Here is a 118,600-nt window from a genome sequence, read left to right on the forward strand (position 1 = left end):
CGCAGTAAGTGCAGCCTGTCTTCCATGGGCGAAACTTCGGCGCTGAAAAAAAAAGGTGTCTAAAATGCCCATAAAAAGTGGTAGACGTCAGCATAAAGCCACAGGCATGATCAAATTAATGTGCAGTAAATGATCAAGCGTCTCCACGGTGATGCCCTGAATAGTACATGCACAATTTTCATTTAAATAGGGCTTTCTGCACCACTTTGGAATCGTACATGCAGTCTTAGTAGCTCAAATGCAACAGCTATTTTATAAATTTGTGCATAAGTCAGCGTATCATTACTTCAAAGTAATATCATTCAAGTGAAGTTAAAAAGCAATCTTCCAAACTGTTACTCAATCAAGTTTATGTAAGTATTGAATGGAAAAAGTACCCAACTGCTCAGCATTTCAAACATTTTAAAGTCACTTATCACTGTACAATTGGGCTAATGTTTGCATAATATTAGCTGAAACATAGAAAAAATCTACAATTCTTGTGAGCTGAAATGTGAACACTCTACTGACACAGATGACAGCACGATATATAAATGTTATTTTCTCTTGTTTGTAAGTAAACATTTAATAGTAATGTGGCCAGACATGGTACTACAACCACAATCAAAATTCTGTAGTCCCCTCCCACTCTCCATGATTGAGGTTGCCAGCTACACAGCTGATTCCGAATCCTACTCCAAAGAACTTCAAATAGCAATCAACGAGTCCTTCGCTGTAAGTTTCTGTAGTTTATGTTTCTTGCAGGATGGTTCACTAAGAAATTATGCCACATTTTAATGATATCAATTAGCCAAATGTATTTGTAGAATTACACAGCAATATTTTCTTCAGGAGTCGGGATAGATTGTTGGCATTACCCTGCTAAAATGTCTAGTTTGACCACACAGACCACCATCAAAATAATTATATATAATAATATAGCTGAGCTCCAGCACCCCCCACGACCCCAAAAGGAACAAGTGGTAGAAAATGGATGGATGGAATATATAATATATATTATAAATGTATTATGTTTATAATATATTATTTATAATATATTATAAATTGCATAGGCCTACTTCATGGGTGTCAAACTCTGTAATTTATTTTGGCCCTTGAGACAATATTAAATTAACATTAGAACTGGCCCGCTGGGATTATACAGCGGCAGTGCATTCACCGCTAATTCTAATACTTGCCAACCCTCACGATTTTCCCAGGAGACTTCCGAATTTCAGTCCCCCCCACCCCCCGAAAATCTACCGGGGCAACTGTTCTCTTGAATTTCTCCCGATTTCCAATCGGACAACAATATCGACGGCGTTCCTTAAAGGTACTGCTTTTAGCGTCCTCTACATCCTGTCGTCATGTCCGCTCTTCCTCCATACAATCAGCGTGCCGGCCCAGTCACGTAATATATGTGGATTCTACACACACACAAGTGAATGCAAGGCATACTTGGTCAACAGCCATACAGGTCACACTGAGGGTGGCCGTATAAACAACGTTAAGACTGTTACAAATATGCACAACACTGTGAACCCACACCAAACAAGAATGACAAACACATTTCGGGAGAACATCCGCACTGTAACACAACATCAACACAACAGAACAAATACGCATAACCCCTTGCAGCACTAACTCTTTCGGGACGCTACAATATACACCCCCGCTACCAACAAAACTCGATTTTGCATGTCACTATAAAGTTATATAAGCCTTGCTTGTTCAATATTCAATGCAAAACTTGTTTGGGTCCCTATTAAAAAGTTAAGTTGTTCAACTTTGGCCCGCGGCTTTGTTCAGTTTAGAATTTTGGCCCACTCTGTATTTGAGTTTGACACCCCTCGCCTACTTTGATGGCAAACCAAGGCCAACAGTAAAATTACCGCCACATTTTGTTCAGCATAACTCCATGTTGCATCCAACCTGACGCATTGCATTCTCTTCCATGTATGCACATCACCCCCTTTTAGTGCAGAGTGCAATTCTAAGAGCCAACCCACGTTACGCAAAAACCCACGTTACGCATCAATCATATAGCCTACTACCATGTCAATACACAAAGTAAAAAATCATTACATGTAATGCATTACATTGTGCCAAGCAAATACCACCCCATATGTGTTTGACGCACATTCAGTATCAGAAAACGCAATTCAGTGTATCAGCATATTGAGAATGAAATATGCACTAACACTACCCATATCCACATAGGTTTGTTTGTTGAAAATATATTTTGCCCTGTCAGTTGGACTACACATCGCCATACAGGCTTACCGGCATATATTTCCCCAGTTAGCCTTAATGTCGAGGTGTCAAAGACCGGGCTTGCATGCTTAGCATTCGTTGCACGAATATTGTTTGACAAGGTCATAAACATTATTGGAAAATATAGTTTACATACAAAATGTCCATTTCTATTTATAACAAAACGTAAATGCCTTACTTACCTGTCAAGGAGTAAATTAGCAAGTTTGGCGTCAGATGAAAAAATCTTCTCTGCCTTCAATCGTCTCCATCTTCCAAAGGCATCCCGATACAAATCCTGGTTTAGTTCCTGGCTTTGTCATGAATAAGTTTAGAATCGTAACGAGGCCTTTTAGATTTACTAAGGTCTGACATGTTTAGTAACTTTACCAGTGGCAGTAGCTCGACAAAGGCGGCGGTGCGTAACTGCCAACCTGGACAAACTTTTTAATTGGTCAAACGGTGGAGGGTGGGGCATTGAACCGAAAACAATAATATTTTGGGGCTGTAAATCTAATTTTGAAATGAGCATAACCCGGCTGAACTACTGTTATCAGTTATAAAGGTATTGGAAAAAAACTGAATTTATTAATGCCTTTTGACATAATGATGACTTGACATGACAATACTACAGATGGCACCTTTCCCCCAAAAATGATTTCCAGGCGCGGCCACCGCTGCTCATCACTGCTCACCTCACCTCCCGGGGGGTGGGGGAGGAGGGGGGGTGGTGATCAAGGGTGATGGGCCACACCTAGTGTGTGTTTGACAAATTAACACTTTAAATTTAACTTTAAAGATATGTGTAGCATTGTCTGACGCCGTGTCCCTTTTTTTACAGTGTGTAGTTTCAATGAGGTCATGTGACTGCCATGCTTTGTTTGATTGGTGAAATGGAGTCAAATGACACTAGGGTTTATGTTGGATTGGTAAAACAGAGTCATGTGACCGTGCTTGCTGGAAGAAGTGTTTCTAACAAGCCACATAAATGTTTCTTTGCAATCAGTGATTGATAGAGTACTGATAAATACAATGATGTAAATAAATTTAGCGATTCGAATGAAACGCCATGTAATGGAGTAGAAGTAGCATTCTTTCTTAAATATATTCAAGTAAAAGTAAAAGGTATGTTACATTAAAATTACTCTGACGAGTAGAATTTATCCAAAAAGTTACTTAAGCGAATGTAATGGAGAAAATGTAGGATGTTACTACCTGGCCACACCCCCTTTACCATGAATTGATTAACGTGGACCCCGACTTAAACAAGTTGAAAAACTTATTCGGGTGTTACCATTTGTGGTCACTTGTATGGAATATGTACTGAACTGTGCAATCTACTAATACAAGTATCAAACAATCAATCAAGTCTGTAAATGCATACAGTATTTACATGACCATATTTACAATTCAGCATTCTTATCTCTGCAAGTTTATGGGTTCTTGGTAAAAAAAATATATATATATATATTTGTGCTTTTTATTTTTCTAAAATAGGCCATTTTTGCCAGAACTAATCATCCATCAATTTTCTACCGCTTATTCACTTTGGGGCGCTGGCGCCCATCTCAGCTACAGCTTGGAAAATGACAGCGCACAGCCATGATGTCATCAAAGGAGCACAAGTCTCCGTTTGTGTCGTGAACACACATACGCTGAGCGGAGAGTTTTGGAACTCTACACCAGTGGTTCTCAAATGGGGATACGCATACCCCTGGGGGTACGTGAGATTTTTCAAAAATATTTTATAAATTGCAACATTTCAAAAATCCTTTATAAATATATTTATTGAATAATACTTCAACAAAATATGAAAGTAAGTTCATAAACTGTGAAAATAAATGCAACAGTGAAATATTCAGTGTTGACAGCTAGATTTTTTGTGGACATGTTCCATAAATATTGATGTTAAAGATTTCTTTTTTTGTGAAGAAATGTTTAGAATTAAGTTCATGAATCCAGATGGATCTCTATTACAATCCCCAAAGAGGGCACTTTAAGTTGATGATTACTTCTATGTGTAGAAATCTTTATTTATAATTGAATCAATTGTTTATTTTTCAACAAGTTTTGAGTTATTTTTATATATATTTTTTATACAAATAGTTCAAGAAAGACCACTAGAAATGAGCAATATTTTGCACTGTTATACAATTTAATAAATCAGAAACAGATGACATTGTCCTTTATTTAACTTCTTTATCTCTTTTTTTCAACCAAAAATGCTTTGCTCTGATTGGGGGGTACTTGAATTAAAAAAATGTTCACAGGGGGTACATCACTGAAAAAAGGTTGAGAACCACTGCTCTACACCTTGGCCAGCGTTTGCAAAAGTCTGTCTTTTTACAGACAAACGTATGACTTTGGGTGTGGACAAGTGGCCTAAACGCAGAGATCAGTATGCATTTATTAAAGGGGAACATTATCACCAGACCTAAGTAAGCGTCAATATATACCTTGATTTTGCAGAAAAAAGACCATTTATTTTTTTAACCGATTTCCGAACTCTAAATGGGTGAATTTTGGCGAATTAAACACCTTTCTATTTATCGCTTTCGGAGCGATGACGTCAGAACATGACGTAACCTAGGTAATAAAGCCGCCATTTTCTCAAACACATTACAAACACCGGGTCTCAGCTCTGTTATTTTCCGTTTTTTCGACTATTTTCTGGAACCTTGGAGACATCATGCCTCGTCGGTGTGTTGTCAGAGGGTGTAACAACACAAACAGGGAGGGATTCAAGTTGCACCACTGGCCCGAAGTTGCGAAAGTGGCAAGAAATTGGACGAAATTTGTTCAAAATACGAGGGTGTGGGGAAAGCCGACGAAATGGTCACTCGTTTGTTCTGCACACTTTACCGACGAAGGCTATGCTACTACAGAGATGGCAAGATTGTGTGGATATCCTGCGACACTCAAAGCAGATGCATTTCCAAAAATAAAGTCAAAGAAATCTGCCGCCAGACCCCCATTAAATGTGCCGGAGTGTCTGCACATTTTACCGGCGGTGCTAAGGCAGACATGGCACAGAGATGTATGGATAACCTGCAGATGCATTTCCAACCATAAAGTCAACTAAATCACAAAGGTGAGTTTTGTTGATGTTGTTGACTTATGTGCTCATCAGACATATTTGGTCGCGGCATGACTGCCAGCTAATCGATGCTAACATGCTATTTAGGCTACCTGTATGTACATTTGAACCTATATTTACATCCAGCGTTTCCCTCCACCCACACTTAATGCCAAACAAACACTTACCAATCGATGGATTTAAGTTGATCCAGTGTCACAAGATGCGGAACTTCCGATCGTTGGTCTGCACATTTTACCGGCGATGCTAAGGCAGACCTGGCCGAATAGCGTCAGTAGCTATTCGCTCAATAGCTTCAGTTTCTTCTTCAATTTCGTTTTCGCTATCTGCCTCCATACTCCAACCGTTCGTTTCAATACATGCGTAATCTGTTGAAACGCTTAAGCCGCTGAAATCCGAGTCTGAATCCAAGCTAATGTCACCATATCTTGCTGTGCTATCCGTATTGGCATCACTGAATGACATCACAGGAAAATGGACGATGACTTCACAGATAGCAAAAATCAGGCACTTTAAAGCTTTTTTTTAGGGATATTCCGGGATGGGTAAACATTTTGAAAAAAACTTCAAAAAATAAAATAAGCCACTGGGAACTGATTTTTATTGGTTTTAACCCTTCTGAAATTGTGATAATGTTCCCCTTTAAGTGTCTGTGTTGGTGTGGACGGCCTCAATTGAGTGTATGTACTCCACAGTGTTGTGTTTGTGTAAACAATAAAGGTCACCAATCTGACACAGAAATGTGCGCATCTCATTTATTTTCCTTCATAAGCAATTCACTAACAAATATTGATACAACACAAAAATTTTATTTTCCAAACTTTGGCCACGCTATGAACATCTTACGACCGCATGATAAAAAAGGATCACATTGTCGTTTCATTTGAGTAATTACAAAAGCATTTCCCTCTTTTGCAGGCATTTCGCTTGAAATAAAATACTTGGGTCGCTCTGTGTGTGTGTGTGTGTGTGTGTACGTGCGTGCGTGCGTGTGTGCGTGTGTGTGATGCAAAACATGTCAACAATAAATAATATTGTACAAAAAGGTCGACAGTCCACCACAAGGTCAAACGTTGAACAGATGTGATGGTGGGGAACAAGGACGAATCGTAGGAAGTAGAAAAAAAGCTGATCATCTATACATTGACACAAGCAAAAGAACAAAGTATATTTCCTTTTGTACAAATAAGGGAGCGTCACGGTCGTAACTGTACAGATTATACAAGCAAGAATTAAGGCAATTTCTCTGTTGTTTATGACGAAACATTTCATGATTTCGACTACCTTGGAGGGGTTGGTTGTCATTGCAATACAGGTGATGGTCAAATACTAAAGATTTGTCATAAAGATGACACTTGTATGCCTTCAGCGTCACAATGGTGGACAGTACTGCCTAGATTCGCACCTGCAGGGCTAACTATACAAATGAAAGGTGACAAACAAAAGTACAATGACACATTTCATCACTAATAATGTGCATAACTCATTTGCTTTCCTGTTTAGATGGATATTGAGCTGCCTCTGCTGAGCTCAGCATAAATATTGCAGACCAGGGTGCAATTTATCTACATTTAGGCACAGCCATATGTTCTCTCTTTTTTTTATTTTATTTTTTTAAGATTTGCTATGCTACTGCAGAACCTCCTACATCTCATTCGCCTAATTGTGATGTGAAATGTATGGCAACTTTCCTCCCGGCACTATCTCTCTGTCTCCTCCTATCTATATTTGTCTAACTCTCCATCAAAGGGCTATAATGAGAGTTTGACACTGGAACAGACTAATTCCATTTGTTATTTACTTGAAAACACAGGATGTTGGACCTTAGCGTGTCCTTTTGCTGAGGGTGTTTCCCCATGTGTACTGTGTGTTACACCCCAAGGCCTTAGAGGTTTGACAATGTCAGGGGTCACCAACGCGGTGCCCGCGGGACCAGATGAGTCGCCCGCTGGCCTGTTCTAAAAATAGCTCAAATAGCAGCACTTACCAGTGAGCTACCTCTATTTTTAAATTTTTATTTATCTACTAGCAAGCTGGTTTTGCTTTGTTTGACATTTTTAATTCTAAGAGAGACAAAACTCAAATAGAATTTGAAAATCCAAGAAAATATTTTAAAGACTTGGTCTTTACTTGTAAAAATAAATTAATGTATTTTTTTTTACTTTTTCTTATAACTTTCAGAAAGAACATTTTAGAGAAGAAATACAACCTTAAAAATGATTTTAGGATTTTTAAACATATATACCATTTTACCTTTTAAATTCCTTCCTCTTCTTTCCTGACAATTTAAATCAATGTTCAAGTCAACATTTTTTTTTATTGTAAGGAATAATAAATACATTTTAATTTAATTCTTAATTTTAGCTTCTGTTTTTTTGATGAAGAATATTTGTGAAATATTTCTTCAAACTTGTTATGATTAAAATTCTAAAAAATTATTCTGGCAAATCTAGAACATCTGTAGAATCAAATTGAAATCTTATTTCATAGTCTAATAATGATTTGTCTTTGTTAGAAATATAGCTTGGTCTAATTCGTTACATATTCTAACAAAGTGAAGATTGGATTTTAACCTATTTTAAACATGTCATCAAAATTTTTAAATTAATTTTAATCAGGAAAAATTACTAATGATGTTCCATAAATTATTTTTTTTATTTTTTCAAAAAGATTCGAATTAGCTAGTTTTTCTCTTAAATTTTTTCGTTTGAATTTTAAAGAGTCGAAATTAAAGATAAACTATGTTTCAAAATTTTATTTACATTATTTTTGTATTTCCCTCTTTTAAACCGTTCAATTAAGTGTTTTTTTCATCATTAATTCTCTACAAAAAAACCTTCCGTAAAAGGAAAAAAAATGTACGACGGAATGACAGATAGAAATACCCATTTTTTTTTTTTTATATATATATATATAGTTATTTATCAAAGGTAAATTGAGCAAATTGGCTATTTCTGGCAATTTATTTAAGTGTGTATCAATCTGGTAGCCCTTCACATTAATCAGTACCCAAGAAGTAGCTCTTGCTTTCAAAAAGGTTGGTGACCCCTGAACTATACACACTGCATGCGGGAAGTATTCGGGATGCCTATTTTTTTCCACATTTTTGTAATGTTACAGCCTTATTCCAAAATGGAATAAATTGATAATAATCCTCAAAATAAAAAAATCACATTGCCATTATGTCATTTATTCCATTTGGGAAAAAATATGTAACGTACAAAATGTGGAAAAAGTGAAGCACTGCGAATACTTTCCAGATGCACTGTATATTATTACAAAACCCAAAACCAGTTAAGTTGGCACGTTGTGTAAATCATAAATAAAAACAGAATACAATGATTTGCAAATTCTTTTCAACTTATATTCAATTGAATAGACTGCAAAGACAAGATATTTAAAATTCATACTGAGAAACTTTTTTTTTTTTGTAAATAATCATTGACATGGCATCATCACATTGCCAAAAAGTTGGCACAGGTGCATTTTTACCACTGTGTTACATGGCCTTTCCTTTGAACAACACTTAGTAAACGTTTGGGAATTTAGGAGACCGATTTTTGAAGCTATTCAGGTGGAATTATTTTCTGTTCTTGCTTGATGTACATCTTAAGTTGTTCAACAGACCTGGGTCTCTGTTGTCGTATTTTACGCTTCACATTGCAACACACATTTTTAATGGGAGACAGGTTTGGACTACAGGCAGGCCAGTCTAGTACCCACACTCTTTTACCATGAAGCCACGTTGATGTAAGACGTGACTTGGCATTATCTTGCTAAAATAAGCAGGGGTGTCCATGATAACGATGCTTGGATGGCAACATTAATGGTGCCTTCACAGATGTGTAAGTTACCCATGCCTTGGGCACTAATACCATCACGAGACTTGCTTTTGAACTTTGCGCCTATAAAAATTCGGATGGTTGTTTTCCTCTTTGGTCCGAAGGACACCTTGTCCACAGTTTCCAAATTTTTTTTAAAATGTGGACTCGTCAGACCACAGATACTTTTCCACTTTGCATCAGTCCATTTTAGATGAGCTTGGGCCAAGCGAAGCCGGTGGAGTTTCTGGGTGTTGTTGATAAATGGCTTTCACTTTTAATAGTAGAGTTTATGTAGCGACAAACTTTAGTTACTAGGAGGGGTTTTCTGAAGTATTCCTGAGCCCATGTGGTGATATACTTTATACACTGATGTCAGTTTTTGAGGGATCGAAGGTCACAGGCATTCAATGTTGGTTTTCAGCCTTGCTGCTTACATGCAGTGATTTCTCCAGATTCTCTGAAACTTTTGATGATATTACGGACCGTAGATGGTGAAATCCCTAAATTTCTTGCAATTGCACTTTGAGAAATGTTGTTCTTAAACTGTTGGACAATTTTCTCACGCATTTGTTGACAAAGTGGTGACCCTCGCCCCATCCTTGTTTGTGAATGACTGAGCATTTCATGGAAGCTGTTTTTATACCTAATCCTGGCACCCACCTGTTCCTAATTAGCCTGTTTACCTGTGGGATGTTCCAAATAAGTGTTTGATGAGCATTGCTTAACTTTCTCAGTCTTTTTTGCTGGGTGTGCCAGCTTTTTTGAAACATGTTGCAGGCATCAAATTCCGAATGACCTTAAAAATAACAACGTTTTCCAGTTCGAACGTTAAGTATCTTGTCTTTGCAGTCTATTCAATTTAATATAGGTTGAAAAGGATTTGCAAATCATTGTATTCTGTTTTTATTTACGATTTACACAACGTGCCAATTTCACTGGTTTTGTATTTTGTACATTATAGAATTGGGCATCCGACTACATTTCTGTGATCACATATACTATATTGATTACAGTATATATTTATCAGATTAATTTTGCGAAAAAAAAAAGGGGAATTGAACGCATTTTAATTTAATTCCCCAAAGCTGATGGCATGTAGTTCTTCTTTATATTATAAACAAGATGAGACTGGCCCTCTAGTGCCTCTGCTGGTTGCAGCCAAGCAGTGCATCTACTCTGTCTAATTTGCAGCAAGACTCAATTCATCCATCCATCAATTTTCTACCGCTTATTCCCTTTTGGGGTTGCGGGGGGCACTGGCGCCTATCTCAGCTACAATCGGGCAGAAGGCGGTGTACACCCTGGACAAGTTGCCACCTCATCGCAGGGCCAACACAGATAGACAGACAATCCATCGAACACAATTGATACATTCTTAGCGAGTAATTATTGGCTTAATGCTGGAGAGTCCTAACTTTCCTCTGGGTCATATATAATTGAATAGCAGTTAATAAGCGTCAGGACGAAAAAGTATTCAGGATTTAAGCAGATTATATTTAAAAAAATACTGGATTCATATTGTTTTCTACTTTTTTGCACAAATCTCTCAATCGACTTTACATCTAAATAAAAACAGCTAATGTTTTATTATTATTATTATTATTATTATTATTATTATTATATTCTAACCTTTGAAATCCCCATTTGATTTTATATAGATTTTTTTTATTTTGAAAATGGCATACAAAAACTTAACGTAACCCTAAACCAAAAAATTAAACAATACATCAAAATGTGTTTTATTACTAATATTATGTATCATACCCCATTCCTTTAACATTTACTGTATGGAAGATAACTAACTGTATGCAATTTTTAAAAAAGAAAAAAAAAAATAGTTCAAATGGGCATTTCAATGATTTTAAAAAACATAACACGTTTTTCTATTTTCATCTATGACTGAAGTTGATTAAAATATTTGAGAAAAAAAAGTACTACTCAGTTGGGCTAAATTTATTTTACAGTGTAGGGTTGACATCTGGAAGAATTTGAAATAAAAATATCAAATTTATTGATAATAACTTGTATTTCCATAATGCACTTTTCATTTAATTGGACATAAAAAAAACCCTCCTTAGGAAAAAAATTATTCCACTCGGAGCAACACAACTTAAATTATGTTAAAAAATTAAGTAAAAAAATTCATTGAAAGAACATCAAAGTCCCCAATATACTCTAAGGGTTCTTGAAGAAACATTTTATGTCATTATTAATTATTGGTATCAACATTTCAGCTTTTTTCTGTACATTGCCCTTATTTGCTCTATATTTTTTCTGTTGCGTTTAATTGTATTTGTACAATGTGCCATGGCTGCACTTTAGCGAAGGTGTCCCGACACATATTTTACCGACATTGGACCCTTGAGTACTGGCTGATACCGATATTGATCCGATACGATATCAGCACAAATATTACACTTATTATTATTATTATTATTATTTTGCAGCGTTTAATGTTGTAAAAAGCTTGATCAAGTAAAACTAGTCAAACAGAGAACAATGGTAGGTATAAAAACACTAATCTATTTAATATAATCCTTCTGGAATGGATTCATACTGTCTTTAGGTTTAAATAGAGTGGTCATTTGTTTTTTGGCAACACCTGGTGGCCACATACATTTGTTAAATTAAACTCAAATTAAATGATGCAAACACATTTGTTATTGGAGACTTTCTAATACACTTCTGCCTTAGAGACGTATCTGTAAGTAATATGCAACTATAATTATTTTAAATGTGTTTGAATGGACAAATGTGTTTAAGACTGCAACATTTTTCAATTAAGGTCACTTAATACGTTGTGTTTAGCTTGTGTGCTAGCTCCGAGCAGGGATATTCAACTCAGTTGTTTTGGGGGCCACATTCCGGAGCGCTAAGGGCCGGGGGCCCAGACTTCTTCCTTCACTATTAGTTTTTTGTATATTCCAATCCTCTCCAGTAGACTATTGATTTTGTGGATGGATGTTTCTATTCATTCAGGTCATTCTGTTCTCAGGGCATTCAATCAATCACAACTGGACTGTTTGGTTTGTCTAAGAAGACGTTTCACCTCTCGTCCGAGTAAGCTTCATCAGTTCATGCTCATAGACTTGGATTGGTCGGATCTAGTCTTAGATTGGTCAAATTCTAGTCTAGATTTGGTCAATTTTTTTTGTCAGTTACAGGAGCGCTCTGCTGTTTTTAAGGACTTTCTGCAAAAAAGCTAGTCAAAGACAACATTTGCCTACAGCCAACATTATCTACGAAGCAAACTATAACCTGCTACCCGAGAATGTTCAACAATTCTTTGCAACAAAAGAGGAGAAATATCACTTTAGGCAGAAATATAATTTAAAACATTTGTTTGCACGTACAACAGTTAAAACCTTTAGCATCAGACAGTGTAATAATACAATCCAATTAAAGAAGCTGATAATACAAAGGAGAAGAATTATGATAAACGTCATTAATTTATTGAAAATGAAATATTATTAATCTCAATAAGCAAATCATAACTGATTTAACAACTTATGAGAAGAACTGATGTACAAACCCTGTTTCCACATGAGTCTAGAAATTGTGTTAGATGTAAATATAAACGGAATACAATGATTAGCAAATCCTTTTCAACCCATATTCAGTTTAATGCACTACAAAGACAAGATATTTCATGTTCAAACTCATAAACTTTATTTTTTTTGCAAATAATATTAACTTAGAATTTCATGGCTGCAACATGTGCCAAAGTAGTTGGGAAAGGGCATGTTCACCACTGTGTTACATCACCTTTTCTTTTACCAACACTCAATAAACGTTTGGGAACTGAAGAAACTAATTGTTGAAGCTTTGAAAGTGGAATTCTTTCCCATTCTTGTTCTATGTAGAGCTTTAGTCATTCAACAGTCCGGGGTCTCCGCTGTCGTATTTTACGCTTCATTATGCGCCACACATTTTCGATGGGAGACAGGTCTGGACTGCAGATGGCCCAGGAAAGTACCCGCACTCTTTTTTTACGAAGCCACACTGTTGTCACACATGCTAAATGTGGCTTGGCATTGTATTGCTGAAATAAGCAGGGGCATCCATGAAAGGGACGGCGCTTAGATGGCAGCATATTTTGTTCCAAAACCTGTCTGTACCGTTCAGCATTAATGGTGCCTTCACAGATGTGTAAGTTACCCATGCCTTGGGCACTAATGCACTCCCATACCATTACAGATGCTGGCTTTTGAACTTTGCGTCAATAACAGTCCGGATGGTTCGCTTCCCCTTTGGTCCGGATGACACAATGTCGAATATTTCCAAAAACAATTTGAAATGTGGACTCGTCAGACCACAGAACACTTTTCCACTTTGCATCAGTCCATCTTTGATGATCTCGGCGGCGTTTCTGGATGTTGTTGAAAGATGGCTTTCGCTTTGCATAGTAGAGCTTTAACTTGCACTTACAAATGTAGCGACAAACTGCATTTAGTGACAGTGGTTTTCTGAAGTGTTCCTGAGCCCATGTGGTGATATCCTTCAGAGATTGATATCGGTTTTTGATACAGTGCGGGTCTGAGGGATCGAAGGTCACGGTCATTCAATGTTGGTTTCCGGCCATGCCGCTTACGTGGAGTGATTTCTCCAGATTATCTGAACCTTTTGATGATATTATGGACCGTATATGTTGAAATCCCTAAATTTATTGCAATTGCACTTTGAGAAACGTTGTTCTTAAACTGTTTGACTATTTGCTCACACAGTTGTGGACAAAGGGGTGTACCTCGCCCCATCCTTTCTTGTGAAAGACTGAACATTTTTTAGGAAGCTGTTTTTGTACCCAATCATGGCACACACCTGTTCCCAATTACCCTGCACACCTGTGGGATGTTCCAAATAAGTGTTTGATGAGCATTCCTCAACTTTATCAGTATTTATTGCCACCTTTCCCAACTTCTTTGTCACATGTTGCTGGCATCAAATTCTAAAGGTAATGATTATGTGCACACAAAAAAAATGTTAATCAGTTTGAACATCGAAAATGTTGTCTTTGTAGCATATTCAACTGAATATGGGTTGAAAAGGATTTGCAAATCATTGTATTCCGTTTATATTTACACCTAACACAATTTCCCAACTCATATGGAAACGAGGTTTGTATTTAGAACACGTTGATGTAATTGTGTACAAATTGAGAACAGAATGTATGTGTTTGTAATTGCTATGCATGAAGATTAAATAATACTTGCTTGCTTCTACTCCTTTTTGGATATGTTGGAAAGAAAATATGTAAAATCGATTAAACTGATTTGCAGAAGTAAACACGCTGCAGGACTGCTTGAGGTTGGAAAAAATATCGATTCCTCGATGCATCACCATTAGTAACTGGACCATTCTGACTCTATGGACAAATGTCCAAATATCAATTATTTGCGTATGTTCAATAAAGTAATACAGATGGTTCTAAAATACAGATTTAGCTTGAATGTGAAGTAGTGAAACCAGAAAAGAACAAACGCTGTGTACACTTCGACAGAAGCCTAACTGGAACTGCATCATAACCGAAAGTAACCAAATAGGAGGATATTTGCGAGTCGATTATTAAGTCAGGAGTGACAATAATAACCATACGGCAACACTTACAGCCATAGATAAAAATGAGAATATGGACAACAAATGTCTTTAAGTCGCAAATTTACTGTATGACGATTGAAGGCAAAGTGTCTGAACATTCTGTGGTCTTGGAAGGTAAGAACATTAAAACAGCGATAAGCACACACATCCAAAAACCAGGAATGTCGTAGTAGCCAAAGAAGGAGCCTTCAAGAGCTATTATTATAAAATTAAATATCCATCTTTCCATTTTCTACCGCTTGTTCCGTTCAGGGTCGCGAATAATAAATGAAAATATATAGTAAAATAACATAATAATGGGGCAGCATGGTGGCACAGGGGTTAGTGCGTGTGCCTAAAAAATATGAAGGTCCTGAGTAGTTCTGGGTTTGATCCTGCGCTCGGGATCTTTCTGTGTGGAGTTTGCATGTTCTCCCCGTGACTGCGTGGGTTCCCTCCGGGTACTCCGGCTTCCTCCCACTTCCAAAAACATGCACCTGGGGATAGGTTGATTGGCAACACTAAATGGTCCCTAGTGTGTGAATGTTGTCTGTCTATCTGTGTTGGCCCTGCGATAAGGGGGCGACTTGTCCAGGGTGTACGCCGCCTTCCGCCCGATTGTAGCTGAGATAGGCTACAGCACCCCCCGCGACCCCAAAAGGGACAAGCGGTAGAAAATGGATGGATGGATGGAACATAATAACGAAGGACCATAAGTAATCGATTTATAATGTAATCGTAGCCCCTGAATCTTAATTGTAATCGAATCATGAGGTTCCAAAGGATTCCCACCTGTAAATAAAGCATATCTGGAATGTTTTTTGTTTTTCTGGCTGATATCGCACCAATATCAATTTTAGATCGGAAACCCCCGACACTTTAGACACCCCTACATTAACCGGTGTATCATCATGTTTGTGATGTTCACCGTAAGTATTTCTTAAATCTCGTGTACAGAGGGGGATACCGACCTGACAGTATCTTTATTGCAAAGGTCCATTTTGTGATTAAAGTCATTCTCCTTCCTTGTCGCAACCTTATCCTGGCAGCACCAATAATGATCGATGTGCATGCCATGTACAGCGAGAACATCTTTACTATGTGTCCGTCTTCTTCCCCTGGACATGTGGCTTAATACAGTAAACACAGATTGTATTCTTCGGAACTATCAAGTGAATTGATCATTAGTGCAAGGTGTAATGTGAAAAGCAGTAATTGTACCCTGATCCTTCTGCAAAAGTGGGCAAAAATTCCCTTTTCATTTTAAATCTGCTAGTGACACCATGGGCCTGATTTACTTAAGGTTTGTGTGTACTAAAACATGTGCAAACCTGATAGCACACGCAAAGCTGATCTACTAAACGTGTGCAAAGTGGACTGTGTCTGTTAATTAAGCAGAATATCCATTTGGCGTCTCTGTTTTCATTAATATGCAAAATATATGCTGATTAGCAGTGGGAGGGGAAATGCAAATATAATTATCAAAATATTATTTATATGAAAAAAACGTCTTTTTTTCCATATAAAAACGTGTTTTTGCGTCAAGCCTTGCTCCAATGAACGCACTTTTGGCGGTAATACAAAAAAAGTGTTTTCATCGTAGAGCCACAGCTGGAGTCAGGACTGCTGGTTTCTGAAATGCCCATAAAAAGTGGTAGATGTTTCCTGCATGTTTGAAAACATAGCAAAATGCCGCAGGTATGGAGGAGCACGATAACATGAGTGTGCAGTAAATGAGAGAGTCTCCGTGGGGAAAGCCCCGTAGTACACGCAAACATCCTCATTTAAATACAGCACCACTTTTAAATTGCACACAGTGTTAGTCGACCACACGCGACACACTAATTAATAGCACACGTTTCTTTTTATACAAACCCCGCTTCCATATGAGTGGGGAAATTGTGTTAGATGTAAATATAAACTGAATACAATGATTTTCAAATCATTTTCAACCCATATTCAATTGAATGCACTACAAAGACAAAATATTTGATGTTCAAACTCATAAAATAGATTTTTTTTGCAAATAATAATTAACGTGCCTAAGTAGTTGGGAAAGGGCATGTTCACCAATGTGTTACATCACTTTTTCCTTTAACAACACTCAATAAACGTTTGGAAACTGAGGAAACTAATTATTGAAGCTTTGAAAGTGGAATTCTTTCCCATTCTTGTTTTATGTAGAGCTTCAGTCGTTCAACAGTGCAGGCTCCCTGCTGTCGTATTTTACGCTTCATAATGCGCCACACATTTTCAATGGGAGACAGGTCTGGACTGCAGGCGGGCCATGAAAGTACCCGCCTCTTCTTTTACGAAGCCACGCTGTTGTAACACTTGTCTTGTTGAAATAAGCAGGGGCGTCCATGGTAACGTTTCTTGGGTGACAACATATCTTGCTCCAAAACCTGTATGGACCTTTCAGCATTAATAGTGCCTTCAGAGATGTGTAAGTTACCCATGCCTTGGGCACTAATGCAACCCCATACCATCACAGATGCTGGCTTCTGAACTTTGTGCCTATAACAATCCGAATGGTTATTTTCCTTTTTGTTCTGGAGGACACCACATCCTCTGTTTCCAAATATAATTCGAAATGTGGACTCGTCAGACCACAGAACACCTTTCCACTTTGCATCAGTCCATCTTAGGTGAGCTCGGGCCCAGCGAAGCCAGCGCCGTTTCAGGATTTTGTTGATAAATGGGTTTGGCTTTGCAAAGTACAGTTTTAACTTGCACTTACAGATGTAGCGTCCAACTGTAGTTACTAACAGTGGTTTTATGAAGTGTTCCTGAGTCCATGTGGTGATATCCTTTATATACTGATGTTGGTTTTTGATCTAGTACTGCCTGTGGGATCAAAAGTCCCTAATATCATCGCTTACGTGTAGTGATTTCTCCAGATTCTCTGAACTTTTTGGTGATTTTACGGACCGTAGATGGTAAAATACCTAAATTCCTTGCAACAGCTCGTTGAGAAATGTTGTTCTAAAACTGTTCGCCAATTTGCTTACAAATTGGTGACCCTCGCTCCATCCTTGTTTGTGAATTACTTAGCATTTCATGGAAGCTGCTTTATTAACCCATCATGGCACCCAACTGTTCCCAATTAGCCTGCAAACCTGTGGGATGTTCCATATAAGTGTTTGATGAGCATTCCTCAACTTTATCAGTATTTATTGCCACCTTTCCCAAATTATGTGTCACATGTTGGTGGCATCAAATTCTGAAGTTAATGATTATTTGCAAAAAAAAAATGTTTATAAGTTTGAACACTGGCCGTGCGATGAGGTGGCGACTTGTCCAGGGTGTACCCCGCCTTCCGCCCGATTGTAGCTGAGATAGGTGCCAGCGCCCCCCGCGACCCCAAAAGGGAATAAGCGGTAGAAAATGGATGGATGGATATAAGTCTGAACATCAAATATGTTGTTTTTGTAGCACATTCAACTGAATATGGGTTGAAAATGATTTGCAAATCATTGTATTCCGTTTATATTTACATCTAACACAACTTCCCAACTCATATGGAAATGGGGTTTGTAGATTGCACACGCTTTGCGTGTGGTATCTGGATCTTAGTAAATCAGGTCCCATGTCTTCTCGTCAAACCATGGAACTTTTTAATAAACCAGCAGTAGACAAATATGTTTGAATGTTTGCAACATGACCATTTGTGTAAGCGCTTGAAAATACAGTAAGGGTGTTTTTCCTGGTATTGGCTTTGACTGGAGGGGAGTGAAACAAGGCAAGAACATACTGCTAAGTGAAAGCAAAACAAAGCTTAATGCTTGACAAACAGGCAACAGATGTAGTTGTACTCTGCAATCTTACAATCGTGCTTGCACGTACTCTACTGCACCGTACTGTACTGTATTGTATTGTGCCTCCCTCACACATCCCACACACAAACAAGAAGTTTAGTGCATTTACCACATGAGGACGCACTCAACTGATGTGCGACTAAATGGTCAATGGCAAACATGGAGGTGAACAAGGCTCACCCATGACAGCTGCAACGGGAACAAAAAGTGTCATAAAGCAATATGTCACACAAATAAGTGCTTTTTCTTTTGGCAACATAATTCTAAATTTCCCACACACCATACACGTCAACATATAAGCACAATGTGCTCTAAAGTGTAAACAAAATACTGCCGAGGTGACTGTTTTTAAAAGCCTTCTGAAATTAGATTTTCTTATTTAAACGGGGATAGCAGGTCAATTCTATGTGTCATACTTAATCATTTCGTGATATTGCCATATTTTTGCTGAAAGGATTTAGTAGAGAACATCGACGATAAAGTTCGCAACTTTTGGTCGCTAATAAAAAGGCCTTGCCTGTACCGGAAGTAGCAGACGATGTGCGCGTGACGTCACTGGTTGTAGGGCTCCTCACATCTTCACATTGTTTACAATCACAGCCACCAGCAGCTAAAGTGATTCGGACCAAGAAAGCGACAATTTCCCCATTAATTTGAGCGAGGATGAACGATTTGTGGATGAGGATAGTGAGAGTGAAGGACTAGGAAAAAAAAATAAAGTAAAAAAAAAAAGAAACAAAAAAAGGTGAGGGCAGTGGGAGCAATTCAGATGTTATTAGACACATTTACTAGGATAATTCTGGAAAATTCCTTATCTGCTTATTGTGTTACTAGTGTTTTAGTGAGATTATATGGTACCTGAAAGTCGGAGGGGTGTGGCCACGGGTGTGGTGACCGCCAGTGTCTCTGAGGGAAGCCACGCAGCTGCAGGAGGACGCAAGCTCCGCTCATGTCTACGGAAAGGGCCGACTTATTACCACAGTTTTCTCACCGAAACCTGCCGGTTGACATGTGGTCGGGATCCATGTTCGATTGACCGCTCTGTTCCATAGTTAAGCTTCACCTTCGGGAATTTTAAACAAGGAAACACTGTGTGTTTGTGTTGCTAAAGGCAGCTGCAATACACCATCTTTCTTCTTTGACTTTTCCATTATTCATCCATCCATCCATTTTCTACCGCTTATTCCCTTTCGGGGTCGCGGGGGGCGCTGGCGCCTATCTCAGCTACATTCGGGCGGAAGGCAGGGTACACCCTGGACGAGTCGCCACCTCATCGCAGGGCCAACACAGATAGACAGACAACATTCACACTCACATTCACACACTAGGGCCCATTTAGTGTTGCCAATCAACCTATCCCCAGGTGCATGTCTTTGGAAGTGGGAGGAAGCCGGAGTACCCGGAGGGAACCCACGCATTCACGGGGAGAACATGCAAACTCCACACAGAAAGATCCCGAGCCTGGATTTGAACCCAGGACTGCAGGAACTTCGTAATGTGAGGCAGACGCACTAACCCCTCTGCCAATTGAACAAATTGCAAAAGATTCAGCAACACAGATGTCCAGAATACTGTGTAATTATGCAATCAAAGCAGACTACTTATAGCTTTGATTGGGCTGGAAAATAATGTGCGCTACAACCGGTGACGTCAAACGCACGCATCATCATACACGTCATCATTCCGCGACGTTTTCAACACGACATTTTGCGAGAAATTTAAAATTGCAATTTAGTGAACTAAAAAGGCCGTATTGGCATGTGTTGCAATGTTAATATTTCATCATTGATATATAAACTATCAGACTGCGTGGTCGGTAGTAGTGGGTTTCAGTCGGCCTTTTGCAACAGAAAAGGGATTTATGTCACAGTCGAAAAACATGTCAAAAAGGAATCAACTGGTTATTTTCATTACTGGCAAATAAGGACTTGGGTAACATCAGTGTGTGTTTATTTTTGGTGTATGTGTGTTGTTTTACCAATTGTTCTTGAAGGCCCCCTAGGGATTTTTTTTTTCTGGCTCAAAGTGCCCTGTGACAGGTACATCACAGCTCATGTATTATAGAAGAGACTGAGGAGCAATCTGCAGTGGAATATCGCCATTAGAACATGCCTTCACAGTTGTCAAACAGCAGGGGGCGTTGGGGGTTCATTCCAATTCCAATCCAGTCAAATTCAAGACAAAACACATGAGAGTCACCGGGAGGTTGGTCAGTATCGCTGGCCATTTTTTCTTTTCAGGAATGGCAATTGAAAAAGGAAACATTCTTTTTTTTCTTGGTGTAGAAAAGCATTTCGTTGATCTAAAAAATACATTTTGTTTCATATCTTATGGAAGAAAAATGAAAATCTCCAGTCAGCAAAAATGATAAAATTGACCAAAAACATGTTTTGAACCGGAACCGAAAGTTGCTACTTAAAGTTGAGACTGCAAACTGGCCTGCAGGACCCTGCTGTAATGTTCTGGTGCATGTCTGGACCCCGGGATGGAGAGACGGCAGGCAAGGACATGAAATAACCCCTTTTTATTGGAAAAGACACAAGTAACTGAAAACAAACAAAGACGTGAAGACCAGACCAAAGGAGTGGTGGTAATGTAGGTAAATAGGAAGTAGAGTGAAAAATAAGAGCAGTGGAGAAGAAATAATAAAAATATAGGGCTCTAATGATAAATGTCATGTGAGATCATGACGTCTGCGTCAGAAAGACAGATCATCAAAAATACAGAGCTGTCAAAAATACAGAGTAAACTCGTGATTAATCACAAAATATTATTAATTATGTATATACGCAGATTGATAACGCAATTTATTTTGAGTGTACATGCTCCCTTACCTTAACTGTATGGAGCCAAAACACTGCCAGTAAGATTTGCTAAAAAAAAATGTTTTAATAGGCTACGATGAGGTGGCAACTTGTCCAGGGTGTACACCGCCTTCCGCCCAATTGTAACTGAAATATGCGCGCCAGCGCCCCCCGCAACCCCAAAAGGGAATAAGCGGTAGATATGGATGGATGGATGGATGTTTTAATAGCACCAAAAAATGCTCTGACAACAAATAAATAAAAACATTGAAAAAAAACAAATATTTTAGGTAGCTATTTTTTGTATTATGAAATGTTTCTGATGCCAATATTTATATATTTGTAGACTCTTATTGTTTTGTGTGTTTTATAGGTTTTTATTTTGAACTTTTTTCACATTGATGCATGTAAAGCAACTAAATATATATGTATGTATGTATATATATATATATATATATATATATATATGTATGTATGTATGTATGTATGTATATATATATATACACACATATATATATATATATATATATGTAATAACATATATAAGTAATAACAGAAAAGTAGTTCACTATATTTTTTGTTGATAAAATGTTTATAAATCTGATGACAGCAACACACATAAGCCTCCTAAAAAAAGTAAAAAAAATAAATGTGCCTCATATTTTCATATTATGAAGCTTTTAAAAAAGTATAATTTGATTCACTGAGTCCACCCGTCTTCCTTTACAGTTTTTTACCTGCATGCCCAAATCTAGTAAAACTGCTTACGGGTTGTAAGCCTCGCCCACAGGCACCTGCCGCCCAACATCATACCACTGCCATTAATTTGAAAACGTAAAAGTGCACAAATATATGAATATTGGCAATGAAAACATGTCATGAAACAAAAAAAATACCCACCATGATAATGTCTTTTTTAATGTTTGTATATATTTGTTGCCGAGACTTGTTTTGGTATCAATACAACTTTTTCTACGATGTCATTTTTTTTTGTTACCAAATTTTACTGGCAGTGTTTTGGCTTCATATAACCGTGGATGGTTACTTGAAAGGCACAAACGTATTTTATTGATCAGGTCAACGCATATGTCAGTGCAAAGATGAGTGAGGGGACTCCAACAGGTGTGCTCGGTTGTAAATTTCACTTCAAAATAAACCCTGACTGGACTTAACATAACATTTTTAGCAATGTTTGAGCAAAACAACGATGAACATTCAAGTACAACATTACAAAAAAATGTTCCTGTATGACATTTTGTGTGAAAATACTCAGTTAATTTTTTCAAGTTCATTTGAAATATGCAAGCAAGTACTAACCTGTGATTACCGTAATCATTATTAATCCAAATTCAAAAGTGTGATTATTCTGCTAAAAAAAAAAAAAGATCCCTTGACGGCACTATTTTTATATAAAGTATTACAACACCACCCTCTTTTTCAGACAGGCCAGTCTGCAGTCTTGTCTTTGAATAGCAATTTCCGGTTCTGGTATCAGAATATAGAAAACATCTGTTTTTGGTCGGGTTTCTTTTGTTTCGGCTGACTGGTGGGTTTGTTTTATTGTATAAATTACCGTGGTACCTCAACTTAAAGAGTGTTTTATGATAAGAGATAAGAGTCTCTCGGATAATTCTTGTGAGTATAAGAGTATGAGATGAAAGTTAAAATTTGAGACTTAACTTTTTGCCATTTCAAGGCAAAAAGCAAGGTGCTTACATCCTCCATTACAGAGCTTCAGTACGCAAATGACAATGCTCTACTTGCTCATTCTGAGTTGGACCTCCAGAACATCATGGATGCTTTTGCCAGATTCTACCGACTCCTGGGACTTGACATTAACATAAAGAAGACTCAGATCCTGTACCAACCAGCCCCAGACACACCCTCCTGACCCCCCACAATTTATGTGAACAACAACATCTTGGAAAACTTGGAGCATTTCGCTTATCTTGGCAGTATTCTTTCAACAAGAGCTGTCATCGAAGCAGAGATCCACCACCGCATAGGTTGTGCCAGCGCAGCTTTTGCTAAGCTCAGGAAAAGAGTTTTTGAGAACCGGGTCATCCAGACCAACGTCAAGCTTACTGTTTATCAAGCTGTAGTTCTGTCCACTCTGCTCTACGGGGCTGATAGCTGGACCACCTACAGCAGACACCTGAAGGCTCTGGAGCAGTACCATCAGCGATGTCTGCGCTAGATCCTCAGGATCAGCTGGGAAGATAGGAACACCAACATTAGTGTTCTGAAGGAAGCTAACATGCCCAGCATCACCACAACCGTCATTCGGCACCAGCTGCGATGGACAGGCCATGTAATATGCATGCCAGACAATCGCCTTCCAAAACAAATGTTGTACGGACAACTGGTGGAAGGACGACACACCCAAGGAGGGCAGAAGAAGCGGTATAAAGATAACCTCAAAATCCACCAGAGAAAATGCTGCTTCAACCTCAACACCTGGGAGGAGGCTGCCCACCGGACGGTTCTGTGGACAAGGATGGTTCATGAAGGCACTGCACAATTAGAAAAGGACCTCCACCGTGCCGCGGAAACCAAGAGGCAACAAAGAAAGGAGAGATCCACTACCAAAAAAGCTCCTCAGACCACAACCACCACCACCACGACAATCACCCACACATGCCCCCACTGCAATAGAGTCTATGGATCACGGATCGGCCTCTACAGCCACCTGAGGACCCACAGATGACCAGACCCACCAACAGGAGGATTATCATACTCGCTTCGAGTGATCGTCGATGATGATGAGATGAAAGTGAAAATTTGAGTTCCAAGCATCCCAACAATTAGTTAGCGTAGCAAATGTCACAGTGAGCCTTGTAAGATCCATCCAAAACATCTAATCTTACTCGCTAGCATTTGCATGTAGCTTTTTATTTCATTAATAAAGAAATCATCAAAAACATGAATAAGTTAAAATAGGAATGAATCTAACGCTTAACAAGAACATTAAAATAATATCTAAACAGCAATAATGTATCCATAAAAATATAGAAAACCTGCTGATGGTGGGTTTAACAACAAAGCAGCTGGTAGGAGATACTGTAGGGGTCCGTTATAATTATTACATTATTTCATAAAACTACCATAGTTGTTTGTAGCACATTCAATTGTATTATTTTTATAAATACATCCAATCAAAAAATTACTTTTTCTTTTTAAAATCCATGCTACATTTTGGAATCGTGATGGGTTTTTCCAAAGACATGCACCCGGGGATAGGTTGATTGGCAACACCAAATTGGCCCTATTGTGTGAATGTGAGTGTGAATGTTGTCTGTCTATCTGTGTTGGCACTGTGATGAGGTAGCGACTTGTCCAGGGTGTACCCCGCCTTCCGCCCGTACGCAGCTATCTCGAACGGGACAAGCGGTAAAAAATGGATGGATGTTTTTTTTTTAAGTGATTTTAATTCCTTTCAATGGGAGACATTGATTTGAGATACACGTGTTTTGTGTTAAGAGCTCCGTCACAGAACAAGTTGAGCTCGTAAATTTGGATTGAACTTTCACAGTATCATGTTAGACCCGCTCGACATCCATTGCTTTCGGGTCCCCTAAAGGGGGTGGGGGGCGGGGGGGTTGCCCACATATGTGGTCCTCTCCAAGGTTTCTCATAGTCATCATTGTCACCGACGTTACACGTGTGTGAGTTTTCCTTGACCTTATATGGGCTCTACCGAGGATGTCATTGTAGTCTGTGTTGTGGTTTGTGCAGCCCTTTGAGACACTAGTGATTTAGGGCTATATAAATAATAATTGATTGATTGATCAATTTAGGTACCACTGTATAAAAAAAAAAAATCAAACAGTTTTCTTTTATAATTAGTTATTGCATTTCGACACAAAATAGTTTATTTTTCCACTTTTATTTTTTGTATTTCAAAATGAAATTCAGATAAACAAATTGTTTTTGGTTTCCAATTCCCATTCTCGAAATGAAAATTCAATGACTGAAACATACACTGACCAAGGTTGCACCATTCCACAGTGTATGATTGGCTGCATTAATAGGAAATATTACAAATATTTAGAAGGCTTGTTTTTTCATGTTTGCGGTTACCACACATCAGAATTGAAACTGCATATAAGGTTTCCAAGTGCACTTTTTTTTAGAAGGACCTAAAAGCGAGGGCAATATTTTATATTTTTGTCACTGCTGCACAGAAGTGTTGGACCACAAAGCAGTGTTTTGGAATATATACCAATCATCCTTGAACAAACCTCCAAACATTGTACTATAGTGCATTCAATATAAGAGACAATGGAGAGAGCATCTGCTTCAGATGGGATACGTTACTGTACATGGGGCCAGCGAGCAGTGATCACTGTATTGAGTCCTTCCATCCAAGAGGGCTGTTGTATAAGTTAAAGGCGATTTGTGATGCTGGTAGACTGGATGAGAGGATGTGTGCGTGTACCCAGTGTGGGTTGTGGTGTGGATGGCACAGCAGTCCTTGGAGCATCCATCTGTGAAAAAGAGTAGGAGGAGAACCAGTCAGTGGGTGAATTAAGAAAGCTCTCATCCACACTTTTTTAGGTGATCTATAAAATAATATACAGTAGCTCCTTATTGATGTATTCCATATATTGGTGAGTTTTTGGTGACAATATAATTTCGCTTGAATCAACATCCTGTACAGTAATAACATACAGTTGTACCTCGCCATACAAGTTAAACTGATTTTTTAGCTAAAAAAAAAACCTCCAACAGTGTTACCTCAACTAAAGAGCTGTCCCTCAGCTAATTGTTATGCTTTGAAGGCCTACTGAAACCCACTACTATCGACCACGCAGTCTGATAGTTTATATATCAATGATGAAATATTAACATTGCAACACATGCCAATACGGCCGGTTTAGTGTACTAAATTACAATTTAAAATTTCCCGCGGAGTTTTTTGTTAAAAACGTCGCGGAATGATGACGCGTGGGCGCGACGTCCCGGGTTGCATGGGACATATTAGCGCAGCACCATTTGCGGCTAAAAGTCGTCTCTTTTCATCGCGCAATTACACAGTATTAAGGACATCTGTGTTGCTGAATCTTTTGTAATTTGTTCAATTAGTAATGGAGAAGTCAAAGTAGAAAGATGGAGGTGGGAAGCTTTAGCCTTTAGGCACAAAAACACACAGAGGTGAAGCTTTACTGTGGATCAGAGCGGTCAAGCGAACATGGATCCCGACCACTTTCGGTGAAAAAATTGTGGTAAAAAGTCACCTCTCACCGGAGATCAGCTGAGCTTGCGCCGTCCATGCAGCTGCCGTCGACTTCCCTCAGAGACTGGCCTCAAGACACACTCTCCGACTATTAGGTACTATTTAATCTCACTAAAACACTATTAACACAATAAAAAGATAAGGGATTTCCCAGAATTATCTTAGTTAATGTGTCTAAACACATCTGAATCCGTCCCAATGCAATCGCTTTTTTTTTTTTTTTCTAACTTTTTTTTTTCTTCTAGTCCTTCGCTATCAATATCATCATCTACGAATCTTTCATCCTCGCTCAAATTAATGGGGAAATTGTAATTTTCTCGCTTCGAATAGCACTTGCTGCTGGAGGCTCCCATTATAAACAATGTGAGGACGTGAGGATCCCTCACCTTTGTGACGTCATCGTCTGCTACTTCCGGTAAAGGCAGGGCTTGTTTATTAACGACCAAAAGTTGCGAACTTTATCGTCGATGTTCTCTACGAAATCCTTTCAGCAAAATAATCGCAATATTGCGAAATGATCAAGTATGACACATAAAATGGACCTGCTATCCCCGTTTGAATAAGAAAATCTCATTTCAGTAGGCCTTTAAGTTACAAGCTAAAGTTTTGAGTTACAAGCATCCCCGCTATTAGTTGGCAGTAAGATCAACTAGTCTTACTTGTTAGCATTAGCTCATAGCTAGAGATGGACATAACTTTTTTTAAAACTTTTTTTTAAGTGAGGGTGAAAGACAGCCCTGAGGAGAAGCGGGTGATAACAATGAATCAAAAACATGTGTGAGCGTGTGGCCAACTTAGCGTAGCAAATAAAGCTTATCACTGCTAGTGTGCACCATTCTGAAGCAGGAGGAGTCTAACGCAGAGGTCTTTAACAGAGGTTCGCAGAAGTGCTGCATTGAGGGAGGAGGGGGTTAATGAAAATTTTTGGTTAATTAGACTAAAAAACAAAAAACAAAACAGAAATAAATATTTATACAGTATTGTAGTCATGTTAGCATATAAGATAGCTAGCAACTAGCAAACTTATTTCTAGCTGGCTGATAGCTGTGCAATACTGTATTCTTTCAAAATCATAGTATTGCACAAAACCAAGGTGACTTTAGGACCAGTTTAATTTAAAGCACAAATTTATACAGCATACATAAGTAGTGGGTCCCATCTGGATATGAGTTTTGGAAATTTTGGTAACAAGTGGCCAGCTAGCAAATATTGCTCTAGTTTCTTGCTAGCAATTAACGCTCTAGTTGCCATTTAGCTAATAGTGCCGCTCGACTGAATTATTTCAATATGTTAGTAATGTACAATAACAAGGTGTCTAGCGACTTGCGCTCTAGTTGTCAACTAGTTACTGGTTACTAAAACACGGCCACAAAGTTGACATTCTTTGTTACATCCTGGGTTATTCTTCTCAGTTAGACGTAGGATTCCATGTGCTGAAACCACAGGCGTGTGTTTTGCACAAAAAAACAAAAGGTAGCAACCGCAGCACAGAAGCCAGCAAGTGACTCTATTGGTGCCAGGCAGACCTCTTTCTCTTCCCTAAAAAGTGAGTTTTATCATCACTGCTGTTTATAGTCCACCCAATGCTAACATTAGCACTGCTATGAGTTAGATGTTAGCCTCTATGATTTCCTTTTTTGATTCAATGAAAATCATCCACTTCTTCTCACCACTGTCCTTCAACCTCACTTACTCCCGACCCAGACTTTAATCTATAGCATAACAGTTAGCCAAGAGGAAAAAACATGTGAGCTGGGGTGCCACTGTGTTTCATTTCAGATGTTGTTCTTATGCTTTACTCCCTCAGGTATGTTTGCAGTATTTGAAAAATATTTTAGTACTAAGTAGCCAATAACAAGACCTACAAAAGGCTATGGTGTAAATCGATATGAATCAATATACATACAGATGCATAGACACAGCTGTTTGAGGGACTCTGATGAACCAACCTCATTTGTTTTGATTGCGGATTCGCAGACATCGCCTCTTCGGTGAAGGCCCCAGCTCTGAGCTGCCGGTTGCTGATAATGGTGTACTAATGGAACAAGACAGAATGGCTGTTTTCTCAGTGCCGGGCTTTGGCACAGGCTGGATAACCACGCAACCCCCTGTAGAAAGTAGAGGCACGGTGTAGGCATGTTCGCCATCCTCCACATTGGAGTCAAGGTCTGATTTACTCTCTGCCTCAAACATCTGGCCATGCGTTGAGCACCGCTTCACAGATTCCCATTCTCCCACACAACAGTTGTTCTCTTTAAGGGCTTCTCGCTCCAGATCACTATTGGCTGGGTGCTCCACTGCCTTTTCTTCCGCTGCAACCCCATCTCGTGTTCTCTCAGAGTGAAAAGTATGAAGTGAATGCCAATCTGTGCCATTGACAATAACATTACATGGGGATGCAGGGCTTGTTTGTAGTTGAATCCTTGGTGTGCTGGGAGCAAGTTGTGTAGTAATGTCATTTTGAAGACCATTCACATCCAAAGAAAAGCTTTTGTAGCTTGATATTGAATGAGATTTTTCCAGAGTGTCTGAGCGAGTGGTCCCAAACATCTCAGTATTACCGAGGGGTCTCTGTAATGCCTGCCCTTCCCATAGATTGTGACAGCCGTTAACTTCCTTTTCCAGCCCAACAGGTGGTGAAGGTCTTGGCTCAACCTCTGCTTCTATTTTGCTCTGAGCCTTCGGCGCCATTCGCTGAAAGACGTGCTGTTGGCATGATTTCTGGCTCACAGTTAAATCAATAACCCCTTCCAGTAGTTTAATGTCATTGGTAGGACTCACGTTCCTCATATTGTCCTCCACCTTCATAGTCATGTTCATCACCGGTAATCTGTTTCTCTCCGAGCCTTCAGGAGAAAGGCATTCTCCATCACTAGCATCTTGCCTCTGTGTGTCTCTCTCTCCTACAGGGGGATTTTGAGACCTAGATGCTGAAACATCTGAAAAGACAGGAGCGCTATTGTCTGGCTGGTCCTGGGATGATTTGGGATTGAAGGGGATGGGAATTGGAATGGGAACTGGGACTGGAAGGGGTACAATGACAGGGTAAGGGACTAATAGGGTTGGTGGCGGTACTAATGGGGCGAGGGATGGAAGGCCATAATTCATCATCGGTGGCAGGGGGATGGCTCCATTGGGCATCATATTGATAGGTGGAAAAGGGGGAAGCCCTGGCATTTGAAAACCAGGATGGGGCGGGATCATGCCAGGATTAGGATTGGCTGAGGGGTACAAATGCGGGGACATAATGGGTCTATGCATGGAGCTAGATGCAGCCCCAAAAGTCCGTGGTGGAGGTGGGGGACCTATACCAGGGATCATGGGGTTTGACAAGGGACTGTTGGGTCCGCCTGGGTGGACCGATGGACGTAGATATGGTGGTCGGATCTGCTGCATCATCTGATGTTCCATAAACAGAGGCAAAGGCATTGGCCCCCGAGGGGTCATCACCATCGGGGGGCTTCCAGAGGGGACCCCAACAGCTGGATGCAAAGTAGGTATGGGCGGCTGGGGAAGCGTTGGGCTCTCATGGGGTCGCGGTGTGGAGATCTTGGCTGAGGAGGAGGAGGACGGTGAGCAAGCGACATCTGAGGACATATTAGACGAAGTGCAGGGAACTGAAGAGTTTATGGGTCCTCCCGGTGATGGAGCTGTCCGCCGAAGGTCGTTAAAAGGCGTTCCCCAGGATTCAGGAGTAAGCAGCTGTATACCTCCACTGCACTCTGCCTTACTCTCTAATTCAGTTCCATGTCCTGGGTTACAGAGAGATACTGGCAGTGCTGCTTGTGTCTCCTTATAAAATATGTCCATCTTATATTGGTTCAAGCATTTGGCACTGCAGAACTGCAGCCGTCGTTCACCTGCCCCAAAGTCCAGGTATTCCTTTGTGTGGCGGATATGCTTGCACCAGTCACACACCTATGTCAAAGTAAACATAGCACACAGCTTCTCAGTCACCCTGCTTATAAACGTGGGAAAAACAACACATTGTCCTTTAAAGTACCCCCAACCATATGGAGATACACATTAAATAATGTTTTTTTATGCTACATTTTTACACATGGCACTAAACTTTGACTGAATAATGTTCAATCCTCTATTCTGTGTTTGTGTAATTACATGGTTGTTAACAATGCCAATTTGCAATGTAAAACACGCTAGCAATTAGGGTTGGGCGATATTGCCTTTTTTTAATATCGCGATACTTTTAAGGCCATATCGCGATATACGATATATATTACGATATTTTGCCTTGGTCTTGAATGAACACTTGATGCATATAATCACAGCAGTATGATGATTCTATGTGTATACATTAAAACATTCTTCTTCATACTGCATTAACATATGCTACTTTTAAACTTTCATGCAGAGAGGGAAATCACAACTAAGTCAATTGACCAAAAGTGTATTTATTAAAGTTATTAAGCAATAGCACAAACATTCAAGTCATTTCCAAAACATAAATTACAAAATTGTCGTAGACATTTTAAGTGTCAAATAAAAATGAGTTGCATAATAGGAAATCAAATAGTATTCGTCCTTCACTATGTGGTATGTTACTAAGGTTATGAAATTCTCTTCATACTCTAGCGAGTGACTTTTCAAATGATGCTACATATTAACAGTAATACTAATTTTTATAGCAACACTCTTTTACCCCACATTGGACAAATGACGGTTGTCTGTTGGACATATTCCCACTTGAAGCTGAACCACCGCCAGACGATGGAAACCCTGCTGTTTTTATTGGGAATTAAGTCTTCCTTCATTTGTTACCAGATCCGCACAATCTTTCTCTCGTATGGCTACGTTAGCAGCTAAGGTAAGCCACGGCGCTACCTCTCTGCTCTGCGAGGGCGTGTATGTGACGTGTGACGTGACAGTTTGTGACGTATGTAAGAATGTGTGCCTGCTTGTCTGCGAGGAGAGACAGGAAAGAGCGAGGAGAGCCTGTAGTGGACGTGACAGTTTGTGACGTATGTAAGAATGTGCCTGCTTGTCTGCGAGGAGAGACAGGAAAGAGCGAGGAGAGCCTGTAGTGTACGCCCGCAGCTAAAAGTCCGGTGTGACAACGAATACTCGAATATTATAATATAGTCATTTTCTATATCGCACAGAGACAAACCCGCGATATATCGTATATATCGATATATCGCCCAGCCCTACTAGCAATCTACTAAAGATCACGACTGGAGAGTTGTCCTCAACAAGGACAAAAACCCAAGTCTCATTCGTAAGACTTTTTACACTTTGCATCTCAATGTGTGAATAACTAATAGACAATTGATCCATCTGTTGTTACATCCATGTTCTAGATAACATGTTTCCTGTTCAGGGTCATAGCAGGAGTTTGAGCCTGTCCCATCTGACTATGCCTTGGACCCAGGCTTTGTGTGGCCCTAAACAAGATTTTGTTTTTGGCCCTATTTGTGTCCTTAGTATTACTTATTTATTATCATCATTAAACTCATGAAAGGCCCCCCCACCCCCACCTTAAATCTAATGTCACCAGCCCACATACACACAATCAGAATGTTTAAATGCACTGAAAAATGAATTAATGACCTAATTTGGTTGAAATAGCTTTTTGAAACACATTCAACATGCCGCTTGTATTGTCTTCTTTGATTTTGCATGGAAAAAACTTTAATAATTAATTTAATACTAATTTAATTTATAATTACATTTTTGACATTTTAATATATCTAGATGATGTGATTGTAAATTAGTTCCTTCTTGCACGTATGCACTCCCATCCATCCATCATTGTATCTTGCATTCTACGCATATGCCATATATCTTTTCAATGTGACAACTCTGGAAGCCCAGTAGATGGCGCACACCATGATCAGTAAGCCCATAATATTTACATGTTTTCAGTTTCTTTAATAACGTTTTTCATCAAGGGTTCGAACCAGAGGCATCCATCAATCCATGTTCTTACGCTTATCTGGGGTCGGGTCACAGGGGCCTCAGCCCAAGCAGAGATGCCTATACTTCTCTCGGTAAGGTTATGTGCAGGCAATTGTGTCTCTTAAATGAGAAAAACAAGGAGCACAATCCATTCAGCGTGTCTGTTTTCATGAATTTACAGAATATATGCTCATAATCACAACGCCCACAATACTGGTAAAGCAATAATGCCAATAGAATAATTTTACAGTTTACATACAGTACGCTGTTTTTTGGAAATTAGTAGATCAGCCCCAGTGTTTATGCGACAGGTCGACCCTGCTTTCACCGCTGGCCAGTCAGATGCAGGGCAAATGGCTAGAATTCTCACAGCAGCTGAATGAAAGCCAGCTATAAATCACAATGGCTTCCATCTTCGTTTTACTTATACACAATATTACAGTAAATACTATTGGAAATATTAAATTAAAATGCGAAAAGTAGCTGATTTTACAATTAAGAATACACAAAATGCTTGCCTGACAACCCACAGAGATGACTGAAAAGTTATCTTTCCCTGTACATAAACCCTAAACAAACCTGCTGCACTGTGTCATCGCTGCAATACACCTTTACGGGAACAAGCGGTGCACATTTTTCTTGTAGAAGAGAATGAATGTGACCCTGGTGGAACAGATAGCAGTGGGCGAGCCCCTAACACAGTGTTACTTGTCAGACCACACACAGCTCACTCTGTCAGCTCAGGGAGGAGTGGCGGGTTCTTGCTGGAGATAATTAAGGCATTAATCAGTTGTCAAACTCCTCAACGACATCCATCCATCAAACACATCTTAAACATCCCTTGGTACTGAATGTTAATAAGACAAAGGATGCAACTAGACTGGAAAAATTATTTTGTAGCCCTCGGCAAAGCAACATTGGTTTAACTGACACGGTCCTCTTTAGCAAGAAAGCGAAACGGACGTGGATGTCGACTCAATAGCTTCAGTCGGTCACAATTTACTGCAGTTTGTTCTATCTCCATAAGTCAAAAGCCATTCTTCAACTTATGTGTTATGCATGAAGGGCCTGATTTACTATGATCCAGATATCATGCACCAAACAACGTGTGCAAACTATAGAATAGTGTGTACTATTAGTGGGTGAGTTGCGTGTGATCTACTAAGAGTGTGTACAATTGATAACTGGTGCAAAACCTCCTACTTAAATGAGCCTTTCACCATGGAAACACTCATATACAGCCCATTTATGTTATAACACGTCTACGTTTTTTTCGGGGTAATTTAGAAGCAGTCCTGCAGTGCTATCTACAACACAGCACAGTTTTTTGGCGTGATGAAGGTGCAATCTTGGAAGATGCTGTTGTTAACTGCGAGTGTGCGCTGTACTGTTCCGGACGAGACCTGGCTGCAGAAAAACATATTGGTGGAGGGGAGCAACCAGCATAAATTTTTTTTTTAGTGGGGCAAACTTTTTCAAACTACAATTTATTTGTTTTAAGCTGAACAATAGCTCTGTGAACATCCCTACAGTGGTCTCTGTGACGCTTTGCTGGCATCGTGGTGTGGTTGCGTTCTCTCGTGGGTGCAGTGGTGATGGAACACAGCGTGAAGGTAGGAATGATGATTTATTTATAACTACAAAACCAGACTAGGAACAAAAACACTTGCACGAAGGCACTACAAACAAAACCAACAGAAAGCGCTAGCATGAGCTAGGAACAAACAACAGAATAACGTGGAAGCTAAAGTACACCAAAGTAATTACCACAATGCGGGAAGCGCAATGTCACCTGTTGCATGGAAGCAAATAAGAGTCCGACAGCGAAAGGCAAACAAAGGCAGTCTTAAATAAGGAGATAATCACAAATCAGGTGGGCGTGACAAACAGAAGGCAGGTGACACTAAATGGGTAACTATGACAACTGAACAAAACAGGAAGTGCCACCAGGAACTAAGGACGTCAAATAACAGGATGTGAATAAACAAAAGCAGAACATGACATGATCCAAGTCGTGGATCATGACATAAGCTCTCCCTAAGGGACAAATACCAGATGTCCCACAAAATGACAAGCTTGAACCCCCCTACACAACAAGAAAATCCAAACATGAAGGGAGGGCAGAGGGAAGACATGGTGGAGGGTCGCTAGGTCGCGTGTCCCCGAATATACCGAGGACAAGTCAGGTGGCGGCGCCGGATGGAACGCCGCTGCCACACAAGTCTTGGAGGGCGACCTCGTAGGGGCCACATCTGTGGCCAAAGTGGAGGAGGAAGCACCCGGCGAGGAGGACGACCTGGGCACGGCCAATCCGTGGCCGACGTGAAGGTGGATGCGCCCTGCAAAAAGGGCGACCTCGTAGAGGCCACACCCGTGGCCGACGAGGAGGACGAAGTGGACAAGGCCACATACGTGGCCGACAAGGAGGTGGGTGCTTCGGCGCCGTCGTCATGGGGGGCTTAGAAGCTGCAGAAGAGGAAGGTGCGGGTTCTGCAGCCAAAGCAGGCCCGAGTGGAGCAGGCGAAGACGGTGCGGGAGCTGTAGCCAAAGCAGGTGGCGTCGTCGTCGCCGTGGAGACAGGTGCTGGAACAGCAGGCAAAGCCAGCGCTGGAGCTTGGAGCGTCAGCCGAGGAGCAGGCACTGGTGTCCGCCGGGGAGCAGGCACTGGTATCAGCCGAGGAGCAGGCACTGGTATCAGCTGAGAAGCAGGCACTGGTACTGACGCCAGCCGAGGAGCAGGCACTGGTGCCAGCCGAGGAGCAGGTACTGGAGTGGAATCCAGTGTAGAGTCAGGTGCTGGAGTGGGATCCAGCATTGAGTCCCATGCTGGATTGGGATCCAGCAAAAAGTTAGGTGCTGGAGTGGGATCCAGACCTAGACTAAGACTATGACACGGACTCGGACTAAGACTTGGACTCTAACTATGACACCGGACTAAGACTAAGACTTTGACTTGGACTGTGACTACGACTAGGACTTGGACTGTGAGTAGGACTAAGACTAGGACTAAGACTAAGACTAGGACTAACACTAGGATTAAGACTGTGACTATGGCTTGGGCTAGGACTAGGGCTAAGGCTGGGGCTTGGACTAGGGCTAGGACTAGGACTAGGACTAGGAATAGGGCTAGGGCTAACTACAGATAGTCGTGGTGCCGGTGGAGGCGGCTTGGGAGGCGGTAGTGGTTTAGCTAACCGGAATACTGGTGGAGGAGGACGCGCAGGAGGCTGCGGTCTGGCGGGACGAAAGTCCGGTGGAGGATGTCTTGTTGGAGGTAGAGGCTTGGCTGAGCGCCGCTGTGCTACGCACTAGCCCCCCCCCTCAAAAAGTGGATTGCCAGACGCGCTCTCCACGGACTGAAACTACCTCTAGGGGTGGGTGGGGGAGGAACAGAAAGAGGTAAACTGGGTGGGAGGAGCCAAAGTCACAGGTGGCGGGATTTGAAAATCATAAGACGGATATTTGGACTGTATACAAATGTCCTTAAGGAGTCTGATAAGAGTCATTTAAGTCCCCTGTGGACGACTGAGGGAGGGTATGTTCTCATAAAAAATCCTCATCTCCACTCTCCTCTGAAGACGTCAGAGGGATGACGTCACGGCTGCAGTACTTGTGACTGACAGGTCAGCCGGAGGAGTCAATGGAAGGGTAAAAAAACATACTACTAGACATGTAGGGTGAGTCCTGGACGGGTTTAAGGTGGCTGTGTCCATGAAAGAGAGATGGCGGGGCTGGCACGTCTCCATCGCGAGGCGAAGTCTTCCTCCCTGACTTCCGCCCTTGCTGACGCGAGCGAGCTGGGCAAGACAGGACCTCATCGTGCCAAGACGAGTCGAGTGGAGCTTGGAGACGTCCAGGCTCCCACATCAACTCTGGCGTGTAGCAAAATGTCCCAGCCTCCATCTCTTGGGCTATTTTCCCCGTAAGCTCATTAAAGTCTTTTATCGCTGATGCGAAAGAACGTCTTTCTGCTCGGACTCTTCTGTGACGCTTTGCTGGCATCGTGGTGTGGTTGCGTTCTCTCGTGGGTGCAGCGGCGATGGAACACAGCGTGAAGGTAGGAATGATGATTTATTTATGACTACAAAACCAGACTACGAACAAAAACACTTGCACGAAGGCACTACAAACAAAACCAACAGAAAGCGCTAGCATGAGCTAGGGACAAACAACAGAATAGCGTGGAAGCTAAAGTACACCAAAGTAATTACCACAATGCGGGAAGAGCGATGTCACCTGTTGCATCCAAGCAAATAAGAGTCCGAGAGCAAATGGCAAACAAAGGCAGTCTTAAATAAGGAGATAATTACAAATCAGGTGCGCGTGACAAACAGAATGCAGGTGACACAAAATGGGTAACTATGACAACGGAACAAAACAGGAAGTGCCACCAGGAACTAAGGACGTCAAATAACAGGATGTGAATATACAAACAGAACAAAGACAGAACATGACATGCTCCAAGTCGTGGATCATGACAGTCACAGCCTTAGGAAAACTACATATATCATAACAAAGTATATATTGTGCTTTTTACGTGTTGAAGTACCCTTTAAAAAGCTGAAATCTACCCCACATGACAATACAGTGCTTGCCAAAAAGGGATTCAAAATTTAAAAAATATATATGAAATCAACTTCAAACAAGAAAAAGGGTACTTTCAGCTTTTTGAAGAGGAACTCAAAAAGTAAACGGTACAGACGCAAGAAAATTCATATTGTTCATTGACAAAAAAAGCCTCAACTAAATTTGTAATAATCCCCTTAGGTCATCCATCAACTAAACAATTATAAAATGACAGTGCTGAATAAAAAATATGTCTAATATTTTTTTATTTTTTGACAGTAAATATATGTTGACAAGAATACATAAGCCGGAGCTGTAGCCCAAATGCCTCTTTTCTCACAGCTAATTCTGTGTAATTGCCAGTTTTGAATATTTTTAATAAATATAGACGCCAAAACTGCCGCAACAGAACAATTACAGTCTCAGTATTGTGAGCGTTCTGATGATCAGCATTAAGTCTGCATACTTAGACACGCTACATGGATTGTGCTCCTTAATTTGCTCACTTAAAGACTCACCTCTGACCTGGAAGTGTATTCTTTCCCGGCATATAAACATTGAAGAGATGCAAGCGAAAAGTTCATTTTAATTTCTTATCTGCGCCTTGTTGTGTGAAGATACCGAAAATGGCTGTGAGTATAACCAAGAAGAGGGATTTCTTTGTCTGGACCGACGACGAATTGGAGTTTTACTGCAAGTAACAAATGATTAAAAAACATTAACTGGGAGTCCTCGCCATCGAAGTATAGGGACATTCTGTCGCGATTTCTCGAGAGCTACCACCCGCCGGTGGAGGCCAGCTCAAGCACCAAAGATTTTCCCCACCAAAAGGGCAAAATAACTAACTTTTCATTTCTCTGGTACAACACACTCATTGACAAACATGTCTCACCAGGCTGCCGTTCTTCCAGGCCTTATCCAAAACCGTCGCTCAACATTGCTATTTTGCCATCTGAGATGTGGTGTATCCAACATAGCTGCAATCACGCGTTTCCTTCTCTTAATGTATTCATGTGTGATTTTGTATAAGCGCCTGTACATGTAGAAGAAGGAGAAACACGGACATGTCTGGATGAGTCGCTTCCATATTTCTAGAGTTTACTTCTGAGTGGAAACCGGTTGTTATGAAGCTGGCTGTGGCGCATTGTTTCTGACATCACTTCTTCTCCGAACTGAGTTTAGAAACGATCAATGAGTCCAAACCGAGCTAAGAGATTCAAGAAATAGACTGGCACGCTCACCCGTGGAAAAAAAATTCCAAAGGAGGGGCCCTTAAACGATGGGTTAGTGTGGCTGACACGGGGTTTAGGCTAATTAGTTATCCGTTTAAGGAGTTATCCGGCCTAATATAGACAGGGCCTCAGAGACGCAATCCTCTGCAAACCAGTTTAGTAGATCAGCTTTGCGTGCGCTATCAAGTTTGCACGTGTTTTATTACACGCAAATCTTTAGTGGATCAGGCAACAACTGTATTAAATAGATACAGTCGTGGTCAAAAGTTCACATACACTTGTAAAGAACATAATGTCATGGCTTTCTTTAATTTCCAATATTTTCTGCAACTCTTATTTTTTTGTGATAGAGTGATTGAAGCCCATACTTACTGGTAAAAAAAAACATTTATGAAATTTGGTCTTTGATGAATTTATTATGGGTCTATTGAAAATGTGACCAAATCTGCTGGGTCAAAAGTATACATACAGCAAAGGTAATATTTGGTTACATGTCCCTTGGCAAGTTTCACTGCAAAATGGCACTTTTGGTAGCCATTCACAAGCTTCTGGCAAGCTTTTGTTTGAATTTTTGACCACTGCTCTTCACAAAATTGGTGCAGTTCAGCTAAATTTGTTGGTTTTCTGACATGGACTTGTTTCTTCAGCATTGTCCGCATGTTTAAGTCAGGACTATGGGAAGGCCATTCGAAAACCTTAATTCTAGCCTGATTTAGACATTCCTTTACCACTTTTGACATGTGTTTGGGGTCATTGTCCTGTTGGAACACCCAACTGTGCCAAAGACCCAACCTGCGGCCTGATGATTTTAGGTTGTCTTGAAGAATTTGGAGGTAATTCTCCTTTTTCATTGTCCCATTTACTCTCTGTTAAGCACCAGTTCCATTGACAGCAAAACATGCCCAGAGCATAATACTACCAGCACCTTGCTTGACGGTAGGTTTGGTGTTCCTGGTATTAAAGTTCTCACCTTTTCTCCTCCAAACATGTTGCTGGGTATTGTGGCCAAACAGCTCACTTTTTTTTTTTCATCTGACATCACATGGACAAAGATAAGGCCTTCTGGAGGAAAGTTCTGTGTGTCTATTTATACTTGCATTTTCCTTTCCATCCTTACCCTTTCCATCATTGTAACTGAGCTACTGTGTGGAACTATTTCCCTTGTGGATCATTAAAGTTAGCCTAAGTCTAAGTCTAAGTGTATGTAAACTTTTGACCATGACTGTACATGTTCCAAAAGCATAAAAATGTCCAGTATGTAAAGGCATAACTGATGTGCGAAATTACATATCATAAGAGCTCTTGTCACTCAAATTCACTCTCAACATCTTTACGTTGGCCGCTGTTTAATTTAAGGATCATTACTAATTTAAAGTCAAAATAGCACTCTTATCAGTTGAATTTGACAGTAAGCCTTGGACATTTTGAATAATAAATGTGCTGAAATGTTTCATCACCGTGAAGGACAGATGGAAAGCACTTAACAACTTTGTGCGCTGTGAGTGAAATTCTACTGCACATTACGCTAATGGAGCTGTGCTCTTCACATCCTGCACACAGATGTTTGCAGTTGAATTTAATTACCATCATTTATTTCCACTGCGGCTGATGTACAGACACCGGTGGTGCGATTTAACCGTTCACAGTAGAGCAATTACCATGGTTCCTGTAAGTCAGTAATCTCACCAAATCCTTATCTGTACATCTGACCTGATGAGCCGGCCTCCTGTAATGAAGTTGCTGTCCTATGATTTGATGATAACGACATTAATAGATTGGATAAGAGATGTATCTGACAAATGAAGGAAATTTTACTCAACAAATAAAAACGAAACGAACGGGTTGTGGAAAAGACATTCGCTCCTTTCACACTGTCCTTACAAAACCAGCTTTATCCAGGTTCTTATGATTCTGTTTCAAATGAGTTTAGCATATCTGCATGTATCTGTAAAACAAATGCTGATTATCAAAACGCTCAGAATACTGGTAGGAAGAGATCCAAATATATTAATTTAGCTCTCGCAATGTGTTTTATCCGGACTGTTCTGCAGCCACTTTTTTAAATCTATATATAGCACATGTAAAATGTGCGCGCAAACTGGCACAGTTAAATACACAAATGGCTGTTTTGTCTAGAATGCACTTTAAAAGTAAATCGGCCATGGAAGTTGGTGTCTGCTGCATATTAAACAACATTACGAAAAAGCACAGGTTGGACAGTTGGAGTATATGATGCCATGAACGTGGAGAAAAATGAGTGTCGCCAAAAACCTAACCATAAGGCGGTATGGACCACATTTGCACTTGTTATCATTTGCAGGGGCAGTTTTAGTAGATTACTGGCAACACGTTTACTAATAGGACACTACGCACAATGTTATAGTTTGTACATGCTATTTAGCATGCAATTTTAGGATCTTGGTAGGTCAAGCCCATTGTATAATAATATGTGCGATATATGCATTTGTTTGACATATTCTCAGGCATTAAGACATTTCCCCAAAATCCAGAATACCTTTCCTACCAGTTTTTTTTTTACCTGTCAATGCAGCAAAAACATGATGCCTGATTTCATTTTCGATGCTGATACTTCATCATCAGTATCTCTTCCTTAGACATTTGCATGAAACATGCGCACCGAGTAATATTATCAGTCCTGCTTGTTTGCTCATGCTAGCAGTGTGATACAGGTAAATTCATTCTAACAATGTTTGCCTTGAAAAAGAACTAAACTTCACAATCCACCTCGACTCTCACTGAATATTTTGTAGCTGCAAAGATTTATAGTAATTTCTAAGAAAGTCACGTATAGTGATGAAAAATGAGAAAAGCAAATGAGTATGCGTATTTCAGAAATGTAAACCCACAAACTTGAATAGGCAAATATTATGTAAACAGTACAGAACACAAAAACGTTTCCCACTATAAAAAGCTGAAATCGGAATTGTGGAAACATTTTGGGCACTGACCATGAAGTAATTAAAGACGAGGGCTCACCCATTTGCAAAACCTGCCATAAGAAAGGTGCAGCTAAAGGGTCTATTATGTACAATTTGTGGGCTCACCACCTAGTTTTACATGCCAAAGTAAAATAAGACATAATAACTGAGTTAATTTGTTAGTGTCAAGTTACTTCATGAAGAATTGAGTTCAATATAAAGGTGTCACAATCAGTAGCTTAGCGTTGAGTAAACAAGCAGCAAAAGGTACTCCTGTCAATGGCTTCATTTAGTGACCATTCAAGGTTAGATGTGCGTGTAAAACACTAACAAAACAGAAGAGTCTTTGCAGGGCAGATTTTACTTGTATTTCATTGCAAGAGAGAGAAACATTTTGTTTTATATTTACTATTTTGTACTATTAATTATTAATTTCTACTAGGGCTGGGCGATAAAACGATATCGATATATATCGCGATAGACACGTAATTGATATCAATAAAACATGAATTAGGTAAAACTTTTTTTTTTTTTGTCGGGAGAAACCGGAAGTTGCAAAGCGAGGTTGGTTGCATTGATGAAGTCAATCACTTCCTTGTAACCTAGCAATGCAGGAAGTGATCACTGATAAGTTGGCGTCACATGCTAACAGCCAATCAGGTAACAGGTAGCTATCATGTCTGGTTGCGCCATCTTGTTGTCTTGTAGTTGATTATTTGCATGGAGGAAGAAGAGAAATCAGAAATGAGGACAGCAGACTACAAAGTAGTTGTCGATAAAACCGGTAAAGTCACCTTGACAGTGTGGCCGTTTTTTTTTTTTGTTTTTTTTTAAACCGACCGTAGGCACACTTAAGTGCTTGTAACAAGTAATACCACACCACCTAAGATGCGCTCACCCTTGAGCACAGGCGGCACTAAAACTGCATAAAGTAGTTCTTCTCAGGCTTCTCTCTATGTTCACATTTTCACACTTTGTGAGAATTTGTTACATATTCCTCTTTTTTGCGCCCTAATTTTACAAGGTCATTGTTAAGAGTTCATCCATACATCCATTTCCTACCGCTTATACCCCTTTGGGGTGGCGAGGGGTGCTGGTGCCTATTTCAGCTACAATCGGGCGGAAGGCGGCGTACACCCTGGACAAGTTGCTACCTCATCGCAGGGCCAACACATATAGACAGACAACATTCGAACTCACATTCGCACACTCGGGCCAATTTAGTGTTGCCAATCAACCTTGCCCCAGGTGCATGTCTTTGGAAGTGGGAGGAAGCCAGAGTACCCGGAGGGAACCCACGCATTCAGGGGGAGGACATGCAAACATGCAAACTCCACACAGAAAGATCCCGAGCCCGGGATGGAACCCTGACTAGTCGGGACCTTCGTATTGTGAGGCAGACGCACTAACCCCTCTGCCACCGTGAAGTCCTGTTAAGAGTTCAATGTTTTAAAATTTTGTTAACAATGATTGTTTGAGTGTTTTCCATGTTGGAGTTAACACTGCTGTCTTGATAGCTGAGGGGATTATAATTAGAGGAAGGTGACATTTGAAACAATTAAGTTGACATTTAATGTATTTTTCGACTGAGCCCTAGCTTAACAAGCTTGCGTACGCACAAAAATCTGTCGTACGCCCGTTTCTTACTGCAAAGTTGAGGCCTATCAAGACTGACAGTGATGTGTGAATATCTGATACACGCACATTTCTACAGACCGTGTGATGCTGGTAACAGTTCACAAAAAAAATGTGCCAGCTTTTACCCCTCCAACTGATTAATGAACCCATCAGAGACATACAAACAATTACCCCGTCTTCCCCCTAAATTTTGTGGTAAATTGCACAAATTATATTTATATTGGGGGTAATCAGAGTCACCAACCTCTTGTAAAGTTTTACGTATCGTTGTGCGACTATTTTTTAAACGGGGTGCAGCACTAATTTTCTCGAGTTAGTTTTGCCCATGCACATCTATCTTCTTCTTCAATTCCTTCCTGACACGATCATTTATTTGTTTTATATCAATGTATGTTCAATTCTCGGAGACATGGAAATGACAGGCTGACAATTGTTTTGTCTTTGCTCAAAATACGAGAAAAAAATTACCTCCACTGACTTGGAATTGGTCAGATCGCATTGAGCTCAAGCACATGGCTACTTTCAATATTATTTGCATATGTATAAGGGAGCGTAGTCTGGGCATGGTATTGGCGTACCAAGCCATGCACATGTCTGTGGTCGCTTCCAAGTAGATTGCGGTGTAACAAAAAAATGTGCTTGGATTTGTGCATGCAAAAATTTTACTACATGTGTATTTTTACTTGAGTACGCCCATTTTTAGTAGGAAAGCCACGCAACTGTTGTCACATGAGGGTCCTGGTCCTAATTTTGATAGGTCATTAACATTGTCAATAATATCGGTATCTACAGATTAGGGTTGTACGGTATACCGGTTTTAGTATAGTACTGCAATACTAATGAATCACATTCGGTATTATAACGCCTCTGAAAAGTACCGGTCCGCCACCCCCCCGTGCCCCCTTCGTGGTCACGTCGTGTCATTGCTGGTTTACGAGTAGACGATCATGTTTGGTAGCTCACAATCCCAGAGTATTTACAATCAGACACAGTGTGTAGACAGAAAAGAAAGAATGAACGCATTTTGGGTTAAAAAATGACGATAAAGGATAATTTGTCCCGCGGCCCGGTTGGAGGGATGGGGGGATGTCCTTTTTTTTTTTTTTTTTTTCTTTGTCATGAAAAACGGACGTTTTTGTCATGAAAAAGGGAGGTTTTTGTGCTTGGTGCACTAATTGTAAGTGTATATTGTGTTTTTTATGTTGATTTAATACCTTAAAAAAAAAAAAAAAAAAAAAATTTGGGGGGGAAATAAAAATTAAGAAAAAATTCTTCTGCGGCCCGGTACCAATCGGGCCACGGCCGGTGGTTGGGGACCACTGCTTTAAGACATGGCTAGCTACTGTAGCTAGCAGCTAAAGTCCACCCCAAGTCGGCAGTGTTTTAGCTACTTCTAAATCACTAATCCTTGTCTCCATGGCGACAAATACGGTATGTTTCTTACAAGTATCATCCCTGCAGGACGAGAACTAGGTAAACATGCTTGATTACACACCGTAGCTCATTGGTGGATCTACACCTGACATCCCCTTTAATGATAAGTATAGGACATATTTAGTCGATACTAATATGGTTACGTCAATATTTTTAGCATCACATCTTTTTTTTTTTTATTGATATTATGTATATAAACTCAGTAAATATGTCCCTGGACACACGAGGACTTTGAATATGACCAATGTATGATCCTGTAACGACTTGGTATCGGTTTGATACCCAAATTTGTGGTATCATCCAAAACTAATGGAGAAAAGAAGCAGAAGAATAAATAATTATTGCATTTTAATATAAGTGTAGATGCAACATATTAATAGACAAAGCAAGCAAATATTAACAGTAAATGAACAAGCAGATTAATAATTTATTTTCTACCACTTGCCCTTGATAATGTTGACAAAATAATAGAATGGAAAATGACACAAAATGTTACTGCATATGTCAACAGACTAAATTAGGAGCCTTTGTTTACTTACTACTAAAAGACAAGTTGTCTTGTATGTTCACTATTTTATCTAAGGACAAAATTGCAATAAAAACATATGTTTAATGTACCTTAAGACGTTTTGTTAAAATAAAACCAATATTGCAATTTTTTGTGGTACCTTTTGTTTAGAAAAGTATCGACAAGTACCAAAAAGTATCGAAATAATTTTGGAACCGGTACCGGTCCCAAAATATTGGTATCGGGACAACACTGCTACAGATATATAACACTAATATAGTAAATACAGTTTTTAGTCATATCGCTCACCCCTATATCCGACAGTAATAGATAACAGATCGAAATCGTTAAGGAATGTCAATGTGATTTTATAAATGTTTTCTTATGACGTTAATCAATGCATTATAGTCATAATAAAATTGAAACTGTGATTATTCCTCAGACTATAATTGTATAGTTAAAATCTATAATTGTTGTATCCCTAGCTGACAGTATAAGGAAGTATGAAGGTGCCAGTCCTTGTCGATGACCTAACAGAAAAATTATCCCCTTTTCACACAAAAAAAACACAACAACATGAAAACATTTTTGCGCATTAAGCCGCCAAGCTTAAGCAATATCTGGTGTTAAATAGTTTAGGTCCTTACAAGCACATCGCTGTTTGTCTTGAAGACAAGCCTGGGCGTGTCCTGAGTAAAGCTGTGCTGGAGTAATTTCCCACCGAGGCCATCGTCGTCTCTCGCCTGGGGTGGGGGGAGAAATAATGGCTTCTTTTTATGAATGGACAAAATGAACAAGTGAACAGACCCAACAAGTCAACTCAAGAATGAAAAACAAGAGTGAGAAACAGAAATGGTGACTTCAACATGGCGAAGCATTTATTGGTTTATGGATAAACCAATAAAAGAGCTTCTTTGAACTGAAAACTGTGGGAGTGAGTGTTCATGCAGAAATTCATTTCAGAGTGCACAATTATCTCATGCCAGATGAAAATAAAACATAATGATAACAAATGTAAATGATACAAACAAATTATATATGAATATATTTTAAATCTAAATATTTTTTTATCTGATCCTGTTTCTGCTGCACTCTAAGAAGAGGTACACAAAGCAGAAGCCACCAGTAAAACGGACAAATCTTCATTTATATTCAATTAATTTTTGCCAAACCCAATTGGAAGTTCAGGTTAATATTTACAGTATATATCTGTGGGCCCGCTTGCAAAGTACTACAATATGCTAAAAAAATTAAAATGTGTGTTTTCATAATTGGTCAGATGAAGACATGGTCAGAAGGAATATAAACCAATCTAATATCTGAAGTGCTAAATACCAGTATTATAACCTCATTACCTGAACATTTTATAAAAAATGAAAAGCACTACACAGAATAACATTAGCACAAACATACCATGAGATGAATAGTAAAATTTAATCCATCCATTTTTTTACTGCTTGACCCTTTTGTGATCGCGGGAGGTCGCTGGAGCCTATATAAAAGTAAAATATTTAGATTTCAAGTATCTTTACCTGCTCTGCTGACAAACCGCCCTGCATTTGGATAATCAATAGTGTATCATCCTTTATCACTTAAGTCCCTGAGCGGCACTCCAATGCACATGTCAACTGTCTAATCAAATGGTATGTTTTTTTTCTGGTGCAGGCGAAGCAGAAACAGTTTGCACTCTTACGCCTTTCTTGATTACCTCTTGAGGAACTCTGAAGAAACGTTTCGTTAAACGGGTCGTACAGCCAAAAACGATGCAAGCATAGGGCATTTTTGGTCGTTTGGTGTTTTTTTCCTGGCCACCTTGTTCCCGCTCAGTTTTTTCTCTCTCTCTCCAGTTGTCATGGCAGCCAAGGAAGGCGGGAAGGCTTAGGCACACCTGGCACCAATCACCACACCCTACTTATAAAGATTGCAAACACCTGTCCTTTACTGGTTCTTTCCTTGATTCCCTCTGAGTCCAGACTATAACAACCGTCCTTTTGCTAAATTACTAGCAAGTATTTTTTTTTATGTTTCATTTGTTACTTTATTTTCGTGCTCAGCCTTTTTGCCTTCTTTCCTACTGCAAGTTTATTTTATACTTTGTTTCCTTGGTTTTTCGTGGCACTGGTTCCTCCACCTAGTACCATTGTTTGTTGTTCCTTCCCTTATTTGGATAAATTAAGACACTTTTTGAACTGTTACGTTTCCCTGTCTGTCTGGGATCGAAACTTTGCTGCGTGTGACAACATTGCTGTAATGATACAAGCACCCTTTAATCTGTCATTTTAGCTTCATAAACAAACATTTTGCATTTTGTTGGTGGAACATAATGTGCAAACTAATGTGTTTAGAGCCATTGGCCAGGTGGGAGCTATTTTGTTACACAAGAAGCTTTTGCAGGCAATCGACCAAATAGCTTCATCCTTCAACATTTAATGAAAGGCATTTTTTGAACCTGTATATTACAGTTGTTACTCGCTTAATCGTTTATCAGTGATATACAAAATGGAGACACAGTACAGCTATAATCTTAGAGCTTCATCCAAAACCTGACATGGCAATCAGTACCCGCATCCTTGACAGTAATTCACTTTTTTCATTTTAAAGGATACAAACCTTAAAACCCGTTTTAGCTTCTTTTACAATGTAACAGGACAGCTTTTAGTTAGTGAAAAATGGGTTTTAAACAACGCTTGTATAGTGAATGATCTCTCTCTGGTATACTCAGTATACGCGCACACACGAACACACACGCATACACACATTTTATGATCACAAATGTTCACACAGATCTGAGCGGATTTTGGTTGTGGTTGACAACATACACAGGCGCGTGCGCACACACACACACACACACACACACACACACACACACACACACACACACATGGTATTATCCTGTCTCCAGTTTGTGCTCTGACCCTATGGCCATGCGCCAACTCATTTGCATATTGTGCTAATGAGGTGCTGGCACTATGAACGAGGTGAGAGGCATTCACTGGAAGCCACCCAGATAGATAGATAGACTTTACTGTCCTAAGGGGACACCACACCAGCTGTCACCGTGCGAGCCTCCATCTGAGCTTTTATACATGTCCAGTGGTATGTGGCAGTCACCAGCTGACAAACTGCATTTTACACACAAAAAATGCCTCCGAACTGATTTAAAAATCCATAGACAAACGCAATCAAAATACTTATTTACAGTTGTGGTCAGAGGTTTACATTCAACAGGGTTGTTCTAAGTCCAAGGACAGACTCACACTAGGCTAGGAGTTGATAACCTTTACTATCAAAACAGCCATTTTATCCAATCTTACTCTTAATAAAAAACAGTCTGGAAATGCAAAACAATGGCACTGATTAAGTTCTGATTTTAATTATTACAGTGCTGTGTGCATGTGTATTGCATGTCGATTACTAAAATGGCTGTGCTTTTGTACTTTGTATAAACCTCATACAGTGAGATGACAACCTATTCCTTCTATCTCCATGAATACCCCCTGCCTGACTTAACTAATCAGTGGGGATAAGTAGCCGCTAGTGTGTGCAAAGGTGAACTGCGTGGATGACCACTTTTACACATAGCCGTTTCAGATTTTAACCGATACGGTACCAATTCACGGTATTTTGAAATTTATACCGGTACACAATGGTACCAAATTTTGGTACTGTTTTCTGTGTTAGTAAATGTTAATTGTTTAATAGTAAAATGTAATTATTTTAATGTTACATAAATAAGATGAATGTAATAACTGCTGTCAAGTTGTTACAGTATATCTTATTTTCTTTTTACTGTCTCATTTGCAAGTATTATATAGTAGACTATGCATGCAGTTAAAATTTCAAGACAGTTGATGGCAGTAGTGTATAGGCTACAGTGTGTTGCCTAGCCAGGAAGTAGTGTTTGCCATTTAGCTGAATCAAGTCTTTATACTGCAAGTATTGTACGTTTCTTGGGCTTGGGCTAGAACAGATTTGGCAAGCTGCATATGGCTCGTCTGCGTACTTATTGTGGCTCTCTCCTGAGGATGTTTTCTTAACACAGGAGTGGGAGAAACATGAATGTAATTTTCCTACAGTAAGTGTGTGACCTTTTACCACGGAGTACGCTAATTGATTAGATCCCAAGAAAATTAAATCTTCGAGGAAAATAGTTTCGTTTACAGCGGCAAATTACTTTATCTGTAAGGTCGAAAGTTTAAAAGATTGTTTCGCAGCCCCAGGCTATTTTCTTGAGTTAAAGAGGGGTCAAAATATATATTTTGTTTGAAAAGGTCACCGACCCCTGCACTAGACCATCAATACTGTGGTGGATGTGGGCGCTATTGTTAAACTGTTAATTGCACTCACAATAATTAAATAGTAACATCTAAGTTAATATATGTGATCAGTACCAGTTGATATCACTGATGGATGATTGGTATCTGGGAACCCAAGAAATTACCGCTAAATCAGAGCCAGTAGGAGGAAATAATTAAAATATGTATTTGATATTGTTATGCCGCTGTCCTGTGTTTTTGTCTGATTAAAATTGTGATCAAAAATGTAATCATTCAATGATCTTGGATCGTTTAAGTATCCGTATAAGTATTGGTATGACTAATAATGCCCATGTCATAACTTCGTATTGGATCATTACCTGAATTTCGAGTATTGTCTAAAACTAAGGTAAACTATCCAAAAAACAGAAGAATAATGTCATTAAATTTGAACAGAAATGCAGATAGAACCCTAGCTATGGACACAGTTAAAAGCCTAACCGGAATAAAAATGCTTAGTGTAAACACGCCCCTTCGGAATATTCTGAGGCGATGACACATGTTTGGATCAAAATTTCCTTTAGATCGAGATAAGTGGGTTACGTCAATAGTCATTTGAATTGCAGCGCATAAAAACATATCTTCGGAAATTCAGGTTAGAAATAGACTTACTGCGCATGTCTTTGATGTCTGCTACACTTTGGTGGTAGGAGTGGGACTAAATTTAATAGGTTTGGAATGAAGCGATTGTCTTGCTGCTGTCTCCCCCCACTCAACGTGTACAGATGTAGCATTATACTGTTGAGTTTGTTGCTTTAAAACGAGACTAGTAAAAACAAAACTATGGTCTGAAGTGTCAAGTGTCGATGTAACAATAAAAAAAGGGATCCAGTTGTCGTCTTAACGAGCTTTTATATTCACGACATTACAGCTACTCCAAGTGCTCACTGCTAGCCTCAAACACAGAATGTCGTAACATGAAGACGCGCCGCAACCCATAAATAATCACAACATAAAGTACAGAACAACACCATTTCAAAAAGAGAGGTAAAAGAAAAGTAGTGAACAGAAGGAAGAAATTATAAATAAATACCATAATAACGTTGGACAAGCAAAAATGCACAAACCCATGTTTCTTTACAGTGAAAGTTTCCTGCTTCTTCAGCACCTGCAGTGAGCAAACTTGTCCAAAAGATGGTGCCATACTACAAATAACACACATTTCCTTTTATGTTAAGTTCTGCGCATGTCAAAGTAAAGTATTCCAACTCTACTGTAATTTTTTAAGGGTCCATGTACACAGTAACATTCTAATCCGAATGATGATCAGATTAAATAAATGTTGTCCATGTACACGTGGTTATAGTTATAACAGAAAGTAACAAAATATTAATATTAAATTAGAAAATATATTAATAATAGTTTTGACAAAATAATATAACCGGAAATGATGCCATATGTTACCGCATACGTCAGCAGCCAACTTTGGAGGATTTGTAACTTATTTTGAAATGGTTGTATTATCATTTACATACCAAATAATATATATTGTGATATATATTATATCGTAGAAGACTGCTATATATATCGCAATATATATTTTAGGCTATAATCTATTTCCTTACATGTGCATATGTCATTCATTCATGCACTTTTTTTCTATACCTAACTTCTTTGGGATCTTAGGGAAGGTACCATCACTTTGCTGACTTAGGGGTTTCCTGTCAGTTACAGGGTAATTGAAGTTACTGACCAGGAATAGAGCCACTGCTCTTAAGTCAACTATGTGACCCACTACACCGTCAACTTTAGGGAGCCTATACAACAAGGAGGACACAAAGAGAAGGACAACAAATGTTCATGCTCAACAGTAACACTTAAGTTAAGGCTTTACCATTGCACAACAACACATTCAAAGAGTGTATTAAACTGCTGAATAATTACATATTTATGTGGATAGATAGATTACTTAGGTAAAACGTTATACCCCAGTAATGTGAAAACTTGGGGTAAATTTGCAAATGGGGAAATATACTTTTCCAGTTCACTACTCTAACAAGAAATGACACAACCCAAGCAAGTGCCTAGTTGGTGGGACTCATTTCTATCTTCATTTGAAGAGAATAGCTGGCAGCTACATTATAATCACCTTCTTCATTATGTCCTGAAGCTGTGTTAGGCAGGCCCAAAGGTTTCCTCACCACCGCTGAGACTCAATACACACACACCCAGCTGATCCAGGTTACATGCGTGCCAACCACACAGTGGTATGTGGGGGAGCAGACGTTTGTGTTTGAGGTGATGTGGCATTTCTAGGATGACATGAAGTGGCACTCTCGCCCCTGGTGCCCAAAGGTAGCTCCTGGGGAACAATGCCGATTGGGGTTTGAGGTCTCCAGGGGGCATATTTTATGGTATGAACAAAGAGGACGATGCTACAGCATCAACAACCTGATAAACACAAAGGGGCCTACTGAACTCCCAAATAGCAAATAGCAAACGCTGAATAGTGTGTGAAAATGTTTGTGTTGTGGGTGATCTACTATGACTGTGTTCGCAAAAGTGGTGCAGATCGCTCTATTTAAATGGGGGTTTTGCGCGTACTACCGGCTATCAACAAGGAGAAAGTTATTTTCCCTAACCTCCATGGCATCATGCGCCAACTTATGGTGTTTTGCTATGTTCTGGAACACGCATATAGAAGCTCCTCTCCTCTTACAACGGAACATATTTTAGGACCTTGAAGATGCCCCCTGGGGGAAATTGGTACTAATTTGCACTAGAAGGATCAAGATGCCTGCGATGAGGTGACAACATGTCCAGGGTGTACTCCGCCTTCTGCCCGAATGCAGCTGAGATAGGCTCCAGCTCCCCCCGCATCCCCAAAAGGGACAAGCGGTAGAAAATGGATGGATGGATGATCAAGATGCACTAAAATACAGTGTTGCAAAAAGTTTTTTCACGTAGGAGATATATTTATAACTATGATATATTTATTTTGGTGACTGTTGGCTGCAAATAAGCTCTTAAAGGGAAACTTCACTTTTTTGGGAATTTTGCCTATCGTTCATAACCATAATGAAAGACATGACAATGAATTAATTTCTTTAATGCATTCAAAAATTAAATAAATGTAAATACAAGTCCACTTACAGTAGAGCCAATGAGTGCGCCACTATTCCACCCATATAATCCAATAAACAACCATTCAAAAAGTGCCAACTATACTCAATTTAGATTTGGCGACTTGAATATTAACCAAGTGTTACTGATATTGTTATTATAAACCCTAACACAGACAAACTATTTATAGCTGTGACGTAATCACTTCTGTGTGTGCCTAGGTTTACATTATCAGTTGGTCTGCTGTTTCCTCGTTTCCCTGTAAGTTTATTGTAGATGAGAGATCATGCATCTCACCTAGACATGAGACATCTGAGTAGGTAATCCGACAACTGGGACACTTTGACAATCAATTTAGGACCTGGAACTCGCAAGAATGAGAAGAAAAGCGTTTGTTCCCGCCACCCTCCAACTCCTTTCTTTGAGAAGATTATGACACATTTTTCATCTAAATGGGAATATAAGAACAAATCTTAGCAGTTGGCATCCTAATGACAGCTGACCTTATACGGTAAGTGATGTTTTATTATGTTTGTTGGCTCTCATAAAGTCTGCAGTGAGCAGAAATCAGTGATAAAGAAAAAAAAAAAAACAAACGCTATGATGCGTTTAAATTTATGTGCCGCGTATGCTTAAAATGATCAAAATATGTAAATATTAAATGTTAACCTACTCAGTGGCCTAGTGGTTAGAGTGTCCGCCCTGAGATCGGTAGGTTGGGAGTTCAAACCCCGGCTGAGTCATGCCAAAGACTATAAAAAAATGGGACCCATTGCCTCCCTGCTTGGCACTCAGCATCAAGGGTTGAAATTGGAGGTTAAATCACCATAAACGATTCCCGGGCGCGGCACAGCTGCTGTCCACTGCTCCCCTCACTTCCCACAGGGTGATCAAGGGGATGGGTCAAATGCAGAGGACAAATTTCACCACAACTAGTGTGTGTGTGACAATCATTGGTACTTTAACTTTACTTTAACTTTAATACAAATGGACCAGTTATTACATTGCATATATACTTACATCATGTATATAAAACCTTAATGAAGGTGTTTGGATGTTTTTTCAGGGGCTCAATAGGCAGAATTGAACGACTCACACAGGTTCCATTATAAGCTGACTTTTGATCGCATTCACTAAATATTTAGAATGTAAAATATCCATCCGTCGTTATGTGTTTCAAAATGATTGTGAACGATAGGCAAAATAACAAAAAAGTGTAGTTCACCTTTAAGTCATCCAGCAGTCCTAAAAGGTCATTTCTGGACTGACATTTTGTCCCCCCAAATTTTTGGGACATATCAAATATGTCGACATACACACAACATTTTTTTCTCACTGTCATGGCATCAATCGCCTCCTTGCAACAATAGCCACAACCATTTATGCATAACTAATTTAAGTTGAAGTTATAGTACCAATGATTGTCACACACACACTAGGTGTGGTGAAATTTGTCCTCTGCATTTGACCCATCCCCTTGATCACCCCCTGGGAAGTGAGGGGAGCAGTGGGCAGCAGCGGTGCCGCGCCCGGGAATCATTTATGGTGATTAACTAGGGCTAATAGTAAATGGATTCCACTTGTCCAGTGCTTTTCTACCGTCAGGGTACCTTCACGGTAGTGTAAACACTTGACCTCTAATGTCTAGGAATCGCAACTGCATGCAAAGTCTACTATACAATACAGTAAAGTACAGTGCTTGCAAATGAGACATGGAAGCGTAAGAAAAAATGTTTATGACTAGACAGCACAGCTCAGTATTGAATACTGAATAAAATAAATAAAAACAAATTTAAAACAATAATCATATTTTTTCGGACTATAAGGCTCACTTAAAATGAAGTGAAGTGAAGTGAATTATATTTATATAGCGCTTTTCTCAAGTGACTCGAAGCGCTTTACATAGTGACACCCAATATTTAAATTACATTTAAAACAGTCCTTATAATTTTTGGAAAATCAACAGTGCGCCTTATAACCCGGTGCGCCTAAATTGTTGATTGATTCTGGTTGTCCTTACGGACCTCGAAGCATATTAATTTGGAACATGATAAGTGTGACAGGTAGATAGCAGTCACACATAAGAGGTATGTGTGTACTGCAAGTTGACTCCTTTTCAATAAAGGATGCTAACAAGCAAGACCAAAACTTTGATGTTTCATTGAGAATACGGAACATTACACACGGCAATTAAAAATCTGTCAAAATGGGGACTTTTGTTTGAGCATGGTCGGTGCAAGCCATGCTTAGCGGGGGCTCAGTGGAAATATGGTCTTTTTTATTATTTATAGGCGCTTTTTGTAATTCCAGCCGTCAACTCTACCATACTTTTTAAATACCTGTCCTATATAGCTTCTTTTTTGTGGATTGAGCCTGGGAATACCGCAATGTCTGGCCGAAAGAAATATGACAAGCCAGGCCGCTCCAGGCCTCGTTCGTCTCCGGTTCCAGATACTATGTAGGAGTTGGTCATCGACTCGACCCTTAATAACTGGATTAGTCAGAAGATGGACAAAATGCGAGCCAACATCCCCAAAAATCTTAAATCTGTTGTCAGAGGGGAGATGGTGACTGCCATAGAGCCATTCGAGAGCATTCTCTCATCCCATTGCGGAGCCATCCCTAACCTGGAGCTTGCTGCTAACACTAATGCTAATGACCAAACCGAACGCCGCACTGCACTGGGGAAATTTGGTAACAGTTTTATTTCACGGATTAAGCTACTTTATTCATCTCTTGAGGCCTCGGTCAGGTCAATTGTATTCAATCTATATTTTCGCCAGTACCGTTCCACCCGACACGGCTGCCACACTAGCCCGTGGCTTTTTGCTCTTGCCATTAACACTGTTAATAGCGCTTCGTACCAACCTACTTATTACGGGCATATTTTAACAGGATATGCCGGTGAAAGTCTCTCTCTATGCAGATGACCTCCTTCTAAATGTCTCGGACAACTCCGCCTTGGTCCCCGCTACCTTAAGTACTCACCAAGCTTTTGTACAAATTGAATTTTGGTAAAAGACATATATTTTCTATAAATATTCTCTGCACAAATTATCCTTTTAAATTGGCTTGCAGAACTTCACATACTTGGGTGTCCAGGTCACACATACAATTGCATAGTTTTATAAAGCCAACTTTGTTCCACTGAATTTAGGGAGATTTTAATTGCTGGTCCTTACTTAACTTATCTACAGTGGCTCTTAAAATGAATGTACTTCCACGATTAATCTATTCGTTCCAGTTTTTACTATATTTTCTCCCTCAGTCCTTCTTCTGTAAGTTAGTTAGATCTTAGACTTCATTTAGAATAAAAAGACTCACTCGTTACGTCATTAATATTTGCAGAGACCTAAATCGTCGGGAAAATTAGCACGACCAAACTTTAGGTTTTACTACTGGGATACCAAGAATTCTTAAATAATGGCTGCAATACAAAGCATTTGATCCTCCTCCAATATGGCTGGTTATGGAGGAAAACTCAACCAAACCAGTTTCTCTTAGGACTCGTGTTCACTCTCCTATTCACTTTTCTATTCATTCATCAACATTCCAATTGTGAAATTGTCATTTCGGATCTGTGTTCAGTTTAAGCACTATTTTGGCTTGCAGACTATTTCTAGCTTTGCACCCATCACTGGTAATTATGCTTTCCCTCCTTCTCTTGTCAACAGTGCCTTTTTAAGATAGTCAAGTCAGTGGCTCAACAGCATTAAAGATTTAAACATTGACATCACTTTTGCCTCTGTGGCGGTATGGCTCAGTTGGTAGAGCGGCCGTGCCAGCAACTTGAGGGTTCCAGAGGGATCTTTGCTCCCGCCATCCGAGTCATTGCCGTTGTGTCCTTCGGCAAGACACTTTACCCACCTGTTCCCAGTGCCACCCACACTGGTTTAAATGTAACTTAGATATTGTGCTTCACTATGTAAGGCGCTTTGAGTCACTAGAGAAAAGCGCAATATAATATATAATTCAGTAATTCACTTTCCAGCAACTTTGTGATAATTTTTCACTCTCTCACCAACATTTATTTTAGATATTTACAGATCCGTAGTTTTGTTTCCCTTGCTTTCCAGGTATACCAACTGACTCAGTTTTAGATTTGTTTCTGACACCGCTCCCAACTTTAAAAAGATCAATTGCACGTATTTAAAAAAAAAAATCTTCTTTTACGTCTTGTGTCTCTGAATTCAACTACCGTAAGTCACTTTGGGAGAGTGACTTTGGAGTTACCCTATCTGAGGAGAGCTGGACAGAGATTTTAGGTAGAGTTTACAAGCCTTCTTTTCCTGCCAGACATAGCCTTATTCCAGTGGTTCCCAAAGTGGGCGGTACCGCCCCCCTGGGGGCGGTGGAAAGATCTGGGGGGGCGGTGAGGAAGAAGCGGGCGGTAAGGGGGGGGCAGTCCGAAGTCGAAGTCAGAAGTTCGAACGTTTGTTTGACGATTTGTACACAACACGTGCAGCAGGACGAGTCAGTGGACGACCCATCAGGGTCCGGTTACCACACGCCGCTCTGGCCCAGTCAGATCCGACAGCATAGACTACAAAAGCAAAAGCTCAGGTTTGTAATTTCAAGCTTGTAATGTTCAGAATTTTATCTTATAATAAAAACCGCATTCTGGCGGTCAACATCATCTTGAGTTCAAGTCAACATGAAATTGGGGACTCGCCAGAACGTGTGTGAGACAATGAAGGTTACTGGTGGAATGTTTATTTACCATTCTATGTTGCTGAAACAGTTAAAACTGCTAAAAAATAAATTGGTTTACTAAATTGGGTTTTATTTGTGAAATACACATTTGTGTTTAACCTTTCTCTTTTCAAATTGCAGCATACCAAATATCAAGAAAGAGGTGTTTGTTTCCATATGTGTCTGTGCGGGGGGGCGCTAGGAATTCACTGGGGAGCCAAGGGGGCGCCAGCCTGCAAAAGTTTGGGAACCATTGCCTTATTCAATGCGAACTAATACATTGCACTTATTATAACAAGGTCTGACTGGCACAGATATATGACGGAATAGTGGTATTATGTGATCAGTGTCAACAGACTCCAGCTAACTTATTGCATATGTTTTGGCTTTGTCCTTCCTTGTGCAGTTATTGGAATGACATTTTTAAAAATTTGTCTTTGGTTATTGGCGGAAAAATCAAACAAAATCCTTTGAAGCAGACTATTTGGGGTAGCCCGTCTGTCATCTTCTCTTAGCAATTTCAAAAAGAACTTGGTAGCATTTACTACTTTGTTGGCCAGAAAGCTCATTGTGTTAAATTGGAAGGCTCCAGCGCCTTGCCAAAATTGAATGGTTGTTCTGTTAAGTTTCAGTATGGGGTGGTATCTTCAAATATGTAAAAGAAATTGATGTCAAATTTAACCCTGATTGAAAAGTAACTGAACAATAATTGAATAGCCTTTAGACTGCTTTTGTGTATTGCTGCACTGTGTTGGGGACATTCAGGACATCAGTTGTCTGTAGCTTTATATCAATATTTGCCTGTACCCTTTTGACTGATGCAGGTTTTTGTATTTTTTTTTTACAAAATTTTTACATTTGTTATTTTTTATTTCTGGACAGTTTATGTCAAAAATCCAATAAACAAAAGATTTAAAAAAATTATCTGTCAAAATATCTTAGTACGACTTTGACAAGTTACGAAGCCTCACTGCTTGATGGATTGTCGGCGCATTACGGCTACCGCAGTCAGACGTGTTGTGCTTCAACATATGGTTATTATTACTGAGGTGTGTGTAGCACACCAAAATGAGACAAATTATCTGGCGTTTTGTTTGGCAATATTGTGCAAAACCAACTTTTCCTAAATATTGGTATATGTTGTGTATTTGAGAGCTGCATAAGTCCACAAAGTTTGCGTGTGTCCGCCATTGAAGCCCCTTCTTTTTTTCTATCCTCTTGTTGTGGGGCATTCATTCTCCACTGTTGCCATTTCTAATACAAAGTAGCGTACAGTTCAATCTTATATCGGTCATCCTGAAGAGACGGTCAGAAACCGGCTTGAAGATGGTCTGTAAAACATAATCTATGCGGCATTTTGACCAAAGAACCACCATTACATGTTATGGAGACCACAAGGAAGTGTTTTTCATGTAGAAAAAAAAATCGAAACATGACCCCTTCAATACGCCTTAAAACAGTGAAATAGACGCACTCATCAGCAGAGACCCTTATAGATAAAAAAAATACTGTTACATTTTAACATTTGAGTTGTCGAGTCCCAGTATCGATTCCCAAGTACCGGGAATTAGTACCATATCGATTCAAATGTGAAAGGTACCCATCCTTATGTGTAACTTTGTAAGTTTGCTAAATATAGATGCAAAAACAGTGGTGGCACACACTGTCAGAGTTGATAAATAACGTTGCGGGCATTAAATAATGACATTTGCATTGCCTCCTCCCAGTATTGTGGACGTTCAATGATCATCATATATTCTGCATATAGTACATGAAGACAGACACGCTAAAAGAATTGTGTGAGTGGAATCCTCGGAGTACAAGCTTAGTTTGCTATCCAGTTTGCACATGTTTTATTACACACTAACTTTTAGTAGATCAGACTCACAGAGTACTCTCCTTAATGTCATCAGATACATAGGAAGGTGTTTTTGGTGAATAATACAAAGTAAATTATCCTTTTACAGAATAACTTGTACTAAAATACACCTAAAGCAGAACTGATTGACATCTTTCATAAAACAATAATTTCTATGAACCTCATGTAATTTTAGTGTTAGTTAAGTATTTTAACCATTCAAGCCCAAACCAAGCTAAACAAGTATTTATCCAAAACTTTTGTTAAATGTAAAACATGTTCCCTTTCAGTTGACTATGAGGGTTTTCTATCAATGGGAATTAATTGTATTTCACATCCTGTAATTCCAATCCAACATTCTATGGGTTGGATCATATTCCATTCAAATTGCAATTGTGGATTGATTTGGAATTCTAAAGTCAGAATTTTGCACAACATTCCAATTTTTGTGACAATGCATATTACTGCTTACTTTGCAAAGGGATTTCTTTAACTTGAGTTGGATTTCATTAGGTTGTGCACATACCCTGTGAAGTTGACTAATGCAACAAAAAGGCGACATGTCCTCTAACCGCTGGTGTCACTCTCAAATAGTAATCCATCACAGCTAATTGCCTAAATAAGTTACTGCGCCTTGTGAAAGTATTAGCAACCTTGTAACTGGGTAGAAACAGGCTTCTGATTGTGATGTTGTATGCTTGTATGAGAAAAGGGAGAGGTTTAGTCGACAGTAAATCCAGCTCTTCACCAGGGTTACGTTCTAAGACTCTTTGCTAAATGGGAAAAAACTCAAATAATGGGCGCAACTGTTAAAAGCCAGACAAAAATGTGTGTTTTTCATATTGTAAACACTATAAAACGCCTATGACAATTATTAAAAATATTTTGAATTAAATTGCCCATATCACAACAATCACAGGCATACAGTATTCTAGGGCTGCAATGATTACTCAATTGATTAGAAAAAAGCTTCAATTCATAAACTCTTGCTTTAATTGAGCCTTTAATGAGTGTAACTAACAAAAATTGTTCCTCAGGCCGACGAGTTATTTATGTTCAACATATATAGTAATTGTTAAATATATAGACATTTAAAAAATATATGTTCTGTTAAACCACTTATGGTAACAAATATTTTTTTTGGTTTGAAAACTACAACGTTAAAGAGGTTGCAAAGAGTCCCTTTAAAGGCCTACTGAAATGAGATTTTCTTATTTAAACGGGAATAGCAGGTCCATTCTATGTGTCATACTTGATCATTTCGTGATATTGCCATATTTTTGCTGAAAGGATTTAGTAGAGAACATCGACGATAAAGTTTGCAACTTTCCCCAATTTCCCCATCCAAAAACATGCTGGTTGACGTAGAGAAAACATGGTCGCTTGACCGCTCCGCTTCACAACAAACAAAGAAACACCGGATGTGTCTCGGTGTTAAAGACAGCTGCAATCCACCGCTTTCCACCAACAGCATTATTTTTTATAGTCTCCATTATTAAATGAACAAATTGCAAAAGATTCAGCAACACAGATGTCCAAAATACTGTGTAATTATGCGGTTAAAGCAAACGACTTTTAGCCGCGAGTGGTGCAGCGCTAATATTTCCTGACAGTCCGTGACGTCACGCGTACGCCTCATCATTCCGCGACGTTTCCAACAAGAAACTCGCGGGAAATTTTAAATTGCAATTTAGTAAACTAAAAAGGCCGTATTGGCATGTGTTGCAATGTTAATATTTCCTCATTGATGTATAAACTATCAGGCTGTGTGGTCGGTAGTAGTGGGTTTCAGTAGGCCTTTAAGTCAACGATGACCTATATGTTTGACTGATTTTGTTGACATACGTTTTTGAATGATGAAATAATATGAAAAATTGCTCCCTTTATGTATGACATATGCTTTTGTATTGACAACTTCCTTATTATCGCTAAACAGCGTAAATCTTCAACAGCAACATGCAGTAACTAATGTAAAGACTGTACAGACAGTAAAATTAGTTTTAGTTTATTATCCACCTTAAGAAAGATTTATAGTATGCATGCATGAAAGCTTTATTGCCATTAAAGTCTTGATAAACCGTTCAATGAAATAACCGCAACAGCTCGAATTGGATTTTTTTTAAATGCAGCGGATTAAAAAATTGTTTATCATCACTTATTGTGTAAGCAATGGTTGCTATTGGTTTTTGTTCCATTTATGTTGACACCCGCTTATGTCAGCTTAAGTACCTTCAACATAAAATGATTCCACAGTACGGTAGTGAAAACTTAGAAAGTATTCTTAAAAATGCTGAAGCAAATAAGCTCAAACTCTGGTCATGACTTGATAAAAATAATCAATTTCCACTTATACCATATATAATCATCAATAATAATAATTTCATTTGCTGGCCTTTTGGTCATTTTAATAGCCAAATTTTACATTTTAATTTAATTAGACAAACAACATGACTGATTGACTGTATATTATTACACATTATATTACATCAGGGGTCTCAAACTCAATTTACCTGGGGGCCACTGGATGCAGAGTCTGGGTGAGGCTGGGCCGCAAGATAAGATTTTCTAAAAAAAATATTTTTGAATGTCTTTATTTTTATTTTCAACACAAAGTAAAATCAAAATATAAATGAACAGAATGAGAATTAAGTAATGTGAGGCAATGCAAATTAAACAATAATAATAAAAAAAGAATAAATGTTTGAATTGGTCCAGGTTATCGGGGACTGTTATTACTGACGGACAGGTGTCGCTGTGTGACTGCAGCCAGGCACGTAAGAAAAGCCTCGTCTCCATGGCAACGTTTCTGTCGCGTTCACTCATTTTCCGCTTTTCCACTAACGCAGGGGTAGGTAACCCAGAACGTTGAAATAGCCATTTCGGACCCAAATAACAAAAATCCTCTCTGATGGAGTTTACGGTTATGGCAGCGCAATTAGCGGGCTAACATCACGACTATCATATTACACGTCTGAATCGCACAGTGACTCTCTGTCGGAGTATCAGCGCTAGGGTCCAGTGTGCCACAGTTTTGTATTGTCGCTCGGTCCTTCGGCGGAGTGCTTTGGAAGCTATTGGAACCGCTCGTCTCCCCAGCCAGACTGTTTACAGCGGCGCCGGGGGAGGGAGCGAGAGCGAGACACACACACACACACACACACACAGTGACAGAGAGAGCTAGAAAGAGAGAGCGAGCAGGCGGGCGAGCGAGGTAGGGAAAAAGAGCGCATGTGGGTCCGTGGAAAAGCGGCAAAACGTTTCTCTGCTTGCATCACGCATGTCACGTCAATGTTCGGCCCTCAAGAGCCACATACCACACCGTGATTGGTGTCAAGCGCCATTCATATAAAACTCGCAGGCTGCACTAACATTAAACTTTCATATTTAGGTGGGGGCCGCAAAATAACGTCTCGCGGGCCGCATGTCTGAGACCACTGCATTACATTATTAACAAATTATTTTTAAATTGGCTGTATACACTATTATTTAATTTTACAAAAATGTAAAAATAATCAAATATACATTTTTTAAAAGGTTTGTTCCTAATAATTTTCTGTTGCGTCTAAATGTTTTTTTTGCGTCTCAGTGGTTGGTAAAATGCACACACAATATCCGCACTGATAAATGCTGCCGTGTACTATGAGTATATCCTCTGTGTGTGTCATAGACACCTAGGAATATTTCATAAGTGTCAACATGTAAAAACATTTTTTAGACTGTATGCAGCTGGTAGATGGACAAGAGAAACGGCTCGCTATTCATCTGTCTTTTGTTTGGCTGTTGTAATGTAAAAAGCCAACAACATAAAAACTGTTTTAATGTTGTACTTTGGGAGTACAAGATTAAATTTTTTTCATTTTGGATACTTGGGGCCTGATCTAATTAAAGGTTTGTGTATATAAAAAAACACCTGCAAACTTGAAAGCACACGTAAAGCTAATCTACTAAGCTCGTGCGCTGAGGATCGCGCCTCTTAAATAAGCAAAATGGTTCACGCATTCCATTTTGCATGTGCAAAATATATGCAGAATATTAGAACGACCACAATACTGGGAGGAGGACATGTAAATGTAATCTTTTTGCGCTCACAATGTGATTTATTAAGGCTGAACATTTATTTGGCTGCTGTTTTTGCATCTACAGTATCTTTACATCATTAGGAAGGTACGTGCAAACTGGCCTAGTTGCTGGGGGTATTGTGGTGAGAAGAAGGCGATCGGTGCAATTACAAACAATGGAAAGGGAAAAGCTTTTGTGAAAGTGTCAACATATTTGGACAGTCAGAAATAAAAATGGTACTGACATATCGTCTATCCAGCAATTCCATTTTAGAGCTGTTGGATAACTTAAGGGCTGAAAATAAAATTGAAAAAATACTTTTATATGAAAAAAGTACGTTGGCCTGCAAGTGCAGAATACTAACATTTCATGAAACGAGTAACAATTACATAAAATGTAAAAACAAGAGACGAAAGACTCTAAAATCTCAGAAAACACAAAAGGCGAGGCATTTTAAAATTTCAGAAAACCCAAAAACACAGGCCGAAACCACAAAAAGCAATGTCCTAAATGACAGACTGACAGCTATGTCAGCCAATTAATTTGTCCACATCCGCTGAGTCTTTACTTTTGCATTTGGGCTCTGCAGACATTACCAAAATGATTGGCTCATTGAGCTGCCAATCTCGGCTTTTGGGACATTACCTTAATTATATTATGTTATTATAATTTGTTTGGCTTTTTTTTTTGTATTTTCTGAAATTGTAAAATGTTTTGTCTTTTAACTTTTTTTCTGAAAGTGTAAGTTGTGGCTTTTGTTTTTGTGTTTTCTAAAATTGTAAAATGTTTTGTCTTGTGTTTTTGTGTTTTCTTTCAATATAATTTGTTTCACGAAATGCTGAAGTGTTTTGCACTTCCAGGCAACTGTAAAAAAAAAACACAGCATTTAATTTGCATCTGGATAATACCAGTCAGTGCGAGCATCTGCCAGAGATCACCTTGGGTGTGCTAAAAAGTTGGTCCGTTCCGTTGCAGGAGCTTCCATATTGCTTAGAAAAAATATCTCACACTACAGTAATGTGATCCATGTTTCACAACATAACAAAACGCCACTGCTTGGAGCATGATGCCAAGGATGTGAAGGCAAATTACAGTCTCATTGTGACAGCCGGTAGTAGACGCAAAAAAACTAATTCGATTAGGGCAGTCTACAGCACATTTTCGCTTGTTATTAAAGGTGCCAGATGTAGGAATGCGGCCAGAAATGGTACTGCATTCACAGTCAAAATTTTGTAGTCCCTTCCCACTCTTAATGACTGAGGTTGCCAGTTCATGGAACTTCAAATGGCAATCGACGAGTCCTACGTTGTGGGTTTCTCTTGTTTATGCTTCTTGTGAGATGGTTTACTAAGTAATTATGCCACATTTTACTGATGTCAATTAGCCAAATGTATTTGTAAAGTAACGCAGCAATATTTTCGTCATGAGTCGGGACAGATTGTTGGTATTACCCTGCTAAAATGTTTAGTTTGACCGCACGGACCACCATCAAAATTATTGTAGATAATTATGTATAATATATTATATATCGCATAGGCCTACTTCGATGGCAAACCAAGGCCAACAGTAAAATTACCGCCACATTTTGTTCAGCATAACTCCATGTTGCATCCAACCTGACTCACTGCATTCTCTTCAATGTACGCACATCACCCTCTTTCAGTGCAGAGTGCGATTCTATGAGCCAACCCACATTACGCAAAAAACATGTTATGTATAAATCATATAGCCTACTACCATGTCAATACACAAAGTAGAAAATCATTACATGTAATGCATTATATTGTGCCAAGCAAATACCACCCCAGATGTGCCCAATGCACATACAGTACCAGAAACTGCAATTAGCTGTGCTAATGTTGGAATGTATTTCTTCAGCATATCTGCATATTTAGAACGAAATAGGCACTGACACTATCCATATTCAAATAGATTTTATTTGTCGAAAATATATGTTGCCCTGTCAGTTGGAATACACATCTCACATACAGGCTAACAGGCATACATTTCCCAAATCCTCGTATTGTTCCTGGCTTTAGATTTACTAAGGTCTGGCATGTTTAGTAACTTTACCTGTGGCAGTAGCTCGACAAAGAGGGTGGTGCGTAACTGGCAACCTGGATGTGACGCACTCACGGACATTCTAATTGGTCAAACGGTAGAGGGGCAGGGCATTGAAATGAAAACAATAACAATATTTCGGGGCTGTACATCTAATTTTGTAATGAGCATACCCTGGCTGAGCTACCGTTATCAGTAATAAGGGTATTTGAAAATAACATGATTAATTAATGCCTTTTTACAATATCAGGGCTATTTAATGATGACTTCACATGAAACTATTATATATGGCACCTTTAATTGCACTCGTTGTCTTAGTAGATCACCTCCAAAACGCTCAATAATAGTCAAGCAATTTTATAGTTTTCACACGTCATTTAGCACTTGTGGTTTGATTGTTAGTAGATAAAGCCCTTAGTGCATCTACACTGTGAGTTGTTTGTTTTTCTGCTCCATGTCAGTACTTTCGGATGAATGAAGACAATCTTTTTTTCAATCTTGAAAAAGTCTATATCTAAATACTGACCATTTAAATGAATGTAGGCCAAGTATTAATGAAACCAAGCCCACTTAAAGCTCTTTTCGCATTCCATTCATGACCAGTCAGTAATTTGTCTTTAATTTTAAGTTGCCATTTATAATTGTTGAACACTTACAGTGCACACACTAAACCTAGCTATTCCGCACATGTCTCATTTCATAATCAGATCTGCAAGATGATCATCAGGCCTGGTATAAAGAGTTATTGTTACATTATCTCAGAGGGAAAATCAGATCTTTACCTTGTTCCTCTTGAAATAAGCTCTGCGGCAGGCAGCAAAGCACTTCTCGCTGCAGAAACTCTTCATCTCACTGCCCATGCTCAGAGAATAGCGTTTGACACCAACCTTCTGGCACCAGGCGCATAGGATCTGAACATTGTTTGCATCTTCGTCTGTTGAAGAACAAAATGGAGGACGGATTCAGTGTGTGATTCATAAGGAAAAATGAACCTCTTTGTGTATGTGTATACATTTCCATAATTTTTGCAAACAAAAGTTACCGTAATATTATTAAATCAAATCAAAGATATTTTATTTAGCACCTTTTAATACAAAAAGTTGACAGAAATTGGCATTCCAAAGGACTAAACACAGTTCAATAGTAACAACTACCGCTAGACTTGGCCAACTCTACCGTTCTTGGGCCCAGTTCACATCTAAAGTACCGAGCCATGAGTATGATCGCACTGATCCGCACCCAAGTGTGACCCACTTCCTTCCATTAATGCCCTTTTAATGTTTTTTTTACTCCTTTAATGTGTTGCTTGATAATGAATCTGACTTAACAGACCTTTAACAGGCCTCGTCTAATGGTGCATTCATCCTGTAACCTGTACTCAAACCGAATAAGGATTTGTATGCTACACCTGGAGGCCTTACCTGTGCCGATGAAACTGCGGTCAAGAGGTGGCTAACAATCTCGGTAATGGTGAGTCATCTATTCCACTTATCAAGCACTCTTAAAATAAACGTCAAGTATGCTCCATTTTCATGCCGTGACCTGCATATTAACCGAGCATAACGACTTTGTTATTGTATGAGCTAACGCCAAGGATACCATCCCATCAGTCGGCATTCTAGTGAGAGCGGACATTGTAAGTGACTTCTTGTGTTCGTATTTTCCTTAGCACTAGTGCTACATGATGGTGTAGTGTTTCACAACAGCTGGATATTCTTAGCACCCAGCGTCTAAAACGTGTAGCTCATTGTCTGAATATTTAGGCTAAAAAAGATAAGGTCCTGGATTAACATTTGTCTCTAAGTATTGGCTTTTTCGAGCTATACAGCGCACTGGTATATAAGCCGCACCCAATAAGTTTTAGAAGAAAAATGTTGCGATTGGAGTAGGACGCCAACAAAGAGAAGACATAAGAATAATAACAAAAAGCACAGTCAAAAAGGAGTGAAGAAAATAAATAAAGTAGACAGGTGGCAGCAGAGTTTCCAGATCATGACATAAAATATATATTTCTATGTATTAGCCGCAAATATTTACGTTGTGAAATGAGTTATTTACACAGAAAGATTTTGTAAATGTTTATTTACATACCTTGATTGTTTCCAAACGGTGTCTGTAACATCGCAATAAAACGGCTGATCAAACAAAACAGAAGTCATTGTCATGGACTCACAAGCTGCGGAAGTTAGTTTTCCAATCAGCTAAACAGATTCAATAACTCCACGGTGACGTTTTGGTGAATTTACTGAGGAATTTGTGAAACAATACAAACAGAATGCTATTGTAAGTTCATTATACTAACTCAGACACTTGTAAACGTGTTAGCATGTCAGCTATTACAAACTTCATTACATTACGATAGCATGTACAAATATGCATGAAAAACCTCCTACAGACATCACACATGCCTCGGTTTAGTTAGTATGAATTGTTTTAGTTGAACTGTGAAACTTACAAACGTTGCTTGGGGTGATGAATGAAGAATCCATACGAGGAGAACTCCTATGGACAAAGAGTAGACGATACGGGACTTGTACTTTTGATTGAAAGTTCAGTCTAAACAGAAGGACACGGCAGCACCTGTAGTGAGCAAACTCCTCCAAAAATGGCGCCATAGCACAAAAAATACCACACCTTTTCAATGTCTTTGCTTGTTTAAAAAAAAAAACTATTTGCATCATGGCCGTCAGCAAAGAAAAAATACTTAAGTTAGCCGCACTGTCATATAACCCGCAGGGTTCAAAGTATAGGAAAAAAGTAGTCACTTATAGTCCATAATTTGTGGTAGTCGTCGTTGGCACTCACAAAGTCTGCCATAATTGGCTGTATTTGTTGATGCAAATAGCATTTGTTGCTTTTCGGTGTGTGAAATCCATGCACCCAAGAAAGAAGTTCCAGTAAGCCTTAAACGTGCAAAATATTACATTCATACTGTTCATTACCATATTTTCTAAAATATAAGTGTCTACTTTTTTCCCACACTTTGAAACCTGCAGCTTGAAAAACGCTGCGGATAATTTCTGGATTTTTCTTTGCTAAAGGCCATTATGTTTGGTAATCAACAAATAGTTTTCATAAAACACCAACAAAGACACTAAAAAGATGTGTTATTGTTTATGGCATGGCGCCATCTTTTCACTCACTGCAGGTGCTGCGAGTTGAAAATGTACTTATTGTTTTGTTCCTTAAACCGTAAGTATATCCGTCCATAATGTTTCTGCTCGAAAGGACTCTTCATTCATCAATCAAAGCAACGTTTGAAAGTTTTACAATATAACTAAAGCATTTTATATTTACTAAACCGTCCCATATGTGATATCTGTAGGAGTGTTTTCATGCATATTTGTACATGCTATTGTAATGTAATCAAGCTAGCGTCTTTAGCATTAGCGAATATAATAACATGTTTACAAGTGTCTGTGTTATTATTATAAACTTACAAAGACATTCTTTTTATATTCTTTCAGTTTTGTAAATTCACCAAGAATTACATTCTTTTTGTATTGTTTCAGTTTTGTAAATTCACCAAGACATCACTGTGTATTCGAGTCTGTTTAGCTGATTGGAGAGCTAAATTCCGCAGCTAATGGTGCTCTAATCAATTTCAAATTTCAAAAATAGTACCAAATCACTAATATACTTTTGTCTGCATCTTGAACAACAGTCCCTGTTGATGGTTCTGGTTCTGGATCAGCTTAGAAATACAGTAGATACTTTTTGGCGGCCCTCTGAGGAGAGTTCACTTCCCATTGTTTGGCAGCCCTATGGTTTAGAAACACTAATCTAGACCACAAGGAAGCATGTTAAATGTAGACTATAATCATTATATGTCCCCTTTAAGCAACACTTTGTAGTGAGCGAAAAATCAAAATTCAAAAGTGTGATTGATCTGATCCTAAAAATGTATAGTTTGACAGGTGTAGAAAATACCAAAAAAATGTGTTTATCAAAGTTGTTATTCACACTAGCTCTGGTCTTCAATGTGGAGAACATGCAAACTCCACACAGAGAGGTCCAAGCCGAGATTTGAACACAGACGTGGTTGTCGCTCCGCCAACGCCATGCCCTTTACAACAGTAATTTTGACATTATAAAACAACTATTAAAATTAAATCAAAAATTACTCCAGCTTCCTCAAACATCCTAAAAAACTTAATTGTGCAAAGGTGTGAATGTGAGTGTCTATATGTGTCCTGGGATAGGCTCCGGCTCACCAGTGACCCAAATTAGGACTAGCAGTATGGAAAGTGAATGATGAAATTGAACATTTAAATGCTGCAATGAGCGGACAACAACTAATGTCCCACTGAAATGCTTCTTTGCTGTTAAGCCTTGACTGCTGGTAATGAGCCGCAGGCTTTTAGTGCCGACGCTGCTGTGATAAGTGAAGAGTTATCCTATGGGAGTCTCTCTGCATCTACCAGTTTTTACATTATCATTGTGCGAGTGTGAAAAAACAGCAGATCCATTAGTCTTTTACCCCTTCTAAGCACCTCATCAGTACAGGCGTTTCACCTCTTGTTGGGATTAATGCACCGACATGGCCATCATTTTTTAAGTTAGAAGAATAACTCACAATTAGGAGAATCGCTCCCTGAGGCTCTTTTGACACAACAATGAAGTCCAAATGCATGACTGAAAGGGCTTCTCTCTTTAACATCTCAATCTTGGAGGCTTTGTCTGTCTTTTATATCTGTTTTATTTCTGGACTCCTGCCCACTGCTCATAATAATAAAAAACAACAAGATGAAAAATCAGATAGGAAAGTAAATTGCTTGGAAGAAATGAATGCATTACAGATGTAGTCCCTGTGGATTCATAATCTCTCTTCATCTTCATGAAAAGGCCCATCTTGAAGAGGAATTGTTATTCACTTTTCTACATCTACCCGGCACCTCATAACAAGTAAGGTAAGATTTTGCAGTTTGCATGAATAATTCAGCCTATGTGTGGGTACAGACTGGGGGGAGCACCTCTAAGGGGGTGTTGGCCAGGTACTGGGCTGCGATGCACCATCTGCTACTAAGCGCCAGTAGGGACTCCTCTTGGGCAATGCCAAAGCGGCTTGTACTTGCCACAGGGCGTACTAACCTCCTGTGCAACAGCAGACAGGAGATAATGAAGCCCGCTGTCTGGACGGAGAGAGCAGACATTTCCTTGGAGAGTTGATGGGTTAATATTGACACTTGAGCAGGTGGACAAGGCGACCAGCAGGCAGCTAGCTCATTAGACACCTTAAATTTCTTTGTCATATGTGCCATACTTGCCAACATTGAGATCTCTGATTTCGGGAGGTGGGGGGCATGGTCAGGGGTGGGGCGGAGGCGTGGTTTGGGGGCGTGGTCAAGAGGGTAGGAGTATATTTACAGCCAAGTCACCAACTCGAGTATTTCATATATATTTCATATATGTATATATGTATATATATATATATATATATATATATATATATATATATATATATATATATATATATATATATATATGTATATATATATATATATGAAATACTTGACTTTCAGTGAATTCTAGCTATATATTTATTCAATTTTTATATATAAACAAAATAAATTGTTGCTTTTCAGACGGCACCCATCAAATACACAGTAATAAAAACACAGTTGTTCTACTAACTGTACTGTGCTTGCTGGTTACTAAAAAAACAACAACACTTACCTTTCATTATTTGGGTAACGTCACTTCCGACTTTCCAAAAGATGGCGCAAGTATGTGTTTTGGCCTGCCGTCTCTCGCTGTCAGCTTTGTTTGTTTTTGTGTTGTTTGCGTCTATTTTCGTCTCTGTCAACTCACTTCTTGTGTATGACCGCCAAACATTGTTGGATCTTTGCCCCTCTCCCACTGATATGATCAACTTCGACGTTGGTTTTTCGACGTCCCGGTCAGCTTTTTCACATGGCCGGATTCCTGCCTTCCTTTCCCGCCTCGTGGCTCCTCTCCCCCGCCACCTGCGGGCTGTGTCTCGGGCCCCACCTGGATTAGCTGCGCCCTTGGACGTGCTGGCCCCCGCCAGGTTCGGTTTTGTGAACACAAGATCTTTGACAAACAAAACGTTTATCCTGAAGGATTTCCTCACTTTCCGCGGACTTGACTTCCTCTGTGTGACGGAAACATGCCTGAGAGCTGGTGAGTCCCCCCTCTTAATGAACTTCTGCCTCCGGAGTGTTCCTACTTTAATTCTCCGCGGTCGTCCGTTTGAAAAGGAGGAGGATTAGCAGTCGTTTTTAAAAATGACTTTAAATGCCGTCAGATCCGCATGTAATTCTCCTTTTCAAGCTTCGAACTGTGCATGTTTGAGCTGGAGGGGGCGTGGCCTCCGGCTTCGGCTGAATTTCGGGAGATTTTCAGGAGAAAATTTCTTCCGGGAGGTTTTCGGGAGAGGCGCTGAATTTCGGGAGTCTCCCGGAAAATCCGTTAGGGTTGGCAAGTATGATATGTGCCTTTAGCTGAGGGATCAGCAAACACTACGCAGGCAAAAGTACAGTACAGGGCTGACATATTCAACTAAATTGTTTTGGGGGTCACATTTCCAGAAAGCTAAGAGGAGCCCAAATTCTCCCTTCCCTATTAGTCCTATTTTTTATATTCCGGAGAACCAGCGTCCTCTATAGTAGACATTTGATTTTGGTTTGGTTTTTCTGTCAGTAGTGCCGTGCTGTGTTTAAGGACCGTCTGACAAAAAACTTGTCAAAGATCATATTTATGACAGCACTCTAGTGTTTTTAGGGATTCACTGCAAAAATGTGAGTCTCTCACATGTTTTTTGAACTGAACTCAGAGGTTATTGGTTGAAAAGCCCAAACGATGAAAAAGAGAGGATCTAAAAGGGAACCTTGAGGACACATCACTGGTATAACTAAAGAAGTTGAACAAATGACTCTTACAGGAACACCTTGGTTATATAAATCATGTTATGAAAAAAAAAAGTGTTGTCCATAGTTCCTCTATACAACAGCAGCATAAGTAATACAACAAGTACTATAGTACTAGTGGGATGCAAAGATGATGTAGTTAGTAGTGATGCACCAAATTTTTGGCCACCAGAAATTTACGGCATAAAATGTACCAAAACTGCATTTTTAAAAATATTTTTATCACCGGAAAAAAATTGCAGAAACCGGATATTTGAGCATCCAAAGTAGGAAGCAGGCACTTGCCTGAAGTGGAATGGAGGCAAAAAGTCTGCGGTGTGGACTTACTTTAATACAGTTTGATTTACGAACCCCTCATTTTACAAACTTTTTGATTTACCAACCACAGACCAAATTAAAATATGCTGTGTTTAACGAACCTTGTCTCAGTATACAAACATGTTATCCACCCACTGAGTACCTCACAGTGCAGCCTTTTTGTGGCTGTAGCACATCCATTGTGGTCGGGCTGATCATTCTCCGGTGCTTCTTTTTGTCAGCTTAGTGTTGCAAGTGTTAGCTACAGTGCTCAGGGCTACGTTGTGTGCTTTTTAAGTATATATTTATTAGCCTTTTTACAACATTTTTCTAATTCCACTAGCTTAATATGAGTTCAAAGAAAGCAATGGACAAGTAAAGTTTGGTTTGAAACATTCAGGAAGTATCCAAAGCGTTGTCGACACTGCCTCCTTCTTTCTTTTCCCTTTTTTCCACGGAACGCCAAGAAGATAAAGTGGGTGTAATTTTTTTAATTCTTAATAAATGATTGTAGCAACCAGGCAGTTAAATTTGAGGAGTTGTTTTTATTTCAAACCGAGAGTGCACCACAGGGGTTGTGACTGTGTGTGCGTGTTGGCAGATGACAACAGTTTTGGTAGTTGTAATTGCTTTGACTTTGTTAATAAATAGAAAGTTGATCCATGACCCCTTTATTATGTTTGTTTGATGAACAGTACTGTATAGCGCTTTATATTGTGCAGTGTTACTAAAATATCAAGGCAAGAAATGTTTTCAATATAAAAAAAAATGCTATTTACTTCTGTTTTTTAACACCCATTAGTGCCTCCGTCCATCTTGCTCATGCCTGGTAATGCAAACAACCAAAATCACTCCAAGCCAGTGTGTATAACAAACCACAACATTGTTTTGTGGCATGCAAACCCACCAACCGGCTCACAAAGAGGTCTTGATGTTGTCAAATGCCTTAAAGGGGAACTTTATCACAATTTCAAAAGGGTTAAAAACAATAAAAATCAGTTCCCAGTGGCTTGTTTTATTTTTCGAAGTTTTTTTCAAAATTTTACACCTTCCGGAATATCCCTAAAAAAAGTTTTAAAGTTCTTGATTTTCGCTTTTTGCGGTGCGACTGTCCATTTCCCTGTGACGTCATACAGGGCTGCCAATACAAACAACATGGCGGTTACCACAGCAAGATATAGCGACATTAGCTCGGATTCAAACTCGGATTTCAGCGGTTTAAGCGATTCAACAGATTACGCATGTATTGAAACAGATGGTCGGAGTATGGAGGCAGATAGCGAAAACGAAATTGAAGAAGAAATTGAAGCTATTGAGCGAATAGCTATTGACGCTATTCGGCCATAGCATGGGTGTACCTAATGAAGTGGCCCATAGCATGGCTGCCTTATTAGCATCGCCGGTAAAATGTGCAGACCAAACGATCAGGACTTTTGTATCTTATATCACTGGAGCAACTTAAATCCGTCGATTGGTAAGTGTTTGTTTCGCATTAAATGTGAGTATCTAGTTTCAAATGTACATACAGCTAGCGTAAATAGCATGTTAGCATCGATTAGTGTAGCATGTTAGCAGCAATTAGCTGGCAGTCATGCCGTGACTGAATATGCCTGATTAGCACATACGTCAACAACATCAACAAAACTCACCCTTTGTGATTTCGTTGACTTAATCGTTGCAAATGCATCTGCAGGTTATCCATACATCTCTGTGCCATGTCTGTCTTAGCATCGCCAGTAAAATGTGCAGACACTCTGGCAAATTCAATGGGGGTCTGGCGGCAGATTTCCTGCCAGTGGTGCAACTTGAATCCCTCTCTGTTAGTGTTGTTACACCCTCCGACAACACACCGACGAGGCATGATGTCTCCAAGGTTCCAAAAAATAGTCGAAAAAACGGAAAATAACAGAGCTGAGACCCGGTGTTTGTAATGTGAAAATGAAAATGGCGGGTGTATTACCTCGGTGACGTCACGTTCTGACGTCATCGCTAAAAGACCGATAAACAGAAAGGCGTTTAATTTGCCAAAATTTACCCATTTAGAGTTTGGAAATCGGTAAAAAAAATACATGGTCTTTTTTCTGCAACATCAAGGTATATATTGACGCTTGCATAGGTTTGGTGATAATGTTCCCCTTTAAAGATAAACTAGAACCACATGTTTACATTTGCATTTTTTTACCATTCTAAAAGATCCTGGTAATGGCTTGTGTGCCATAAACAAAAAATACTAAATAACCCATGAGAAAGTAATGCTCATTTAGCTAGTGAAAAACATGTCTGAAATAATCTGTCAAATAAAAAAGTAGCTTTTTGACTCAAAATGTGGCCATTTTCCTGAAGTACCTTCATATATATATACATACATATACAGACACACACATATATATATATAAATACATGTATATATACATATATATACAGTATATATGTATATATACATATATATAAATATATATACACATATATATATATACATATATATACATATATACATATATATATATATATATATATATATATATATATATATATATATATATATATATATATATATATATACTGTATGTCTGGGCATGTGTGCACAATAAAAGGGGTATGAAAAGCTGTCTGTACCTGCAGGGGGCTTGATCAGTGGCGGAGGGACAGTGATGAACTGGTTGCCATGTTCCTTGGTGCTGGTCGTGGAGGTGAATGGCAGGCTGGAATGCTCGGTGACTCCATTCCTGGAGTTTGGTAAGAAGTGGGAGCTGTTGGCTCGATCCGGAGAGGCTTCACTGCTTTCTTTTGAAGCTGCAATTTTTGGCAACAAGTTTTCTGTGTAAAAGCGATAGAAGGACAACTTATGAGATGTTGTCTACCTGTCACTGCAAGTGATAAGATACCTAAAATGTGATTTATTAGGTGACTTTCTTCTTGCGATTGTTGTTGTTTGCCTGTCTATCGTCTGACTGTTTGTTGGTTAGCAACGTAGCTTCAAAAGGTATAAGCCGGTTTTGATTAAACTTTCAGGAAATGTCAGAAAAGGATAAAGGTTTTTGGGGATGATTCGGAGCATTTTTTTTTCTTTGTTACCTCATGTTTATGTTACAATTCTGAACTACCCTTGTGTGTATGCTATAACCCCTCTCCACCCACAGAGACAAAGACAGTGGATGACTGACAAGGGGGTTTACTCCGTTTATTCAATCACACTTTAAAACGAACCTGCTTTCAGCCTGTTTGCTAACGATGGACGAAGAAAACAAAAACACACTTACATGGCTTGTTTCCTTTATCATTCGATTTGCTGTGTTTGTTTGTCTGTCTGTTAGGAACATAGCTCAAAAACTTACGGCCATTAAACTCTCATGAAATTTCAAAAGTAGAATAATAAACAGGTGATCAGATTTTGGGGGTAATCTGGATCACGGTCTGAATTTTTTACTATTGGGACATAGGTCCTGTAGGAGGTCTGCATTGTCCGAGTGCTTTTTAGTTAGATTTATACTTATTAGGGATAATTATGGTACAAAACAAACCAAGAAATATTTATATAGATTGTCGTCAACATAAATGATTTCCTTATTTCCATGACACTGAACCAGTTTAGTCAAAATAACAAAACAAAAAGGCTTTGCTCCATAACTTAAAGAAGGGCAAGGAAACCAATGGCTCATTCGCCAGATATGGCTCTTTTGATGACTGCGCTCAAAACATTCTCATGCATTTTAATCCATTCATCCTTTCTCTATGGCAACGGTTTGGCACCAGCTACCTGCAAGTCTTGAGCCAATCAAAGCTACACGTGTTGTGAGGTCAAGAAGTAAACGGCCCCTGCCTTTAAATCAAACATTCAGCTTGATAGGTTATGTGGATAAAAACCTTTTGAAAAGAGGATGGCGAATACAAAAAAAGAGTACCGTACATGTCAGAACAAACAGAGAGAGGAATTTGCTGCAGATTCTGCAGAAAATTGTCAACAGTGCATTTGATAACACTTCCTCAATAAAACAGTCAATTGTGAAGCTGCCCTTCAACACTCGTCGCATTAAAGGGTAAGGAGTATTTGATTCATTATTGGTTCGCTTTAGTATAAGGACATTATCATAAAGAATACATTTAAACTTATTTTACACTAAAATTATTTGTATTAAAAATGCCCTGATTTATTTGTATAGAGTCCTGTAGCCATTTTGGGTTTAAGGCTATCACAGCGAAAATGTTCCTGACCCCTGTCTTACAGGCTGAGTGACGGGAATTATACAGTGTTTAGGTTGTTGAAAGAGGGGATCAAACAAGAAATCCTCAAGTTGCTGGCACTTCCGTTCTACCAACCGAGCTATGCTGCCCTCCTAAAGAACGTGTGAGCGCTAAATCTCTTTCTTTCTTCAGGGTGTAGACTGGGGGTCAGCAACCTGCGGCTCACTCTAGTGCCACCCTAGTGGCTCCCTGGAGCATTTTTAAAAAATAACTGAAAATGGAAAAAGATGCGGGGGAAATATTTTTTTTGTTTTAGTATGTTTTTTGTTTGAGAACAAACCTTCCCAATTGTTAGAAAACCCATTGTATGATATGGTTGTTTATGGTTCACTGATGAGACTATTTGGTGAACATCGTTTTGTCCTACTAGTTTTAACGGTTCTTGAACCCACCATAGTGTGGACTGTGACACAACAGTTTGTCGAAATGTAAAATCTTCCACTCTTTTTTTGTCTAATTTTGTCCACCAAACGTTTTATGCTGTACATGAATGCACAAAGTTGAGCTTTGTGGATGTTAATGACTTGTTGGAGTGCTAATCAGGCATATTTGATCAGTGCATGACTGCAAGCTAATCAATGCTAACATGCCATTTAGGCTAGCTGTATGTACATATTGCATCATTATACCTCATTTGTAAATATATTTGAGTTTATTTAATATACATTACTTTTATTCTCCTTGTATATAATTTAGTTTTGCATGTCTCATGACTCAAATCTATTAGAAGAAGACAGCCTGCAGTTTCCTTTAACTTGGAGACACACATCTATATATTTGGCCATTAAAGGCCAGTAATTTCCAGGAGTTATCTCACCTTCTGAGTAGCCTATGATTTTTTAACGGTTTCTACTTTTGTAAAAATGTGTAGAATAAATTTTACATTTTAACATTTCTGTCAGTGAAGATTTGCTTCAGCCTGCGACATATAGTAATTTTAATAGTAGGCTAATATAGCTAATATAGACACTTCATGTGTTGCCTTCATTATAAGACTTATATACGGCTTTGAATTTTTTGCGGCTCCAGACAGATTTTTGTTTGTTTGTATTTTTGGTCCAATATAGCTCTTTCAACGTTTTTGGTTGCCAACCCCTGACATAGCTACGTGACTAATGTGGCAATTGCCTTCCCCATGACTCCTTAATGAGAGCAGAATCCAAATGAAAACTGGTAATTTGAAAGCGCCTATTTTGGGCTCTTATCCACGCACAAACGTATTTTTTTATCTTTAAAAACTGAGCTTTTTGGAAAACCTTGGCCAGAGTGGAAGTTTTAAAAAACTCTCACTTCAGGGTTTGTTTGTGGTTGGGTAAAACATAGCTTTTTGTGTAATTTTGGTTTGCGCAACACTATCGTGTTTTTAAACCTTATTTAACAACAGAACAAAAGGTTATTGGAAAAGTTTGGAAAGAGTGTGTTTTGTTGTCTTTGTTTTTGTTGCCATCACTTTCCAAAAATGTGGGTACACTGGCTCATTTTTTTGGAACGACTGGCATTGCGATGATATTTTTTCTCCTAATTTTTGTTACTTCGCGGTGTTTCTTACTAGCCAGACCACTAAAGCGGCTCTCTGTCTGTCAGTGCATCCTAAGCTTGCTGTCCTGCCTCTGCCCACCAGGACAAAAATTGTGGATGACTGACAAGACAGTTCCCTATGTTCATTAAATGATACTATTGAAAAAAATTGCTCAGGTGCTGAAAGTAATGCACAGAGTAAACTCTTCTTGCACCATGTTTGAAAGTGAAAGACATACAAAACAAACACACACAGACATGTCAATTTTTCGATTCTATTTATCGTTTAATTAATTGATCTATTGACTATCGGCCCTATAGGTTCTTGCTGTTGTGTATTTGGGATCTGCATAAGTCCCGAAGATTTGAGCGCCTCTGCCTTTGTAGCCTGAGCCGTAGTCAAAAAAGCTAATTGTTTTCTCAATACTCTTGTTGTGGGGCATTCATCCTCTTTGCTATTGCTACTGTTGCTATTTCTAATATATAGAAGCGTACAGTTTTAACTTATATCTGCCAGTAGACTCGCTATAGAAGCGCTAAAAACTACCAGTACAACAAAGTTGACCCTGTCAAAGTTGAGCCATGTAAATAAGACTGCCCATGAAACAGTGCGTTTTGAAGAGACGGTCAGAAAGCGGCTTGAAGATGGTTTGTAAAGCATAATCTATGCCACATTTTGACCAACGAACCACCATTACATGTTATGTAGATCACAAGGAAGTGTTTTGCATGTTGAAGAAAAATCATAACATGCGCCTTTTATTTGAAAATAGACCTGCTCATAGGCAGTGCGTTTTATAATCTGGTGCGCCCTATGGTCCGAAAAATATGGTACTTTTGCTCTCAGTTGAATATTTTTAACAAGTTTGTGCCATTTGAAAAATAAATAATTAATGTAGTGTTGCATGTTGTTGTACCTGTTAATTTACACAAGAAAAAAACATAAGTTTTGGATAGAAAGTTGACTTGCGCTTTTGAGCGCTGCTGAGGCATCAACATCCTGCCCTCCAACAACCGGAACTAGGAAGATAGTGTGAAGGCGGAGAAGCCAGTAACCAAATCAAAATTTTAAAAACATGCAGAAGCTGTGTTTCAATTTGTTGTGTCTGGTCCTGACTGAACAAACTGGATGGTCGAACAATAGCTTTGGTTCACAAACACATTGCTTGTTGTGTTTTGTAGATGAGAGAAATCATCCAAAAAGTATCTTCTGCAGTCCGTCCCTTAAAGACATAGTAGATTCCTTTGCCAGACACTAGAGAAACACGCAGCAGCTCTATGAAAACAAGTAGCTTATAATAAGGGGATATGGATGAAGAGTCAGCGAAGGAGGCACACATTAGTCCGCTCCCAAAGGTAAAAGTAACATAATATTAAAACATTTTCACAAAAGACTACTATCGTTGTTTGTGGTGCATGCTAGTGTAATGAAATTCAAACAGTATTTATTATCAAAAAGTTATTTTTTCATATTAAAATGCATTCTACATTTTAAAAATGTGGTATTTTAGGAAGACCCAGAGCAAATTAAATGTATTTGAATTCATTTCAATTGGCGGGGCTGCTTTGAGATACAAGTGTTCTGAGAACGCAATGAGCTTCTAAGTCAGGGGTCTCAAACACGTTATTTTGCATCCCATACCTTGATGTGAACATTTTAATGTTGGAGCGGCCTGCGAGTTTTATATGAATGGTGCAATACAGCCTCATAATTGTATACTCTCGATTTTCCGGGAGAGCCCCGGACAGTGACCATCCAGAGGTAATCATTCTCCAAAATTTTTCCCAAACAACAATAATTAGAGGGCACCGTGGAGGAACTGTCCTTAACGTCCTCTACAACCTGTACTAACAGGGTGCCAGCCCAGCCACATGTTGTGTTAGACTTCAATAAACGCAGTGAGTGACTGCAAGACATACAGTACTTGATCAACAGCCTCACAGGTCACACTGAGGGTGGCCGTATAAACAACTTTAAGACTGTTACAAATATGTGCCACACTGTGAACCCACACCAAACAAGAATGACAAACACATTTTGGGAGAACATCTGCACTGTAACACAACATAAACACAACAGAACAAATACCCAGAATCCCATGCAACCCTGCCCCCTATTGTAGCCCGGAAGAGTTAGGGCTGCATTGGATTCTGGGTGTTTTTTTTTTGTTGTGTTTATGTTGTGTTACAGTGTGGATGTTCTCCCAAAATGTTTTTGTCAATATTGTTTGGTGTGGGTTCACAGTGTGGCGCATATTTGTAACAGTTGTTTATACAACCACTCTCAGTGTGACCTGTATGGCTGATGATCAAGTATGTTTTGCAGTCACTTCCGTGGGTCTGTATGGTGGAAAAGAGGACAAGACGACAGGTTGTAGAGGGCGTTAAAGGCAGTGCCATCAAAGCACGCTCTTAATATTGTTGTCCGGCACAAAACCGGGAGAATGATTGCCCCAGGAGATTGTTGGGAGGAGCACTGATATTCGGGTGTTTCCCGTAAAGATCGCGAGAATTGGCAAGTATGTTACTAGGATGGGAAAGCCATTCAAAGAAGGCAAATTCAATAAAAAGTGCATCTTAGAAATATTTTCTTGAGACCCTGCCTCACCTAGTTCCTGCATCCAGTGGCCCCCAGGTAAATTGAGTTTGAGACCCCTGTTCTAAGTAGTGGTACCACTGTGGCTGCTTTTTCAGGCTTCTAATTGGCCAAAATGCACATACAATTTTTTTAACTCAACTTGTGCAGGCAAATATTATTTTAACCAACACATTTTTTTAAATATTCATGTTGTGTAGACATGACTTCCTATAGCCCTTTTTCTTCTGTAGAGGAACATTGTTCAAAAAGCTACAGACATGCAAAGTGGTGTGTTCCCAGTTGGGTTTACTAAAATAACTTTTAATTCTAAGTCTAAATCAAGGCAAAATTGTGGTCGGCATGCTTCCAATATACTATTGAGGGACCCCTAAGCCGTATTCAGAGTTGTAGCAAAACAGGACCTTTAAAAAAATATGATACTCCATCATCATCATCACTGTTATCTCATTTTATGTTTTATTTCTAATAATTTGTGCTAACCTATTCAGTATGAACACCATTGTTGAGTCCCATTTTGATTTTTTATGCAATTGTTGTTATTTTGTGACATTCATCTAGGATTGTAATTGGCCTAAATAAACTCACATTAAGGGTTTTAGCATATTACCTATAACATGCAAATGTGTCGCAAAGTGTAAAGACGCTAAAGCGTCTCTCTACAATCCCAATATATAACTGTCATTTGTTTTATGCAGCTCCTGTTGTAATCTAATTTACATGTAATCATAATATTTTGTATATTTTCATTTTGGTTAATGGAAAGGGATTCCTGAAAAATATTTTACTGTTAAGAATGTCACGTGCTGATCCAGCCGGGTGTTTTGTGAATGTACAGTACTTGTAAAGTTCATGGATGTGACTATGTCGCACCTGTAAGGACAGAGATGCGCTGCCGCGTCTCGCCTAACTCCAGGTTGTCGGAATCTCTCAGCTCCACTTTGTCATAGCCATACCAACCTAGTAGCTCATTCATGGTGTTCTCTGCAAAACTCTGCAATACAAACAAAATGAGGATGAGCGCATTGAGTAGAAACCTTGAATATGAATCTGCTTTAAGTCACAAAATAAAAACGTTGGTGACTCTTCCATGTCTATAAAATTATCTTCAAGCTAAATACAGATTATAAAATGCATCAAAAAACAAAACAAGCAAATAATGTACATGAATAAATCCCCTTTTCAGCAGGTCAGAGGCTGTGAAGGAGGATTTTTTTTAACTTAAATTGGGGATAGGTTGATTGGCAACACTAAAATTGGCCCTAGTGTGTGAATGTGAGTGTGAATGTTGTCTGTCTATCTGTGTTGGCCTTGCGATGAGGTGGCGACTTGTCCAGGGTGTACACCACCTTCCGCCCGATTGTAGCTGAGATAGGCGCCAGCGCCCCCCGCGACCCCTAAAAGGGAATAAGCGGTACAAAATGGATGGATGGATGGATATACTCTAATCACTGTTAATATAGGTTGCACATTATGATGATAACAACAAAAAGAAAGGAGTAATTCACTTTGATAAAAGTGTCGTGATCAAATATGTCTTCGTCCCCTGTATTTGCTTTCATCAAATAAAAAAAAAAACATCTGGAAACTATCAGAATCAGAACAAGAATCAAAGTCAGCTTTAATGGCTAAGTATGTTTACCACATAAAGAATTTGGACTTGGTAGACTATGTTCTCTTTGTACAAACTAGAAATTCATGCTGTAAAAATGTCTCTTTAAACATTATTTTGGCAACATTGTGGCAAGCAGACCAGCCAGTAAGCCATGCCCTCTGCCTTTTTAGCTACCACAGAGGCACGAGACCCAGAAGCCTCAGGATATATTTGTGCAAACTTAGTGATATTTAGGTAAATATCAAAAAATGATTCTAATCATACGGAAAATACAATTAAAACAGTTTAATAGACAAACATATTAATGTGTGTTTTATCTTTTTATAACTGATTTAGTTATTTTTTTAATATATTTTTAATATAAATCCCAGTTTTTTAATTTATGAATTTCTGTCTACAAATGACTCGTTCAGAGTGTGTACAGCCCAACCCTCATGAACATCTTCTTCTCTGATTTCGGAGCAACGTTTGCAAAAAAAGCAATTGCTGTAGCACACAGATTAATTGTAGCTCCAACTTCCTTTTTAATTGCCATTGTCTGCACACGGCGATGGAAGCTAACAAGCTAAAAGCAAGATGAGTGTCATGGTAGCTCAGACTCACTAACGACCTATTCTAGCAATTGACTGCATGGCACAAACTCATCCTCAACCCCAAACTATAAAAGACTCACTGCAGTGTTGGAAGACTAACACACAAACACATGTCTCTCTGCTAATCTGAATTTGCAACTTTTAATATAAATATGTCATTAAATTGTGACATCGACTTGTCTTAAACAGAGATTCAGCCATTCTGAACAACATATGCAAGTCTCCTGTTAAAGGGGAATTGCACTTTTTAGAATTTTGCCTATTGTTTATTATTCTCATGAGAGACAACACATATAATTTAGTTTTATCATTGTATTCTTGTCATTATGCGTGGTCCGGATCATATTTTCTGTTAGTTTTGGAGTCCTTTAGTTCCTGTTTGTGACACCTGAGTTTGTTTTGGTTGCCATGGTTACTCATTGTGTTCACCTGTCTCTGATTAGTGCTCGCCCGCTCACCTGCTTCCCGAGCACTAATCGGAGGCATTATTTAAACTTGTCTTGTAAGTTTTGTTTTTTCATGCCACAGCTTGTGAGTGTTCCATGTCCTTAGTCCATGCTAAGTGTTAGCCTCTACGTTTCCTGCGCTAAGTTTTTGTTTTTGTAGCTTCTCGTGCGAACGGCACACTTTCCTCTTGTTGTTTGCATGTTATTTTGTAGTTGGATGATTTTGAAGAATAAATCACCTCCTACCTCACGCTGTCGTCCGGAGTTCTCTACGTTCTGCATTCCTGGGAGAACGACCCCGCAGTGAGCTGCTACCCCACCGATTGTGACAATTCTATTTTGTAATAGTCGGCTCGTTCAAGGAGGCTAGCAATTCAGCTAATGAAAGCAATTCATTCTGCCTCTAAATCGCTCAAAAAATGCTTCCAACAAACACCAACAATACTTCATGTAGGTTCTGTAACCTGTATAATAACCAAGCTTGAGTGACATTGTTATTGTTAGAGCAAACATGAGGAACTAATTTTCTAGCGTGGTAACACATCGCCATGCTCAGTAACACTCACACGGCATTGGTCGTAACGTAGCTCCTGCACCAGCAACTGAATGACTTTTGAGTTTGTAATGCAAAACATAATGCGATAGGACACCAATCTGTACTGACTGAAAAACATGAAAAATCATATTACAGTACTGCAAAGTATTAGATGGATAGAGAGATAAATATTAGCAAATATTTCAAGTTTTGTTTGGACACAGCTAGCATGTAGTTGTAAAAACAAGCATGATGTGTTGCATATAGGGGTGTAACAGTACATGTATTTGTATTGAACCGTTTCGGTACGGGGGTTTCGGTTCGGCACGCGGGCGTACCGAAGGAGTTTGTAAGCAAAATACTTCACAAGCTGCTCTGCTTTCTGCCTCTGTCTCAGCAGCAAGCATTGTACCACCCACACAACCATCTGATTGGTTACATACAAAGCCAATCAGCAGTGCCTATTCAGAGCGATGTAACAGCCAATCAGCAGTGCGTATTCAGAGCGATGTAGTCAATGCTTCAGCGTCGAGCAGACATTCGTTTAGCAGGGGAGCAGCGGACAGGGTACTCTCCCCAAATTATAAAAAACACTTCCCAGTCACAACTATTACAAACATCACTGAGCCCGTTGACCTTCTAGAAACTTAAACTGCAGCTCAGCTAGCTCGCAGTATAGGCTTGAGGTGAAGGCTAATTAGCTTTTAGCGTAACGTTAACTCATTTTGCTGTGTGTGTGTGTGTGTGTGTGTGTGTGTGTGTGTGTGTGTGTGTGTGTGTGTGTGTGTGTGTGTGTGTGTGTGTGTGTGTGTGTGTGTGTGTGTGCGTGCGTGCGTGCGTGTTAGGGGCAGCAAAGCCCTGTCTGCTATTTCATTGAACTCCATGGCGTTCAGGGATGAATAGTCTCTTCTATTGCTATATTCAGCAATAGTTACATTAATCATTAGTAATGGAGCAGTCTAGTTTTGAATGGCAGGGTCCCTGCTATCACATGTTGATAGAAATATAACATTTACATAATAAAAGTCAACTAGAGGCTTCCCAAATGCTGTAATAAATCAAGCATGATAAGTTGACTTGAAACTGTTTAATGTTGCACTTTTTATATGTAGAAGAACGTTTTTTTCATTTCATGTAATCAAAGCAACAACTTGAGGCAGTTTAATGTGGATTAACGTGGGCAGAATTATTATAGTGTTCCCAATGTTAAAAGGATGAAGCCATTGTTTACACATTTGGAAAATAAATAACCCAAAAATGTATATTTTTTTGTTTTATTACTGTACCAAAAATTAACCGAACCGTGACCTCTAAACCGAGGTACGTACCGAACCTAAATTTTTGTGTACCGTTACACCCCTAGTTGCATACATCAAGATCCACATATAAAGACTCACTAGATGGACATTTGTCCGTTTGGTCAAGCTGGCTGGGGACGTTTCCAGTGGATTTAGGGTAGATGGAAAACAGTTTGTAACACTGCAGGGTTTATTCGCACAGTTAGTCTTTCGTTGTGATGCAGTTTCTTTGAGCAACATCCTTCTTGCCAGATACAAAAATCATAGTTCACCACTCAGTGCAGCAGAGGAAGCACTCCATTTCTGTTGACATAGCTTGGCTTCAAGTTGCACATTTACACCGCCGAGACCTGCCGATCCTGACTCTCTCGGCTTTCGTCTGCTCCAACGTTTCACCCTCTCTTCTTGCTTGCTCAGTTTTTATAACCAGCAGTTCGTCCTCTGTATATTTAGGTTTAAAAAGATATAGTTTGGAATCCTCATTTGTTCAAAAATAGTTGTCTTCATAGTCAATTACCAAGCCTGCCATGATTAAAAAACACACCCTTTTGTTCCCGGGAGTAAGAACACACATAAATGTGCTCAGGGAAAAAGTAATGCTTAAAATTACCAAAATATGTTACGTATTGGACATATATTGTTTCATATTGTTATAAATGTGTCAGTTACCACACTATATATACTTACATTGTATTTTTTTAAATGTTAATGGAGGGTTCTGAAGTTTAAAGGCTTAATAGGGGACTCTAATTAGCCACATCTTGCACGCACTCTTTTAATCTTCCATCCATCCATCCATCTTCTTCCGCTTATCCGAGGTCGGGTCGCGGGGGCAACAGCCTAAGCAGGGAAGCCCAGACTTCCCTCTCCCCAGCCACTTCGTCTAGCTCTTCCCGGGGGATCCCGAGGCGTTCCCAGGCCAGCCGGGACACATAGTCTTCCCAACGTGTCCTGGGTCTTCCCCGTGGCCTCCTACCGATTGGACGTGCCCTAAACACCTCCCTATGGAGGCGTTCAGGTGGCATCCTGACCAGATGCCCGAACCACCTCATCTGGCTCCTCTCGATGTGAAGGAGCAGCGGCTTTACTTTGAGTTCCTCCCGGATGGCAGAGCTTCTCACCCTATCTCTAAGGGAGAGCCCCGCCACACGGCGGGGGAAACTCATTTCGGCCGCTTGTACCCGTGATCTCATCCTTTCGGTCATGACCCAAAGCTCATGACCATACGTGAGGATGGGAACGTAGATCGACCGGTAAATTGAGAGCTTTGCCTTCCGGCTCAGCTCCTTCTTCACCCCAACGGATCGGTACAACGTCCGTATTACTGAAGACGCCGCATTGATCCGCCTGTCGATCTCACGATCCACTCTTCCCTCACTCGTGAACAAGACTCCTAGGTACTTGAACTCCTCCACTTGGGGCAGGGTCTCCTCCCCAACCCGGAGATGGCATTCCACCCTTTTCCCGGCGGGAACCATGGACTCGGACTTGGAGGTGCTGAATCTCATTCCGGTCGCTTCACACTCGGCTGCAAACCGATCCAGTGAGAGCTGAAGATCCCGGTCAGATGAAGCCATCAGGACCACATCATCTGCAAAAAGCAGAGACCTAATCCCGCGTTCACCAAACCGGAACCCCTCAACGCCTTGGCTGCGCCTAGAAATTCTGTCCATAAAAGTTATGAACAGAATCGGTGACAAAAGACAGCCTTGGCGGAGTCCAACCCTCACTGAGATGTGTTCGACTTACTGCCGGCAATGCGGACCAAGCTCTGGCACCGATCGTACAGGGAGCGGACCGCCACAATAAGACAGTCCGATACCCCATACTCTATGAGCACTCCCCACAGGACTTTCCGAGGGACACGGTCGAATGCCTTCTCCAAGTCCACAAAGCACATGTAGACTGGTTGGGCAAACTCCCATGCACCCTCAAGAACCCTGCCGAGAGTATAGAGCTGGTCCACAGTTCCACGACCAGGACGAAAACCACACTGTTCCTCCTGAATTCGAGGTTCGACTATCCAGCGTAGCCTCCTCTCCAGTACACCTGAATAAACCTTACCGGGAAGGCTGAGGAGTGTGATCCACGATAGTTGGAACACACCCTCCGGTCCCCGTTCTTAAAGAGAGGAACCACCACCCCGGTCTGCCAATCCAGAGGTACCACCCCCGATGTCCACGCGATGCTGCAGAGTCTTGTCAACCAAGACAGCCCCACAACATCCAGAGCCTTAAGGAACTCCGGGCGGATCTCGTCCACCCCCGGGGCCTTGCCACCGAGGAGCTTTTTAACTACCTCAGCGACCTCAGCCCCAGAAATAGGAGAGTCCACCACAGATTCCCCAGCCACTGCTCCCTCATAGGAAGACGTGTTGGTGGAATTGAGGAGGTCTTCGAAGTATTCCTTCCACCTATCCACAACATCCGCAATTGAAGTCAGCAGAACACCATCCGCACCATTCACGGGTGTTGATAGTGCACTGCTTCCCCTTCCTGAGGCGGCGGACGGTGGTCCAGAATCGCTTCGAAGCCGTCCTGAAGTCGTTTTCCATGGCTTCTCCGAACTCCTCCCATGTCCGAGTTTTTGCCTCCGCGACCGCTGAAGCCGCACGCCGCTTTGCCTGTCGGTACCTGTCCACTGCCTCCGGAGTCCTATGAGCCAAAAGGACCCGATAGGACTCCTTCTTCAGCTTGACGGCATCCCTCACCGTTGGTGTCCACCAAGGGGTTTTAGGATTGCCGCCCCGACAGGCACCAACTACCTTGCGGCCACAGCTTCGATCAGCCGCCTCGACAATAGAGGTGCGGAACATGGTCCACTCGGACTCAATGTCCAGCACCTCCTTCGTGACATGTTCGAAGTTCTTCCGGAGGTGGGAATTGAAACTTTCTCTGACAGGAGACTCTGCCAGACGTTCCCAGCAGACCCTCACAATGCGTTTGGGCCTCCCAGGTCTGTCCGGCATCCTCCCCCACCATCGCAGCCAACTCACCACCAGGTGGTGATCGGTAGAAAGCTCCGCCCCTCTCTTCACCCGAGTGTCCAAAACATAAGGCCGCAAATCCGATGACCTAACTACAAAGTCGATCAGGGAACTGCGGCCTAGGGTGTCCTGGTGCCAAGTGTACATATGGACACCCTTATGTTTAAACATGGTGTTTGTAATGGACAAACTGTGACGAGCACAAAAGTCCAATAACAAAACACCACTCGGGTTCAGATCCGGGCGGCCATTCTTCCCAATCACGCCTCTCCAGGTTTCACTGTCGTTGCCAACATGAGCGTTGAAGTCCCCCAGTAGGACAGGGGAATAACCCGGGGGAGTACATTCCAGTACTCCCTCCAGTGTACCCAAAAAGGGTGGGTACTCTGAACTGCTGTTTGGTGCGTAAGCACAAACAACAGTCAGGACCCATCCCCCCACCCGAAGACGGAGGGAGGCTACCCTTTCGTCCACCGGGTTGAACTCCAACGTGCAGGCTTTAAGCCGGGGGGCAACCAGAATTGCCACCCCAGCCCGTCGCCTCTCACTGCCGGCAACGCCAGAGTGGAAGAGGGTCCAGTCCCTCTCCAGAGGAGTGGTTCCAGAGCCCTTGCTGTGCGTCGAAGTGAGTCCGACTATATCCAGCCGGAACTTCTCCACTTCGCGCACTAGCTCAGGCTCTTTCACCCCCAGTGAGGTGACGTTCCACGTCCCAAGAGCTAGCTTCTGTAGCCGAGGATCGGACGGCCAAGTGCCCTGACTTCGGCTGCCGCCCAGCTCACATTGCACCCGACCTCTATGGCCCCTGCTATGGGTGGTGAGCCCATTGGAGGGGTGACCCACGTTGCCTCTTCGGGCTGTGCCCGGCCGAGCCCCATGGGAACAGGCCCGGCCACCAGGCGCTCGCCATCGTGCCCCACCTCCGGGCCTGGCTCCATTGGGGGGCCCCGGTGACCCAGGTCCGGGCGAGGGAAATCTGGGTCCATGTTTTGTCTTCTTCATAGAGGTCTTCAAGCTGCTCTTTGTCTGATCCCTCACCTAGAACCTGTTTGCCTTGGGAGACCCTACCAGGGGGCATAAAGCCCTCGGACAACATAGCTTCTAGGATCATTGGGACACGAAAACTCCTCTACCACGATAAGGTGGCAGCTCAGAGAGGAGGTTCGACTATCCTATATATATAATCTTTGGAATCCTAAAAAAAAAAGAAAAAAAAGATGTGGGTTCTTGACTCTCATAATGATTGTGAATGATAGTCAAAATGTAAAGAAAAAGTGCAATTCTACTTTAAACACTTCTTTATTCATTTGGTAGAAACTGATCTAGAAGAATTTCATAGGAATAAGAGAAAAACCATCAAACACACTGAAGAAGTCAGTTCATATGTATTTAATTATATTTGAGACAAATATAGGTAACTAATTTCTTCCACTTGGTGCTGACCAGGCATTGTTAATGACTACTGAGTGCATATATTGATCTGTATTGATATGACATATCACTGTGGTGGCAAGGACAATAGGCAGACGTGACAGACGTGAGCCATGCTTCAAGTCAATGAAAGATAAAGTCATGGTAACTACTGCATATCCACAAACATTTAAGACCTGATTTTCTAAAGGTTTGCGTGTACTAAAACATGTGCAAACTTGATAGCACACGCAAAGCTGATCTGCTAAACGGGTTGGGTCTGTTAAGTGAGCAGAATAAGGTGTACAATCCATTTTGCGTCTCTGTCTTCAATAATATGCAAAATATATGCTGATTGTTAAAACGCCCACAATACTGATAAAAGAAATTGCAAATATAATTATTAAGCATGTGCAATGTGATTTATCAACATCCATCCATCCATTTTCTCCCGCTTGTCCCTTTCAGGGTCGCGGGGGGTCGCTGGAACCTATCTCAGGTGCAATTGTGTTTTGCAAGCACTATTTAGCGTTTTATTTAGCACAGAAAGAAACATTTTAAAAATATTGTCTATTCAGTAATACCCTACTATAATTTTATTAATGCTGGACGACTAATGGGGCTGATTAAAATTATTTAATTTGATGCGTTTTTGTGTCTGCTGGAGTTTTTTTTATGTTTTTACTTTACTTAGGAAATATGTTACCATTATATACCTCCAACATGAAAAGATGTCTTCCAATGTGCATTTGTTTGCGTTTTAGTTCTTTCACGTGAAAAAATGCACTAGCTATGCGACCCACATCATTGCGCATAGAATGTGAAAGTGAAAAAGTGTCAGAAAGTGTCAGTGTGCATGTTTCTGTTGTCTAGATTGTGATTCAGAAGTGATGTTACAGATTACAGATGTGTGCTGCTGGTTCAACACATCGCACACAGATAGGAGCATGATAACATGAATGGGCAGAAAATTATTGCCTTGTGGTGAAAGCCTGTAAGCATGCAAACTCCTAATTTAAACTAGAGTCCAAGCAATTCCTCTAGGAACTGCGTGTGAATTCCCTAATCATTGCTGAAACCAAATTTAAAAGCTCAATGACTGCAGAATTAATCGAGAACAAAGTTTGAATAAACAGTAGGAATGGTTTGAAAATATCAACTAAAATGCTAGTGGAAAACGTATTATGAATATAGAAATGATAAATGTATGTCCAAATAGTTCAAAATAAACTATTTGACTCAAATGTGTAAAATTGCACCTTGGGGTTCCCTCCGGGTACTCCGGCTTCCTCCCACCGCCAAAAACATGCACCTGGGGATGGATTGATTGGCAACACTAAATTTGCCCTAGTGTGTGAATGTGAGTGTGAATGTTGTCTGTCTATCTATGTTGGCCCTGCGATGAGGTGGCAACTTGTCCAGGGTGTACCCCGCTATCCGCACGAATGCAACTGAGATAGGCTCCAGCACCCCCCACGATCCCAAAAAGGCACAAGCGGTAGAAAATGGATGGATGGACGGTGTAACATTGCCAAAAATAGATTTTTTCTTCTGGTCCCTTCCAGGTTTTGAACTCACAGTTTTCAGGTGAAATGCATCAGTGTAATCTTCTTGACCAAAGAGTATATTTGCCAAATCAATGTCCAAATTTGGTTGTTAAAGGGAGCGACTTAAAAATCTACCATGAATTAAATACTGCAAAAGTACTATGTTTTTTGCAAATTTTGGGGATAAAGGACAATTTGTATTACAATGTTACCTAATTCTATGAAACATTTACTTACAAACAAACCTACATTTAAGGGGGTAAAGTTGAAACCATAACTTATATTAGTAGGGGAATTATAGACATCCCTGGCTAAAAGAAGACACTTTAAGCTTGAATCTGTAAGATCTCAAATATGATGCGTTAATGCTGGATTCTTGCTGTTTGCCGTTACAAGTCAAATTCAAAGGATTTCTTTGACTAAGTGAAGTATCTTGGTCCGTATGCATTTATGCGAAACTATTGATTTTCTGCTAATTTCAGGCAAAATAAATGTTTTTAAACAACAACTATTGTTTTCCAATAGCTTTGAACATTTACTTGCATTCAAGGTTATTTTCAGGGAGGGAAAAAAGGCAAATGTAAGTGAGAATGGTGGGCTAAGTACCAATTGTAATGTCCAATATTTTGGAAAATCATGAAAACTGTAAATGCTAGGATTTTTTTGGCTTTATCAGACTGATAGCTTTTTTGTCCTGACTAAGACAAACATTTTAATGGTAGAATGGTTTAAATTGGTTGAAAGACATGGAAGAAAAAGCAGAAAGAAAAAAAGGGGGAAAATATTGGAAAATTGTGAATTATAGTAAAACCGGTAATTTTTGGAAAGGTTTGAAAGAGCACACATGTCCTGAATGCTCTGAAGGTTTTGATGTTCGAACAACATCAATCCGATGTACAATGTGGAAGTTATGGACGACCAAAGAATATAAAAAAGGATAAGAATAAAAAGATGAAAAATGGTGCGGAATAACATGCAAAATAACATGTCTATTGGCATTCACACAATAAGCCAGTTTGCACCAGTTTTTAATTGCACAAACAGTGTTTGTAGATCACTCGCGACACGCCCACTCATAGCACACACTATTTCATTTTTTGCACACACTGATTAGTGTGTGGTATTTGGATCTTAGTAAATCAGGCCCTTAGTGTACTTTAGTGTATACCTTTTTTTTTAATCTGGAACATTCCTTTGTGCAATGTCTAAACAATATTATTTTCATTTAGATTTTTAAACATTGGTGTTTATTTTCAAGACCACCTGTAAAAATTAGCAAGTGAAGCAGTTTGACTGACGGTTTGTAGCGTCTCCCTGAATGGTCCCAACTGAAGGGAGCCCATGAAATAAACAACTGTTACAGCCTATAAAAACACACTAGTCAGGTGTTTTCACTGCAGGGTGGCTCAACAGAGTTACACACAAACGTACTGCTTGTTCTTTACAGCTGTATTCACTGCAATGTAAAGTATTTTGGACTTTTAGAAGTTGCCATTTGTACTGTTGTTTTCCATGCAATCTGGATAGAACAAACTTCATGGTGTCAGAAATGGGATCCCTGTGCAGTTTGGTTCAGAGTGAGCACATCTTGAACTGAAGATTCTGAAGGATGGCACAAAATCAGAGCAATGAGACATATTGATTATAACTGCCCATTTTTATTAAGAACTTCTAAGGCATGATTGCATCACAAACGAAGGGAAGTATTACAAACCTGAGCATGGATCAAACGGCTGTGCAAGTACGTTGAAAATAGTAATCACGACTATGTTTACCAAGATTAAAATCACAACTATTCATTATGTTAAGTAAAACATGTTTCTCACAGGACGGCAGTCTACTAATATGTAATGATAAGCGTAAGAAGATGGATGGATGGACAGATAGTCTAATAACAGGGTTACATAATCCATCCATCCATCCATTTTCTACCGCTTATTCCCTTTTGGGGTCGCGGGGGGCGCTGGCGCCTATCTCAGCTACAATCGGGCGGAAGGCGGGGTACACCCTGGACAAGTCGCCACCTCATCGCAGGGCCAACACAGATAGACAGACAACATTCACACTCACATTCACACACTAGGGCCAATTTAGTGTTGCCAATCAACCTATCCCCAGGTGCATGTCTTTGGAAGTGGGAGGAAGCCGGAGTACCCGGAGGGAACCCACGCATTCACGGGGAGAACATGCAAACTCCACACAGAAAGATCCCGAGCCTGGATTTGAACCCAGGACTGCAGGAACTTCGTATTGTGAGGCAGACGCACTAACCCCTCTGCCACCAGGGTTACATAAATGTTATCCAAATATTTAACGACAATTCTTTGTGGTTTTGTTTATTATTAGTATTAATATTACAGCTTTTTCTCAGTGCACGATGCCTTTAGCACTACTTAACCATTTTTGCTGTTTTTTTCGGGGCCATAAAAAACAGTTCCGCAGGTAGCCCGCACGACATCAATTGGAGACCCCGACTTTACTTAATCATACATTTAATTGTTTGTAATGTGATAATATAAAGTAAAGGACAAAACAAAAGAATGTAGTGTAACGATTGAAACCTTCAATGCAGAATTACTTTTTTGTATTCCCTGGACTTATACACAAGCTTGATGCAGGATGTGCATGAATTCCAATGGGGAATACATCTCGCCAGATCACAGCAAGAAACGTTGGCACTGGACTGAAAAAATGTCTCCAGGCTCTATTTAGCGCGATGGTAAGCCGTTAGTCTTGCTAGTGTGACTCAAACAAGACAAGCAGAGCAGCGTGTTGTCTAAGCTTCCACACCTGTCGCCGTCTCATAACAGCGGTACGACCTTTAACGCACACCAGGTTGGACTCCACTGAAATAGGTGAAACGAAGGAACCGACATTAGCAGCCCAGGAAAAGTTTGTTAATGCCGGCCAGCGAGGGGGGGTACTGTAGGTGTTATATGCAGCGGAGCTTGCTTTTTAAATGTTATCATCGCTGACCATCACTCGCATTTAATCGGGGCAACCAAAATTGTGACCGTTATCAATTAGTCAGTTTGATTGATCAATAATTTGGATAAAACAAACTTTATAGCTTCAATATGTATTTTAGGGTGTCACACGTTCGGCGCACTTGTTGCGCGGAGTTGCCACTTCGTGGATGCACACACTACCAGTCAGCAGGATTGCAGGTAAGAATACGTTTTAATATAATAAAACAAAAGAACACTGGTGCAAAAAAGGGGAAAAACAAAGCGCGTGCCAATGCACGGAAAGCTAATGCTAAAAACGTAGCAGGAAACAGAAAACATTAAACGACGTGCCACACGCACGTGAAGCTAAGGCGGAACTTAGCACAAAATAATCGAGGGCACAAGGATACAAAACGTGACGTGTTGCGAAAAGCAAGTAATGGACCGAGGACGAACTAAGGAACCAGGTGGGCTTAAATACACAAATAATTATTAGAAACAGGTGTGTGACAGGAGCCCGTGAGGAGGAACACAATACGTTGCCATGGTGACCAACACAAACAAGGAAGTGCTCAAACAAGGATCGGCAGAGTCCAGAAACGAAACATGAACAAAGACATAAATAGGGCAAAACCATTAACGATCCGAGTCACGGATCGTGACACTACCCCCCCCCCAAGGGGCAGATCCCAGATGCCCCAAAAACCCCAAAGTACAAAGAACCCCCCCCCCCCACAACAAGACAGTCCAAAAGAGAAGGGAGGGCGGAGGGAGGACCCGGTGGAGGGTTGGAAAGTCCCGTGTCCCGAATCCACCGAGGACACCACAGGCGGCGGCGGCGGGTGGGACGCCGCGGCCACAAAAGTCTAGGCGGGCGGGCCCGCAGAGGCCACATCCGTGGCTGACGAGGGCCAGGGCGCGTCCTGCGGGGAGGACGCCCTGGGAAGGGCCACCACCGTGGCCGGCGTGGGGGTGGAAGCACCCGCTGAGGAGGACGCCCGGGGTACGGCCCCACCCCTGGAGGTGGAAGCGCCCTGCGAGGAGGACGACCTGGGCACGGCCACACCCACATCCGACGCGGTTCCGGACCTGACGCTCGGCGTGGACCCGGGCGCCGACGTCGACTCGGGTGTCGTATTGGACGTCGACTTGGACATCGTCTTGGACTCGGGCGTCGGCTTGGACGTCGGCTCGGACGTCGGCTTGGACTTTGACTCGGACTCGGAGGCCGGCTTGGACTTTGACTCGGACTCGGAGGCCGGCTTGGACTTTGACTCGGACTCGGAGGCCGGCTTGGACTTTGACTCGGACTCGGAGGCCGGCTTGGACTTTGACTCGGACTCGGAGGCCGGCTTGGACTTTGACTCGGAGGCCGGCTTGGACTTTGACTCGGAGGCCGGCTTGGACTTTGACTCGGAGGCCGGCTTGGACTTTGACTCGGAGGCCGGCTTGGACTTTGACTCGGAGGCCGGCTTGCACCTGGACTCGGAGGCCGGCTTGCACCTGGACTCGGAGGCCGGCTTGCACCTGGACTCGGAGGCCGGCTTGCACCTGGACTCGGAGGCCGGCTTGCACCTGGACTCGGACTCGGAGGCCGGCTTGCACCTGGACTCGGACTCGGAGGCCGGCTTGCACCTGGACTCGGACTCGGAGGCCGGCTTGCACCTGGACTCGGACTCGGAGGCCGGCTTGCACCTGGACTCGGACTCGGAGGCCGGCTTGCACCTGGACTTTGAGGTGGAGGCCGGCGCGGTGCTGGCGTGGGAGGTTGGCGTGGTGCCGGCGTGGGAGGTTGGCGTGGTGCCGGCGTGGGAGGTTGGCGTGGTGCCGGCGTGGGAGGTTGGCGTGGTGCCGGCGTGGGAGGTTGGCGTGGTGCCGGCGTGGGAGGTTGGCGTGGTGCCGGCGTGGGAGGTTGGCGTGGTGCTGGCACTGGGGCAGGTGGCTTGTCTGTTGACGCGGGCGGAGCCAGCGGCAAGGCAGGCAGCAACCTCAATGGAAGGAGGTCCGCCTGTGCCACTGACACACCATCAGCCTTGCCCCCCCCCTCAGGAAGCAGATTCCAGATGCCAGATGGAGTTGGTGGGGGGGGGTTTTGTGCGAGCTTGGAGGCAGTCGAGGGCATGGGAGGGTGGGCGCTTGGAAGCCTGGGAGCTGGCCTTGTGCGTGTGCGCCGCACGCGTCCCTCAGGCAGATTTACAGCAGGTGCCGGGGAAGAAAAGCCACATGGAAAGCACCTGGCAGTCGCTGCTGAGGGGAAAGTCCTGCACTCATTTTGTGCACGCCCCTGCGCGGCGCCTGGCCGCCGCTGGAGTGCTCTCCTCCTGGGTGGTGTGACGTCACCGCGCGGCGTACAGCGCGCTGAGGGCAATGTCGGGGTGGCTTGAGACTGGGAGCGAAAGCGTTCCTCCGCGTCCGCTATCCTCGCCATGAATAGCTCCCAGGCCACCAATGTCGTCCTCGCTCTCCCATGGACAAGAGTCTGCTCGGAGCTCCCGGAAGATCTCCGATTTTTCCTCATCGGAGAGGAACACCTGTTCTTGCTGGGGCTGGAGGAGTGCGAAGTGGCTTTTAGATCGGTCCATTCTGTCACGCGTTCGGCGCACTTGTTGCGCGGAGTTGCCACTTCGTGGATGCACACACTACCAGTCAGCAGGATTGCAGGTAAGAATACGTTTTAATATAATAAAACAAAAGAACACTGGTGCAAAAAAGGGGAAAAACAAAGCGCGTGCCAATGCACGGAAAGCTAATGCTAAAAACGTAGCAGGAAACAGAAAACATTAAACGACGTGCCACACGCACGTGAAGCTAAGGCGGAACTTAGCACAAAATAATCGAGGGCACAAGGATACAAAACGTGACGTGTTGCGAAAAGCAAGTAATGGACCGAGGACGAACTAAGGAACCAGGTGGGCTTAAATACACAAATAATTATTAGAAACAGGTGTGTGACAGGAGCCCGTGAGGAGGAACACAATACGTTGCCATGGTGACTAACACAAACAAGGAAGTGCTCAAACAAGGATCGGCAGAGTCCAGAAACGAAACATGAACAAAGACATAAATAGGGCAAAACCATTAACGATCAGAGTCACGGATCGTGACATAGGGAAAATAACTGAAATATGTGCATTAATATCCATCCATCCATTTTCTACCGCTTGTCCCTTTCGGAGTCAGCTGCATTCGGGCGGAAGGCGGGCTACACCCTGGACAAGTCGCCACTTCATCACAGGGGCCAACACAGATAGACAACATCCACGCTCACATTATATTTTTTTATAAAAACTTCTCTGCTGTTTGCTACCACACAGATCACTGCAACTGTGTCCGTGTATTCAAAGTTCCAGGCACTAATTTGGATTTTGATGTAACTTTGTCAGCATGTTTGAAATAAACTACTGGTCATGATCTGGCAGCTCTGCTGCCACCAGTCTTCTTTTTGTTTTCAGTGCCTGGTTTGTGGGTCACAGGGCGAAGCCCCGTGCACACACACCTGATACTCATTTTCGAATAGTTACTTAAGCTCTCCAGACCATTTACTCGGCGCCAGTAGATTCCTGACGGTTCACCCTTCCAAACGTGTTTATCTCCTCTGCTTTGGCTCCTTTTTGGACACTGAAGCATCGAATATGATGTTCAATGCAGGTACTGCAATATGTTTGTTCTTACAAAAATTATATTGCTAAAAAAGTAATTGTCTTGTTCCAATGGCACCCCCAGGTTGATGGCTTGTTTATACACATTGCTTTGAAAGATGTATCACAGCTCAGTGTTAAATATGAAATACAAATGAGAAAAACAGCACCAGAGGTCTCACAGATCAGTGTTTAACACCAAAAGCATTGTGTGAGAGTCAAGTACAAACTGCACAAAAGCAAGGATTCCCCCCTAAGCAAATAAGTTCCATACAAATTGAATGTCTTCTTCAAGTGATAACAAAGCATCTCCCTCACTCTGCCACGCTTTTTTCCCCAGCACCTTGTCCCCTGTGTCACCCCAGTACTTGAAGAAAGTGGGAGGGTTATTAAAAGCAGAATATAATCTTGGTTGGCGGCTCAATAGAGCAGCAGCACAAACTTTGGCTTTTGGGGAGCTGAGGATGAAAAGACAGCAATGCGCTGATCAGCCACACCAAATGTTTAGTTAGGTATACTGTGTATTAGGTGTGTGTAGGGGGTTAGATGCATGTACGTGATTCTGAATCAATTTATAAACGTCAATTATCAATTATTGAATGAAGTAATTCTGGCGGCGAATGAAGATATACGAGTGACATCTGTAATTAGAAAGTGACATAATGTTTCGATGTAAGATCATCGGACCGTGTTTCGATACTATGAACAAGTGTTTCCCAACCTTTGTTGAGCCAAGTCACATATATAACTTTTTTTAAACCACCACCAAAAGAAAATGTATGAACGACAGTTGGTAGATAAACAGAATAATTATGTACCTTCTAACCATACAGGGCACAGGTGTCAAACTCAAGGGCCGAAGACCAGAACTGGACCGCCACATCTTTTTATTTGGCTCACAAAAGCCGAGAAATAATGTGTGTCAATAAAGTTTTTTAGCTTTTTTACTAAATGTATTCATTATTTTCATTTTGACGGAAAAACAATTCATGCACTACATGTAGTTGCATAAATTTGAATCTTTATACTATAACGGTACTCTACTCCTTTTGAAAAATACCTGTTCCCCCCCTTTTTTTTCTTTTTCTTTTTCCCAAAGGGCATGACAACGCAACCTCGTCACCTCGTGACATAGATGGTTTTACAAGCATGTTCGGCAGCGTATTTGGCTTAAAAACTAACGATAAAGGTGAAACCATAACACTGAACTGGGGAGGGTGGGGCTTTTCTGGCTGGCTGAAATATTGTGTAAATTATTTTAAAACATGTTCTGATCGAGTCCTTCAGAACAGAATGATTAGCAAGCTCAATATTACATTTTATATAGATATATTTATATGTAGATATATTTATATGCATATATGTAAAGCGCTTTGCGCTATATAAATATAATTCACTTCACTTCATATATATAGAGAGATAGATAGATGGATAGATAGATAGATAGATAGATAGATAGATAGATAGATAGATAGATAGATAGATAGATAGATAGATGATAGATAGATAGATAGATAGATAGATAGATAGATAGATAGATAGATAGATAGATAGATAGATAGATAGATAGATAGATAGATAGATAGATAGATAGATAGATAGATAGATAGATAGATAGATACATAGATAGATAGATATATGTAGCCAGTTCCATTAATTTGTTTTTGAAATGATACTTTTTTGCCCCTTTGTATTATTTTGTCTGCTTTTGATTGTCTGTGTATATATATATATTTATATATATATATATGTATGTATGTATATATATATATATATATCATATGTATATATATATATCATATATATATATATCATATATATATACATATAAATATATAGTACATATAGTACATAAGTACTTATAGTACATCTGTGTGTGTGTATATATATATATATATATATATATATATATATATATATATATATATATATATATATATTTATATATATATATATATATACATATATATATATATATATATATACACACACAGACAATCAAAAGCAGACAAAAGAATATATATTAAAGCTGCGAATCTTTGGGTGTCCCACGATTTGATTCAATACCGATTCTTGGGGTCGCGATTCGATAATATATCTATTTTTCCGATTCAAAACGATTGTGTATTCATTCAATACATAGGATTTCAGCAGGATCTACCCCAGTCTGCTGACATGCTAGCAGAGTAGTAGATTTAAAAAAAAACTTTTATAATTATAAAGGACAATGTTTTATCAACTGATTGCAATAATTTAAATTTGTTTTAACTATTAAACGAACCAAAAATATGACTTATTTTATCTTTGTGAAAACATTGGACACAGTGTGTTGTCAAGCTTATGAGAATCGATGCAAGTGTAAGCCACTGTGACACTATTGTTCTTTTTTTTTTTATAAATGTCTAATTATAATGTAAATGAGGGATTTTTAATCACTGCTATTCAGAAATTATAGCTAATATTGATACTGTTGTTGATAATATTCATTTTTGTTTCACTACTTTTGGTTTGTTCTGTGTCGTGTTTGTGTCTCCTCTCAATTGCTCTGTTTATTGCAGTTCTGAGTGAAGCTGGGTCAGGTTTGGTTTTGGAATTGGATTGCATTGTTATGGTATTGCTGTGTAGTGGTTTGTTGGATTGATTAAAAAAATAATAATAAATAAAAAAATTTAAAAAACGATTTAAAAAGAATATGAGAATCGATTCTGAATCGCACAACGTATTTGATTCGATTCGTATTTGAATCGATTTTTTCCCACACCCCTAATACATATATATATATATATATCTCCTGATGATATATATATATATATCTCCTGATGATTGAGGGAACCCCTCATGAAACAGTTCTGTAGAGACGAAGTAGTCTTGTGATTTTTCCCACACCTACAAATATATATATATATATATATATATATATATATATATATATATATATATATATATATATATATTACATTATATATATATATATATATATATATATATATATATATATATATATATATATATATATATATATATATATGTAGACAGACAATCAAAAGCAGACAAAAGAATACACAGGAGCAAAAAAAAGACCAACTGAATTGTGGTCTAAGAGTATCTTTTCAAAAACAAATTAATGGAACTGGCTTCGACATTTTAAGGCAATCAAAGGTCTTCTGTAACAGTCAATGAAGACCTATGTCGTAATTTGGTTCACTCTCGTGATCAAACTGCTCCAGATGTCTTCGCTTTGAAGGGTGCCTTGTTCAGACTGCATGTTTCAGCTCCCTCAATAGATGTTCAATAGGATTTGGATCAAAGCTCCTACTATAGGCCACATCAAAATAGTCAAATGTTTTGTTCTTAGCACTGAGACCATGTTTCCTGACAATAGGCAGCAAATTTTGCTCCGGAATACTTCGAAATTTCATTGTACCCTGAAATGACTCAAGACATCCGGTTCCAGGTGCAGAAAAGAAGCCTCAGTCCTGTTTCAGTCATATTTCATTATAGCTAAGTTATTGGTGACCATTGAATGTTTTTTCTTTCTTTAATGGAAGGGTACTGTATTAATAATTATTTCGGTGTCAGTTTACACAGCACCGTGCTAATTCACATTTTAAACATTACACAAAAATGGATAAACAATACATTTCACAAATTGGTTAAACCTTTAAATTTAAGGCAGAAATTCTACTCATCTGCCAATGCCCATAACTGTATCTTAAGGTACTTTCCAAAGAGAGCAACTATGCTTCTGACTCAGTGCCTTGTGTAACCCAAGGGCCCAAAACGGGCTTCACATGTGCTCATTATGTGATATGATTGTTCAATTTGAAGGTTAGTTGTCTAAAATTTCACCAAGAAGCTTTTCTACATATCTATAAAATTGCATTGTGTTTTTTATTGCAGCAGTGGAATGAGAGAATGGCATACAAACATGAAGTATACATATTTCTCTTAAGTACTCAGTTGGTCCCATCCACTCCCATTAAAACTGCTATTTTTTACAAACTGTAATCCTGGTGTATTAATTTGCTTTGTCGATGAAAACCAAATTCTTATTCTTATTCTTGCTGATGAAAAAAACTGAAAATATTGTTTTGGTGTAACTGTCTGCACTCCTTAACTACCAGATGGCGCCAGAAAATAATAGGCACAATTTTAGAGCTCAGTAGGCATTGTAAAAATAATCTTTTTTGTCTACTTGTCTACTCTATCACCATCAATGTTGTTAATTTTTGACCTATTCAAGACTGTGATTACCCATCTTGTGCAATGTATTTTTAGAAATATTGCACAGTTTGCATTTTCCCATTATATATATTTTCTTTTGACAAAAAGGCAATAATAGAGCAGAAGTTTTTCAGATGTCCAGCAGTGAAAGTAAAAACAAATATTATTTTATTCCTGACCTATGAAACTTATATGAGCAGATCCATTTTGAATCCTAAGAGTAAGGTTGTATTGTCAATCTTAAGAATGCAAAAATAAAACCACAGAAGGTCGCATTTCAGTTGTATGAAAAATTAAAATGAACTGTACACATATTGAAGAGGTTCATTTAGCCTACTGACGTGTATTTATAAATGGTTGATTTATATAGGCTAGTCAGGTACAACACTTTACCCTACTAGCCTATATAAATCAACCATTTAAAAAAAAAATAACTGTACACAATATTTTTCTGCCCTTTTTTCTAGAAGTGATTTGAAAAAGTAAATTTCAGACTTATTTCTCGACATTGGATAAAGGTAACTAGTGTAGCTTGCAGAAACGACGAAGATGGGAACTGGACGTCACCATTGCAGGTCACAGAACACCATGATAAAATTCCCAAATCAAGGCAACTTTTCCTTTTCCAGATGCCTCATCCTCTTTTCCCATCTCTACTTTTTCCAATCCCCTGCTCCTTCTCTCTGCTTTCATTTCCTTCTCCTTTCCTTGATATCGGATCCAACGGCAAAACTCAGGTTACAGTTTTTACAGCTTAGCCAGCCCCATGCATGCGCCATACATTCCGTTCTCCCCTCAATGCCCACTCCACTTCTTCCCCTTGATTGCTCACCAGCTTACTTTGTCATGGCACACATTAAGCTGCAGCCAGATGAAGCCAATGCTGTCAGACTGTCAGGATTTCCAGTGAGAACCCTTACAAGGGATCATTGTGTAATTGTGTATGAGCGTGTGAGTTTTTTCCTGAAGCTGTGAGTTAAAGTATCAAAAATGAAAAGACATAAAAAATACTAAAGTGGGCATATCCTACCACTTTTTCATTGCTGTGCGTGGAGCAATGTTTTGAGAACAGCAACACAACATCAATGCATGCAGTCATACTATCAATTACATAAAGTGGTAATAATTACACATTGGCGGGTGAAAAGGAGACTTTTCCTCGTATGCGTTTCTGTGAACTGTACGAGAGAAAACTCAAGTTTGAATAGTGAGCAACTATTGAACTTGTCTTCCATTTGAGAAGTGTTTTGATACCTTTACCACAACTATTCTATCTATACTTCTCGTATTGACGGGAAAACCGGCAGTGGGCCCTTTTCCCTACATGTGCAACACTGTATTTGCAGATGGCTATTGATGAAACACTTTGTGTTGTCATTTCCCAAATAATTGATTATTTGGTCAGTTGCATAATAAAGCGACAGTAATTAATCATTGGTGTGCCAAGATGTCATCATGCATATTACAGTTATCTATGACACTGATTTTTGTGCATGAAGGCACTCCAGGAGGTGCTTATACGGATAAAGAAAACAGATAATGGACTCCTTGCTGATGTTGTAAGTTCATCTTAACAACCAAGAAGTTAACCTTACCAAATATGACCAATATTACAACACCGCAAACATAATTTGGGACAGATGTAACATAATGCACCTCTGTTTTACATGGTACCAGGGATATGCTGATCAATCTGCCACCAATCCCTATCGGACAAATTTTCATGAAAAAGTATGTGGAGGCCAATCCCCTCTGGCAGATACTGTTTTTACTTTTAGTCTCCGGCTGACTAGCTAGCAGTAAATTGAGTTAGTGATATTAGTTAGTAATGATCACCTCTATTGCGGAATATGAACTGCATTTCTTTGTATCTTAAGTAACATTATCCCTGCAGTCCGAGGCTAAACATGCTACACACCGACAGCAAGCTGGGAGCAGGCATACTAATAGCCAAGCTATTCGCTAAGCAAGCTTTAAAGAACACCGAGATATAGGAGCTTAGTAAAGTTTAAGGAGTGTAGATGGAAGCGCGTTACAGCAGAAAGTAAGTAGGTATTAACAAGAAATTATCAAGTAGATTAATAAGAGTTGAGAGAAAATATAATATCACAACGTTTGGTATAGGGCTGGGGGATATGGCCATTTTTTTAATATCGCAATATTTTTTAGCACATATCGCGATACACAATATATATATCAATATTTTGCCTTAGCCTTGAATTAACACTTGATACATATAATCACAGCAGTATGTTAATTCTATGTGTCTACACTAAAACATTATTGTTCATACTGCATTAAGATATGCTCATTTCAAACTTTCATGCAGGAAATCACAACTCGAAAAAAATCACTATTTTTTTCATACGGTGTTGATCTGGAAATATTGAATGGAGATGTTGAAATGTGCAGTAAGCACTCTTCATTCTCTAGCAGGTGACTTTTCAAATGATGCTACATATTAGCAGTAATGCTACTTTTCATAGCAACGCTTTTGCCCCACACTTGAAAAATTATGGTTGTCTGTTCGACATCTTCCCACTTGAAGCCAAAACACTGCAAGACGATGGACCCCCAGCTGTTTTTCTTGGGAATTAATTATTCCTTCATTTGTTACCAGATTCGCACCTTCTCTCTCGTATTACCACTCCGCTAGCATCACAGCTAACGTTACCCATGCTGCTACCTTTCTGCTCCGCGAGGGCGTATACGTATGTGACGTGTGACGTGTGTAAGAAGGTGCGCTAGTCTGTCTGTGAGAAGGACAGACAAGAAAGAGCAAGGAGAGCCTGTAGTGTAATGCCAGCACTGCGTGAGAACGTATACTTGAATATCACGATCTAGTAATTTTCTATATCGCACAGAGACAAACCTGCGATATAGCGAGTATATCGATATATCGCCCAGCCCTATGTTGGTATGTCAATAGACGTAAACAACACGTCAGGAGAAGGCAAATCCACCCATATATTGGTGGTGTTGATACCAAGGGTAATATGATCGATACTAGCGCGATTCAGTCAATATTTTTATTTTTTCTAAATCATTTTGTGTTTTGTATTTTGTTGATGTTTACAAATTCAGGGAATAATTTCCAGAACAGAGGATGACTTTAAGGAGAAGAACCAAAGGATTTAAATGAGAAGTATATAACAGTATTTGTTTTGGTATTGTTACTATTGACTTTGTTTTGCTTAAACAAATTGTATGTAATAAAAGAGAACAAAGAACTGCCCTAAATATTGTGTTGATATTATTAAACTGCCAATAGCACTTATCACAAATAAATTGAGAAATGTACAGTTAATACATGTGATCGGTATCGGTTTTGGTACCAGTAGATCGGAAACCATCTGTAACGTCTGGGTAGCATGGTGATGCGGTTCGTTCTTCCTTGATGCAGATCGGGCTCGGACTCAGCGTGAAGGTAAGAAATAATGGTCTTTTTGAACTAAAAACAGACTAAGAACAGAAACACTGGCACTGGGCACAAAAGGCAAAACAAATAGAACTAGCATGGGAGCTACAAAGAACCAGGAGCGCTAGCATGGGAGCTAGAGAGAAAATATATACTTAGCGTGGAAGCTAGCAAGGTTGCGAAACGGAAAACAGGATCGGGAACAGAGTCGTTACTGTTGCGAAACACAAACGGCGTGAAACACAAACTACGAAGCGAGAATGAGTGGACAGAAAAGGCAGGCTTGAATAAGGACGTAATCTCTAGGCAGGTGCGCGTCAAAAGCAAGGGACAGGTGAAACTAATAAGAAACCTTGGTGACAGAACAAACAATGAAGTGCACAAACAAACGCAAAAATCCACAAAACATATGATGTGGGCAGCGGATCATAACACCATCGACATAATGCACCTCTATTTTACATTATCACACCCACACAAAAAAAATCCACAACACTATGTCTACCTGCACCATATAACAAGACCAATTATTGACAATATTGCGCATATTGACAGAGTCAAAGAGATTACTTTAACATTCTGCTATGGCAGTAGAACTGTGCTGCATCATACCGAAAAAAAATGTAATTGTGCAATTTACAATTACCAATTTTGCAGGGGTAAATGTACCCCAGAAGCCGCAAAAATAATTTGCAGTCAAAATAAAATTGATTTTTGTAGGGGGAGTTTACTCCAGAAGTGTATATGTTTTTTTGTTTGTGGTGTCACTACTATAACATGCAGAGAATCAGTAATGGCAGAGGTACAATACGATCAAGACCAATCAACCAGGAAATTGTGTAATTCACAGGCATCTGCCCGACTTCTCAGTACAACATGGTCAACAATAAGTTGGCATTGATAATGTCAACAAAACAAGGCGAGCGGTGTAAATTGGATCCCCATGTCGTTCACCATCATCGTTGAATCAAGAAATGCATTTTTTTTCTTATTGTAGTAAATATGTCATACATTTCCTTTATTTCTGACAGCTGTCTACAAATTCACTTATCATGTTCCTGATATTAAAAAACAAAAATCCCTGGAGAGAACAAGAACATGTTTACCTCTCTCTCTTCTTTGCCTGATCAGATTTTTATGAATAGTTCCTCCTGCTATAGGACAACTTGAAATTATGGCTTAAACAATAAACAAAGACAAAAAAAAATCATATTAATTCAACAGTTTGTGTTCAAGATTTGTATATACTGGAAGACTGATATATTGTTTCTCTTCAGTCAAAGGAAATTTTTATTTCCTTGCACTTAATATTCGAATATTGCCACAAAATTCAACAAGACATGCAGGGAAGCTTACATGTACAGAACTTTATGAACTTGGCATTCACAATCACAATACTTTATTAGTACAATACCATTTGTTTTAATTAATTACAGAAAAATATATTCAAAATGACACACAATATTTATTGTAGAATTAATGAAACCTGGACCAACATCATTTATGCAGTATATTTAAAATATCCAACAAAATAATTAATTTAACCCTTCACCTTGAATCTTGAATTCGATTCAATATAAGCTTAAAGGAAAATCTGATTTAAAACACTTAAAACCTTTATTATATTAGTATGTGGAATTAAATTATGGAACGGCTTAACCAAAGAAATCAAACAAAGCACCAATATGATTCCGTTTAAGAGACTTTTCAAACTACCAGTGTTCACAAAGAACACAGAACAAGAATTATGATGAACATCTTCAACCCTTTTGTCCTTTTTTTTTCCATTGAGACAAAGATTATTTATGTATTTAATATGTGTATGCTTACTATGGTATATTATTTATTTGTTCACTGTTCTGTTACAGAGAACAAGGACATTGGATAAAATTGCAATGGTATGAAAAGGGGTAGGATTAAATAAGCTCTGCTTCTTCCTACTCCTTTTTGGACGTGCTGTAATGAAACAACTGGTATTGTGTGATGCATTACATTGCATCGAATGCATGTTCAAAATAAAATGGAACTGAACTGAATTTTATTAATTTAATAACATATTTCAGTATGGCAGTGATGCGGTGGCTACTTGTCCAGGGTGTACGCCGCCTTCCGCCCCAATGCACCTGAGATAGGCTCCAACACCCCCCGCGACTCCAAAAGGGACAAGCGGTAGAAAATGGAGGGATGGGTTTCAGTATGTTTTTTTTGTTTAGGTTCAACAAGTTATATTGAGGAACATCCCGTTTACACTTGTATTAATTTAACCAAGAGCATTAGGCAGAACCAAAGTGTATTTATAACTGCCGCTTTTCAATGTTTGTTACTGATAATTCATTCACAAAATCCATCCATTTTACACCGCATATTCCCTTTGGGGTTGCAGGGGGCGCTGGTGCCTATCTCAGCAACAATCTGGCAAGTCGCCACCTCATCCCAGGGCCAACACAAATAGACAGACAACATTCACACTCACATTCACACACTAGGGCCAATTCAGGGTTGCCAATCAACCTATCCCCAGGTTCATGTCTTTGGAAGTGGAAGGAAGCCGGAGTACCCGGAGAGAACCCACGTAGTCACGGGGAGGACATGCAAACTCCACACAGAAAGATCCCAAGCCCGGGATTTAACTCAGGACAACGAAGGGACTGAACCCTGACTACTCAGGACCTTCGTATTGTGAGGCAGACGCACTAGCCCCTCTGCTACCGTCATTCACAACATTATTTTTTAAAGGCCTACTGAAATGACATTTTCTTATTTAAACGGGGATAGCAGGTCAATTTTATGTGCCATGCTTGATCATTTCGCGGTATTGCCATATTTTTGCTGAAAGGATTTAGTAGAGAACATCGACGATAAAGTTCGCAACTTTCGGTGCTAAGAGAAATGCCCTGACTCTACCGGAAGTAGCAGACAATGACGTCACACGTTTGATGGCTCCTCAGATATTCACATTGTTTTTAATGGAAGCCTCCAACAAAAAGTGCTATTCGGACCGAGAAAACAACAATTTCCCCATTAATTTGAGCGAAGATGAAAGATTCGTGTTTGAGGATATTGATAGCGACGGACTAGAAGAAAAAAAAAGTTAAATAAAAAAAAACACGATTGCATTGGGACGGATTCTGATGTTTTTAGACACATTTAGTAGGTTAATTCTGGTAAATCCCTTATCTTTCTATTGTGTTGCTTGTGTTTTAGTGAGTTTAATATTACCTGAAAGTCGGAGGGGTGTCTCCACGGGTGTCTTGACGCGCAGTGTCTCAGGGGAGTCGACGGCAGCTATGGACGGCACAAGCTCAGCTTTTCTCCGGTAAGAACTGACTTTTTAAACATAATTTTCTCACCGAAACCTGCTGGTTGACATGTGGTCGGGATCCATGTTCACTTGAGCGCGCTCTGATCCAAAGGAAAGTTTCACCTCCAGGAATTTTAAACAAGGAATCACCGTGTGTTTGTGTGGCTAAAGGCTAAAGCTTCCCAACTCCATCTTTCTACTGTGACTTCTCCACTTCTCCAATATTAATTGAACAAATTGCGAAAGATTCAGCAACACAGATGTCCAAAAAACTGTATAATTATGCCGTTAGAGCAGACGACATTTAGCTGTGTGTGTGCGCAGCGCTCATACTTCCTAAAAATCTGTGACGTTTTGCGTACACGTCATCATTACACGACGTTTCAACGACGAAACTCCCGGGAAATTTAAAATTGTAATATAGTAAACTAAAAAGGCCGTATTGGCATGTGTTGCAATGTTAATATTTCATCATTGATATATAAACTATCAGACTTCGTGGGTTTCAGTGGGCCTTTAACACTGACACTTTTTTATCTGAATATTTAAAAGTTTGCACCTGTGTTCAAGTGTCACCATTTTGAAATAGAATGTGGATTGACAATGTGCAAATGGTAACACAAATATAAAAGCATTTAATAATAATTTGAATTAGAAATTAGAAAAAAAATAGTGGTCTAGAGTTGATGTCTGCATATTGGATGGCTCTTAACACAAAAGGGTTGCAATCCTGCTTTTCATTGCAACTAAAAATCGAAATTTCCACAATAATTTCTGTAAAATCTCTGCACATCCACCCAGAAGAGCGTTTTGCACGAGACTGCCCAAAATGTGTACAAACAATGCCCAAATGGAGACAAAGCGGATGCGCGCACACACACGCGCGCGCGCACGTACACACAAAATGCCAAGATCACTTTCTTCCACCTCGATTAACCGCATTTGAGCTCAAATATCATGATATGCAGGGCATTAAATCCGGTAATGGAAACAACGTGTTTTGGATCAATATGGGGAGGGGGGCGTCGAACCTTGCAGGCCCGACACGGTGCGTAAAGCTCTCAACAGACGCACATCTGGAGCACACGCATCTGGCCAGAGCACCCAAACGCATCTGACTCCGTGAACGCATCGCGAGGAGTGCCCCCCCTCACGCTGATGTGTACTAATTGTGAGTGTGCAGCGTTGATGGCAATAATAGTAGTGGAGGTGCCTTCACGGCGCACAGCGTTTCCTATTTACCATGTGAATTATCGCTCAGAAACACACCGCTGCGGTGTATCTCACGCTTTAAAACTTACTGTTGAAACAATACAACTTGGGTCATAAAGCAACATAAGGTGATTAGACACATGCAGACTCTTCTTACCTTCATTTCCTCGTTTATCTCCCTCTTCACCGGGTGTGCTGGTTTACGGCTTCTTTTATGTTCCGGGGGTCTTCCTTCTTTCTCCGTTTCTGCCATGTTTTCTCGCTGATACTTCTGTCAATATTTGCAGTGAGGTGGGAAGAAGCTCTTCACAGGCGCCAGACGGCGGGTGTTTGGTCGATTCTCAGCGGCCCTATGGACGCTGGCCACGCCGCCGAGGGTTCGGCGTGCCCGGTTAAAAAGTCAACCATCTTCCGCCCGCCCCCTCCGCGGTCAGGACAGCAGTGGGTGAGACGCCTCTTCTGTCCAACAGTCCGAGCGGAGATTGAGTGAAGCGGGCGATGGAGACAGGGGGAGGAGCCTAATCCGAAACATTATATGACGCGTTGATGATCATAGGGAGGATGTGCTTTAATTCACGCCTTCCCATGGAGCACGATCGGTGCAGTCACATTTTCATGGGGAACCATGCAATCACACTTTTTCTAACGGCTATATCTTTAATATTTAGCCAAGTTTTCTCACATATATATTACCTTTCTCACATTCAGCAAATTTTTTTCACAGTTAAGGTATTAATTAAATGATCAATCTAAATGTTGAATCTAAATATTACCTCAAAATCCATCCCATCCATCTATTTCCTACCGCTTGTCCCATTTTGGGGTTGCGGGGGGTGATGGAGCCTAACTCAGCTGCTTTCGGGCGGAAGGCGGGGTATACCCTGGACAAGTCGCCCTCCTCGCAGGGCCAAAACAGATATGCAGTCCTCTCCAAGGTTTCTCATAGTCATCATTGTCACCGACGTCCCACTGGGTGTGAGATTTCCTTGCCCTTATGTGGGCTCTACCGAGGATGATGTTGTGGTTTGTGTTGTGGTTTGTGTTGTGGTTTGTGCAGCCCTTTGAGACACTAGTGATTTAGGGCTATATAAATAATCATTTATTGATTGATTGATTGATTGATGACTTACCCCGGTTCCACCGTGCTGCCCAACTCTAAATCCATCCATCCATCCATCCATCCATTTGCTACCGCTTGTCCCTTTTTGGGGTTGCGGGGGGTGCTGGAGCCTATCTCAGCTGCATTCGGATGGAAGGCGGCGTACACCCTGGACAAGTTGCCACCTCATCGCAGGGCCAACACAGATTGACAGACAACATTTACACCCACATTCACACACTAGGGCCAATTTAGTGTTGCCAATCAACCTATCCCCAGGTGGATGTTTTTGGAGGTGGGAGGAAGCCAGAGTACCCGGAGGGAACCCACGCGGTCACGGGGAGAACATGCAAACTCCACACGGAAAGATCCCGAGCCCGGGATTGAACTCAGGACTACCCAGGACCTCGTATTGTGAGGCACATGCACTTACCCCTGTTCCACTGTGCTGCCCAACTCTAAATCCATCCATCCATCTATTTCCTACCGCTTGTCCCCATTTTGAGGGGGCAGGGGGTGCTGGAGCCTATCTCAGCTGCATTCGGGCGGAAGGCGGTGTACACCCTGGACAAGTCGCCCTCTTCGCAGGGCCAAAACAGATAGACAACATTTACACCCACATTCACACACTCGGGCCAATTTAGTGTTGCCAATCAGTGGATGTTTTTGGAGGTGGGAGGAAGCCGGAGTACCCGGAGGGAACCCATGCAGTCACGGGGAGAACATGCAAACTCCACACAGGAAGATCTCGAGCCCGGGATTGAACTCAGTACTACCCAGGACCTTCGTATTGTGAGGCACATGCACAGAAAAATCCCCTAGAGGGGCAGGGGGGACATATGCGGTCCTCTCCAAGGTTTCTCATAGTCATCATTGTCACTGATGTCCCACTGGGTGTGAGTTTTTTTTCCTAGATCCCAAGCCCGGGATTGAACTCAGGACTACAAAGGGACCTTCGTATTGTGAGGCACATGCACTTACCCCTGTTTCACCGTACAGCCCAACTCTAAATCCATCCATCCATCCATTTACTACCGCTTGTCCCTTTCAGGGGTCGCGGGGGGGGCGGAAACCTATCTCAGCTGTATTCGGGCGGAAGGCGGCGTACACCCTGGACAAGTCGTCACCTCATCGCAGGGCCAACACAGACAGACAACATTCACACTCACATTCACACAAGTTAGTGTTGCCAATCAACCTATCCCTAGGTGAATATTTTGGAGGTGAGAGGAAGCCGGGTACTCTAGCGGGAACCCACGCAGTCACAGGGAGAACATGCAAACTCAACACAGAAAAATCCCGAGCCCGGGATTGAACTCAGGACTACCCAGGACCTTCGTATTGTGAGGCACATGCATTTACCCCTGTTCCACTGTGCTGCCCAACTCTAAATCCATCCATCCATCCATTTTCTACCGCTTGTCCCATTTTGGGTCCGCGGGGGTGCTGGAGCTTATCTCAGCTGCATTCCTGCGGAAAGCAGTGTACACCCTGGACAAGTCGCGGCCTCATCGCAGGGCCAAAACAGATAGACAGACAACATTCACACCCACATTCACACACTAGGGCCAATTTAGTGTTGCCAATCAACCTATCCCCAGGTGGATGTTTTTGTAGGTGGGAGGAAGCCGGAGTACCTGGAGGGAACCCACGCAGTCACGGGGAGAACATACAAACTCCACACAGAAAGATCTCGAGCCCGGGATTGAACTCAGGACTACCCAGTACCTTCGTATTGTGAGGCACATGCACTAACCCCGGTACCACCGTGCTGCCCAACTCTAAATCCATCCATCCATTTCCTACCGCTTGTCTCTTTTTGGGGTTGCGGGGGGTGATGGAGCCTATCTCAGCTGCGTTTGGGCGGAAGGCGGCGTACACCCTGGACAAATTGCCACCTCATCGCAAGGCCAACACGGATAGACAGACAAAATTCACACTCACATTCACACAGTAGGGCCAATTTAGTGTTGCCAATTAACCAATCCCCAGATGCATGTTTTTGGAGTTGGGAGGAAGCCGGAGTACCCGGAGGGAACCCACGCAGTCAGGGGAAGAATATGCAAACTCCACACAGAAAGATCCCAAGCCCGAGATTGAACTCAGTACTACAAAGGGATCTTCGTATTGTGAGGCACATGCACTTACCCCTGTTTCACCGTGCAGCCCAACTCTAAATCCATCCATCCATTTTCTACCGCTTGTCCCTTCCTTGAGTTGCGGGGGGTGCGGGAACCTATCTCAGCTGCATTCGGGCGGACAAGTCGTGCCCTCATCGCAGGGCCGAAACAGAGAGACAGACAACATCACACTCACATTCACACAATTTAGTGTTGCCAATCAACCTATCCCAGGTGCATGTCTTTGGAGGTGGGAGGGAGCCGGGTAGTCCGGCGGGAACCCACGCAGTCACAGGGAGAACATGCAAACTCCACACAGAAAGATCCCGAGCCCGGGATTGAACTCAGGACTACCCAGGACCTTTGGATTGTGAGGCACATCCACTAACCCCTGTACACCGTGCTGCCCAACTCTAAATCATTTTCTAAAATTATTGAAAAACATTTTGACAACGGATTGGACACATTCATGAATAAAAATGTGCTGATAATGTCGATGAGGGATTTCTAATCACTGCTATGTTGAAATTCTTATTAATATTGATACTGTTGTTGATATTACTCATTTTTGTTTAACTACTTTTGGAATGTTTTGTGTCATGTTTGTGTGTCCTTTCAAATGATCTGTGGATTGCTATTCTGAATGTTGCTGGGCCAGGTTTGGTTTTGGACATGTAATTGTATTATTAATGTATTATTGTGTATTATTTTGTTGGATTGATTAATTAATAAAAATAAATAAATACAATAACTAAATAAAAAAAAATTAAACACTCACAGACAACCAATACGGATACTGAGCCAACATCTCAAAAACAATGGCATTAAAAAATAATGAAATAACGGAAGAGATCACCAATGCAATGGATAAAAAAATGTGCTGCTGCTGCAGTGTTTATGGCTTTAACAAAAGCATTTGACACAATCAATCACAGTGTATTAATAAACACATTATAAAGATATGGCATCAGATGGTTGGTCTTGAACTGGGTAAGAAGCTACTTAACCTTTTACGCTACAGTGGGAAGAAGACGGCACAGAATGCAGGACCTCATTTAGCTCTATGATTTATTAAATATAATAATATGGAAATGAAGTGTGAAACTAATCCAAATGTGTGTGGTGTGCGACTATGTGGGGTAATTAGCTGTTGAGTGTTACCGGTAGTTTTGAGCAAGGTGCAGAAGTCCAAGGGGGAAAGACAAGCTCGGAGATCCGTGAGCAGGCGAAAGGTCGAAGGCAGGAGCAAAGCGTCAGAGTCCGTGTCCAGGCGATAGCTCGAGATCCAAGAGGCAGCCAGGCAACCGAAGGGAACACGGGGAGACGAGACAGGCAGCTTGTGACGGGAACGGAGGAATGCTGCTGGATGACGACAAGGGACACAAGATAAATGAACACGGAGGGGGAAAAACACAGAGAGAGAGAGTGTGCAAAGAGCTTGATAAGTCGGCTTACTGTACTGGAACAGGTCGCTAGGTTCTGGCCCATAACGCAGGTCTGCTCTGGCTTAAGAAGCCCAGGGAGCTCATCAGCGATAATAATAATAATAATGATAATAATAAATTTGACTTATAAGGCGCCTTTCTGGGCACTCAAGGACACCGTATAAAATCAAAACAATAAAATCAATTGGATAAAAACAACAACAACAACAACAGCAAAGATTGATAAGATTTACAATGAATAAGCAGTCAGCATTAGGTGTGTTTTGAGTCTTGATTTGAAGAGGGATATTGAGTCTAAGTTACGAAGGTCTGGTGGTAAGCTCGGGCACCCACAGTGGACAGTTAAAATAAAGGGACAGTGAGATGGATGGATGAAGAAGATTTTGGGAAACGTGAGGGAGTGGCGACATGGAGCAGGTTAGAGAGATATGACGAAGAGAACAAACACATACAAATAGACATAGTAGACATTGAAAGGGTAATAGAAAACACATTTTTAGGTATATTAATAGATGACAAAATGAACTGGAAACCTCATGTAAAAAAATATACAACATAAGGTAGCAAGAAACACATCAATAATGAACAAAGCAAAATATGTTCTGGACCAAAAATCACTTCAAATTTTCTACTGCTCGCGATTGTTAACATTTCTGAGTTATTGTGTAGAAATATGGGGAAACAACTACAAATGTGCAATTCATTCACTAACTGTGTTACAAAAAAGATCAATTAGAATAATATATAATGTTGGATATAGAGAACATACAAACCCTTTATTTATTAAATCCCAAATATTGAAATGCAACGATTTGGTGCATTTGCAAACAGCTAAAAAGTATGTACAACGCAAACTATAACCTGCCACCCAACAATGTACAGCAATTAATCTCAACCAGAGAAGAAATATAACCTTAGAAGAAAATCTAATTTGAAACATTTGTATGCGCTTACAACACTTACAACCTTTAGCATATCAGTATGTGGAAATATATTATTGAATGGATTAACCAAATAAATCAAACAAAGCCCCAATATGAGTCAGTTTAAGAGACTGTTCAAACTACAAGTGATCACAAAGTACCAAGAAGAACAATTATGATGAACATCTTGAACCTTTTTTTTTTTAGATAATGTTTGTTTATATATTTAATATTTGTTTACTTACTATTGTACATTATTTATTTATTCTGTATTAATTCACTGTTCCGTTACAAACAGAGAACAAGGAAAGGGGATACAATTAGTATGATATGAAAAGGGAATAAGCGGTAGAAAATGGATGGATGGATGAAAGGGGTAGAATTAAATAAGCTCTGCTTCTTCCTACTCTTTTTCGGACGTGCTGAAATGAAACAACTGGAAATATGTGATGCATTACATTGCATCGTATGCACGTTCGAAATAAACTGAAACTGAACTGAACTGAACTGAAATGTTAAATACAAAAGTTAAATATAAATGGTAATCTGAATGTGAAATATAAATATTATTTAAAAATGAAAAATATAAATGTTAAATATAAATGTTATATATGAATCAAAATGGCAAACATAAATGTTAAAAATAAATATCAAATATAAATGTTGAACATATTTGTTATAGATAGAGCTAAATGTTAAATCCAAAATTTCAATCTCAATGTTGAATCTAAATGTGAAATATAAATGTTGAATATGTAAATATTTAATATAAATGTTTGTTAAAGGAAAGGATCCCTCTTTTTTGGCAAAATAAAAACACTTTTAAAAGTGGCCTTTGTTTTTCTACAGGGAGATAAACCCGATGAATGTGTTATTTAATTTTTTAATTATGTTATTTATGCACGCTCACATACATATGTCATTATTGAATATGTCATGAGGTCCACGGTTGAGGAGAGAGGGAGCGGAGTAAGATGCGTGTGCTTACCGTGTGCTCTAATGCACTAACGGTAAGTTAGGGTTCACTTCCAATTTTTAAGTTTTGATTCCTGCTGGCAAGGCGTGGCAAGCCGGACAGACAAAAAGCCTGTGAAGACAGGCAGCCATTAGGGAGACTGCTTCGACCTCCTGATAGCTTGTTCGCTCGCTCTCCAAGCCTAGTATCTGTGTTGTTTGTACTTACTCCTGTGTTGTAGAATAAATTGTAAAACTCCAGTTCTAGTCACCCATCTTCATTGTAGACAGCCTTGGGATTAAAAGGATTTGGGAGGACTCTTCCCCCCTAAAAGGGAGAATGCTAATAATTGGTGCTGTGAACCAGATTCTTTAGCTGTCTTATGGCGAGCAGCTCCAGTGTCTGGATCAACCACTCACACAGCTCACCGGAGGACGTCTGCAAATTACAAACTCATGTTTTTTTCTTTTTTGAGCGATTGATTTAAGTTAATTTATAGTGGAGGTGTGGGATAGTGTCGATCAGGCACAGAAGTTTAGCCAAGTATTTCAGAATGCGTTTAAAAGTTTAAAGAATGTTTGTGCAGTGGGTGAGAGCAACATTGATTCAACCAACACACACACAGCTAGGAAAAACAAATATGTGTTCAAAGTAGGTTAAATACTTGACTTCACTAAGACTCAAAGGGTAGGCATACTATAAATCCACCTGTATTTAATGACAGGGATCCCAAAAGCATTTTCAATAGAGACCAAGATACGGCCATAAGATCATTACTTGGTGGTGACACTTTTAGAGCCAAGAAACCGGCTGACTTAAAATTAACTTTTTATAGGTGAAGGCTTAGTCTGCTTGTTGCACTCTTTGTGATGTTTGTCACGTTGTTTGAGCCGTTTTTGAGTCCGACGTAGATCTCTTGGCAGTGCTGGAGAGGAAATCGCTGAGTGCCTCACTAAGGTGCCAGGTGATTGGCCGAGGTCCTTCCTCCCTGTAACCGACTGCGGCTGTAGGCATTTGGCCGTCACAGTTGTGTGGGGGTCACGTCGTTACAGTCTGCTGGATGGCGGGCCTCATACCAAACTACACTTTGGAGCACTGAGTGTCTCTCGAAAGTACTCCTAGAGGCTGTTCCATGATAAGCTGCGCTTGGCGGACATTAAGCGGGCTCTCGCACTAAGAGTGAAAGAGCAGCAGAGACCACTTTGGGTGAGCATTAGTAAGGCCAAATCTTTCTTGGTAGCAAGCTACCCTCACCCTAAATTTGGTGGCCAAGGGCACTAGCCGAAAAATAAGCCACCCGGTGAGGTCAGACTCGGGGGATTCCCCAAAAAGGACATAGGGAAAGATTAGAAATATTTTACCTTATTACGTTGTGAGGTATTCTGGTTTTTGCGTGTCTTTTGATGTCCTGGAGTCAAACTCAGTTGGCTTTAACTCATGACTGAAGGGTACAACGTTTGAAACAAATCATTGTGCGAGTAATTGATAGACGCCAAATTGTAGCAGCAACAGCAAATTGATTAACCAATTGATTAACGTAGAATGCTTGGGAGGGAGGGTGTGTAAACAGGCCAATGCTTGAGGAACATGGATGGATGGACCTTATTTCACCCACTATGTGCAACAGGACGCTACTGACATTTGACCTGATAGGACTATGAATCTAGTACACAACAACCCAACTTCTGACTGAGCAACCCTAAAAGCACTGCAGAAAGATGTCTCTGAATAAACAAGGATGCACACATCATAAGTTGTTTTGCCACCACTGAATCAAAACAGGCTGCTTCAGGACCCTGAAAGAACAAATTCCACCTCCAGTCTCCACAGAAGGCTGGGTCTCCAGGAAACAACACTGCCACGATTTGAACTAACCCTGCTGGTTAGGCATATTCCAAGTAGTACACCACTAATTACAACCTTAAAGTTCAGCTAACAGCTGCCAAACAAAGCAACAGGACCCATAAATCTAAGTGTACGAAGGCAAACGCGCGTACTGAGAGATTTCTAAGATCATTCAGAAATCACCTTAGAGAAATTTTAAGTGACTTAGAAAATTAGGTACAATAGGATGGATGTAAGTGAGGATGTGAAGTGAGAGATTGAGAATGAAACTGAAAGTGTGTTAACTTTGTGATGAACCAAGTAAATGTGACAGGCACCTCACCCAACAATTTGAGTTAAACAGAGGGTATGATAAGCCCTTTTGCCGCCTGGGATGCAGTGATTCTACGGGAATGATCATAATTTCACCCCGAGTGGTGATTCTCAATCTTTCAAATCTTTAAGATGTACACTCAAACATTTCCAATCGAGCCATCCGCTATATTATTGTTAGCCTTCCTACCCAAATTGAGTAGGAAGATGTACCCTTGTTTTTTCTCATTATGCCCTTACAGCTCAACCAAATTGCTTTAATTGCCAGCCCGAATTCTGACTCCCAAAGAAAGGGGAATACCTGTGGGTAATGCAGCTCT

General features: G+C 40.3%; 1 protein-coding gene across 3 annotated transcripts; it reads right to left on the reverse strand.

The window, feature by feature from the left end:
* Positions 1 to 6,118: 6,118 nt before the first annotated feature.
* On the reverse strand, positions 6,119 to 110,067 carry sobpa (sine oculis binding protein homolog (Drosophila) a). Of its 3 annotated transcripts, XM_061895743.1 has the most exons (7): positions 109,739 to 110,067; positions 81,284 to 81,404; positions 74,671 to 74,871; positions 65,650 to 65,801; positions 45,466 to 45,561; positions 28,535 to 30,503; positions 6,119 to 25,836 (listed from the first exon to the last, which is right to left on the reverse strand). In XM_061895743.1, exons 1-6 carry the CDS (start codon positions 109,832 to 109,834, stop codon positions 28,536 to 28,538), a joined length of 2,634 nt encoding a protein of 877 aa, XP_061751727.1. In that variant the 5' UTR covers positions 109,835 to 110,067; the 3' UTR covers positions 6,119 to 25,836; position 28,535. The 3 variants fall into 3 exon arrangements, with proteins under 3 accessions (XP_061751727.1, XP_061751728.1, XP_061751730.1); XM_061895744.1 differs by lacking the exon at positions 45,466 to 45,561; XM_061895746.1 differs by lacking the exons at positions 65,650 to 65,801; positions 74,671 to 74,871; positions 81,284 to 81,404; positions 109,739 to 110,067 and adding an exon at positions 46,527 to 46,646.
* Between the last annotated feature and the right edge of the window lie 8,533 nt (positions 110,068 to 118,600).

This window comes from Nerophis ophidion, linkage group LG03 (assembly GCF_033978795.1).
Source record: "Nerophis ophidion isolate RoL-2023_Sa linkage group LG03, RoL_Noph_v1.0, whole genome shotgun sequence".
NCBI lineage: Eukaryota > Metazoa > Chordata > Actinopteri > Syngnathiformes > Syngnathidae > Nerophis > Nerophis ophidion.

Coding starts and splice junctions, on each gene's coding strand:
- sobpa (XM_061895743.1), bottom strand. CDS start 109,834: ATGGCAGAAACGGAGAAAGAAGGAAGACCCCCGGAACATAAAAGAAGC. Junction 81,405..109,738: donor AGATAAACGAGGAAATGAAG/GTAAGAAGAGTC, acceptor TTTGTATTGCAG/AGTTTTGCAGAGAACACCAT. Junction 74,872..81,283: donor GCGCATCTCTGTCCTTACAG/GTGCGACATAGT, acceptor GCTTTTACACAG/AAAACTTGTTGCCAAAAATT.